The sequence below is a fragment of the Serpula lacrymans genome, assembly GCF_000218685.1.
Source record: "Serpula lacrymans var. lacrymans S7.9 unplaced genomic scaffold SERLAscaffold_14, whole genome shotgun sequence".
NCBI classification, from domain to species: domain Eukaryota; kingdom Fungi; phylum Basidiomycota; class Agaricomycetes; order Boletales; family Serpulaceae; genus Serpula; species Serpula lacrymans.
Window position 1 is genome coordinate 736,417 of NW_006763303.1, and position 136,695 is coordinate 873,111.

The 136,695-nt window shown below is 46.4% G+C and overlaps 36 protein-coding genes across 36 annotated transcripts in view; 24 read left to right on the forward strand and 12 right to left on the reverse strand.

Moving 5' to 3' along the window:
* SERLADRAFT_442465 (uncharacterized protein) overlaps nt 1–722 on the forward strand; it is a gene marked incomplete at both ends in the record, with an annotated part of 3,136 nt that extends 2,414 nt beyond the window's left edge. The window contains 2 exons of the mRNA XM_007323015.1: nt 1–280; nt 337–722. The exon at nt 1–280 is cut by the window's left edge and continues 106 nt beyond it. Coding sequence (XP_007323077.1) covers nt 1–280; nt 337–722 — 666 coding nt within the window. The remainder of the gene's footprint in view (nt 281–336) is intronic.
* A 426-nt stretch (nt 723–1,148) lies between these two features.
* Nucleotides 1,149–2,261, forward strand: SERLADRAFT_477794 (uncharacterized protein; the record flags this gene model as incomplete). Its single annotated transcript, XM_007323016.1, has 4 exons — nt 1,149–1,340; nt 1,409–1,654; nt 1,730–1,792; nt 1,846–2,261. 4 exons carry the CDS (start codon nt 1,232–1,234, stop codon nt 2,064–2,066), a joined length of 639 nt encoding a protein of 212 aa, XP_007323078.1.
* Nucleotides 2,262–2,513: 252 nt separating this feature from the next.
* SERLADRAFT_477797 (uncharacterized protein) lies at nt 2,514–3,653 on the forward strand (the record flags this gene model as incomplete). The annotated part of the gene is made up of 6 exons (XM_007323017.1): nt 2,514–2,622; nt 2,681–2,813; nt 2,876–3,079; nt 3,129–3,180; nt 3,249–3,382; nt 3,438–3,653. 3 exons carry the CDS (start codon nt 2,598–2,600, stop codon nt 3,069–3,071), a joined length of 354 nt encoding a protein of 117 aa, XP_007323079.1.
* Nucleotides 3,654–4,011: 358 nt separating this feature from the next.
* SERLADRAFT_477801 (uncharacterized protein) lies at nt 4,012–4,913 on the forward strand (the record flags this gene model as incomplete). Its single annotated transcript, XM_007323018.1, has 3 exons — nt 4,012–4,443; nt 4,506–4,588; nt 4,647–4,913. The coding sequence occupies 3 exons, from the start codon at nt 4,062–4,064 to the stop codon at nt 4,752–4,754; spliced, it is 573 nt and encodes a 190-aa protein (XP_007323080.1).
* Nucleotides 4,914–5,474: 561 nt separating this feature from the next.
* SERLADRAFT_418033 (uncharacterized protein) lies at nt 5,475–7,560 on the forward strand (the record flags this gene model as incomplete). The annotated part of the gene is made up of 4 exons (XM_007323019.1): nt 5,475–5,758; nt 5,843–6,496; nt 6,550–6,730; nt 6,784–7,560. The coding sequence occupies 4 exons, from the start codon at nt 5,678–5,680 to the stop codon at nt 7,395–7,397; spliced, it is 1,530 nt and encodes a 509-aa protein (XP_007323081.1).
* Nucleotides 7,561–7,914: 354 nt separating this feature from the next.
* Nucleotides 7,915–8,707, reverse strand: SERLADRAFT_373737 (uncharacterized protein; the record flags this gene model as incomplete). Its single annotated transcript, XM_007323020.1, has 4 exons — nt 7,915–8,039; nt 8,074–8,401; nt 8,451–8,535; nt 8,619–8,707. 4 exons carry the CDS (start codon nt 8,705–8,707, stop codon nt 7,915–7,917), a joined length of 627 nt encoding a protein of 208 aa, XP_007323082.1.
* A 6,367-nt stretch (nt 8,708–15,074) lies between these two features.
* Nucleotides 15,075–15,515, forward strand: SERLADRAFT_400591 (uncharacterized protein; the record flags this gene model as incomplete). The annotated part of the gene is made up of 3 exons (XM_007323021.1): nt 15,075–15,125; nt 15,255–15,370; nt 15,407–15,515. The coding sequence occupies 3 exons, from the start codon at nt 15,075–15,077 to the stop codon at nt 15,513–15,515; spliced, it is 276 nt and encodes a 91-aa protein (XP_007323083.1).
* A 4,122-nt stretch (nt 15,516–19,637) lies between these two features.
* On the reverse strand, nt 19,638–19,904 carry SERLADRAFT_340626 (uncharacterized protein; the record flags this gene model as incomplete). The annotated part of the gene is made up of 1 exon (XM_007323022.1): nt 19,638–19,904. A coding segment is annotated over one exon (267 nt), but the record flags the coding sequence as incomplete, so codon positions are not given.
* Nucleotides 19,905–27,240: 7,336 nt separating this feature from the next.
* On the forward strand, nt 27,241–27,759 carry SERLADRAFT_477804 (uncharacterized protein; the record flags this gene model as incomplete). The annotated part of the gene is made up of 1 exon (XM_007323023.1): nt 27,241–27,759. The coding sequence occupies one exon, from the start codon at nt 27,457–27,459 to the stop codon at nt 27,670–27,672; it is 216 nt and encodes a 71-aa protein (XP_007323085.1).
* A 4,543-nt stretch (nt 27,760–32,302) lies between these two features.
* Nucleotides 32,303–34,268, forward strand: SERLADRAFT_477807 (uncharacterized protein; the record flags this gene model as incomplete). The annotated part of the gene is made up of 2 exons (XM_007323024.1): nt 32,303–32,527; nt 32,580–34,268. 2 exons carry the CDS (start codon nt 32,444–32,446, stop codon nt 33,582–33,584), a joined length of 1,089 nt encoding a protein of 362 aa, XP_007323086.1.
* A 3,649-nt stretch (nt 34,269–37,917) lies between these two features.
* Nucleotides 37,918–39,762, reverse strand: SERLADRAFT_477808 (uncharacterized protein; the record flags this gene model as incomplete). The annotated part of the gene is made up of 4 exons (XM_007323025.1): nt 37,918–38,555; nt 38,611–39,560; nt 39,624–39,664; nt 39,735–39,762. 3 exons carry the CDS (start codon nt 39,654–39,656, stop codon nt 38,090–38,092), a joined length of 1,449 nt encoding a protein of 482 aa, XP_007323087.1.
* Nucleotides 39,763–39,930: 168 nt separating this feature from the next.
* SERLADRAFT_442475 (glycoside hydrolase family 3 protein) lies at nt 39,931–42,035 on the forward strand (the record flags this gene model as incomplete). The annotated part of the gene is made up of 8 exons (XM_007323026.1): nt 39,931–39,972; nt 40,020–40,093; nt 40,149–40,180; nt 40,263–40,361; nt 40,414–40,465; nt 40,528–40,679; nt 40,742–40,762; nt 40,822–42,035. The coding sequence occupies 8 exons, from the start codon at nt 39,931–39,933 to the stop codon at nt 42,033–42,035; spliced, it is 1,686 nt and encodes a 561-aa protein (XP_007323088.1).
* A 3,760-nt stretch (nt 42,036–45,795) lies between these two features.
* SERLADRAFT_477818 (uncharacterized protein) lies at nt 45,796–47,476 on the forward strand (the record flags this gene model as incomplete). Its single annotated transcript, XM_007323027.1, has 6 exons — nt 45,796–45,919; nt 45,967–46,756; nt 46,833–46,867; nt 46,929–47,054; nt 47,103–47,357; nt 47,416–47,476. Coding segments are annotated over 5 exons (711 nt in total), but the record flags the coding sequence as incomplete, so codon positions are not given.
* SERLADRAFT_418038 (uncharacterized protein) lies at nt 47,443–52,447 on the reverse strand (the record flags this gene model as incomplete). The annotated part of the gene is made up of 9 exons (XM_007323028.1): nt 47,443–50,861; nt 50,940–50,955; nt 51,490–51,557; nt 51,611–51,768; nt 51,821–51,886; nt 51,942–51,962; nt 52,016–52,098; nt 52,159–52,234; nt 52,292–52,447. The coding sequence occupies 4 exons, from the start codon at nt 51,726–51,728 to the stop codon at nt 48,187–48,189; spliced, it is 2,877 nt and encodes a 958-aa protein (XP_007323090.1).
* Nucleotides 52,448–52,640: 193 nt separating this feature from the next.
* On the forward strand, nt 52,641–54,409 carry SERLADRAFT_453022 (uncharacterized protein; the record flags this gene model as incomplete). Its single annotated transcript, XM_007323029.1, has 6 exons — nt 52,641–52,706; nt 52,760–52,780; nt 52,903–52,971; nt 53,129–53,845; nt 53,938–54,063; nt 54,128–54,409. The coding sequence occupies 6 exons, from the start codon at nt 52,641–52,643 to the stop codon at nt 54,179–54,181; spliced, it is 1,053 nt and encodes a 350-aa protein (XP_007323091.1).
* Nucleotides 54,410–54,470: 61 nt separating this feature from the next.
* SERLADRAFT_453023 (uncharacterized protein) lies at nt 54,471–61,708 on the reverse strand (the record flags this gene model as incomplete). Its single annotated transcript, XM_007323030.1, has 19 exons — nt 54,471–54,894; nt 54,965–55,190; nt 55,243–55,399; nt 55,457–55,625; nt 55,678–55,803; nt 55,857–55,948; nt 56,004–56,443; nt 56,503–56,786; nt 56,845–57,076; nt 57,128–58,402; nt 58,458–58,777; nt 58,951–59,929; nt 59,991–60,668; nt 60,749–60,904; nt 60,978–61,037; nt 61,086–61,134; nt 61,190–61,413; nt 61,464–61,547; nt 61,599–61,708. 19 exons carry the CDS (start codon nt 61,632–61,634, stop codon nt 54,629–54,631), a joined length of 5,853 nt encoding a protein of 1,950 aa, XP_007323092.1.
* Nucleotides 61,709–62,025: 317 nt separating this feature from the next.
* Nucleotides 62,026–65,472, forward strand: SERLADRAFT_453024 (uncharacterized protein; the record flags this gene model as incomplete). Its single annotated transcript, XM_007323031.1, has 16 exons — nt 62,026–62,179; nt 62,255–62,506; nt 62,560–62,767; nt 62,817–63,013; nt 63,100–63,200; nt 63,257–63,397; nt 63,457–63,526; nt 63,581–63,812; nt 63,867–63,983; nt 64,036–64,262; nt 64,319–64,450; nt 64,510–64,777; nt 64,836–64,904; nt 64,958–65,158; nt 65,214–65,259; nt 65,293–65,472. 16 exons carry the CDS (start codon nt 62,026–62,028, stop codon nt 65,470–65,472), a joined length of 2,595 nt encoding a protein of 864 aa, XP_007323093.1.
* A 965-nt stretch (nt 65,473–66,437) lies between these two features.
* On the reverse strand, nt 66,438–66,863 carry SERLADRAFT_400626 (uncharacterized protein; the record flags this gene model as incomplete). The annotated part of the gene is made up of 1 exon (XM_007323032.1): nt 66,438–66,863. The coding sequence occupies one exon, from the start codon at nt 66,858–66,860 to the stop codon at nt 66,696–66,698; it is 165 nt and encodes a 54-aa protein (XP_007323094.1).
* Nucleotides 66,864–67,029: 166 nt separating this feature from the next.
* SERLADRAFT_442484 (uncharacterized protein) lies at nt 67,030–68,585 on the forward strand (the record flags this gene model as incomplete). The annotated part of the gene is made up of 2 exons (XM_007323033.1): nt 67,030–67,089; nt 68,268–68,585. 2 exons carry the CDS (start codon nt 67,030–67,032, stop codon nt 68,583–68,585), a joined length of 378 nt encoding a protein of 125 aa, XP_007323095.1.
* Nucleotides 68,586–70,426: 1,841 nt separating this feature from the next.
* On the forward strand, nt 70,427–72,584 carry SERLADRAFT_477837 (uncharacterized protein; the record flags this gene model as incomplete). The annotated part of the gene is made up of 6 exons (XM_007323034.1): nt 70,427–70,932; nt 70,984–71,598; nt 71,663–71,704; nt 71,758–71,889; nt 71,949–72,313; nt 72,382–72,584. The coding sequence occupies 4 exons, from the start codon at nt 71,095–71,097 to the stop codon at nt 72,081–72,083; spliced, it is 813 nt and encodes a 270-aa protein (XP_007323096.1).
* Nucleotides 72,504–74,937, reverse strand: SERLADRAFT_358206 (uncharacterized protein; the record flags this gene model as incomplete). Its single annotated transcript, XM_007323035.1, has 6 exons — nt 72,504–72,690; nt 72,750–73,344; nt 73,400–73,793; nt 73,847–74,025; nt 74,075–74,323; nt 74,372–74,937. The coding sequence occupies 5 exons, from the start codon at nt 74,878–74,880 to the stop codon at nt 72,918–72,920; spliced, it is 1,758 nt and encodes a 585-aa protein (XP_007323097.1).
* Nucleotides 74,938–75,090: 153 nt separating this feature from the next.
* SERLADRAFT_477844 (uncharacterized protein) lies at nt 75,091–76,939 on the reverse strand (the record flags this gene model as incomplete). Its single annotated transcript, XM_007323036.1, has 4 exons — nt 75,091–76,001; nt 76,057–76,149; nt 76,207–76,588; nt 76,646–76,939. The coding sequence occupies 4 exons, from the start codon at nt 76,867–76,869 to the stop codon at nt 75,498–75,500; spliced, it is 1,203 nt and encodes a 400-aa protein (XP_007323098.1).
* A 129-nt stretch (nt 76,940–77,068) lies between these two features.
* On the forward strand, nt 77,069–78,007 carry SERLADRAFT_477846 (uncharacterized protein; the record flags this gene model as incomplete). The annotated part of the gene is made up of 6 exons (XM_007323037.1): nt 77,069–77,267; nt 77,319–77,410; nt 77,471–77,509; nt 77,561–77,705; nt 77,767–77,969; nt 77,991–78,007. 5 exons carry the CDS (start codon nt 77,219–77,221, stop codon nt 77,946–77,948), a joined length of 507 nt encoding a protein of 168 aa, XP_007323099.1.
* Nucleotides 78,008–80,143: 2,136 nt separating this feature from the next.
* SERLADRAFT_477852 (uncharacterized protein) lies at nt 80,144–81,712 on the forward strand (the record flags this gene model as incomplete). The annotated part of the gene is made up of 5 exons (XM_007323038.1): nt 80,144–80,208; nt 80,261–80,383; nt 80,434–80,551; nt 80,605–80,909; nt 80,962–81,712. 5 exons carry the CDS (start codon nt 80,164–80,166, stop codon nt 81,499–81,501), a joined length of 1,131 nt encoding a protein of 376 aa, XP_007323100.1.
* Nucleotides 81,713–82,871: 1,159 nt separating this feature from the next.
* On the forward strand, nt 82,872–83,222 carry SERLADRAFT_400647 (uncharacterized protein; the record flags this gene model as incomplete). The annotated part of the gene is made up of 1 exon (XM_007323039.1): nt 82,872–83,222. A coding segment is annotated over one exon (158 nt), but the record flags the coding sequence as incomplete, so codon positions are not given.
* Nucleotides 83,223–83,475: 253 nt separating this feature from the next.
* Nucleotides 83,476–83,853, forward strand: SERLADRAFT_442489 (uncharacterized protein; the record flags this gene model as incomplete). The annotated part of the gene is made up of 1 exon (XM_007323040.1): nt 83,476–83,853. The coding sequence occupies one exon, from the start codon at nt 83,476–83,478 to the stop codon at nt 83,851–83,853; it is 378 nt and encodes a 125-aa protein (XP_007323102.1).
* SERLADRAFT_418046 (uncharacterized protein) lies at nt 83,724–87,952 on the forward strand (the record flags this gene model as incomplete). The annotated part of the gene is made up of 9 exons (XM_007323041.1): nt 83,724–84,487; nt 84,661–84,774; nt 85,126–85,233; nt 85,289–85,491; nt 85,728–85,763; nt 86,148–86,541; nt 86,596–86,719; nt 86,780–87,450; nt 87,507–87,952. The coding sequence occupies 8 exons, from the start codon at nt 83,984–83,986 to the stop codon at nt 87,442–87,444; spliced, it is 2,148 nt and encodes a 715-aa protein (XP_007323103.1).
* Nucleotides 87,953–88,168: 216 nt separating this feature from the next.
* SERLADRAFT_453036 (uncharacterized protein) lies at nt 88,169–94,423 on the forward strand (the record flags this gene model as incomplete). The annotated part of the gene is made up of 6 exons (XM_007323042.1): nt 88,169–89,559; nt 89,618–90,597; nt 90,654–91,153; nt 91,207–91,418; nt 91,472–92,736; nt 92,787–94,423. The coding sequence occupies 6 exons, from the start codon at nt 88,169–88,171 to the stop codon at nt 94,253–94,255; spliced, it is 5,817 nt and encodes a 1,938-aa protein (XP_007323104.1).
* On the reverse strand, nt 94,383–96,371 carry SERLADRAFT_477870 (uncharacterized protein; the record flags this gene model as incomplete). The annotated part of the gene is made up of 8 exons (XM_007323043.1): nt 94,383–94,644; nt 94,703–94,935; nt 94,999–95,234; nt 95,293–95,401; nt 95,458–95,590; nt 95,644–95,688; nt 95,831–96,079; nt 96,141–96,371. 8 exons carry the CDS (start codon nt 96,213–96,215, stop codon nt 94,561–94,563), a joined length of 1,164 nt encoding a protein of 387 aa, XP_007323105.1.
* A 74-nt stretch (nt 96,372–96,445) lies between these two features.
* SERLADRAFT_453038 (uncharacterized protein) lies at nt 96,446–97,920 on the forward strand (the record flags this gene model as incomplete). The annotated part of the gene is made up of 5 exons (XM_007323044.1): nt 96,446–96,605; nt 96,669–96,839; nt 96,974–97,066; nt 97,124–97,470; nt 97,527–97,920. The coding sequence occupies 5 exons, from the start codon at nt 96,446–96,448 to the stop codon at nt 97,767–97,769; spliced, it is 1,014 nt and encodes a 337-aa protein (XP_007323106.1).
* Nucleotides 97,921–99,130: 1,210 nt separating this feature from the next.
* Nucleotides 99,131–100,838, reverse strand: SERLADRAFT_477873 (uncharacterized protein; the record flags this gene model as incomplete). The annotated part of the gene is given in 10 exon segments (XM_007323045.1): nt 99,131–99,346; nt 99,424–99,580; nt 99,632–99,793; nt 99,861–100,103; nt 100,159–100,182; nt 100,232–100,388; nt 100,441–100,484; nt 100,564–100,680; nt 100,756–100,795; nt 100,810–100,838. 9 exon segments carry the CDS (start codon nt 100,784–100,786, stop codon nt 99,301–99,303), a joined length of 981 nt encoding a protein of 326 aa, XP_007323107.1.
* A 3,916-nt stretch (nt 100,839–104,754) lies between these two features.
* On the forward strand, nt 104,755–105,933 carry SERLADRAFT_373769 (uncharacterized protein; the record flags this gene model as incomplete). The annotated part of the gene is made up of 1 exon (XM_007323046.1): nt 104,755–105,933. The coding sequence occupies one exon, from the start codon at nt 104,755–104,757 to the stop codon at nt 105,931–105,933; it is 1,179 nt and encodes a 392-aa protein (XP_007323108.1).
* Nucleotides 105,934–115,005: 9,072 nt separating this feature from the next.
* On the reverse strand, nt 115,006–115,248 carry SERLADRAFT_400667 (uncharacterized protein; the record flags this gene model as incomplete). The annotated part of the gene is made up of 1 exon (XM_007323047.1): nt 115,006–115,248. The coding sequence occupies one exon, from the start codon at nt 115,246–115,248 to the stop codon at nt 115,006–115,008; it is 243 nt and encodes an 80-aa protein (XP_007323109.1).
* Nucleotides 115,249–122,325: 7,077 nt separating this feature from the next.
* On the forward strand, nt 122,326–123,203 carry SERLADRAFT_442501 (uncharacterized protein; the record flags this gene model as incomplete). The annotated part of the gene is made up of 2 exons (XM_007323048.1): nt 122,326–122,359; nt 122,536–123,203. 2 exons carry the CDS (start codon nt 122,326–122,328, stop codon nt 123,201–123,203), a joined length of 702 nt encoding a protein of 233 aa, XP_007323110.1.
* Nucleotides 123,204–131,160: 7,957 nt separating this feature from the next.
* SERLADRAFT_442503 (uncharacterized protein) lies at nt 131,161–131,592 on the reverse strand (the record flags this gene model as incomplete). The annotated part of the gene is made up of 1 exon (XM_007323049.1): nt 131,161–131,592. One exon carries the CDS (start codon nt 131,590–131,592, stop codon nt 131,161–131,163), a length of 432 nt encoding a protein of 143 aa, XP_007323111.1.
* Nucleotides 131,593–131,838: 246 nt separating this feature from the next.
* SERLADRAFT_400669 (uncharacterized protein) lies at nt 131,839–132,126 on the forward strand (the record flags this gene model as incomplete). The annotated part of the gene is made up of 2 exons (XM_007323050.1): nt 131,839–131,867; nt 131,913–132,126. The coding sequence occupies 2 exons, from the start codon at nt 131,839–131,841 to the stop codon at nt 132,124–132,126; spliced, it is 243 nt and encodes an 80-aa protein (XP_007323112.1).
* Between the last annotated feature and the right edge of the window lie 4,569 nt (nt 132,127–136,695).

The following is a 136,695-nucleotide window of genomic DNA, read 5'->3' on the forward strand; positions in this document are numbered from 1 at the left end:
TTCTACACTTGTCGCGAAAAATACCTGACACGTTATAAATCTCTCTTCCGTGAGTCCCTCCAACAGGACACCATTCTTGAAAAGTTACTCGATTGTGCAAGAATGGGAGAACCCCTTATGCTGCAAACGCCATTCGGGGCCAAGGTTCATGCAATAATCACAGCATTGGATGAGCTCGGAATCACAGGTCGTCAGCCTATTGACCTTGGCAAGTTACTTCCCAACGATAACATGGACCCGGCTCTGGAGATCATGGCCGAAGTGCGAGCATATTTCCAAGGTGATTTATATTTTTTAGGTGCTTGGTAGTAAAAACTGAATATTATGTGACCGTAGTTGCCTATAAACGGTTTTCGGATGTTGTTCCTCAAATTATCGATGATAAGTTCGTCCGTGCATTTGGGGCGTCCCTCGAGGTTGCTTTGCATCTCATGGACGTCAGCACGGAGTCATGCTTGAAATTCCTGGAGGAGGCACCTGAGCTCAAGCGGCGTCGTCAAGATCTTACACAGAGAAAGACGCGCTTGGAAGCGGCGAAGGATAGGCTGGAGAAGCTTTTTATATCCACCGATTCTACCAGCTCTCCCGTGTCGCCGTCCTCATCATACAGGGACGTCAGTGACTTCACTTCTCCGACGCTGACAGAGACTCCGATCCCGTTGACGAGATCGTCGTCGAGATCTACGCTCACCGAGCGGGTTATGGGAGCCTTTCATATGTAAACGCCTTTCTACTCTTGTTTGACCTTCTCCTCCTTCCTCTCTTGCAAGTGTAGATTATGCATTCTTGGTCAACGGCTGTGCCGTCGTAGGATTTTTTTCTTTCATGTAATTCGTGCCGCGTGTTGGGCGGGTCTTCTTGGTGTTTTTTTTACGTCCAGATTCACACATCTGCCAAGTCTCTGATTTGAGGGACCTGGGAGGTATGTCACGGTATTGCTGCATGTATCAATGTCATCAATGTACGTTAGTGTTCTTCTCGTCTTCAAACAGTATGATTCTATCACCGAATGCATTATGTTCGTATCAGTAATCCGCCAACATTGAGATATGGATTTGTCAGGCCATTATTGCTCAATAGGTTTGTCAGATTGCGTTTTAGATTCCGGCCATCATGTGATGAGTATCGTATCATACTCGGTATGACGCGAGCATTGCACTTGCACATCAGTCAGTGATTGTCACCACAAGGCTGCCGTACTAAAAGTTATATAAGTTACTTCGGGACATTCATGCTAGGTCGTCTTAATCAGCTTCGTCTTTCTTTCTTTTCCGCTGCATCTTCAGGTCTTTCTCGTCGAGGCGTTGACCCCTCTCAATATCGGACGGCTATGACTTCAGGTGAGTTCCCGTCCGGCCATTCTAATCTTGGCACCACATCATGAGAAGCGCTGACAGGTTTTCGATAGCATCTAACGAGCCTGAGATTGCAACATTCGCCGCAGGGTGTTTCTGGGGCGTTGAACATATTTTCCTCAAACACTACCCGCCTGCTCAGAAGAAGGGCATTCTCAAGACCGCTGTGGGATATACCGGTGGAAAGGACACTTCGACGAACCCGTCCTACCGTGAAGTGTGTACAGGCAGCACTAACCATGCCGAGTCCCTGAGAATCGAGTTCGACCCCAGTATTGTTTCGTACGATGAACTAGTAGGTTAGTCATGGTGTTATTCAAAATTCTATGTGGGATTAGACGGTTTGAATAATTGACATTGGTCCATCTTGGCAGAGTTCTTTTACCGTACCCATGATCCAACGACCGCGAACAGCCAGGGAGCGGATACTGGTACTCGTGAGTAAACATACTGTCCATTTATATGGACTACGTTCTAATTACCCCTGCAGAGTACCGGTCAGCGATATTCTTCCACTCTCAGGAGCAACTCGAGATCGCAAAGCGTGTTACTGAGGAAGTTCAGGCCAAGCACTTCACGCCCAAAGGAACGAAGATCGTGACAGAAATCAAGGAGGCTGGTCCGTGGTACGACGCTGAAGACTACCACCAGCTTTATTTATTCAACAATCCATTTGGGTATCAATGCCCGACACACAGACTAAACTGGTGAAATGCCGAGTCGATGACGTTGAAGTATGTTTATGAAAGAGATGATCTTTATCATGGACATATTTTTTTTACGACAGATATCACGACGACTTGAACTTCATTCATGTTTTAACAGAGTATAACTTGTTTTTTTTGGTAGAAAAAAAAATAGAAAAGCAAGACCATAAATGGGCGCCATCAGAGTGTACAACAGCCCGTCCCTTTACATATGTAACAAGGAGAGTGATGCCGAACGGGCGATGTCAACGCCGACCCATCGTCGACGAATCAACAAGGGTCGCGCTCATCTCTCTGCACCGTCGTTTCTCATCATTGGCGTTTTTGATTGTGGAAGAATCAAAGAAACATAATACTGTAAAATGAGTCTTATAAGGCAGACCGTGGGAACTTTAACGTGGGAACTATAGGTCGTTACACGCCCCTCCGAGGCGGCAATTCCGTTACTTCTGACAACTTCTTTGTGAACTTCGTCATACCGTTTATATTCCCATCGTGGCAAAGAGCGGGAGTTTCAGATCACTTTACAGTTACAATGGCACCAACAAACTCTCCTGGAGGTTAGCGGCAAATGACTCAAAGTGTCTTGATCTGAAAGCTGGTTGATACCATTCATAGTACCTAGCGAAGGCAACAAGCCTCAGCCGTTGGGCAACTTTCCGCTAGTTCTTCTGTTCACTTTTTGCACTCTCTGCATCTTGTTCCTCCTATGGAGGCAAGCAAACAACCTTCGCCGCGTGGTTTCTCACCAGTAAGTCGTGTGCCCATTCGGTTCCAGACCTAGTTACTTAGGCGGGATGTGTGATGCCGCAGGCTCAAGACGTGGTCGAGACAAGAAGGGGCTATTAGGCTATCGCAAGACGATGGGCCATCTGCTGCTGAGTTTTTGGAGGATGATTATGACGAAGATGTAGGGAGCATCGATGAGCCGTTGGTGCCGAAGCCGGGGCAGCATCCAATGGCAAGAAGAGAAACGGAGAGAGAGCTACCACCGATTCCCAGCGAGTGAGGTGATTTGTAAGTAATAATGTTCCTGTGCAATATGATTTCGTTCTTAGATCTGTAGGAATATTGCCTTACGTCGCTCGGCGTATTTATTTCAGTTATTTCAGGACATTGTAAGTATATCTTTCAATGATACCTCGAACTTTACATTGCATAATGACAAAATTGTATTTCTTTATAGGTATTATTTTGAATCAGATATCTCGTTCTATATGTAGCGAAATTGTACGTTTACTCCGCAGTTCAGGTTTCTTAAGTTAGGACAGCACGACGATGTGCTATTGTAGGACCTGCCGCAGTTCCATGTCATAGTAGGTTTGTACCCATGCTATGCAATGGCGATGAGAAACTGAATTATTTTGTGCGCCAGAAAACTTGGACGTTTATATTATTAGACTTGAAGCCAGGCACGTGTAAGTTTCTAACACGAATGGGCTCGCCGCCATGGCGTAGTGTTTGGTTTGCGATAACGGTTAGCGCGTTGCTGCGATTGTCGTCCCGTCATATTTGGACTATAAACTATACAGATGGTATGGCTGTTCTCTTATACCTGAATGTGCTGCACCTTCAACGTATCTTCGTTCTATAGAATATGTGAATAGCAAAGATCACGCGAATACTGTAGCTGTATATGATCTTGTGCCTGTATGCAAGTGATACGAGACCCACTAATTGTTGTATGTCCGTCAACTCGAATATGGTACTGCTGAAAACATTCCACCGCTCCAGCGGTATCAATTCAAACCCCGCGAGGCACTGTCCAAACACCATGTCGCACTCGTCATAGCGTGGTGTTGTACTTGCACTTGGCACCAATATTCCACCGATGACATCAGCACTTCATTTGCAACTTGGACAACTCGATGAACGCATCATGACGTACGTCACGAGCTACCAGCAAGAGATATAAGAGTAGTGGGTTTTCGATCAATGTTTTCAATTTCATAACCCAATTCATAACCCAACTCAACTGAACATCCATACATTCTTAACCATGTCTTTCGACTCTCAATCTAACGCTAACAACGCTGGTCTCAACGCTACCAGGCCCACGCATCACATTCATGACTCCTCTGAACCTCTTCCTGGCTCGGGTGCACGCAATGCAACCTCTGCGCAGGACTACACTCCCGCAAATATCGAGCGTACACCCAGCTCTGCCATCCACGAATCTTCTACACCTTCAGACGCGCTTTCTCAGCGGAGCACTGGAGGGTACGACTCTCCCGATTCTACACGTGCCACTATGGGCTCTCCTGCAGTAGGGACTGGTGCGGGTGGAGCATCTCATATCTCATACAACCAGCAGAAAAGCTCGCAGGGGAAGTCTGCTTTGGATAGCGACCGGCAGCCGGACGTGCAGCCTTCCAGCGCAGGTAAATATATTCATATTTTCTAAACAATCACAGACACCTGATAAACATTGTAACATTACTAGGTGGGGTAGCCGTAGGTGGGCAAGATGATTCAACGCAAGGCCATGCCACAATGAGTGACAAAATCGTCGGAAAGACTCAGAAGGTGAGTTGGCTTTAGGACGGATCTTTCGAAAATACTCACGAATGATTTTATTCTTCAGGTCATGGGCAAATACATGAATAAGCCTGCTATGCACGACAAGGGAGAGGTGCGGGAGACTTCTGGGAAAGATGCAGCACAAACAATGGGCAGGACTGCCCACGATTAAACGATATTTAAATCGCAGTGACGTTTATTTACTCGATAATTAATCCATTCTGGCATGCGCTGGTGTTGTAGCCATAGCTTTATACGATGGATGGAACCACTGTATTATGTTATTTCACAAATTTACTCGGAACTTTTCTTGCACACCATAAATTGTTTGATAGGAGACTTCACCTTGAGCTCATTCATTCTAACTTAGACCTTGTGTGGGAATTCCGTTTTACAGTGCTCGGAATGCGCCGCGTAGTGTTCATCCAACTCAGCGACGACCGTATTTGTTTCTCAACAATTCTACGTCTGTCTTCTTACCTATCATAGGCGAATCAGCCCACGAGTCGCTATCTTGCGAATCATATAGTCATCAGCAGACTCAAGTGTTCTCATGTCCATGATAAAGAGATTATTCGAAAACATTATTTCATTATCATCACATGCACATGGTTTTCCCACTAACTCAACTCAACTCTCCAGTCGTGTGAGAGTAGCCCACAGAGCTAAGGCGGCCATCAGGCGGTCACGGTAAAGTGAGTACGTCTTTTCCAACTGGAAATACAGAGCATTTGTGCATCCAATCAAGTTTGATATTGGTCTGACATGATTCCCTGGGACGGTGAAGTATCGACTCAGAGCGCACTGAGGGAGGATGCTACACTCTCAAACTATGTAGGTGAGGGTCAGCTGGCATCATATTCAATCAACTTGGCTGATCAATATTTGGAACTAGGTTCCTTATCCTAAGAACTTTCATTATATGGGACTCGATACTGGCACGAGACTCATTGCTATCTTCTGGAAGTAGAGATGGCTTGACATTTGTCACGTCATAGATAAGAGACTCGGTTATATCTTTTGCATCCCAGATATCATGCGGGTTCGTTTCGAACAGTCTGCGTTGGGATTCAGTCCGACACTTGTCTATTCATCATGGATTTCGATGTTATAGTTCGTAATGGCACTGTAGTCACCGCATCAGACATATGGGAGTGTTGTGACATAGGCATAAAGGTGTGTTTGTGTCGTAGACTTACCTCCAGTTGATGTCTCTATCGACGACCACTAAACGAATGTCGGTCATTTACTGCTTATCAGGACGGAACGATCACAGCCGTTGGACCACGTCTCATCGCTGCAGCAGGTGTCCAGGAAATTGACGCCGAAGGTGCATATGTCACACCTGGAGGGGTCGATACGCATGTGCACCTATCCCAGCTGTACGAAGCCGCCGTCGACGACGTGGATCATACGGTCATTAGTGATGGGTTAATCCCCGATTTACCAAACTACGTCGCGGATACGTACGACACTGGGACTCGCAGTGCCGTTGCTGGTGGTACCACCACCGTCATCACATTTGCATCGCAGATGAAGAAAGACGAGAGTCTTGTGCCTGTCATTGAGGAGTACCACAAGCTGGCGAAAGGCCAGTCTTACTGTGACTATGCGTTTCATGTTATCGTGACCAATCCAACTGAACATATCGTGGAGCATGATTTCCCGAAGATGGTGGAGGAATATGGGATTACTAGCGTGAAACTCTATATGACATACAAACCCATGAAGCTGCGTGACTATCAGATTCTGGATGTGATGTACTCGGCGAGAAAACTGGGTATTACGACCATGGTCCATGCAGAGAATGCTGATATCATCGACTGGATGACTGAGCATCTGGAGAAGAAACTGATGACAAACCCTCATCATCACGGCACCTCTCGACCTCCTATCGTTGAAAGCGAAGCTACGGTAAGTCAGCTTTGTCACCATCTTCTTTGTAGGGAATCTGATGTGGTTCCAAGAATCGCGTGATCAGCCTGGCTGAGCTGATGGACACGCCTATACTTCTGGTACATGTCTCGAGTGGTCATGCAACGAAGCATATTCGCGACGCGCAGACTCGCCTCCTGCCTATCTACGGAGAAACATGCCCACAGTATCTATTCCTCCTCGCTGATAGCATGCGCAAGGGCGATTTCGAAGGTCAGTTACGATATTTTCGTCTACGATTCTCGTTTCTGACACCATGAAATCAGGGGCAAAATGTGTTTGTTCTCCTCCCCTCCGAGAGAACAAAGTCGACCAAGATGCAATATGGGCTGGTATTAAAAATGGAACCTTTACGACTTTCTCGTCTGATCATGCCCCTACCAAGTGGGCTCATCCTAACGGCAAGCAACGCGGCCTACAGCACGGCAACCTGCCCTACGGAAAATTCCGCTACATCCCCAATGGTCTTCCCGGCGTCGAGACACGTCTACCGCTTCTCTTCTCGGGCGGTGTCCTCAGTGGGCGTATCACCCCCCAGAAGTTTGTGGAAGTCACGGCAACCAACCCTGCTAAGCTGTATGGACTCAAGAAGAAGGGAGCTATTGGTCCTGGCTTTGATGCCGATCTCACCATCTGGTATCCGCAGGAGATGTTTGAGCCCTTCAAGTTGACAAATGAGATGCTTCATCATGCGATTGACTATACGCCGTTTGAAGGTATCGAGTTTAAGAATTGGCCGCGGTACACTATCATCCGTGGAAAGGTTGTATTCAGCCATGGTCAGGTTGTGGGGCAGATGGGGTACGGCCAGTTCATCAGGAGAGGGAAAAGCTTGCTACCAGGCCCTCGAGATGTGTGGCTGAGTGAATGGCGGCCTTGAGCATGGGTTCATCAAGATCAGACTTCAATTGAAGGTGACTTCTGTTGAAGGAGGGTAGACCGGCAGCCAGCAGGTGGTTGATACATTGTACTCGGACAAGATGTTTAAACATATGCAGATAGTTTCTTTCTTATATGTAAAATCTACAGTTGTTATCATGCTAGTTTTGGCATCCCAGTAAAAGCCGAACTGTTCCATCTGAAAAAAATTCATATGAATATGATATAGCTACATAAATATATTTTTAATCAGGAGGACAGATCAGTGAGTTGCATAACAGGATGAAATGAACAAGCCCAAGGTGGGTTGTGTAACTACTCTTGTGACTAGTACTAGTGACGCAACAGACCCTCCTTCCGTTTATGGAGAGGCATAAGTACATGCATATTGATATGTACAGGATAGTTGTGGGATTCTGGAAATGATGGTAAGGAGAGCACCAACTGAAGATACGTAGGACAAGACGTACTTAAGTGTTTAAGTGTCTCCGAGGGGGTGATTACTGCATTAACCATAGTTAAATCGGGTCTTTGAAGACTTCGTCCCAGGTCTTGGGCAACAATGGCAGTGCATCTAGGAAAGCTTTAAACCACAGCTTGTATAATTTATCGCCGAGCGTTGTTAGAGATTCAACCAAGCTGTCTGGGATGAGCTTAATTCCGAACAGCCCACAGACCCTCTTTAATAACGGGCAGGATTTCTGTTACAAAGGGTACGAAAACCTTCAAAATAGGGGATAAATCTTTACTTATGAGATTCTCCTCCAGCATCGATAGCGTCCAACTTTTGATCACATCACTCTTGTGAGGACCACCTGCAGTCCGTAGTTCATGAAGCCATGATCTCTCATCGAACGTTAAACTTTTACGCTCGTCGCGGATACTCAACAACCCGCATAATATGACCCAAAGGAAAGATTCCAAGTCATCCGCAACTGTATGAAGCACGGGTTTCCCATGAAACCACGTGTTCACTAGTTCCCTAGACATGTAAAGGGGTGTTCCCTGAAGTGATTTTAAGACTAAATAACAGACCTGGAGACGAGTCACTTACCGAATGATGTGTCCTGGGCTTGTGATCTAGTTGTCGCCATTGGATTGCTTGGCCACCGTCAGAGATTAGATTATACCCACACACTCTGTCAAGCTTAGGGTGAAATTGATCCTAGAATAGTTAAGATGATTACCACATTTAGTTCATTATCAATTTGCAAAGATTTACCGTGTTATAGGCTCTTGCATTTCAGGCGTTGGCAACAATAGAACATCATTGTCATTGACATTGCGGTGCAGCCATCCATCCAAATACATATTGTGGTGAGCTGGAAACGGAGCATCAGTCCTGATAGGTACTTGAAAGGAAATACACTTACTTATCATTCCATGAAACACGCCTTGTAAGAAATGGTACGGGCCCACGGCCGTCTGGAGTTTGCCGCACTTTGTCTTTGATATCGACCACTTGTGTGTTGTCTTCTCCATATTCACGTCGCACTTGTGTTTTACCTTTTCAGATTGTCTGGAGCTTGTTCTCTCCTCCATTTCCTTCAATTGCGTATCTTTCGGCGCCTTGGATATATACTGCAAATCGTCCGAAGTGAACATTCATTTGCATTCACTATCCACGCCCCCTCTTTTCCTTGTTGAACTGTGTACTGGGCGTAAGCACTAGGCATTCCCATCATGTCTTCAGTGCTACGGAAAACTTCAATCTCGTCGTGGTCATGCAAAGGCCATGCATCCATAAAAGGTGGTGCAGAAATATTCTTGAGCTCTGACAGATAGAGGATGGTAAGCAGGGAGAGAGGAGAAATCTTTGTTGCAATTCATGGTCTGCCAGTCAAGCTTCCATAATTCCCAATCCTGCCTACCTTGTGCTGCTTGGACATCAGAGTGTGGCTTCCGACGTTTGCTGCTTTCGGTTTCATTGACATTGTCGCGTGACCGCTTCCCAATATTTGAACCGTTAGAGATTTGATTATAAGAGGGTGCGATGCCTTCAGTGTGCGGGCGTAAGATGGAGATGTGGCATTGAATAGCGGAGGTTGGTATGGTTGGAAAGTTTATGACATTACTGAGAGTATCATCGAATAACTTTTCCGCATCATCGACCTTTTCAAAAGAATAAACCTGGGTAACACGGCCACAAATGGACTGACAATGATGGAGTAAGACGGCAACCTTGTAGAGACCCCACTTTGGGATCTGGAAGTAGTGATTGGTCGGCAATAGATCGATCCCAGTCCGCACCTGCAAAGTATTTTTCCATGAAAGTATGTCCACTATGCCCTCTGCAAAAGCGGCAAAATGATCCTCTGTCTCTAGGCTCATCATAGGGCTGCAAGCCATGCCAGGCCTTTGATAGGAGCAGACATTGAATGCAGACTAATACAAACATAGTTTTCAAAGAACCAGTAAAGAACCAGTCACATGAAGCCCCAAATGAGAACCAAATCATCTCAGCCATTACTCAAAAAAATAGTAAACAAGTTAGTTGAGCTATCACAAATTGTATTTTAATAATATCTGAAGTAATCCATCCAGGTCACCTCAGTGGCTTCTTAGTGGCTGGAATTTTAGTGTTTTTGTGCAAATCTGTGAGGAATCGATTTTTCTTATTGCATTCCTATCATGTTGTGGTTATTGTGAGGAATCGATTTTTCTTATCGCATTCCCGTCATGTCGTGGTTAGCAGACTCGATCCCCGTCACTCCTCTTGCCCTTGGACTAGAGATTACAGCAGGTGTCTTATTACTTTTATCATTTTTCTTCTTATTCTCTCTTCACACTCACGTTCTATCGTACCTACAACGAGGTAGACTTGTTGTCGACCCTCAAGAAGATATCCAGATGACATAGCCACAATCCAGTGCTATGTCTGGGAATACTTCGGAGGAATATTGATAAGCGAAGAAGGTTGTGAGTCAGCACCTTCTCATGGGCTTACTGATACAGCCAATCACACATCCCTTACCAATACATTTTCTCATACGACTAGTAAATACGATAGATCGGACCACCTTCTCCTTTTTCTTATTGGTTAGCTAGCTGGTCAGACCACTTTCTCAGTTCTTCCCTTTCTCGGTCTGACCATCGCCGTTCACTATATAAAGAGGTACATACTCGATGTATTGTTCTCTAGTTCAATATTAGTTTGGATTTGCGCTTATACCGATACTCTTCATTCTCATACCCTGATTCACCGCCTTCCAGCAAGGACTTGACCAGGCATTGTGCTTTGTTATATAGCTTTGTATTTGTTGCCTGACAGTTATCCGATTCATTCCCTGTCACTCCCCTCGCTCTTGGACTAGAAATCACGGTCGGCATTCTATTATTTTTATCCTTTTTCTTTTTATTTTCCATTCATACTCACATCCTATCGTATTTACAATGAAGGAGAACTATGGTAGACCCTCAAGAAGATATCCAGATGACATAGCAATGATTCAATGCTATGTCTGGGAATACTTCGGAGGAATATAGATAAGCGAGGTAAGCTATGAATCAGTGCCTTCTCATGGGCTTACTGATACTGTAACAACCAAGAGTTTCTTATTCTGGCGCACAACTCAGACAAGCAAAAGAGAGAAGAGAGAAGGAAGGGATCACCCCTTAGGTTTCAACAAGTTAGTTGTGCTAGACAACAGGAGGACTCACTGAGTCCCTCCCTATGTATTGCTTCAGTATATATACTAAAATACATGAGGTACTGTATAGTTGTAAATAAAGTTTAAAGTCCGATGTCTAGCATGTGACCAGTCACATGATGAGTCTAGACACTGGTCAGGTGTTGTGTCACATGACTGGTCATGTGACTATGAAAAGTCCGAAAATGTAAAGTAAAGTAAATGATCACATGATCAGTCATGTGACTTGGAAAAAAAAAGTAAAAGTACAAAAAGTGAAGCGTAAGTAGGTGCTGGTATGTCAATTGTAACAGATACGGCCAATTGTATACCTCTTACCAATACTCTTTTGCACACAATTAGTAAATACGATAGTTTGGACCACTTTTTACTTTTTTTTCTTATTGGTTAGTTGGCTGGTCAGACCACCTTCTTAACTCTTCCCTTTTTTGGTCTGACCATCGCTGTTCACTATATAAGGAAGTACATACTTGATGTATTATTCCTTAGTTCAATATTAGTTTGGATTCACGCTTATACCGATACTCTTCAACCTCAGTACTCTGATTCACCGCCCTCTTCAGGGACTTGATCAGATATCCATTATTGTTATATAGCTTCGTATTTGTTGCCTGACAAAATTGTGCTCCAGCAAGTATGTCCATTATCCGGTCCTGCCCGTGGTGGTAAGTAATAGGCACATCTAGTCTTGCCTTGAGCCCTCTGTGAGAAAGTATTTCCTGTCCTTAAGGTCTTTCAGAACAGGACTCACCCTCAGCACACTTCTTTACTCTCGAAGACTGCAGCACACCTATTTTGAGTAAAACCAACTCCTTTATCTTGTCTTGATTCTATTGCGTGCATACTATGAGCATCCTGTTTTTTTCTGAGTACTTTGTGACATGTGTTTGGTTAGAAAAGCACTTCCCAGTTCATGCATACTGTAAGTGAAATTAGGGAGGCAAGGAAGGGTGATGCTCAAAATACTGTTCTCAGGCTAAATTTTGTTACGATACACAATTTTTGGACCTTTGATTTTCATTCTCCTCTTTAACTTTATACTGTAGTTTTCACACATCGTGCCATGCGGCACTTTCCATTTTGTTCAAACTCCACCTTCTCGTGCTACACTGCCTTTATTCTCATTTTAGCTACAAGTCTCTCATGCAGTGGAGCTGGTCACACAGGCTGCGCCCTCTGACATCATCAGCCACTGCTTTATCAACTGTATAGTACAACATGTACAAACAACCTGTAGTAGTATATATACCTCAATAGATCCAGGAGACTCCTCAACAAATCCTCCTGTTGTTTACCCACAACTAACTCGGTCCTACCTAAAGGGTAACCACTCCCTCATCACTACCTTTATAGTTTGTTCTAGTTGTGCGCCAGAGTAACTAACTCTTGGTTGTTGCAAATTTTGTATTTCTTTTATGCATGTGGATTTCTACGTTTGGGCAAGCATGAGGATTCTTGACTTATAATGATGAAACACCTTTGTCTTTAATGAGAAAAACCTGGACACATACAGTATTACAATCATGAACTGCACCTACACATCACCTGGGTCTCCCAACAAACAAGCCTAACTTGTCAGGCAACGAATATGAAGCTATATAACAACAATCAATGCCTGGCCAAGTCCTTGATAAAAGGTGGTGGATCAGAGTATGAGAGCTGAAGAGTATTGGTATAGGTGCAAATCCAAACTAATATTGAACTAAAGAACAATACATGGAATATCTACTCCTTACATACTGAATAGTAGCAGTCAGGCCAAAAAAAGAGCAAAGTACAAGAGTGGCCTAACTGAATGATTAACCAATAAGAAAAAGGGGAAGTGGTCTGATTTATTGTATTTACTAATTGCGTGAGAGAGAGTCTTGGTAAAAGATGTACAATTGGCTATATCAGTAAGCCCATGAGAAGGCACTGAGTCATAGCCTATATTGCTGATTAATATCTCTCTGAAGTATTCCTGGACATAGCACTGAATTATTGCTATGCCATCTGGATATCTTCTCCAGGGTCTGCAACAGTTCTCCTTCGTCGTAAGTACAACAGAATGTGAGTATAAATGGAAAATAAGAAGAAAAAAGGTAAGAGTAATAAGATACTGGCTGTGATCTCTAGTCCAAGGGTGAGAGGAGTGACAGGGAATGAGTTGGATAACCACAACATGATGGGATGTGATGAGAAAAATTGATTCCTCACATAACTATAGTGGATGCTCAAGTGCTTTGACCACTATAGTGAGGCTCAAAACCTAGGTTCTCCCAACACCAGCATTAACAAGTTGCACCCGTTGCAGCTTTGCTGCAACTGTCAGGTGCCACAAAAAACCACGCAAGCAAAACTAAGCAAAATAACTGACACAACATGACTTACTATCATTTCTGTACTGGTAGACAGAACTCCAGCATCTCCAAAGGAGATATTCTCTGAGTCTGAAACTCCCAAACCATTGGAATACTCAGGATTACATTCCTCATGGTCTGCTGGTTGGCACAACTCTGCACCCCATTTCCACATGGTACTCTGGTTGTCTGCTCCAATACTTCTGCACTGAACTTCTAGTCCGCCATACATTTTTCCTTGCACATTCTAGTATTCCTCATGGACTCTGTAGTTAGACCTTATAATACACTCCTTGCACATACATTCCCCTCTCGCTAGATAATGATCGGCAAGGAACTCTGTACCTACATTACAAGTTACTCCTTATAAGCTCCTACTCCTCCAATAGTATATAAGTTGTAGCTCCTATACTCCATTCCTGCAGTTCAAATATCAATTAGATTCCCTCGCCTTTTTACCAGTCCTTTTCTAAGTCCTTCTGATCCTTCTCCAAAGGATCTTTACTCTGCTCCCCTTTCATCCTCTACTCCCCTCCGTCCATTTTCTGTTGAGTTAGGGACCTGTCAGGCAACAAATATGAAGCTATATAACAAAGCACAACGCCTGGTCAAGTCCTTGCTGGAAGGCAATGAATCAGGGTATGAGGATGAAGAGTATCGGTATAAGCGCAAATCCAAACTAATATTGAACTAGAGAATAGTACATCGAGTATGTACTTTTTTATATAGTGAACGGTGATGGTCAGACCGAGAAAGGGAAGAACTAAGAAAGTGGTCTGACCAGCTAGCTAACCAATAAGAAAAAAAGGAGAAGGTGGTCCGATCTATCGTATTTACTAATCATATGAGAAAGCGTATTGGTAAGGGATGTGCGATTGGCTGTATCAGTAAGCCCATGAGAAGGCGCTGACTCACAACCTTCTTCGCTTATCAATATTCCTCCGAAGTATTCCCAGACATAGCACTGGATCGTTGCTATGTCATTTGGATATCTTCTCGAGGGTCTACAACAAGTCTCCTTCGTTGTAGGTATGATAGGACGTGAGTGTGAATAGAAAATAAGAAGAAAAAGGATAAAAGTAATAAAACACCTGCTGTAATCTCTAGTCCAAGAGCAAGAGGAGTGACTGTTACGCACGAAGTGCTTAACAAAGTCTGAGGGTTCGTCAAGGTTTGTAAAAAGACTTATCCGAAGACAAGTTCGAGAACATAGTTCTGAGTGGAGGTTTTCCAACGGGAGTTGGTCTTCTTCTGAATAGAAGTCTGATCTTAGAAGTCTAGCTTTGTAAGCGTAAACTGCGTAGAATTGTATTGGAGAATACTACTGCTGTTACATGGTATTTATAATGGAAAGGAATCGGTGATAGGAGTTAGGTCCTATCTAGGGCAGGTCCGTCTGTTGAGGACTAAGTACTATAATAGGTACTGTGAATGCGAGAGGAACGGAAGTGTACGTGAAGGAAATGAGTCATCGGTCCGATGGTATAACCGATGAGTAAAAAGAAATGAGTAGTCCTTAAATGTCCAATAGAGATTGTAACATTACCCCCTTACTTGCTCCGAGTTTCACCGAAATTCGGTACCTTTGCTGTCCATATTGTAACTGTCATTGTAGCTGACATCTCCATGTAATCCTTCCATCAGAATCCTATCCTCGTCTTCCCTGCGGATGGGACACCAATTGAAACTATGTCCCGGTGCACAACGGTCACAGTCGGGGCAATAGTAGGCTTTGCAATAGTATGTGCGATGATCGCTCCAACCGCAGTTTTGGCAGTATGGAGCGTTGTTACGAATGCCTTCATGGTATCTTTGTCGGGTGTTGGATGAGGTGTCGGATTGGGGAGTGGTTGGATCGTCATCTCCCAGGTCGTACATTCCTGCATACAACTGATCAATCATGGCTGCGTCATCATCTACGTTGATTGGGTTAGAGGGAGAGTCAGTCTCAGGCCTGTGCATTGCGCCAGGCGGACTGTCTTTCTGTCCCTTCAACATACGAGACTGCCGTTTTGATGGAGTTCTGGCGGCGGGGATCTGGAGTATCACCTCTTGCCGGCCGCGTCGGGCTCCTCGTCGGTTCGTCAGGTGACGGGTTTGGGTGTTTGGCACTGGTCGAGGTGGAGATGATGGGGGAGACGGTGGTTTTGGGTTCGACCCAATGGAACGGGGACTGGAGTGGCTTGACTCTTGTGAGATTGGGCTGGTTGGGACGGTGGGAATATATTTTTCCTCCGACAGGATGGGTGTAGGTCAACGGGTGATGATGTGGTAAGTGCGCTCCGTGTTAGTTTTGGTGATTCTGCACCTTTGTGCTACCTATATATTTTCATTCCTTTCGTTTACAAAACTTCGGACAGTACTGCAGAGTCCAATGCTTCCTATTCTCTAGTTACTCACATTGGACTCTAGGTACTGTATACCTGTCATACTCTCTAATAATAAAGTTACTCACATTGGACTCTAGTTCCAGTCCCTGATTGCTCTCAGCAAGTGGCTAGACACTTCCTTCAAGCTTTGTTCTTAATACTCCGGGGTAACACTGGTCTGGTCTGGGTGTGACAGGGACCGGAGGGACAAACCGGGTGGAGGAGTACTCGTACAACCGTTTCGCTCTATCCGCGTGCGAGCTTTGTTTAGCAATGTCCTCCCACCTGATTCCAAATATTCCTTTGCCAAGTCCATCTGCCCATTTGAGGAGCTCATCCTCAAGCGTCGTTCCATAGATTCCAAAACTAACTTTTCCATCCGGAGTGCCCGACAGATACTCAAGTCCTGACTGTTGAGCTGCGAATGCTCGCTTTCCAACGAATGTATTGAGTCTATGGCTTTTAGGAGTTCGTCAGCTATGAGGTCTATGGCAAGGAAGGTATGCATGGAAGAAAGAGTGTGATACGCATGGGGGCAGTGTTTTTTGGTCTCATAAAAGAAATAGGTATAGGTGTCTTTTGCTGACATTAATTCTATGGCGTCAGTGATGTCGGCTTGGTTGTGTCGTTGCCCACGGGCAAAAGACACTCGTTCGTCGGCTAGCAAGTTGGCGTGGCCGGGTATCAAGTAGGTGGTGATAGGGAAGCCGGTGGAGTTAGAAGTAGACATGTTTTGTGTTGAGAGACAGAGGGTTGTTGGTAGTGGGGTGATTGTCTCTTCAACGCAGCTTGTGGTCCTTCTTATAGGCTTCCAATATCTCCGCAGCATTGGTTAAATGTTCTTCCGGTTCCCATGAGTTTTCGGAATGAGGGTAATGGCACCATTTAATCAGGTAGCGGTGCCCGCGTTTCCAGGGTTTGTGTCTAAGAATACTTTCTACTTCGTATTCCTCTTCTTCGTTGACCAGGTCAGGTGGTGGTCGGATAAAGTTCGGGCCATGAGTGTTGGTTTCCGTATATGGTGTGAGAAGGGATGCGTGGAAAACATTGTGTATCCTCCAATGGGGAGGCAGGGATAGTCAGTAGTTCACCGGGGAAATCTTTTCTTGGATGCGGAAAGGTCCAATGCGTTTCATGTTGAACTTCTTGTATTCGGTGGCTTTTTCTCGCAGGTTGGTGTTCTCTAACCACACCTTTTGTCCTTCAGAGAATTGCGTGAACTTTCCGTTGTTTCGTTTCATCATCTTGCTTCTCGCGAGTTCGTGTGCTTTTAGGGCGTTTTCCCTTGCCCTAAGCAGTTTGGATAATCGTTTTTCCACTGATGGGATATTCGTGGATCTGTGTTTAGTCGGGATTCCTCGGGGTTCATATCCCATGAGGAGGTAGAATGGTGATTGGTTGTTTGTGGAGTGTGGTCTTTGGTTGTGACAGAATTCGGCGGTAGTAAGGTATTTTGCCCAGCTGTGTGGTTGGTTCTGGCAAAATATGCGGAGGTAGATCTCCAGTTCTTGATTGGATCGTTCTGTTTGTCCATCCGTCTGGGGATGGTACGCAGAGGAGAGTGCGGTTTCAATGTTCAGGAGTTTGTGGAGTTCTCTGGATACTTCAGAGGCGAACTGTGGTCCCCTGTTGGATATGAGTTTATCGTGCAATCCAAATCGTTTGAAGATGGAATCGTGAAAGATTTGTGCGGTTTTGAGTGCGTCAATGGTTTTATGACAAGGTGAGAGGATTACCCCCTTACTAAGTCCTTGGTCTACCACGACCATTATACTGTCGTATCCTGAAGATTCTGGTAAATCAGTTATGAAGTCTACGGATAGGTACTTCATCGGTTCAGTGGTTTTTGGGGTCTGGTTTGGGATTAATGGTACGGTGGTGGGATGCGTGTTTACTTTTGCTTGTTGACAAGTTGCGCATCCTTTTACGTATTCTTCCACTTGTTTCATCATTCCTGGCCACCAATAGGCCTTTTTGATCAACTGGTAGGTTTTGAGCCTACCTGGGTGTCCTGTGGACAGGGAATCGTGGTGATCTTTGATGATCGTCTTTTGTTCTTCTACTTTGTCAATCAGTAATTTATTTTGATAAAAGAACTGTCCTTCTTCTTTTCTCCAATCGTTTTTCTTCGTTCTTCCTGGATAATTATCGTTTGTGAGCATGGCTTGCTCGACTGTGTTTTTAATCGTTCGTGTGTGATACAGGAATGCTGAGGTGGGTATCATTGGCGTGTCATTGTCGTCTCCTTCTGTTTCAACGTATAAATCAGGTCTTCTTGAGAGTGCGTCGGGTACCACCATGTGGGTTCCTGGTACGTGCTCCAAGGTGTAATTGTATTGTGACAGTTCCAGCTGCCATCTTCTTTGTCGCGGTGTGAGTTTCCTGGCTTCTTGCCAGTATGTCAGGTTCTTGTGATCTGTCAGGATTTGGATCGTGTGGGGCCTTCCCAAAAGTAAGTGTTTCCACTCTTTTAAAGCTCTCATTACCGCTAATAACTCTTTGTCGTAGATCTGGTAGTTCTTTTCAGCGGGGATAGAGTTTTGGAGAAAAATGCACATGGGTGCCATTGTCCTTGGTCATCGGGTTGCATTAATACAGCTCCTGTGGCGTGTTTGCTGGCGTCTGCAGCAATCCTTGACGGTTTTGAGGAGTCGGGAATTTGTGTTACGGGGGATTCGAGGAATTTTTGTTTCATCAATTTGAAAGTGTCGTCTTCAGTTTGGGTCCAGTTCCACTTCCTATCCTTTTCTAGTAAGGCATTCAAGGGTCTGGCAAGGTCAGAGTAATGACCGATAAACTTCCTGTAGAAGTTTCCCTAACCTAAGAACTTCCTTACGCCTTTGGTGTCTTTCGGGATTGGCCAATCGCGGATCCCAGCGAGTTTGGCTGGATCCATCGATATCTGATTGTGGGAAACAATCATTCCTAAGTATTCAATGGTTTCCGCTTCGAAGGTGCATTTTTCTAGTTTTAGGAATAGGTCGTTATCGCGTAGTCTTTGTAGAACCTGTTTCGTTCGGATTCGGAGTCTTTCAATGTTCGTGTCAAAGATGAGGATGTCATCCATGTATATGATCATCCAACCTTCATCGATGTAGTCTTTGAATTTGTCGTTCATCAGCCTTTGGAATGTTGCCGGTGAATTGCACATGCCGAAAAACATGACCGTTGGTTCGAACACTCCCTTGCTGGTTTTAAACGCAGCTTTCCATTCATCTCCTTCTTTTATCCTTACATTGTTGTATCCCCAACGTAGATCTAGTTTCGTAAAGATGGTGGCTCCTTTCAATTTTTCGATGAGGTCGGGTATCAGGGGTAGTGGATAGGGGTCTTTCACGGTATATGCGTTCAGTTTTCTGTAATCTTGGCACGGTCGGAGTGATCCATCCTTCTTGCCGATGAAGAAGAAAGGGGACACCTGTGGCGACTTGCTCGGCCTGATGTATCCCTTTCTGTAGTTTTCCGTTAAGAACTCTGTTAATGCTTCATCTTCTTTTGGTGCCAATGGGTATAACTTGCAATCTGTTGGTACAAATTCTGGTTTCATGTTGATTGCATGATCATATTCCCGTCGCTTGGGGAGTCTTTCCGACTTCTTTTTGTCAAAGATATCCGAATACCCTTTATATTCATTCGGGAGGTTATGCTCCTTCTTTTCTCCATGTATTTGCGCGTGTTCCATTGCCGAGTTGACCTTTAATCAAATTGTGGTTCGAGGATAGGGTGTTTGGTTGGATACGTATCTATGAATGGTTTCATACATGTCTTCGTTTACTGCGGTTGTCCTGATTTTCGTTTCCGTGGTTGTTTGGTTCATCCTGATGGAGTGTTTGTCCGAGTTTGGTAATTCCTTGTCTTTCCAGTTAATGACGGGATTGACTTTTCGTAACCAGGGAAATCCCAGTAATACGTCTTCTCCGTCTAGTCCGGTCAATAGGAACTTTGTGAACCTATTTTGTCCTGCTGCATCTATCCTCTGATAGGTGCAATGCGTAATTTTTCCGTTTTTGTTCGTGGTTCCGTCAACATTTTTACATGTTATAGGAGTTGGGAGTTTTTGGAGGGGGAGTCGGTGTCTGATGGCGAATTTGGTGTCCATGAAGTTGTCTGTAGCTCCTGAATCTATCAGGGCTTTGGTTCCGATGGTTTTCTGTTTCAACGAGCAATCGATTCATAAAGAGTTGGCATTGATTGTTGCTATTGTTACAGTTGCCATTTTCGACAGTACTAACATCGGGGTAGTCCGTTGTTTTAAAAACCCTCATCTTCCAATTCTTTCATTGCCTCTGTTCGTTGATCTTCTCCTAACTCTCTCCACATTCTCATGATGTTTTGGACCCTGTCTTCTTCTACCACTGTTTTGGTGTCATCTTCCGTTTTGGTTTGACGTACCTTTCTTTTGGAAGTCTTTCCTTTGTTCCTACAATTCCTTCCTATGTGTCCTTTCTCGTTACATATGAAGCATCTTCCCTCTTTTCTCCTTGATTCTTCTTCGTCTTTGGTTAATCTTCTGGTGCTGGTGGATGGTCCACTTTTGCGGTTTCTGTCGTTCAGTCTTTCTCTGTTTCTGGCGCCCCACGCTCCTTCCGAGATAGTGTTGGCACTGATCCAGTTAGCGTCTAGGTTCGCTACTGTGCTCATCCAGTCTTCGATGGTGAGTTGTTCCTTTCCAGTGAGTGCCCCACGAAGGAGGGGTGGCCGGATAGCCTTTTGATAGACCATGATCATGGCTTCGTTGTTGATGCCGCTTTTCCCAGCATCTAGCATGAACCTTGAGTTAAATGCTACTGCATTTTCTCCTTGTTCTATCTTCATTTTCATCAAGGTGGCCGAGGCCATTCCTTTGATGTTTGCCGTTCTGAAACTGGCTGTGAAGGTTTTCATGAAGTCTGCCCATGTGGGGTAGGCATTCTTCTCTTTGTATTCGGTCATCTTGGCTTCGCTCCATGAGGCGGCGTTGCCATCCTTCATGTAGCTGAGGGCCACATATACCTTTTTCTTGTCGGTGTTGTAGATGGTGTTGTTGATATCAAAGTGTAGATCGGTGGACGATATCCACCTTTGGGCTTTATCTGGGGTTCCATCAAAGTCATCAATTTTCCCGATCATCGTGGGTTTGGGGGCTGCAGCGTTAGACATGGTGTGTGGTGGTGGGATATGGGATAGAGCAGGTGCGGCAGGGAGTATCTGTGGAGTGGGAGGTGGTACCGGGTCGCCGCCTGCTGCAAACTCTTCAAAGTCGTTCTCGTCGTAGATGTTTCTACGGTTACTGGGGGATCATGTTGTGTTGTGGGCAGTAGCTGTGGGTGGCTTCCTGCGTAGTACTGTAGCCAACGTGTTCTGGCTTCGTAGAAAGTGTCTGCTTGTTCTCTGGTGTAGAGTCGGGTTACGTCTGGTTGGGGAAAGGGAGGTGGTGCTGCTATCCTTTCTTGTCCGGATGATGTCGGTGGGGTTGCTGTTTGTGGGTTATCTGAGCTTCCTCTTGCTCTCTGGGATCTGGTTGTTGGTCGTTGCAACGTCTTGTCGACTTTTTCTTCCCAAACCTAAATAGGTGGGACTTCTGGTTAGGAATACAATTCTTTTGTTACGCACAAAGTGCTTAACAAAGTCTGAGGGTCCGTCGAGGTTTGTAAAAAGACTTATCCGAAGACAAGTTCGAGAACATAGTTCTGAGTGGAGGTTTTCCAACGGGAGTTGGTCTTCTTCTGAATAGAAGTCTGATCTTAGAAGTCTAGCTTTGTAAGCGTAAACTGCGTAGAATTGTATTGGAGAATACTACTGCTGTTACATGGTATTTATAATGGAAAGGAATCGGTGATAGGAGTTAGGTCCTATCTAGGGCAGGTCCGTCTGTTAAGGACTAAGTACTATAATAGGTACTGTGAATGCGAGAGGAACGGAAGTGTACGTGAAGGAAATGAGTCATCGGTCCGATGGTATAACCGATGAGTAAAAAAAAATGAGTAGTCCTTAAATATCCAATAGAGATCGTAACAGTGACAGGGATTGAGTCTGCTAACCACGACATGACGGGAATGCGATAAGAAAAATCGATTCCTCACAGGACCAAGGCCCGCAGAAGGGCCTAGCACACAAGCTAAGCCAATTCCCCACCTTGTCCTCCATTACTCTGTCACCCTGTCCCCATACTCTGCAGCTCTGCAACTCCAAAGAGGCCACAGTTCTGACACTTGCACGTGGCATTTAAGACCACTGTCCCCTTTGTTTTGGATACCAGCCCCAAATATCCTGGTAGACTTCAACCCTCAAAGATTCCCAAAGCCTCAGCATGGACAACACAGCATAACCTCTGATTCTGCATGTAGTATATACCCTGTACCCTTAGCTTACATCTTCATTGTCCACATTGTTGTGCCCAGTGTCTCTTTGACCGTTGTCATGCACCAAAGTTGATTGGTAGCATGGACAGGTGTCAAGAATGAAGCAAATATTCAAAAAGACTCGCCTTTGCGCCACACAGGCACAGTGCCATGTGGAATAGTAATTAATATTGCATTTTTCAAACTTGTGGCTGATCAGCACCACCTCTATTAGGCAATTTAGTCGCGCTCACCTTTGTTTTTCCATTTGGTACTTTCGGCATCTTGGCATTTTGGCAAATTTTCACGTCGCCACTGGCTACACATTGCACCCTTGCTTTTGTCGTTCTCCCTTACTTTTCTCTTTACTCAGTCCCACCATGGGACCCTTGCTCTCTTTTTTATTTTCACCTGATGGTTGCTTCTGGATCCCCATTTTAGTTCACCTCTTTGTCACCTCCACCCTCCTCCTCATCTTCTTTGCTCCCCCACCATATCTGATGTCACCACTCTCTATCTGCTTCTGTCGCTGATCCGTTGACCACCATGTGCCACTGCTGATATCAGCAAAGCCCCGGCGGTGTTGATGATGAGAACTGTAGTTAGAAAACCACACACAAAACAAACTAACACACAATCCTCCCAGATTCCACAGGACTTGTTTATAGGCTTTGCCTCCTAAAACAGTGGGTGCTCTGGTTGTTCATGGGATAGTATGTATAGTAATCCTTCAAAGTAAAACCCAGAGATGTATGGGTGTGGGTTTTTGAGGAGGAGGGATAGTTGATTATGTAAGATAGGGGCTTATAATGAGTATGGAAGGGCACTACCTTCCTAATTGTAGCACAAGGTAGGTTTGAGAATGACAAGGTGACAATGTTCCCAGTGATAGCAGGCTCCTGATGCACAGACTGTAGTGTTCAGAAGGACTCTAATCGAAAGGGATAATAATGACTTTAGAAGTGACAAGTGACAATGACAGCAGTTAACAGTGGTAGCAGTGGGAAGTGTTGTGGCTACACTGTGGTTGTACAACCAATGCCTGACCTGCTGCAATATTAATTGTAAACATGATGATATACTATGACAATTAAGAGTGATCAGCAGTAAGAAGTGGATTTGGGATTAGAGAAGAAGTCTGGATTGGATTTATTTTTCTTACAAGGTAAAAAACAGGGGGTTTATATAGTAAAAAGAAGGTAGGCTATGCACAGTATAGCTGTGCAAAAAAAATGAAAAAGAACATAAAGGAAGGAATGTACGCTGATAAATCCTGCATAAGTAGTACAGGATAAAATCATCAAAATAAGGGGAAAAAAGAGATAGAACAACAAATGCTGTGTAGGTAATATCACAGGTTTGTACAGCCATAAAATAAAGTCCAGTAGCAGAAAGAGAGCAAGAAAATCATGATTTCATGTAAAGATGCATTAAAAAAGGGCAAAGCAAAAAAAATATCAGTATCAACACAGTTCCTTTATTGTCAGTCAGGCATTCTAAAAATATATATGTCCATAAAAATGATTCAAAAATCACAAATAATTGCACTGAAAATGAATGTTCTGCTGAAAAAAAAAGGAACTGGAGCCACCGGTCCACCACCTAGTCCAAATCCAACAGTTCCATGGCTTTACCAATAGTCTGGTTGTAGTGGACCCCCCGGTCAAACGAGGAAGGGAGAGGGGTAGTTCCAATTTGGAACAAGTGAGTCCCAGGCAGCGTGTGGTAGGTGTAGCTGTAGCAAAGACAATGGACAAAGGATAAATGTACCCAAGTGAAAGGGACAGCAATGTACATAGGCAACGCGAGGGGATGAACCTTCTCCAGCTCAAAAACTACCCACCCACACTCTAACCAGGTGAGATGAGTGACCAATGATTTAACAGTGGATGACAGCAGATCAACATCATAAAGTTGGACCTGTTGCCCAATGTGGACCGGTGTCATGCACCAAAGTTGATTGGTAGCATGGACAGGCGTCAAGAATGAAGCAAATATTCAAAAAGACTCGCCTTTGCATCACACAGGCACAGTGCCATGTGGTATAGTAATTAATATTGCCTTTTTCAAACTTGTGGCTGATCAGCACCACCTCTATTAGGCAATCCAGTTGCGCTCACCTTTGTTTTTTCCATTTGGTACTTTCCGCATTTCAGCATTTTGGGCAAATTTTTGCGTCACCACTGGCTACACATTGCATTGTGCCCTCGCCTTCATTGTTTCCCTTACTCCCCTTCCTTTGCCTAGCCCGACCATGGGTCCCTTTACTTACTTTTTTAATTCTCACCCGACGGTCACTTCTGGATCCCTATTCTGGTACACCTCCTTGTCACCTCCATCCTCCTCCTCATCTGTCTTAACTCCCCCCCCATATCTGATGTCACCACTTTCCATCTGTTTCTGTAGCCAATCCGTCAACCACCATGTGCCGCTGCTGATATCAGCAAAGCCCCGGCAGCTGGTCCAAATTGGGCAAAAGGTCCAACTTCATGACATTGATCTTCCATCATATACCATCAAAACATTGGTCGCTCGTCTTGCCTGGTTGGAGCATGGGTGGGTAGTTTTTGAGCTGGAGAAGATTCATCCCCTTCTGTGGCCCATGTACATCGCCGTCCCATTCACTTGGGTACACTTATCTTTCGTCCATCGTCACAGCTACAGCTACAGCTACCACACGCTGCCTGGGATTCACTTGTTCCAAATTGGAACTACTCCCCTCCCTCCCTCGTTTGACCAGGTGGTCCAGTACAACAAGTCCATTGGTAAGGCTGTGGAACCGTCGGATTTGGACTGGGTGGTGGACCGGTGGCTCCAGTTTCTTTTTTTCAGCAGAACATTCATTTACAGTGCAATTATTTTTGATTTTTGAATCATTTTTATGGACACATATTTTTTTAGAATGCCTGACTGACAATAAAGGAACTGTGTTGATACTGATATTTATTTATTTTTGCTTTGCCCTTTTTTACTGCATCTTCCCATGACATCATGATTTTCTTGCTCTCTTTCTGCTATTGGACTTTACTTTATGGCTGTACAAACCTGTAACATTACTTACACAGCATTCATTGTTCTATCTCTTTCTTTTCCTTATTTTGACAATCTTATCCTGTACTACCCACGCAGGATTTGTCAGCATACAGTCCTTCTTTCATGTTCTTTCTCATTCTTTTTGCACAGCTATACTGTGTATAGCCTCCCTTTCTTTTACTATATAAACCCCTGTATTTTACCTTTCAAGAAAAAGAAATCCAATCCAGACTTCTTCTCTAAATCTCAAGTTCACTACTCTGCTACTTGTGATCCAGTGTAGTCACAACACTTCCCGCTGCTACCACTGTTAACTGCTGTCATCGTCACTCGTCACTTTTTTGAAAGTAATTCTCATCCCTCTCAATTAGAGTCCTTCTGAGCACTACAGTCTGTGCATCAGGAGCCTGCTATCACTGGGAACTTTGTCACCTCATCACTTTGTCATCCTCAAACCTACCTTGTGCTACAATTAGCAAGGTAGTGCTTGTCTATACCTGCCACAAAGCCCCTATCTTCTACATTCCAACTATCCCTCCTCCTCAAAACCCACACCCATAGATCTCTGGGTTTTACTTTGAAGGATTGTCATACATACCACCCCACAAACAACCAGAGCACCCACTGTTCTAGGAGGCAAAGCCCATAAACAAGTTCTGCGGAATCTGGGAGGATTGTGTGTTAGTTTGTTTTGTGTGTGGTTTTCTAACAACAGTTCTCATCATCGACACCGGCTGCTGGGGCTTTGCTTATATTAGCAGTGGCACATGGTGGTTGATGAATCAGCAACAGAAGTGGACGGAGAGCGGTGACATCAAGTGTGATGGAGGGGCAAGGAAGACAGGTGGGAGGAGCAAAGAGGTGACAAAAAGTAGATTAAGATGGGGATCCAGAAGCAGCCATCTGGTGAGGATAGAAAAGAGTGTAAAGGGCCCATAGTGGGGCTAAGTAAAGGAAAAAGGGTAGGGGAAAATGACAAAAGCGAGGTGCAATGTGTAGCCAGTGGAGGCACGAAAAATTGCCAAAATGCCGAAAGTACCAAATGGAAAGCAAAGGTGAGCATGACTTGATTGCCTAATAGAGGTGGTGCTGATAAGCCACAAGTTTGAAAAAGGCAATATTAATTACTATTCCATGTGGTACTGTGCATGTGTGGTGCAAAGGTGAGTCTTTTGAATATTCACTTCATTTTTGACACCTGTCCATGTTATTAATCAACTTTGGTGCATGACAGCATATAGAGCTTCTCATTGAACTTTGAGCTTAGTATACTTACAAATTGCAAATTAATTCATAACCTCTAAAACCCACCTTCCATGTCTCATAAGTATTCACTCATGCTGCTATTAATTTGTTCACTCTTGCCCTGTCCTCTCTGCAGACAACCAAGAGGAAGCTTCCATTGCCAAAGTTGTTGATGAATACCACATGGGAAGGGAGAAATAATGGCCTTGTTCACTGGTTGAACTTCCCATCAGACTACAACAAGTGGATGAAGCATAAGGATCTCAATGACTGCCAGGCCTTGGACAATTAGATTGCATCTCAATGTGCCCCAAAGAGATAAATAAGGAGGGTGTAAGCCAAGGCTTAAATCAATTGGACCCTGCTCCTTGTTGGGGTGTCATTGTGTCAGATTAGATATAAAAGACATGCTTATTTGTACAGTAGCTCACTCTTCCCTCTTTTTCTATTATATACTGGTCAAAAAATCTGATATTGCCTTCTCTTAATGTTTTCACTATACCTTAAAAGCCCTTATATTATTTTTGACAGTCGTTTATGAACCTGGAGTGTCACTATCAGGACTAGGACAAAACGACTGCCAAGAAGGTCCAGACAGTGATGCGTGATATGTTTATCAAACATTTGGGAGCCATTCCTCCTGCCAATGACCAACAAATCTGAAATTTGACACAGCACAGGTGTATAGACCTGAAGCGGACTTAAGCCCTTGATCTGACAGCCGCAGGTGATGAGATGTACGTTTCAAACCGAGAGATGTGGACAGAGTCGATGCTCATTGGAGGAACTGGGAGCTTGTAAAATCAGCGAGAGCGTTACCTCGGTTTATCCCACTAAAGCACCCGCTACAAGCGATTCTTCATTGGTCACACTCAACACTAGACCATTATGTGAGAACGAACTTCATCAGAGAGGAAGAAATCGCTACCGCACCTGCGGTTCGATTGATATTGTCATCACTATAATCACATATTCATGTTAATTTCGCCTTATCCTCAAGGCTGTAAGATCCGGAACATCATCGAGTATGTTAACAATGACATGTGTGGCATTAGCATACGATAGAATTGGCATTGCAAGCGATGGGGAAAGGCAGTTTAAGCCATGTCCACGGATGGCTCCAGAGATTTTTGGGGCTACATTCGACGCTCTTGTTACAGAGCTGTGGTCACGATAAAGATAGAAGTGACTGTACATATCACCAGTGCCATATTACTTGACGGCATCTCTCTAAATGTAGCGCAGGCGTTAAATGAGGGGGCGTCCAGGCTTTTGGGTCCCCAACGGAAGATTTGCAGAATGAATGCCAGGAAAGAGTAACATGGCCCGTTCAACCCGAGCTAGAACATGAGTCTATTTTGAAAGAGACGGATAAACATATAAAATTGGAAGATAAAAATGAGCCTGGGCCTCGCCATTGAGAAAACCTGGATTATTGCTTTGTGGTGGTGCTAGAGAGACAGAGGAATGTTGTATAGGGAGCGGTGGTCCAGGTCGTGGTACGGTACGGACCTATTCGGAACAGGCCGCGGCGTAATGCCAATGAGCAAGCACGTAAAGGTCGGTTATGTATTTCATACATTCTTTGTAGTACACTTTGTAGTACAGAGCCTTCATTTCCTCCATACTCATCATCAGCTCAACGAATTAACGATCTTTGTATTGCCAGCATAAACACACTTCAACGCCCATACGCATTTACCTGGCCAACTGTTGACGCGGTGAGTAACGTTTATGTGCGACGAGCTCAAGCTTATAACGCATACATGCCAGAAAGACCTTTTCACTTCGAATGTCGTTTGAATGTCTCCTCAACAGGATGCAGACTTCCACCCCAGGTTCAGACAAAGGTCTAACACAAACTCGTTTGCCTCTTTCCCTTGGCGTAGAAACAGAGTCGAGACAACATCATCATCGCCTCCAGTCACGCAGCCCATTCCGTTATCCTTTGAAGCTCTCATCGAGGCGTTAACCCCGCCAGCAGTTCCAAGCTTGAATCATGCGCGCTCGCTGGCTGTCGCACTTGTCAAGCATTCCCCATTGCCAAGGCCAGCTACCTTAAACCCCGTCGTGGCCTCACTATGTGCGGTCGATTCTCCTTCGCCTTTGCAGATAGCCGGCTACGACATTATGTCCACGTATTGGGAAAGGCACGAATCAAAGCTTGCCACAGCAGATCGGCTTGCATACTTCACTCTGTTCCTCAAGCCTACTACAGCCTGGTCTCAGGAATTATGGGAACCTCGCTTCAAAGCATTACGTGCCCTCACAAAATCGGGAGCTGACATCGCAGGAAATGAGTTGTCTCTTCTTCACGTCCTCAAAACGTGGATATCAGGCGCATGTGATGGTTTGACCTCGGCCAGTACCATCGATCAGATTGAGCGAACAGAGCGAGAACGGAGTTTCGAAACTCTTACTTCTTTCCTTGCTACAATTCTGGAGACCTCTGAAATAGTAGCACGGGTCTCAGATGATGAGCTTGCAAGTGTGCTGCAGTTTTACGCGGATTTGGTCGTACAAGCCCTGGATGTCCCAACGGAGGTCGTAACTTCAGAACCGATGGCATTGTCATCTTCACTCCCCCATGCTGAACCACCATTGGGCACAGGAGTCCCCCTCCCAAGACCTCCATTTGGTAATCACCGGCGTCACCCCTCGTCATTATCCATCCAATCAACTCCTATATCCACCCCACCCAAACACCCTGCCGATTCCATCGTCACTGTATATCTCAATCACCTGTCTTCTCAGCTCAAAACCCTGACACCCAAATCCCTTACACTCATTCTGCCTATTCTCTTTCGTGCACAGGCGTTCTTTGCTTCGCCCTTACCTCGTTTGTCTATCAGTCAGAAACCTCATGGGCTCCCACCTATTGAGGAAAGGCTCCAAAAGATACTTAATTCATTGTTCATGGGGCCATATTCGACCACTTGCATGATTATTCTAAAACGTCACTTGTTTCCTCCGAGTGACGCTGAAGAGGATATGCAATCATCAATCATCCTCTCCACAGGCGCTCACAGAACTCTTCGCAACAACATTCGGCGAGGCCTATTCAGCAAGCTAGCTAGAGCCTACATATCGAGGTCGAGCTCGATGTCATACACCTCGTCTGGTGCTCCTGGGCATATGGACCTCGAACGTGAAGTCATGGAAAGTGCTTGGTCCAAGGACGAGATCTCAGGTTGGGACCATGCTAGGCTCGGACGCGTTCTTTGCAAAGCCGTTGAGGCTTGGGTGGGCTTCCATGCAGTCGATGATGTATACGATCCAGGAACAGAAAGAATCATGGATGAGGCGGCAGGGACTTTGAGAGACATATTCCAGGAATTAGACGAGAGAGAAGAGAGCGCAGACATGGATGAAGAAGAGGCCATTGTCACCGGGGGGATACTTCATCAACTCGCTAACTTCATCCGCCCATTCAAGTAAGCTTTTACCTTATTTTTCGATATATGTGGAAGATATGCTGGCAACTGATGTTACTTCAAGGAACCCAGACGGGACTCCTTTCATTATACCACTCTCCCAGCCATATGATGCGCCAAGCCCGTTCCTTCGCACGCTGTCGTCGCTTTTAGCCCGAGATCACTCCACTTACATGATGCCTTTGTTGTCATCCACACTGCTATCGATTGCAGAACACCTCACTGATAGTGATACTGCAAAACTTCCTGCTGTAATGTTTGAACAGCACGATCTCTCTCCCGCATCTCCTGAATGGCTGAGTAACTGGAGAGGCATATTAGAAAATCGGATCTTATTCGGTCAAACACGAGCTATGACAAGAGTCGAAATCATAAAAGGACTACAGTCTGTCTACGACTCTATAAAGGATATGCCCAAATATCGGGTGCCTCTTGCAGATTTGGTGTTCAAGTTCTGCAGGAAACAAGTGGAAGAGTCCCTAGAAGACTCGAACCAATATTGTGACATTATGTGGCGTATTTTGGGAGATGAGGTCGTCCTGCAGACTGTAGAAGAAACAAGCAAAGAGTCGCAGTCTTCTGATATTTCGAAATTCTCCACGCCCCAGGAAATGGTTGAACTTCTGTCGAAGGTTGCATCAGAAAGTTATGAAGAGGATGACGAAGATACTGCATCCGTACATACAGCGGATACACACTCTACTCCTTTTGTATCCTTTTCCACCGGCCCTTCAGTATTCACCACTCCTATATTATCGAGGAAGCAGTCCGACTACCACGCGACCAATAAGGATAGAGATTCAAACTTGCCGTCTGTGATGTCTATCTTAACATCTCTTACGGGCAATGCAACTCGATCTCAATCTCAGCAACCCATAGAGCAAGAAGAACATACTCCGGAGCCCATCACCTCACCTCCTGTGGAAATTTCTTTGCCTCGTGCAACCAGTGCTGTTGCAGCACTAATTAGTATTTTCAGTCAACTTGCGTTCACTCCCTTTGCTCTATCTAGTGCAAACCTTGACCTGGCCATTCAAATATACACTATCCTGGTGGAACTTCTTACTGAATCGAAGTGTTCCAGGGCACGCCTTGTCGTCTTACAGTTTCTAATGCGGTTGCGAGCGGATCGGGATCACAGGCTATATTTTGCGCAGGAACACTATGACTCGGACGGTCAAATCTTCACACTCGCTTCTCTTGTCGGTCGTGGTCCAGATGCTGCCAATCCAGGACAATCTCGCCCTGAGCCGACTAAGGGTTTCGCTGATGATACCGAGGAGTTCATCCTTCGCAAACCCCGTGCTCGAGGCCCTCAAGAAAGAGATGGCCGGAGATCCTCCCGTGGAAGAGGAGCGAGGCCCTCGCAGTCAGCATCTAGTAGAAGTCGGTCCAGGGTACCTTTGCCAATATCGCCACCCGCTACGGCCACTTTTCATTCAAAACCCAAAGAAGCACTTTGGCGACTTCCAGAGTGTCTGCTATTTACGACAATTAATGCAGATACTCCTAGCGAAGGTCTCATATCTTATGATCCAGATGGTCCTGATAAGCCTCACATCCTGCGGACTTCTTCGTATCTTTCGGCACTAACAAACATTTTGGAGAAGGAGAAAGATTGGGAAATACTGTCATATGTTCTATGTCACCTTTCGACACAGCTTGCGAACAAACACCTTTTCTGTGGACCGATATGTCGCGAACATATATCAGATCTTTTGAAGTCGCTGTGTTCTGGTATTGCAGGTGGGGAGCTAGCATCTCACGTGGAACGTTGGCCTTCGGGCTTGAAAGCGCGCGATGCTCACGGTCTGGCTTATCACATATTGTCTGTCCTCATCAGCTATCGGCGCTGTTATGATGTCGCCCTTCGTCATGCACTGGTGGACGTTTTACGCGAGGGCCTGAATGGACAGCCGTCTACGATTATCTGCTGTCTTCATGCCTTGTCCCTATCGGCCTTCGAACTTCTTCCTTCTTTGAAACGATGCACGCCTATGATATTAGAGAAACTCTCCCAAATTATGTCCAATCCTGACATGGCCGTGCATATTCTCAGCTTCCTCAGCATAGTCGGTTCTCTTAGAGAATTACATGCCAATTTCAGAGAAGAAGACTATAAGATGGTATTTGGTGTTGCACTTCAATATCTACAACATCATAATCGACCGGGTGCTGCACCTGCTATATCCTGGGCGCTTTCGCAGCATGTGCGTATGATATCTTTCTACGTGGTTTACGTGTGGTTCCTGGCCGTGAAGCAACCCGATAGACCTCGTCATATCCCCTACATCACTCGACAACTTCTCCTTGCCAATGAAGGGAGGCCGGATATCGATGAGCCGACGGAAGTATGCTTTGACTGGCTTGCGAGATACACATACGCGAGCGCCGACCCCCGACCCGCGAATTCTGTGCTAGGCGATATTATAATGAACCCTAGTGCATCATCATCAGAAGCCGTTCTTGGTGAAAAGACATGGCTTGTAGGAAACTCTGTCGTGACTATACGGGCGCTCGCGAGACTGGGTTGGTTTGAGGTACTCTCTCGTCGCCCTTCGGGCTTCACAAAATTCTTGTGTAAACTCGAGAACGTTCCTCTTGTTGGGCCGGGTGATGCTGATCCGGACACGGTATCTATTCCTGCTGGCCTGGTGATGGAACGTGATGTATCGAGACCAGAGGCTCCATCTACTACAGATAGTCCTTTGGGAGTGGTTCAAGAAAACCAAACCAGCAAGGCGAGGAGTGCAATTTTTTTGTGTTAAAATTGCGTACTGACGATCTTATCAGGAGACAGCGGAAACAATTGTTCTTCCCCCTTATGATAATGACCTTTCTCCTCCTGATGCTGTAACAGGCTATGTATGGAGTGGTAGTGCGCCATCGCAACGACGGAAACATGTCACCCTGGACCCGTCTTTCTTTGCGCTACAGCTCTCACCCTATCCAGATCCTTTCAGGTCTTCGCAGAACCAGCGGGTCGTTAGTGGTTCATCAACGTTGCCAAATTTCTTCCGTAGTCTGGACCGAATACCTGTCATAGATACGCACAAGTTGGGTATCATGTACGTGGCACCTGGTCAAACCGACGAGCTCGATATTCTCCGTAACACACATGGTTCGCCAGCGTATACGCGGTTCTTGGAAGGCATTGGGCGACTCATCAATTTACGAGGTCAGGCCGATGTTTATGCAGGGGGCCTGAATCCAGATGAGGATGGAGAATACGCGTATGCCTGGTGGGATGATATAGGTCAAATCCTGTACCATACTGCGACGATGATGCCTACCCATCCTGACGATCAGTATTGCATCAACAAAAAGCGTCATATTGGCAATGATTATGTTCGCATCGTCTGGAATGATTCAGGCCGACCCTACCGTTTTGATACCCTGGCCACTCAATTCCAGTTTGTCAATATAGTTGTCGAACCTCATTCCCTCGGCGCAATTGCTGCCTTTTCCAACAACCTGCATGAAAACGAGTTTTTCAAGGTCACAGTGCAACGTGCCCCTGGAATGAAAGAGTTTGCCCCCATCGGAAATTTTAAACTTATATCCGCAAAAAACCTGCCGTTTTTAGTGAGACAAATGAGCCTTTTGGCTGATTGGTTCGCCTCGGTTTTTGAGAGAACCGAACGGGACACTGCCGAAGTCGAGGTTATCACCAACTGGCGATCAAGGTTACAGGCAATTCAACGCTTTGGGAAGCAGATACCACTGCCAGACGTCGCGGAGGTGGTGGATGGCGTCATGGGACAAGAGTCTTTCCGCAATTTTACGACATCTTATTGATACGCACGATTGTATCCAAAAGTACAACGTGTATGAAATGGGACTCATGACTTACGTTGCATTCTGTAATCACTTTCTTTGTGTATCCATCGCTGGAATTTCGTTTCGTGACTTCATTTCACGATCTTACTGTATGCAGTGAAAATGTATTGTAATAAAAGAAGTTCAGAGTACACAACGCATACATCATGTTAAATCAATAATATCTGCGTCAGATATTGGAATACTGCAATTCGAAGTCGGTTGTATGGATGATGATTTGGGTCTGGAAGGGACATGCTTACTGGCCTGTTGAGACGCAGTATCGACAGTAGTTCGTGCTTTTGCCCTAGCAGCTAATAAGGGAGCTAGGACCTTGGCAGGTCTCAGCGGAGACGAATCAGAGTCACTGGAAATCTCGATCACGTCAAGAGACATGGCTAGTGTTTTTGTGGGCTTTGGCGAACCATTGCGGAGGGTGGTCAATTTCTCAAAGTTATCACCTGTGATTTCTCCCCCTATCGACTGGCTGCGAGGAGAAACGTGTTTGGGGCTTTTCTTAGGAGATTTCGTTATATGAGAAGAGTAAGTCTCGGACTCGGTGGGGCTCAGAGATTTCTTCCGTCGACGTTGGGGTTGGGGTTGACTGTCGGGGAGAGGGGATGGATTGGATGGACTGGACGAGGACTCCACAAACGGATCCTCTAGGCCCTTCCTCCTGGCTTTACTCCCTGGTTCCATAGCGAAAGGCATTGGAAAAGGTCGAGGCGCGAGGCGCTGCGGACGGATCACAGGCAACTCGTGGTCACTCGGATTGTCCTCACTTTCAGAAGATAACAGTATGTCTTTGAGTCTTGATTTTCTTGAATTGATCACAACCGTGGGTGGTGGATCATATTCTAATCTCTGGGTTTTGCTTGGGGGTTTCTTGGGAGCAGATTTCATTAACGAGGATGAGGATGCGGAAGGAGCATTGATATTGTTATTTGTGTCTTTGGATGCTGAAAGGGGCTGTTTGGTCTTCGTAGCAGGTTTGGTTGTCGCATAGAAGTCTTTCACGGTTGCCTTCCTTCCTTCCGCAGGGTCCTCTCCACAATCAAGATCTATCCATTCATATTCTTCATTATTCTGAGCTACCTTCCGGCCTTTCGTAACTTTCTTGACTTTGGGTGGAGCCTTGGATGAAGACGACTCGCTTTCTTCAAGGACGGGAGCGTCATTCTTCTTCTTACCACCTGCTTTTTTCCTTGGGGCCGCACTGCTTTTGCCTAGCTTTTTAGCCAGCTTTCGCTCTTGAATCTCATCAAACGCCTTCGTTAGATGAGGCTCCACCATCCTCACCATACAAGCAGGCATCCATATTCTTATATGACTGTCTGGGAAAGGAGGAGGTTTCTTAGTCTTAGCCTTGCGTTTGCTAGAGTCGTCGTCGTCGTCGTCTTCATCGCCATCGCTTTCACTGTCCTCGTAAACGTCATCGGCTTCGATAGGGGGCCGTATACCTTTGACTCCAGCTTCGCTCAGGCGAACAAGCTGTGCAGGAGCAACTTCGAGGCGATACTCGAGGATCCCATCCGTTGAGGCATGTGCTCGTGAGGAGTGAATTTTGACAATGAGAGGATTTTCGTCTTCGTCGTCGTCGTCGCTATCAGATGCGTCTACTGACTTTGGTGTATCAAGCTTCAGTGAAGCAAAGTATTTAGTTATCATCTTCGATGGTGTGCCAACTGTGGTGACACGTTGTATACCGTTTTTCTTCTTCATTTCTGGCGTTGTCGGCACAGTCACACTCTTCTGCTTCTTCTTATCAAGATCTATAGCCGCGCGTCGCAGAATACGTAGCACAACTGACGGCCATAGCACAGTTCTAAATCGTTTGATGATTATATCCTTGACTCCCCACTCGAAATAGAGCTCGCAAAGGCCTGCCACTTTCCCAAGGTCCGGCTCACGATCCCAGTCGACCATATTCTGGTTTCTCCCAGGTTTTCCTTCTGTTTCAGAAGTGATAGGGTTGGTGTAAGACAGTAAGATGTCAATATCAGGAAAGTCTTCGGGTAATTTTTTGGCCAGCGCAGGCTTCTTGGAGCCAATAAGACCTTTCGAATTAGTGCGCAGTTCTTGCCTTATATCATCTCTCCATGTAGAAAGGAAGCCAGGAAGCTCGTCTCGCGACAGTTCCTGCGATGCTTTGAGTAAGGTATCGCCAAACCCACAGCGAGCGAGTCCTGCTGCAATGAGTCTTCCACATCCCGTCACTCCTGCTTGATGGTAATCTCCGCCACTAAGAAGTCCAATTAGGATCACTCCACCACGAGTGAGCTCGATATCTGGATGCGAAGTCAAGTCCGCAGCTTTGTATACTACTACGTGGTTGCCGTCATCTCTGCCATCAGAATTCTTTACAGGATTGGCACGATTTCCAGAAAGTGTATTACTTGGGCTGTAAAATGACACCGAAATGAAGGAATATGTGAGCATGAAGGATTGTATCTTACTTGCGAATGACCATCATGGCACCAAACAAAAAGTTGTCCACATCGTCAGAAAGAACCGCGTCAATGACCCCAATGCGATTCAAATATGCAAGCTCAGCCTCGGCTTCTCCAGGTGCCTATCATCGATACATGATTAACTCGCTAAATAGGGGAATGAACATAGCCATACAGTTCTCCATTCGAAACCAAATGCTTCGATGATATTCTTCATTCCCGTCGTAAGCCAGTGACTATTTCCACTGACGCGTTTCCCTCGTTTAACAGATGGTCTCTTTGGTCCATCGAACACAAAGAGGGGTAGAAACGGTGTTGTCATTAGCCTGCAGCATCGAAAGAAAAGCGTGCGCAGTTCTGGGTTTTCGCCCTCCTTTCCATAAGCAGCGTGAAAGAACCATATACTTGCATCGATTCCAATACGAAATCCGCGTTTGCCGTCTGGATTTAATTCGAAACCCTCAGTTACAGCAAGGTGTGTCAAGGATCGAACCTTTCCGGCAGGACGAAGCACCTGTCGTCGAAGAAATATCAGCTTTGCATATCTCAAGATTGACAGATACCTTACATCCCATAAGCCAGCAACGCCCATGTTTTACCTAGATATTAGCACTAGATGGTCAAACACGAGAAGCAAATGAAACTTGAATGATAGCCGTGTTGTGACGGAGCTCCTATATGTGACACTAAAACACAACCAGTCACATCATGTGATCGTGTTCGTTACGTTCAGCACGCGACGCGTCAATATAAAAACATTAGGGTTAACGTTGCACGATGTTACAAGTGAGAGGAATTCAAGGTCCAGTTTTACACCTACCGTTACAATAAAACAAACCAGGAATATGAGGGTAAAGCATACACAACGATATCTGACTCCAGTCCCATCAGGATCTTCAACTAGTACACTCAGGCTGCATTAGTGAATTAGCAGCAAACTCATAATCTGGAGGGTGTTAAAGGCCAATGGTTTGTGAATAACGCGCATAATAATCTGTCTCGCTTCACCTCGATCTGCTTGGTGATATTTTGCTATCCCAGTCAACTGGCCCTCTTCCACGTCTTGCCCCAGCCCAATACAAATTTGATGTCTTTGAATAGAAAGAGTCTACAAGATAAATCATTCAGCACAGTTTATCGCAGAAGATATAGTGGAAAATATCCGGACAAGGAGTGTTTGCTGCTTCTGCACAATCTCATCTACGATCTTCCTTTTCTTATCTTCCAGCACCGCGTAATTCAACAGGAAATCGTCGTATAATGCGTCGCTTTTATCAAATAGTGTGAGTTTTGAATATATGGACATATGCGTCATAGCAAGGAATAATCAGTTTACGAACATGCTCTCTATGATCCCCTCGACCTCGCGTTGCCTTGATTTCAGCTAAAACGAGGATATGTAAGGAGAGAGAAAATATCCTTCAGATTTGACAAACGCATTTATTAAGCTCATCTTGGGTGCTTTGAAGAGCCTTGGTTTCTCTAGCTTTCATCTGCTTCTCCCAGGTCGCTGTGCGCATAAATTAACTCGAATAATAACATATGCTTAATATAATAGGTCGTACCTTTGAACTCCTGCGCAGCAGCAGCAAACAACCTAAGGACTCCTTAGGACGCGCATTGCCTGACAATTTAGATGAAGCATACTCATCGTTAGCATGATCGTCTGAGCTTGCAGAATGTTGAGAAGGTATTTCTTCCTCTTCCTCTTCGCTGTATTCTTCGTTATCAGCCTTCCTCTTGTTCTGATTTTTTGGCATTGAGAAAGTTTGGAGTATCTGTGTATCTGTGAAATGGGAGGGGGGCTATCGAACTTGATGTCAAAACGCCGCGATACTAAGTGACACGATGGTAACATGGTACGATGTCACTAAACGGTCACATACAATACACCGTTGGTAAGAATAAGAATAAGTACACTGCAGGGTGCGTGCTAATCGACAAGATAATAGCTACCAAAAAATACATCAACGAATCCAACCAAAAATACAGACATTACACACACAAATATCGAAACAGATTCATAGACCATCATCAATCACCTTGCTTCGAAGTAATCCAATATCTCGTACAAACCAGCATACTACGTGGGGAGTCTACAGAGGAAAAATCCCTCTCAATTTCAGAAGATAGGTCACTTTTCATCGAAGAGGAAAGTATGATTGTATGCCATGGTGGCCATATGTATACCTCCCGGCCCGGTTCAAAGTCTCTGACAGCGTGGTCGTTCCCGAGAGTGGAGAACGAAACGATGTACGTCGTATCCACCAAGTCGTTGGTAGTGTTCTTTCGACAAGTCAAGCGGCACAATGCAAGCAGTGGAAGAACGCCTGGTCGACCTGGTGTATGCCCCTGGTGAAGAAGCTTCATGATCGACAGGCGAAAATCAGAGACAACTCTCTTATTCAACTCATTCTCCTGTTCTTTCTTCCGCTTCCAAAGAGTTTGGCTAGTTTTAGATAATGAAAATATGTAATCCGCTTGCTGAGCCAAGCCGCCCCTGTCGCGTACACGATAAATAAATATTACACCGTAGAGTTTGAAAAAGGACTGACTCGACAAATTTCGAACCCTTCGCACGGGACTTTTTGCTTGGGCTAATGCCAACGCCTCTCAGCAACTCACGGTCAACAGATGATGTATAGGTATGGCCATGTTGCTGAAGGAAAATAGACAGAAGCTCCGCATTTCCACCTTCCTTGGTCGGATCAGTCACTTGGGCGACCTTGGTTGTGAGTATAGTCTTCATGTTTTTCTGTGGTGACGCTGGAGCCACAGGCCTTTCAGGGGCAACGAGAGCTTTGAGTGGGATGACAGGCTTGTCGGTGGGTATGTTAGGCATAGAAGGCGGTTTAAGGGGGTGTTTTTCTTTCGTGGTTGGAGGGGGTAGATTGAAGTTTGGCTGAAATATTGATATCGTCGTCTTCCGTCTTGAACTCTCAGCTTCATCTGCAACAGCGACTACAGGACGTGGTTTTGATTGGGATCCCTCTACACTACCTGCTGCTCCAAATTTGGCCACTTGTGGAACAAGAGCGAGAATCGAACTACCCGTACCCTGCTTTTCACCATTATTACGAAGAGGCGGTTGCACGCGAGGAGGATGAAGTAGGAATTTCGGCTTGGAGCGCAAACTAGGTTGGCGATGTTTCTCTATGTCTTTTGACGCCGAAGACGTCGCACCACTAGTAGGCGCATCTAAGTCTGCAAAAGTACTCTTGATTTGGTTCGGGCGATGAAACGAAACCGGCGGTTTGGGGTGTCGACCAAGCTTTTGATGGTTTCCCGGGTTTTTTGATGTCACATCACCAGGCACTACATCTTCAAAAGTACTTGTGGAAGGAGGTACTGGCCGTCGAGCTGCTGCTGCTGCCTTGGGCAGAGCGTTCGTCTCAAATGCAGATATAAACGCTTTGGCACGTCCTGAGGGCTTGGACGGCGGCTTCGCTGCTTTTTCAAACCCATCTGGGCCATTAAGACGTGGCCTTTTTACTCTGCGTTGTTCCTAACTCGTAGAATGAGCGACCATGACTCGAAACTTTGGTTAATAAAGCTGTTCGATGCTCACTTCTGGTTCTCCTCGACTCGTAGCCTTATCCATGGCATGTGCTAAAGATTGATGATAAAAATAAATCAGTACCAAATGTGAAGCGAAACAGATCAACTTGAACTAACTTACTTGCTGGTAACTAGAAGACTCACCGGCCGGGTCCTCGCGATAAAGAACAAGCTGAATCATTTCAAGCGTAAAGCCGTGCCACCCGGCTCACTCGGCCCGGAATCAGTTCACAACTCCGCGCATCACCTGAAGTCATAACTTACAGGGGTCTGACTCTGACATCGAATCCCATCCGCATTATTGTTACTTTCAAGAAATGCCAGAGCTAACAGAAGAGATAAAGCGTAGAATCGGCCAGGTAAATATCATTACATTGAATGCGAATGGCACTCAAAGGACCTCTAGCACTTTGTCTTTGGGTTTCATGGGCATGAACTGAGCGAGGATGTCAAAATCCTGATACGCGATTATCATGTAGGGTGAGTGGGCCGAACTCATATACAATGTTACTCAAATGACCGGGTGACACCATAGAAACATCATATTAATGAAACGAAATGTGCAAAGTAAGTTCTGTTTTTTGAAGGTGACATCACGATACAGCCGCTAATCCCAGGATTTTGTTCATCAAAATATATGCTCCATTAGGCGTCAAACAAGTACACGGGCTAGTCCAGCAGCTCCAGCAACTCGCAAAAGACTCGGGTCAGTCAACTCCACTGATGATTGGAATTGACCAGGAAAACGGTTTGACTTGCATATGCTGGGTAATTGATCGCAATTTGACTGTCATTTATAGGTCTCGTATCCGCTTTCAGCTCCACCGCAAAATATGTTGCCGGTACCCAATTGTAAGTCACTTCGGCCTTGCATCGTTTAGCCCGATCATCCTGATTGTCTCTGGCCTTGATAGTCCTGGAGCTATGGCCCTCGCCGCGACGGGCTCCCCATCTATTGCTGAGAAATGTTCCGCTGCTTCGGGTCGAGAAATGCATTTGGCAGGGATAAACTGGGCATATAGTCCGGTCGCAGATGTCAATTCTGACCCTCGTAATCCCGTCATAGGTAAGCCCTGAGCAGAGAACATAAACAGCTACCGTTTAAAAGTTAATGCGCAAAATCTACAGGAGTCCGATCATTCGGCGATGGTGCGAGATTTCTTTTGTTCATCATGGTAAAAAAAAAATTGATATTTAGCTCCAATCAGATCCGGAAGAGGTTGGACAATATGCGAAGGCTGTTAGTCGCGGTTTGACATCCGCGGGAGTCGCACCGTCTGCTAAGCACTTTCCTGGCCACGGTGACACTCACGTTGATTCCCATTTGGCGCTTCCCGTCATAAAGAAGTCCAAGGCTGACATCCTGAAGACGGAGTTAGCGCCTTTCCGCGCACTGGTAGCAGATAACATAGCCACTGTGATGACAGGTCATATGGCACTGCCTCTAGTGACTGGTGACGACACTCCTTGTTCATTGTCAAAAGCAATAACGACGGATTTGTTGAGAGATGAAATGGGCTACACGGGTGTTATCGTAACAGATTGCCTGGAAATGGACGCTGTGGCAGAGAAATATGGGTCGCAGAAAGGAGCGGTGATGAGCCTGCAGGCAGGTGCGGATGTCGTAATGATCTGTCACACTATGGAACGTCAGCGAGGAGCGGTTGAAGAGGCGTACCAAGCCGTGGCGAATGGCACTCTTTCACTCGACTCATTGAAAGTTAGTGAAGATAGGATTTCGGCGTTGAAGAGCGAGTTTGCTGGGACTTGGGACCACGTGTTAAACCAAGAATTCGATGAACAAACACTAGCGGCCTTAACGATCGAGAATGCGGAACTTAGCTCGAGTTCCTATTCGGCATCCGTCGCGCTCATCCGCGGCCCCGTCCCCCAAATCCTGGGGCTTGACGGCGATATCCTGCTATTTACCCCAGAGATGGAAAGTCTGAATAAAGCGGTGGATGATGCGGAGGGAGTGCTGCGCAACAGCACCGGCCAAGTGAGGAATACCGCAGGACCCCATTTCCTTGCATTTGCCCAGTCCATCGCTCGCAGAAAATCTTCCCAGCATATTGTCTATTCCTCACTTGCAGCGTCTTCGGGTGAACTACCTCCGGAAGTTGCCACCGTACTTCCCGGAATCTCAGCTGTCATCTTCGCGACGCGCAACGCTGACCGTTCTCGGTGGCAGCTTGACTATCTTCGTAAGCTTCGCGAAAATGTATTGCCCTTTGTCCCAGCTGTCCTGTTGGCAACCTGCGCGCCATACGATCTCATGAAGGATGAGGATATCAAAATGGCATACCTTGCGACATTTGAGTACACGCCTGCAGCTCTCGAGGCAGCGACGGCAGTGATATTCGGAGAAAAAGAAGCCAAGGGGAGGGTTCCAGTCTTGGGAGGAGACGTGCTCAAACGCTAGAGACAGAAATGACCCTGTGGATTGCAGTGCTTGAGCGCAGAGACGGCGGCAATGAGCGTAGTACAGCCTGGTTTGTTGTGTGTGAAACACATTCATGTACTTATCTTACCGCCCATGAAGACATGGTGCAATGCTTGCTGTAGATGAATGTATGAGTGAAATGAGAGTCTGCCATGTTTTTATTTTATTTTATTACATGCTGCCGCGGCTGGCGCTAATGGCTGTTTTTGGTGTTCCTTGATAGGCACGTGGCGCTGGCTGTGGCAGAAAGTATCCCTTGAACACAGCCTCGAATACGCACTCTGACCTGCATCTTTTCTGCTTTCTTGGTCCAGCGTCCGTTGCATACTGCAGCATATTCCCTACAGGCATATCAGCAGGTGTCATTGCCAACATGAAGAAGTTCTTTGGGCGAGACAAACCAAAGCCGACCAAGGTCACTCCCGTCAGTAGTAACAGAGATCTTGTAGCGGGCATAGACGTGCGTCTTTTCGGTTTGCCTGTGGGCTGTCCGTATGAAATCAGCTTGTGTTGTTGTTGACATGCAGGAGACATCTTCGCAATATGGCCATCATCAGCCAACAGCGGTGCATCAGCCCCATCCAGCTCGTGCTCGCGACGCACCCCGACCGTTTACTCGTTCATCTACAGACGATCACTGGGAAGTAGTCGCAACCTACGACGACCCATCCAATCCCCAGCACGTGCCCACTTCGTATCCCCACCAGCAGCCACAACCTCCACCGCTTCTCATGCCCTCTCGCTCCTCCTCTCTTGCCTCCCTTCCCCCAGGTGCGTCTCCCCCGATGCCTGCCTCTGGCCCCATCGCACCCCGCTCTTCTTCGCCATTCAGCATTGCATCAAACAATACTTCAACCTATGGCGGTCGCACCCAACGACCAGAGCGAGAAACAGCTCGCAAAAAATCTCCTCCGGCTCCTACAGGTGTCGCTGCACTGGGCATACTCAGAGCGCTTGAACCCCACCCTGAGACAATGCTCCACCCACCAGACCAGTCAGAGGACAGCCACCATCTCGACGTCCCGATGAAAATGGAAAAGGAGAAGAAGGAGAAAAAGGGTTTCTGGGATCGTGGTGTGCTGTGGGACAGAGAGAAGGAAAGGGAAAAGGAGAGAGAGAAGGAGAAGGATAGAGACCGCGAGAAAGATCGCATCCGTGAAGACGAAGGCAGCCCTGCAGAACTCACCAGAATGATAGGTGCGTGTGGCGATCTAAGCCGATATCGCTCGCTTGTGCGGTAAGGACTAATGCTTTTTCACTAAGGTTATCTCACTGCCACATCGTCCGAAGACTGGTCTCTTGTACTCGAAGTATGCGATAGAGCATCGGCTAACGAATCCAATGCCAGAGAAGCTGTAAAAGCACTTCGGAGAGAATTCAAGTATGTTTAATTATAAATGAAGCGAAGAGTGCCTCGTATGACCTTTTTTTATCTAGATATGCAGAACCATCTGCTCAGCTCTCTGCTGCCCGAGTGAGTCCCCATAACCTTGCACTCGATGTGATGCGATGCTGATGGTGATACAGCTATGGGCTATCATGCTTCGAAATGCATCGGACATGTTTCTGTATCAAATATCATCTCGAAAATTTGTAGATACCCTTGAAGACGTTCTGTCGTCCTCGCGAACCGCGCCTGTCGTGCGAGAGCGCCTCATGGAAGTACTTGCTGCAGCTGCCTTCATAAGTTCCTCCAGTATGATCTCTTGTTCTATCTCATTTCCAGTGTGCTGATCTCTTGAACAGGAGGAAAAGATCGTGACAAGGATGGATTTCGACATTTATGGCGCAGGCTTAAACCCGCTGATAAACCAGATGAGGGCATTCCATTCGATACCGAAGACGCGATGTTCAGTCCACCCATAATGCGACCTTCTTCTCAATATTCGATTGAAGCTCCGGTATACCCGCAAGATGTTGTTGTCTCACCTCCCATTCTAGAGCGATCGCTTGTATGTACATATCAGCCACATGTAACGACAGAACTAACGCGTTTTAATAGACAATGCCACAAAGGCGTAGATCACCCCGTTTGAAGCACAAGATTATACCGCTGGAGGAAGATATACGGCGGTTGTTCCAGGAATGCAAAATTGGCCAGGGTAATGCCAACCTACTTTCCGAAGCTCTCGCGTTTGCGAGGCCTGAAGATCTTGAAAAAGACCTCATCCGTGTAAGTGTCCAAGTACTCAATCCTATCGAAGATCGTAACTGTAGTAACCAATATCTCGATTTTCAGGAATTTTATGTAAAATGTCGGGCTTCACAAGAACTTATTCATGCACAAGTTCCCTGGGCAAGTGCAGGAGCAGAACGGTCTCGTGCAGAGAGGAGTCAACTTACTCACGGTCGAACGCGTACGCCACCTGCGCTGGGAGCTTTGCCATCCCCCAATTCTGATGACTCGCCGGTGGAGTCGACTGTTGAAGAGGATCTTCTGGCAGCTTTATTGGCGGCAAATGAATCTCTACTTGAAGCGTTAAGAGTTTACGATGACCTAGAAAGAATTGCTTTCGAAAGGGTAGCCGAAGAGAGAAGTAGAAGAGAAGTCAGACTTGATAGAAGGGTTAGTCTAATTTTTTACTATGCTGAATAGAGGATATGAATACTTAATTACTTCATTCAGCAACAACACCAGTTACTTAACGGAGATTATCTCATCCAACAGCAGTCTCATTCGTCGTACGGAGGCTCGTCTCGAACCCCGTCACCATCGCCGCCATCCCCCCCAGCCTCGCCTGAACGCTTCGACTTACCTTCGATTTATCCTTCTCAGGGCCATCCATTGCCACGTCTACCACCTAATCTCTCTCCCAAGTTGTCTACGGTGCCATCTCACGGCTACGCTAACTCTCCACCTATCCCTCAACTTGGTACTCCTACGCAGCTGTTGGCCCCTCCGCCTCCTGCGCCACATGGACCTCGTTCTCCAGCCCAGGCGTCTGTGCAATCGCGCACACCTTCCCCAGAGCGTGTGTCCTCTCGTCCTTCGAGGAAGAACTCCTCAGACAGCGACAAGGGCGACTACGTTATTGGTTTGGAGCGGCTGCAAATCCACGACGAGTACTACCCACTGGAAGAGGAAGAGGAAGATGACGTAAAGACACCTATAAGGCCAAGTGCGAAGGCACTTGGAAAGCGCAAGGTTATTGAGCAACTTGAAGGTACGGTTACTTACGTACGCTGCATATATGTTTACTGAATAAGCTATTTGTTTCAATAAACAGATACATTCGATCCTAGCGGCTTCCCGTACGAACCCCAACAGGAACCTTATCGTCGAGATACAGTGGTCGATTCAGACTCGGAAGACGGGTCCGCTGCCCCTTGGAACCACCATGTGCACTACGTGTATGATGCTGCAGCTGAACGCACTGCGCAGCGCCTCAAAGATGGCAGAGTCAGCGTTCTGGTAAACGGTGTACATTAGTTGTTGATTTTTCCAGGTCTTGTTGTTGCTCTAGAGGATCTCTCAGGCGTTTGCGCCGTACCACAGTATGTTGTAGTTTGTAGTATTTTTTTCTTCCACACTCCGCCACTGGTTACATTCCATATTTATGTCATTGCATGCTCTCTTATGTGCAAACACAAATCGAATACCATGTTCATGCATGCCTGTACAAAATGTGAGGCCATGTGAGGGACCTTGTGCGCTTTTAGCAAACAGAAAATTGGCTGTCAAAATGGTTGTTGTTTGCTTGTGCATTCTCCGCTGGGCACCGCCATCTATATTGAATTTGAACCTTGTCTGTAGCGCTCTTGGCTGCAGCACGAAAACTAACAGCATTGGCAGCGGTCTTGTCTTCTTACCATACTCACGATGTCGACCGCGAAAGAGAATAGTGATTCTGACCTATATGGAGGTGAGAATGCGAATTCAATAACCACGTATTCCAGCTCATTCCACCAGACCTGTATGGTGACGACGACAACGAGTTTATTGTCCGTCTGGACGATGAATTCCAAGCATTGGAAAAGCTAGATTCCTTGGACGATGAATCAGAAACAGTCCCAGAGTCAGCTACAGAAGCGAATGGCTCGTCCAAGCAAGACGCAACAGGTGCAGCCTCGTTGCCTGCTAAACCCCAAACCTCAGATGCTGCAGCATTATCTTACTCGGCGCAAGTCGCTCGACAGTTTTCAGCTTATCAACAGACACCAAGCCAGGAACGACAGCAACGGTCAGATCTACACAATGCAAACTCGAACGCTGGCCCTTCTGCTATAGCCACGCACGAGGGCTCAAACTCTGCTGGAAACGCTGACAGACCGATCCGGCCGTCAGAGATGAAGGACGAAGGGTGAGTTCTTCGGTTTCTTCGTATGATCCCTAGTGTGGCGTCTGGGTCGTCGTTATTATTGTCCGTTGTGTGGGGAGAAGGATGTCCTGCTGTGTCGTGTCACTTACTGTTCTAGTTTATACCGCACATAAAGTGGCTTTGAGCAGTAGATCAGTTACGGTACTATGCTGCACCCTGCTACCAGCCTACAGTCACTCTACTTGCTCGCTATTACCTCTTACTCGCTTGACCTCGTATCTCTCTTAACTTTGGAAACTAATGTTTTACGTCGAATTTCTGGACTACCCTCGCCTCGTCGCCATTTTCATCTCATGCCTACATTTGCTACTGGTTCTTATCCTACGGTCCTATTGGATAGCAAAATGTTCGTTGGAGGCCTTAATTGGGACACTACAGATGGTATACCTTACATATAAAATCCAATGACCTTTTTCGCTAACTCATCTCTGTCTTTCGGTGACCTCGCACTGAGCAGAAGGCTTGAGAAAATATTTCTCAGAGTTTGGCAAGGTGATTATCAAGCCATCACAGTCCCTTTTTGTTACGCGTGTTAAAACGTTGAGGTGCAAAGGTGGATGCTTGTACAATCATGCGCGATCCGGATGGTAGGTCTCGAGGATTTGCCTTCCTCACCTTCGACGATCCAGAGTCTGTAAATGCTGTGATGATACGGGAGCATTACTTGGATGGAAAAGCCGTAAGTCTCCCCTATCAAGGACCCTATTCCTATCTTACCTGTCCGCAGATTGATCCGAAACGTGCTATACCGAGGGAAGAGCATCTGAGAAACACTCGATACTTTGTCGGTGGACTTGCACCTACCACCAATGCTGAGTCTATGCGAGAATTCTTTTCTGCATTTGGGAAGGTGGTCGATGCCACCGTCATGATAGACCGCGAGTCCGGTCGTTCCAAGGGTTTTGGTTTCGTGACATTTGAAGACTCGAACAACGCTGATCAGTTCGTCGGCAAACTTGGACTGATGCTCGACGACAAGCAGGTAACTGATCGGTCATGATAATGCGCTCATGCACACTTTATTTACCATAATTTACTAGATCGAGGTCAAAATGGCTCAACCTCGGAGCCAAAGAGATCAAGCACGAAGTGCTAATACTGGCCGGGAACCCTATTTCAACGACAGAGAATCAAGGACGCCAACGACGCCCAACATGCCCTTTGTTCCCCAGCAACAGCAACAACAGCAACAATCTAATCCAGGGACCAACATGCTCTATCAACGTATGATGGGGCAGATGCCGATGATGGGCGGAGGTGGTATGCCCAACATGGGTATGATGAACCCCATGGGAATGGGGATGGGGATGGGGATGAACAACTTCAATCAGATGAATGGCATGGGAGGCATGAACATGATGGGTGCCATGAACCCAATGGGTATGATGAACCCTATGGGAGGCATGCGAATGGGTATGGGAGGACCGATGGGAGCTATGGGAATGGTTCCTGGAGCAATGGGTGCAGGTGGAGGTGCTGCTATGGGTATGAACAATATGGGTATGCGAATGAGGCAGGGTATGGGGGGTATGGGGGGTATGGGGGGTGGTGCCATAAACCCAAATTTCGCCAGAATGGCGATGAACACTGGCCCGGGGCCAGCTCGAATGTCGAACCGTGGTCAGCATAGTTTCCATCCATACGCTCGGTAGTAATTGCATGCCTGTAAAATATCTTTCATCTAGTGCATATTTGTTCTGGGGTTTTTCCTTTACTGTAATTATTCTCTCCAAGGCAATCAGCAATCTAATTATTTCTTGGAAGTACATTCATCGATGTGAAGCTATTAGTAACTTAAGAACGTAGACCCTTTACGATGTAGTCCATCCCCTAATCTTTGCGACCTGCGATAGAATCTGATCTCCAGGAAGCCTTTCCGAAGCTACCGCTCTCCCTTCCTCATCGCCCATATTCACATACTCCTTCCAGCGTTCGAGCTCTTCAAACTCAACATTGAGTGCGTGGACAATATTGGAGAGATATCCTAGGTCTGACGCCAATTGGGCTGCTCCAGCAACCGTCAACGTACGTATTCTTGGGAGCACATTCGTTGTAAGATGTGAAAGAATTGAGTGGCCTAGAGAAGATAGCCACGCGGACGAAACAGCCTCAGCACTCAACGGCGACGGCTTTATGGGCATCGAAAGCGAGCCACGGCGAATATGCCCCTGATTCATCGACTCAGCACTGGGTGACTGCTGCTCAGAGAGCATTTTCAAAAACTCGGCATCGATGTAAGGAAGTGTCGAGAGAGAGAAAGCAAGTGCATCGTCTTCCGCATACACTTCAAATAGTCTTGGTAGATTGAGCAAGCCCTCGGCAACACGTTGCACGACGTCGCTGGGAGACAATGAAAACACGGGGACTTGGAGATCATTGACGCCTCCTGTGCCCACCCGCTTCAACTTGGGATCGCCAGCAGCAGACCATAGAGGAGAAGAGGCATAAAGTGCGAGATGTTTGCGTAGCGGAGAAAGGATAGTTTCTTGCAACGAGCTTTGACAGACCTTGGCGAAAGAGGCTATTGCAGCGCGGCTATCCACAAGCAATGGACTGGAATTTACAGAAGGTGCGTTACGAGTGGTGCCGTCTGCTTCAACAACCTTTAAAAGCTCCTGTAATTCTGCGGAGTTTAGGGTGGACTGAGCTAGCAGCAGTCCTTCTCCGTGCGTTGTCCCGGGAATATAAAGCCCACTATCACTTTCTCTTGCCAAACGAAAGGCGGTTGCTACTTGAATTAGACTTGATTTCAGCTTTCCCTCAAACACCGTCAATCGTTCGAGGACAGCGCGTGCAGATGTGAGAAGATGGAGGGATACTTGAATATCTGACCAATCTTGTGCAGTATAGTCGAGGTCGGAAAGGTCTTCGTCGGATGATGATGATGCTATAGTGGAGGTGGAGGAGGACAGTGCAGACCGATCGTTTCTTACATCCAAGGTCCAGCTATCGACGAAAGCCTTGAAGAAATGATCTAAAGCTTGTACGAGTCCCACGACCCCATATCCATGGGTAAATGTCATGCAACGAGTGAGACTGGCTTCCGCAGTACTGAAGGCATCCACCGATCTCTCCCTCAGCAATCTCGCCCTATCACTGAGCGTCGCCTTGGTGTCATCCAGTGCAATCTGGCTATATTCTTCGTCTAGCAAACGCCGCTCGAGAGATGCATAGTCAACCTGAAGGTCGAGGAAAGGTTGAAATAGCACCTGATCCCAGTCAAAGACATCGACAAGAGCTGCTTGTTGTTGTTTGAGCGAAATCGAGCTACTTCCTGATGTAAGACGGGGATTGGACCGGAACGACATCGACATGCGCATAGATCGTCGTCTAGAATGTGACTTTGAGGGTGCAAGACTGTCCGGACCGCTGCCACTCTCCATGGACAATGGCGAAGATACGACATTGGAAAGTTGGATTTTCTCCATAATCTTTTGAGCACTCGCTCCGAATTCTTCAGTAGCTTTGTATAAGAGAATAATTTCTTTGAGGGCAGAGGCACGATACTGGCTGAACAAGGAAGCCAGACGTTGTGAGAATGTAGGCTGAAGGGCGGATAAGGTAGATGTTATAAGAGTAGATAAGGTGGTAGGAGGATCGGGGAAGATGGACGGTATCGAAGTGCGTTCAGCGTCAAGCACAGAAAGAAAGCTCGCGAAAAACGATGGCAAGAATGCATTAAACGTCTGCCCAGACTGGGAAGATAACCTTGAGTCACAGTCAGCCAGTTCTGCACTCTGCCACATCGATACGAGAGGCGTTCTACGCGAACCATTGTAGTAATTCCTGAACTCGGACTCACGCTGAATATTGGAGAAGATGGAGAAGAAGCTGCGGCAGATGACCAAATCCTGCGAGTTGATCGCCGCGACCAATGCAGAGCTGAGGGATGCCTCGAGTTGGTTCTGTAGGCTAATCATCAGAGTCTGGCGAGACTCGTATTCGGAGGTGTTCTGGAAGACGACCATGCTCCTATTAGCCTCGTTGAGCCTCTCCGCCGCCTTTTCGTAGTTTGTCTCTGTAAGAAGAGACGTCACTTCAGATTCTAGCGTGCTCCAGCTTTCCGCCTCTCGCAGAACTTCCCGGGCAGCTTCCATCCTCGTCTTTATGGTGTCCAGATGCTGCAAACGATCAAGGGCAGACGCGGTAGCTTCGGGAATCGAGTTTTTGGATTTGGACTGTACTTTTGTCAGGTCGCCTTGGAGTGAAAGCGCGTTGTCTCGCATGAAGTGAAGATCATATGTCAAACGAGGTGCACCCCGAGAGACGTCGTCGATGATATGCTCAATCTGAGTGGATGCATCCTGAGCAGCAATTTCAAAGGCGGCAAGGAGAGATGTGACATGCTGGTCCAGCTCAGTCAAACCAAACGCGGCTTTGCTGTCAGGTTGGGACTCTTCAGTGGTGGTAAGCGTATTGTTAATCCAGGAAACAACGTCGGAAAAGTCGTCCAGAGAACGGACAAGCTCTTGTGTCGATGGCATGTCTGTAACCGTCAATAAGTGACATGTCACACCAAGCCTAGGTGCGCAGTGCATACTGAAAGAAATCAGAGGTTACATACTTTCCACTGGCAAATTCTGCAATGTGAATATGGTATTGGGCTATGGCGATAGTGCAAAATGCATGCCTTTGTGGTAGTTAAAGGACAAGCTTAAACTTGCCGAGCTCATGGTAAACGCGGTATATTATGAGACCCTAACCATGGTCCACATAGACCAACCAATGAAAAAGAAAACCTATTAAGACAGACTCCATTCAAACATTGGGTAGATACTCAACAAGAGCGGTGAAAGACAAAGGACATCAGAATGCAAATACGGTATACGGTGTAACACAACAGGATGACTTCACTCTATCGTCCAAAACCATCAATACATACATTATTCTGACAAGTTATGCAAATTTCAACGTCTTCGTCAAGGGTGTACATTCAGGACATGAACAAGGCTACCTTGAGCCTTGAACGAGTACATGCATGGACAGGAGGTTTGAGAAAAAGGGTTAGGGAGACGATGGAGAGATATTACAACAGAACAAGGCCGAAAGAAGATCTGCGAGACAAGAATGAATGAGTGTGTCGAGGGGACATGAAGGTAGTACGACAACCGTACATGGACATAGAAAATATGTTGTTTCCTGTTTAAGAACCCTTGGGGGCTTCCTTGACGGAAATGGCCTGCATGATTGTGAGTATTATTTCAGCTAAGTCGACACAGGAGGATAGGTACCTGTTCTTCTCCCATGGCAGAAATAATAGTAACCAAGAGATCCTTTCCATCCTCGAAATCAGTCTCGATTTGCTTACCAAGGTCACCCTCCGGGACCTTGACATCATCCTTCGGGTTCCCATCCTGGGACATCAGATTGAGGAAGCCCTCATCGACGTTCACCTTCGTTAACGTAAGCAAGCGCCCATACTCGAAATCAACATGAGGAACTCACGAGCTGGTATTCATTACGCGACACGTTGGGGACGTCCATGTTGTGGGTAGAGGGACAGATATCTTCCTACAGGACCATGCACGTGAGCGAGAAGAACACCAAGAGAGCGCAGGACTTGTACCATTTTTTTACCAGTGAAGATCTGGATTGATGGAGTCATGAGGAGGGTCAGGATGAAAGATAACGGTAACGCACATCGATAGCAACAAGATGGACTTTTGCGTGACCATGCTTGCCGGTCTTCGAAGTAGACATTTCGACGATCTTGCAAGGACGGCCTGAGATCATACATAAGTATGTTTAAAACATAGAGTAAATGTATAGCATAAATGACAGACTTTTTATAACGACATGTCCGTTTTTACGGAGAGCAGAGCATTGCATGGGGAAAGTGAGGGACGCGCCCGCACTTGCCTAGAAATAATGATCAGATGAATACTAATGTTTGTAGACTGGTGTCGAGAGAGTTACCTGCTCAAAGGTCTGGTGGTGGGATTCATCGTCGGACATGATGGACAAGATAATAAAGGAAAAGCAGAAAGTCTAGGGAAAAAGGATGGAGGAGGATAAGAAAGAGATGGTTCGCAGATCTAACAAGCGAAAAAAATCCTGCAATCTTGCAATCGCTTTCAATCTCCGACCGTGGGAGCCTTCCCTCGACGCGCCACAGACATAACTTACTCAGTCATAACATAGCACCATATTCATTCAAGACCGTATTGCATACAAAGGTAAGCCCCGTCTGCACCAGCACTTGCTTTACCGTGCCAATAACCCCGTTTTCAGATTTATAACCGTGTAAATTTGTACTTACTCCCTCATGCATCCCTTTGGCGGAACACCAATATGCCCTAGGTGCAACAAGGCTGTCTATGCCGCAGAACAGGTATGTGGTCTCCGTCATTCATTCACAGTGTCCACAATTGTCGTTCTATGTAGGCCATGGGACCAGGAAGGAAGGTGAGCTAGTTTACCGCTATCACAGGGACTGCTTGGAATTCACCATTTCCTCTAGTTATACCACAAGGTAAGCGTACATACTCAGCGTACATCTGCGCTCTGCTGAACTAACCACCACGAAGCCATGTCTCGCATGTAAGTTGTGTAACAAGAGACTCGACTCCTATACCTTGCTAGAACACGATCAGGAGGTTCGTGTTTTCTCTCTTTCTTCTCGCTTTTCTCTCGTAACTGAGCCTCGATCATGCAGCCTTACTGGTAAGCGTATCTACACTATGTATATTCTCTGTACTAATCAATCCGACTGACGTGATCCATGATGTATATAGCAAATCTTGTCATGTCAAGAATTTTGGAACACGAGACCTTCGTCAAGCCAACCTCCCCCATCGAGAGGATAATTTAGGCTCTCCCAACTCAGCCCCATCTCCCCTCCCCATCTCCCCTGTCAAGACCTCCTTCTCCCTGTCCAGGCCCCCCGCACATCCCACTCCCATCCAACGCAACTCCTCCCGTTCTCCAGCGCCCTCCTACAGCACAGGCTCCGGCCGGTCCGCAGCACGCTCTCCCCCGCCCGTCCTTCGCGCAAACTCCACACTTCCCTCCAAATACAACAAATCCCCCATCACAACCTTCGACGGATCGCTGCCAGGCGAGGGAAATGCCCACATCGGCGAGTCGGCAGTACAACCATCAGGCTCCCCCGTGAGTCCCACCTTCAAGGGAACGCCTACACACAGTGGTCGGGGACTCGGAGGTCTCCCTCGTACCGTCCCTTTCAGTCCTACCAAGACGGAATTTGGGCGGACGCATGTCTCTACTGTCAGCAATGGGGACAAACTGGAGCCTTCGCAAATTTCTGCCGTCACTCTCGGTCGGTCCAGCTCTTCTACGTCAGCGATGGAACAAACCCCCAAGACGTCTCCTTTGAAGCCTACAGCCACAGGGACCAGATATGGTATGGCCTTGTCTGGTGCAATTCACAGTCCAAGTCCCAGTAAGCAATGGGGGGGCACCAACCCGATTTGTCCGCGATGCGGCAAGAGCGTCTACTTTGCGGAACAAGTAAGTTGTCATTAATTGTTATTTCTTTACCATTTACATTCATTTTCGAATATAATTTGACCTTGTTACCATTATTACATAATTATGTGTAGATGAAAGCTGTTGGCAAGACCTGGCACAAGGGATGCCTGAGATGCACCGAGTGCAATACATCTCTAGACTCGACGAAGCTGACGGAGAAAGATGGTGATCCATTCTGCCATAGATGTTACAGCAAGGTGCGTCAACTCTCTCCCTCCAAACTCATTAATGAGAAATAATTCTAATCGCCCTTTGGCACAGCTACACGGGCCACAGGGAAGCGGATACGCACTCCTGGGAAAAGCGGGTGGATAAAGTTTTGAGGTGAGACGTTTGCTGTACGCAACGTGTGTGAAGAGAGATTTTGGATGGTCGCTCCCGTATCGTTATCATTATTCAATTTCACTTTCACTGTACTATTTTGTTTTAATACCTTTCTCTTGACGAACTTCTAGATAGACGTATTCTATGTCTATGGAGGACTGCAGTTCCACAAACGTGTGATGCACGCTCGACTGTCTATCCTCTAAACAGTCTGCTCACAGGAGACTGATCGTAGGTTAGCTTAAGGCCACTGCTCTGCATGTGTATAGCATTTCTTGTATGAGGCGAAAAAAGCGAGTGGTATAGGTCAGAAGTATTGGAGTACATTTCCTATATGTATGAGAGCAATCTACAATTGACGAGTAAAGCGGCAGAACGACGAAGACTAATCTTTGCCAAAATAACAACACATGGAGGGATACTATCTCCTCTACACCATCAAAAGGACCTCAACGAAATCTGCGGTTTCAGCTTATGAGGCTCCGCAGCTGTCGCACCTGCCACAGCGCGTCTGACGGATTGCTCCAAGACCTCTCTCACGGGTGCCTCCAGTCGAGCTGTCACTTCCTTGAACGAGGTCGGCGAGGAAGTGGCGAACGTTAGTAATTGAGCTACGCTGTGAGCATGTACCGTCGGTAGCGTGGCTTGTGCTGGACGGAGCAGAAGGGTGATGGTGGGAAGGATGATGCTCAAGACGCGGTCGCCTTGATTTTGTAAAGAAAGACAGATGCTTTCAGCAAGGATCGTACTTTCATTAACATAACCTCCACTTACGTTGTTCATTCGTCGTCATAGTCACTAGTGCCGCAAACGTTTTCAGGACTTCGTCGATAGCTGTGATGTCTTGTTCAGACATGGAGCCATCGTCCAACCGCGGGGAAACCTTCGCTATGTATTCGACGAGGGAAGGTAGGAGCAATTTGATACAGAAACGCAGTGGAATATTTGCAGATGCTGCGATGGTTACAGTCTTTGAGCAATGCGCTGCGACCAAAGCCATCTGATAGTTATATGTCAATCTAAAAATAACATCCGTTTGGCAAAAGTATCACCTCTGTGGCCTCAAGCAACTTCTGTGAGATCAAGAACGAACAATGCTCTATCACCCCTCGAGCAATTTTGATTTGAGGGGGCATCGTCGTTAATATAAGCACCGCAGCCAGTAGATTGTTTTTCACTTTTCGAGACGATATGACACCCTGTCTGCCCCTAAGAAAACCAAGGGTATTTAAAAGTCAACACAGAAGTAGCACGCAATGGTCGTACCTCATTTCATCGACATTAAGCAGGCAAGAAGACAGGAACCCATGCACCGACTCTTCGAAGCGAGTTCGTGCGCCAGTGGAGTCGTGTATTGGAACGGAAAGTAGTGATTTCAAGGCAGGCAGTGTAGGTTCAACGAGGTCGTCTTCCGAAGATTCATCCTTGAGTAGCTCTATTTCATGTATCAATGTGATGTTTGACTAATCACAGCGATACCAACGTACCACCGTATAGCATACATGCAACGCTGCGAATATCTTCTTTTGTGCTTGGCTCTGCAGCACTTGCAGCAACTTGGAATACCAATAACGCAGTGCGAACCATCTTGGTTTTGGCTGCGAGACCACCCTCTGGAACAAAAAACCGATCAGATCACGAGGAGTAGCACATGGGGACCACTTACGAATGGCTGGAGCAGCCGATGTTGGGTGAGAATGTCGAAGGACGTAGGCAGCTATTTTCAAACAATGACCACGGACGGAACTAGGTGCAGCACTTGTATCGCTACGTCAATATGATGGCAGATTACATAGCAGGGATACAAACATACCTGAAGACCTCGCTCTTCTCCAGATCCTCGAATCCAGATTGAAAGGCGACGAGAACATCAAGCAGATGAACCAGGATATTTGCCGACTCTACCATGGCCAAACGGTAACAAAGGCTAGTAAACTCTCTGAGAATGATCGGATCTAGTAGAGCCTTCCCGGAGTACTGAGGAGAAACGATGCATTTAAGGGCTCTGAGTGCAGCAATCATAACGGTCGTACGAGCTTCGGTAGGGCCCGGAGATGCAGTTGTCAGTGCTTCGTATACCTGTCCGAAGATTATGAAAAAGAAATCGGCCGGCTCCGTACGAGGCGTGGAGTTCGGTGCTGGAGCGTTAGGTGGGACGATTTGCCCAAGAATGGCAGACTTAATGTGGGGATCCGAATGTTCCATGGCACTTGCGACGGCTTGAAGAATGATGGGCCAGTACTCTATATAATACTAGATGATCGTTTAAACTAGGAAAGTAAGAGTAAGAGTAAGTGACGAGATGTACATACCGGCAGCAAAACAACCTTCCCTAGGCTGGAGAAGGATGGATCCAATGCCGATGACGCGTCTTGGATGAATTCCGAGTCGGCGCGGATAACTGCATAATCACGCAAGCTGGCAATCCACAAAGTTGCAAGCGTCCTTCGGTGAGGTTTGAGAATATCAAGTAGATAAGTCTGCTCAGCACTGGCACTTTCCAATTGTGCCCATGCCGACAGGACTGATATGCGTAACATGCCAGAAGCGTTTGGACTCAAATCCACAGAATCCCCTAGAGATAGATTTCCGGTATCTAAAAACAATCATTGTCCATTAGTATATAAAAACAGGTAGATGATTCAAGTTCTGACCGTTTAATTGTTCAAGAGCAAGCGTGAGCATCTTGAGCACACGCCCCATACGGTTGACTTCTTTTATGATACCGCATCCAACAAATACTGCACAGGCGCGTATGGCAGATGCTAGTATTTCTGGGGTTGAGTCGGCAGAGAAGGCTGGTGTCAGAGCAGCAGTAATGGGAGCTTGATGTTGTTCGAGAAGAAGAGCATCGCTATAGTCGGGGTCGGGAGATTTAGCGAAGATCTGTAAAATACGTATGAGAAATAAGACACAAGCAACGATATGATTCAGTACCTTGATGACATCTTGTAAAACTACGAGTCCCTCTAGTCGAATCTCGGTCACGTACGCTGCAGATGCTGTAAATGCCATCTTTATAAGATCAGGCACTCGAGAAACGAGAAGTCCGGTCGAAGCAAGACCATGGCTACGGGCAAAGGGGATATCAAAATGCTCTCTCCTTCCAGACCGAGTTAGAATAGTGCAGATATCGTGAAGACAATGTAGTGCGAAAAGCTGAGTTCGCCAACGAGATATAGGGAAGGCAGTACTTTGATGTTGATTGTTGGCCTCTGAGGCCATGGTGCCACTAAGGGATTCTCCTTCGTCATCGTTGGTGTTACTTGTGATAGTAGCTACCTGTTGGGATGCTGTTGTTCGTAACATAATCCTCTGACATAAATCAATCCAAGCTGAAGGATTATGTACAGCAGTTTGTTGCAACCAGCTGGAGATGACATTCTTGACACCTTCCACCGAAGAATCATCATCCAACATACCAAAGAGATGTTCGACAAGTCGATCACCTCCCAATCGAGACATCGCCAGTGCATCCCTTTGGACAAGCTGATAGAGAGCATCTATTGAAGCAAGTTTGAGCTTGCGTCTGGAAGAAGCCAAGTGATATCTGAAACGATCGACCATCTCCGGAATGTGAACGTGTTCAGGCGCGAACATAAGGAAATGCTGCATGCACTTGATTGCCTCCACACAAATATCATCGTCATCTTCCAGAGAAAATTCATGGACCATATTGAGCACAAGGGTCCTTGTCCGCACCGAATCTTGTATATCAGGTCCAAGGACGGTGATGATCGCATCAATGATTTGGCAGACCACTGGATACGCTGCAAGGTCACCACTGGAGTTTGAATTGTTCAAGGTTCCACCCTCTATTTCGTGAGAATCCAGGTTGTATATCTTCAAAAGCATGCCTAGAGTTCCGGGTACGAAAGACGAGTAAGCAAGATTTGCGGCGTTGATCACACGAGCCAGGGCATTTAGTGACCAAAAATGAACCAAGGGGTGCGGGTCATTGCTCAAGGACATCAGGATGTTAACCGTCGTCTTCAAAAGAGGACCTGCAGCGAGGCCACCGACATGGCTATAGATGGCGCCAAAGGCTAAGGCACACCCAGCTCGACCTTGAGGGTCACGGTTGTTGACAACATGATCCACCAAGACTTTAATTTGACTGGTTAAGAAGGTGGTGCCTGCAATGTTGGCCATTCGACCGATGGCTTCGCTGCTAGCAGACCTTAGAACACTATCCCCGTCAACGAGTGCATCCTGTTTCAACATATTGAGTAATGCAAAGAAAATAGTATACGCAAGGTGAAAGTACCTTCATAAATGGGGCAATCACTGAAGTAATCTGAGAACTCCCAAACGTCTCTCGAGCCTGACGATAATGAGACGTCATTGCATGGCGTAAACTCTGGACAATAGCTATGACGCTATTGACGAACATAGCAGTTCTACGACCGGCGTTCTTCTCAAGCTTACTCGATCGGACTGTTTCCACCAACTGAGATACTGTACGCGTTGTGGACGCAAGATCCTGAACCGGCAGAAGTTGCGCAAAGAGTTCTATGGCCGAGTCTACAACAGCAGTGATGGGTGAAGGTGCTTCCACTAGTCGAAACTCGTCTTCTGGAGAGTTGTCTGGGCATAGTGAGAGTGTGTCATGCTCAGGTGCCCACAGCGATGGTTTGCAAAGCTTTGGCAAGAGATAATCAGGGAGTTGCATTGTCACGACCATTGCAACGAGCTTACCAGCATATCCGTAGTTTCTTCAACCAATGTGACACGAGAATGACTCGTAGCAGCTGACTGACCGTCTCCTTCTGCACCACCTTCCGCAATATCAATAGAAGTAACTCCATACGCGTAACCGTCTGCACACTGCCAAATCGAAGTAAGTGCTCCCGAGGACGATGCAATCGCAGCCTGCATAGAGGAACCAGCGAAACCATCTGGACTTGCGAAAAGAGCGATCGCAGATTGCAGTAAGGTCGTTTGAACAGATTCAGTCAGACTTGCCGTCCCAAGCGCTGTGAAAGCCTGGTAAACTCTGCGACGGAGTAAGGCCTCTCTTGATCGAAGGGATAGACCTTTTTGGTCAGTTTGCATGGAAGTAGAAGAATCCTCGAAACTTTGAGAGTTAATCGTATTTAAGAAAGACAATGCGTTGCCCAATAAAGTTGACACGCGGCGCGCAACATCGAGGGTAAGAAGTGGGGTGTTATGGCGTAAAAAGCAAAGGATAGCACCGAGTGCACTTTCCCGAACATGAAGAAGGAACTCCCATTCTGCAACAGTGCGTCCTGTTGGGTTATCTTTGCTCGTAGGTTTTGGCAAGGCATTACGCCATAGAACCAGTAGTTGTGGAAGGTGTGGCCTGACGAAATTGGGCCCTAGCAGCATGAGGGAAGCTATGCAAGTCCAAGCAACTTCTACTTCTACTCCGGCGATTTTAACATCGTGGTCACTGGCACGTTTCAAGAGCTGGGTCGCAATGTCGAGTACTTTTGCAGTAATATCATAGGAGACGTACAGCGGGCGCCGTGGGATGATAGCAACCAGGGCAGCAAGACCGTAAGCATGGCCTAACGCACGGAGATCGACATCGGATGGTGCTGCCGGAGACTGCAAGGAATCGATATCACGCTGCAAAAACTCAATGATGACCAATATAACTTTCGGTAAGCGCAGCGGCGTTGAATAACAGAAGCATCGCAAAGCCCAAGCAGCATTCACACGGACTGTATGACTTGAGTGCGAAAGCAGGGTTACCAAGGGTTCTGACACAGCTTCCTGGTGTAGGGTATCAATCGTCAGAACTCGTGCTATGTTGGAATACATCGATGATACGTACCTGGACTGGAGGAGGAGCGTTTCCAAGTTGCTGCAACAAACCAGCCAGTTCCCTCAGTACTATCGTGAGTACGAGCGAATTGGGGGAAAGGTGACCTGGCATTAAGGCAGGCCATCTCTTCAGGTATGAAGACGATAGCTCCCTAATGGCACCTATTTGCCCCTGCTCAGTCAGCATGCGAACGGCAATCAAGTCTCGCAGCAGCAGTCCTATAAGCTTTCTAAGAAACAATTTGTCGTATCTAGTAGCAGAGTTTTTCGGGTTTGAAACGATCTCAGTCATCAGATGACTAACGATGAGAGCGTAGTTGCTCTCTGCGAAACTGGAGCCAAGCTTGTTTAGGAGTGCTATATAGAAATCGAAGATGCCAGCCCTAGCCTTCCGTGATGTCTGTGGTTTGTTAAATAGGGACGATAGCTGAGAAAACATCTCTTGAGGAGAAAGCAGTGCTTTCGTCTGTTCCGAGGTCATATGCGAAGGAGCAGATTCTTGATCCTCCTCATTCTCTTTCTTCCCCTTCTGAGTGGATTCAGGAGCAGGAATGACGCGTTCTATTTGCGTGAGAGATAGTACATGTCCGACCAATTGAGCGAGAGACTGCCGCGTGACATGATCTGCGTTGTCGAGATTTTTAGTAGAAAGGATGACTATTGATTCGACTTCGCCAACAGTGATGATCTCTTCGGGCGGATACATAGCTATCAGAACCTAAGAAAAGCTCATTAGGGATATAGAACGACCTAGAGAGATCTACTTACTCCTGCTGCAGCGCGTTGGACAGCTAGTGCCTTGTCACTGAGTCCATATTTCATTTGCTTGATGATGTCTTTCGAGATTGCGTCTGTTACGGCCTTCCTTGCTGTTGTAAGGGCTTTTCGCAACGCTGATAAAGCGTGATGCCGGATAAGTGGGGACTTTGAAGAGAGAATGCAGGAACGACGTCGTCATGAGCAATGGCTTGAGTGATATAAAGCTAAAGCTACATACCCCTGATGATTTATATGTTTTCAGCGAGATAGTGGCGATTTCAACCATGAATGACATGAACTAATAGTAGGTGTGAGAACAGTACGCGATAACTCGGAGAGAGCATACTTGTGAGCCAAAAACGGCCATCAATTCCCCAATGCAATATAATGCGGCTCTAGATTGAAGTAAGTCATTGTGTTGTACATATAGAAAAGTGTGCTAGAGCTCACGTTCTAACAGTTTCCTTGTCAGATGATTTGAAATCTCCGGCAACCTTAACGAATGTTTGCAAAGTATCGAAAAGGGTCTTTGATTCTCCTCGTGTGTATAATGAGATGAGACATCTTGCAACAGGGTTTCTCAGAATGCGACCAGGGATAGGATACTGGTCTGCACGGGTGATAGCCTTGACAAGAGTCGATTCTACATGCGGTTGCGATGCTTTGATTTGGTCCTGGGGAGTATGAGTATGGACGATATTGCTGAATGAATAAATGTTCGTACATGAGGTGCATCTTTGAGCTTTTCTTCGAGAGAACAGAGCCACTGAAAGAGGTAAAGTTCGCCATTTTCACCCGAAAGCTGTGACTGGGACGAATGAGCCAAAATTGCGGGTTACTGCGAGCAGAACACAGATACCTCATCAATTTCATCTATCGTGACTTCTGCAGCCATATCAGTAGCTTCGATATTCCAGCAATCACAGTGAAAGATAGGAATATATGACACGAAAGAAAAGACGCGGAGCTCACTGCAGGTTGAGTTTCTTAGAGAGAACGCAGCAATAGTACTGCGCTTACATAACAGGGTAATGGACTGGCTCAATATAGCACTCAGAGCTCAATCCTCGAGGCCGCTGCCTTTCACTCCTTCGCTTGCCTTCGCTTCTTGCAACTTAGAACGCCCAAGCTTAGGATGCTATAGTATTCACATATAAGCCATATTGGTCGCATAAATGGCGTTGGCACAAGAGCCTGCGATGGTTCCTGACGATACAGCGTGTTCTGTGCCCAGCTTGAAGGTATCTGAACCAAATGTAGACCCACCAGTTGACTCCTGCCAGGACATGTCCTCGGTCGCGGCTGAAACGCCTTCAAACTCGTTCAGTGGTGCTTTATTGACCTCGTCTTCGACTACGAGCGAAACTGTAACTCCCGTGTCGGTTCCATGCACGCCCACCAGCGTCTCACAGGATCTTGCCCCCTCGCACGCCGACAAATGTCGATCTGCCCACCTACACCCATCCGCACGTCTTTCCTCGTCTTCGTTACTGCAACCTCTGCGCCCTCATCCAGCCAAGTCTCTCGCTTTCAACAAATACATTCTGTACGAGAACAAACTTCGCTTCTACATCATTGCCTCCAATGCGTCCGACTCTCGCCATCGTATCATTAAAATCGACCGAACCTCCCAGTGCGACCTCACCATCGTCGAAGACGAGACTGAGTACAGCGGGAAGCAGATGAGTGCGATGCTCAAAATGCTTGACGATGGTAACAAAGGCTCGGGTGGTTTGGGAAAACCACGCGTGTTCTTCGGAGTTGCTGGTAAGAGGGCCGTACACTATGGTGAAAATATGCCCAGTTCTGACTCGTATCAGGATTCGTGAAGTTTACTGCAGGCTGGTATATGCTTATAATCTCCGAGCGTTCCGTCGTAGCTCTCCTGGGCGGTCATTATCTCTACCATTGCGAGAGTACCGAAATGATTCCCGTCTGTATTAATCACAAGATCGAGAAACCTGCCGAGGAGCAGCGTCTGATGAACGTATTCAAACAAGTGGACATGTCTAAGAATTTCTACTTCAGGTATTTGCACGACTCAAGGAACCTTACTTCAGACTGACAGCCATTGTAGTTACTCATACGACTTGACATCAACTCTCCAGCGTAATTTGACACAAATAGGCCGCTTTGCAGGAGACATGTGGCCTTTCACTGACCGTTATGCCTGGAACTTTCATATGCTGTCTTCGCCTTTCGAAAATGAAACGGAACATGTCGTGAGATCTCACTGGATGCTACCTCTCGTTCACGGTCACGTCGATCAAGCCAGTGAGTATTCCCTACTTTTGTCGACTTCGCAGTTCGGCGAAAGTTGTCACTCATATCCCACTCACTAACTTGACTCGCCTTCCCAGAGTTGACTGTTCTAGGCCGAGTCGTTTTTGTCACTCTCATAGCTCGTAGGTCCCGTCACTATGCAGGCGCAAGGTATCTCAAAAGAGGTGTCAACGAGGAGGTACCTAAATCTATGTAACATACTATCCTCTTCGCATCCCTGAGTTTGCTTCGTAGGGCAATGTCGCCAACGAAGTTGAAACTGAACAAATAGTCTCAGAAGCCCTCACGACCGCATTTTATTCACCACCAGGAAGGGACTCACCCCCAGAGGGGCAGCTGCGCCGTCCCAGCCCCCACTACACTAGCTACGTTCAGGTAACACCCCCCATAGCCACTTATTCTCCTACCTTTGACCGAGAAAACGATGTATCTAGTATAGAGGAAGCATCCCCATTCACTGGACGCAAGAAACGACAAATATGAGTCCTAGACCACCTATTGAAAGTATGTTGGTGCCTATATGTTTTGCATTGACCACATTGCTGACCTCTTTCCCAGTCAATGTCATCGATCCTTTTTATACTGCTGCATCCCGACACTTCGATGACCTTTTCAGACGATATGGAGCCCCGATCACTGTACTCAACCTGATAAAAAGGCGTGAGCCTGTACCTAGGGAATCAAAGCTACTAGAAGAGTACACACAATGCGTCAAATACCTCAATCAGTTTCTTCCGGAAGACAAGAAAATGATTTATCGCGCTTGGGATATGTCTCGTGCATACAAAGAGTATAATGTTCATTCCCTCATTTTCAGACCCTAGTAATATTAAAGATAATGTAGAAAAACACAAGACGTGATTAGCTACCTCGAAGACATCGCGGAAGAATCTATCCTGATTACCGGGTTTTTCCACTCCGGACCTGAGCCATACTCGCACTTTCTGCAAAATGATATTGAGTGAGTGGTACCAAGTAGGTATGCTTTCAGCCATTGATATTATGCGCTACAGTGACGAAGAGCGACCCCCTTGGCGCAACCACATCTCCCTTCAGAACGGTATCTGTCGAACAAATTGTGTTGACTGTCTAGATCGCACCAACGCTGCACAGTTCGTTTTCGGGAAGCGTGCTCTGGGACACCAGCTGTACGCCCTTGGCGTCGTCGACAGCCCCAACCTTGCTTTCGATTCGGACGCTGTGAATATGTTAACGGAGATGTACCATGATCACGGAGATAGTGAGTCTTACTCGCACTTTAATATTTCTCCCCTGCCTTCTCTAACTGTAAAGTAGCCATTGCCCTACAGTACACAGGAAGTGCCCTCGTAAACCGAGTTGAGACATACCGGCGCATGCCTCACTGGAATAGCCACTCACGAGACATAATCGAAAACATACGGCGTTTCTACACTAACTCTCTTCTAGGTATGTACAATGTCCGGACATTATTCAATATACCTTATGCCATTTGATTCACTCCGTAGATGCTGACAAGCAGATGGCGATCAACCTATTCCTTGGTGTCCGCAGCGAGCGCACCAGTGTCCATCCTCCCAAACGGGGTGGCTACCAGAAATGGTTCCACGAGGAACACCTTCGGCCGGCCTACGTCGTCGATGAATGTGACAGAGCAATTCGGGACTTCGTCCAAGCAAGAGGAGATTTCTGGATTGAGTACTACCGTCCTTTGCTCTTTACGACATTGGGAAAACACTTTGCGTATTCGATGAACAGCACATTGAAGCTTCCTGGGTGCGTCCTTGTCCCTGTCACTGCCCTTCTCTCTTCTAAGCTCATAAGTATTTTGTAGTAAAACGGCGAAGGACATCAATACCAGTCCTTTCCTCCCGCATAGTACTCGTTCCGTGCATCATCCGAGGTATGACATATTCTCCTCTTGCTACGGATCTGTATTTTGATATCGCATTTAAGGCTCATGGAAGGAGTCCGACGATGGATTGGCGCTCATCCCACTTCGCGTGTTCAAACTTCTAACAGAAGGCCAAGCTCAAAGGTGGAGAAACATCAGAAGACACACCAGGATCCCGAACATGATCATCGATCTACGGAAGCGATAGCCAAACGACTATTAGACCCTATCGTTTCCAACGAGGAAAAGGCAGAATATCAACAGTCTGTATCCTCACCCTACGCTGCTTTTGCGTTTCTTGACTGAACTGCTTTACAGGTATATTGAGCAGTGCCATTTTCTACTGCAAGCACCGCCTGATGAGGCAGAGGCCGCAGATAAGGAATTGTATGAGAAGTTTGTCGGAAAGGCTATGGGAGATGTTTACGATTGGAGTGCCGAGGTGCCTTTGAATTTCTACGCCTCTTATGCGGAACTAGGGACGGCACAGTATCTAGATGGGGGGCGAAAAGACAGCCTACCCATCACGTTCAATTACGACCGATGGCTCAATGAGGGAGCACAGAAGCTTGCTTGAGATGTAGTACACTTATAATCATATGGGATCTGATATTTCCTTGTTTTCATTGTGTGTATGTAATGTTTTTCGTCCGCTGCATCACTATAATTATTATCATCAAGAGGCTAACACCATTGCAATGGCTGACACTGACTTCATCTATAAATATTTCTGCTCGGAGCCGCTCAGAGAGCCGCGGTTGGTGAGAATTCTTAGCCATGGCACATCTCAGACAGGATTTTACGTATTCCTGTACGTCTTTGACCATGCCAGGCCACATGTAGTTTCTGGAGATCAACTCCATTGTTCGTTGCCACCCAGGGTGCCCAGCCACTGGAGTGTCGTGATGTCTGTCTATTGCCTTGATCCTTGCAGACTCAGGCACATAGATTTTGTCTTTAAAATGGAAGAGCCTGTCTTCCCATAAATAGTTTTCATTGCCATCAAGGCGCACCTTCTCTTCTGAGGAGATGTCTTTCTTGAAGATTTCCAGAAGATCGGAATCCTGCCCGATTCTAACATTGGCAACCCTTGATTGGTCTATCAGGGTAACACCTTTGTTGTCATCTTCGATGCCGTTGGCATGATCCTCTCTTCTGGACAAAGTGTCCGCTTTCCCCATAGAGCTTCCAGGCTTATGAATTAATTTATAATTAAACCTTGACAAGTATACTGCGTAGCGGGCCTGTCTTCGGTTCAAGTCTCGGGCCGTCATAAAATACTCCAGATTCTTATGATCAGTCCAAATTTCAAATTGGTGTCTAGCACCTTCTAAGTAGTGCCGCCAGTGCTCTAGAGCTCTAATGATGGCCAGCATCTCCTTATCATATATTTGATAGTTGCGCTCTGTAGGCGACAAACTATGCGATAAATAGGCACAAGGCCTCCAAAGATCGTCAGGGCATTTAATTGATAGAACAGCCCCAGTAGCAAAATCAGAAGAGTCGGTTTCTAGCCGGAACTCTTTGTCCAATTCTGGAAATGCTAATATGGGCGCTGTCATGCACCAAAGTTGATTGGTAGCATGGACAGGTGTCAATAACGAAGCAAATATTCAAAAAGACTCGCCTTTGCGCCACACGGGCACAGTGCCACATGGAATAGTAATTAATATTGCCTTTTTCGAACTTGTGGCTGATCAGCACCACCTCTATTAGGCAATCCAGTCACGCTCACCTTTGCTTTTCCATCCGGTACTTTCCGCATTTCGGCATTTCGGCAAATTTTCGCGTCGCCACTGGCTACACATTGCATTGCGCCCTCGCTTTTGTCGTTTCCCTTACTCCCCTTCCTTTGCCTAGCCCCACCATGGGCCCCTTCCTCTCCTTTTTATTCTCACCTGATGGTCGTTTCTGGATCCCCATTCTAATCCACTTTTTCGTCACCTCCACCCTCCTCCTCCTCATCTTATTTGCACCCCCACCATTTCTGATGTCACCACTTCCTATCCGCTTCCGTCGCCAATCCGTTGACTACCACGTGCCACTGCTGATATCAGCAAAGCCCCGGCGGCCGGTCCAAATAGGGCAACAGGTCCATCTTCATGACGTTGATCTGCCATCATATACTATCAAAATGTCGGTCGCTCGTCTTGCCTGGTTGGAGCATGGGTGGGTAGTTTTTGAGCTGGAGAAGGTTCATCCCCTTGCGTCGCCCATGTTCATCGCTGTCCCATTCACTTGGGTACACTTATCTTTTGTCCATTGTCTTCGCTACAGCTACACCTACCACACGCTGCCTGGGACTCACTTATTCCAAATTGGAACTACTCCTCTCCCTCCCTCGTTTGATCAGGTGGTCCAACACAACCAGTCCATTGGTAAGGCCATGGAACTGTCGGATTTAGACTAGGTGGTGGACCGGTGGCTCCAGTTTCTTTTTCTTCAGCAGAACATTCATTTACAGTGCGATTATTTTTGATTTTTGAATCATTTTTATGGACACATATTTTTTTAGAATGCCTGACTGACAATAAAGGAACTGTGTTGATACTGATAGTGTTTTGCCTTGCCCTTTTTTTACTGCATCTTCCCATGACATCATGATTTTCCTGCTCTCTTTTTGCTATTGGACTTTACTTTATGGCTGTACAAACCTGTGACATTACTCACAGCATTCATTGTTCTATCTCTTTCTTTTCCTTTTTTGACAATCTTATCCTGTACTACCTACGCAGGATTTGTCAGCATACATTCCTTCCTTCATGTTCTTTCTCATTCTTTTTGCACAGCTATACTGTGCATAGCCTACTTTTCTTTTACTATATAAACCCCTGTATTTTACCTTGTAAAAACAACAAGAACTCAATTCCAGACTTCTTCTCTAATCTCAAGTTCACTACTCTCTGCTACTTGTGATCCAGTGTAGTCACAACACTTCCCACTGCTACCACTGTTAATTGCTGTCATCATCACTTCCCACTTTTGAAGTCATTGTCATCCCTTTCGATTAGAGTCCTTCTGAGCACTACAGTTTGTGCGTCAGGAGCCTGCTATCACTGGGAACCTCGTCATATTGTTGTTCTCAAACCTACCTTGTGCTACGATTAGCAAGGTAGTGCTCATCTATACTCATTACTAAGCCCCTATCTTCTATAAATTCAACTATCCCTCCTCCTCAAAACCCACACTCATACACCACTGGGTTTTTACTTTGAAGGATCTTTATACGTACCACCCCACGAACAACCAGACCACTCCACTGTTCTAGGAGGCAAAGCCCATAAACAAGTTCCTTGGAATCTGGGAGGATTGTGTGTTAGTTTGTTTTGTGTGTGTTTTTTTTCTAACAACAGTTCTCATCATCGACACCAGCCCAGACCGGTGGTAGTCACCCAGAAAGGTGAAGAAGAGTTCAAAGTTGAACAAGTAGTAGATGCATGCTTGAAGTGTGGAAAATTAGAATTCCTAGTCCTATGGGAGGGCTATGGAGACAAGGACAGAATACGGGAACCAGAAGCCCATCTGGACAACTCCTGCAATATTGTTTGCAAATCTTATTCTAAGAATCCTTTAGCTCCTAGGAAGCTCAGAGGTATGGATTCAAATCTTTTTAAAATCCTTTTTCAACCTATACCCAAAAATTTAACTACTACCTCCGGTACTTGGTCTCGCCTGGAAGTCGAGCTTTAGAAAGTGGGTAGTGTTACGATACACAATTTTTGGACCTTTAAATTTCATTCTCCTCTTTAACTTTCTTCTGTAGTCTTCACACCCTGTGCCATGCAGCACTTTCCATTATTTGTTCAAACTCCACCTTCTCACGCTATGCTGCTTTTTCTTATTTTTAGCTACAAGTATCTCACACAGTGGAGCTGGTCACACAGGCTGTGCCCCATGACATCATCAGCCACTACCTCCATCAACTGTATAGTACATATGTACAAACAACCTGTAGTAGTATATATGCCCCAATAGATCAAGAAGACTCCTCAGCAAGTCCTCCTGTTGTTTACCCACAACAAACTCGGTCTACTTTAAGGGGCTTACCCACTCCTCATTCTATCCTCTATAGCTTGTCATTGTGTGCGCCAGAGTATAAAACTCTGGTTGTGACAGCTCATCAATCTCCTCCCCCAACCAAGCCGATGCCTCCACTGCATCTGCTTGCACTGGGGATAATAGTCTGACAGTGCCACCCTTAGTAAGTTGTAGTAACCTTGTGAATAGCATACCAGACGCTGACCTGATAATGTCTCCTAGACAACATACTCATGCTGCTCTCATCTATCCATATCAATAATGACGATGCTGTCATGCGGATATCCACTGTCATTCAACAAGCTGCCAGTTGCACAACCTCTGCCATCACTTTGGCCACATCAGCATCCACACTCACACCTACTCCTGCCCCGATGCCAGCTCCAGCTCCCACTCTGACTCCCACTCTCCCAGTGGCTTCTGCTGCCACTGCTGTGCTTGGGCTTAGTGCACCCGTTATGCTCCCTGCTGCTATAGCACCCATCAACCAGATTAGTGTGCCTTCTGTGTTAGAATATACTCTGACATACCAATACTCCATAGAATAATACCTCTGATTTGTAAGCCAGCCCAGTATGCAGCAGCTATTCTGTGTAAGACGTCCGTGGTTGCATGTCATGTTTAAGATCCTACATTGTATAACCTTGGCCATATAGCTCAATTGGTAGAGCAGCTGGCATGTATCCAGAAGGTTCCAGGTTCAATCCCTGGTCTGGTCATTATCCAATTTTATCATTCTGTGCCCTATTCTTATTCTTGCACCTACAGTATCATGGTGTGACTTACAACATACCTGAACCCGGGGCCCCTCCCCCATTCTATTGGGTGACTAGAGGGCGCCGTATCAGAATATTCTCTTCCTGGTGAGTTTATCTCAATCATGAGCTACTGGCACTCGTTAATTCCAGCAGGCAGACCACATCTCCTCTGGTCACATCTGTGAGCCGTGCCGTTTATACTCATTGCACATCCATCCATAGATACCAGCAGCCTGAGCATGGAGAGTGCTATTGATGCTGACAAGACTGAAATACTCCCGTAGTTTCATGGTGCAGGCTGGGTGTGGGTTGAATAATAGAATATATCTTGTATGCTACGCATAAATTTTTGTATCTGAAATGCTCAAATGCCACATCAATGCTTGTTTTCTTGATTTCTCGAACGTCCCTTGAAATCACCCATGTGTGTATAGGTTCTTTTTATCCACATTGGGGATTTACCAATGCCATCCTATCAATTAAAAATAAATTTGATGAAGCTGGGGTTGAAAAATAATATGCGACCGGCATGTTCAAGGTTTTCAACCGTAACCAATGGGCCACTGTACAAAGATGGCTGTGAAGCTGTCATATGCCGGTTGATTTATTGCTACTCAAAACTATAGAATGGAGGCACCCCGCAAAACAGCCTTATATTGAACAAGACTACCGGGTGAGTAGGAGCCTGGCAGAAGTGCCAGCATAGAAACAACGGTGCTTGCCGAGCTGCAAAGCGTAACACTGGATATGGGCGGTCATCATGGACCGGGACAAGTAAAATATTGAGCAGTGCTCATTATCCATTTATCCTCAACACAGCCTATACGATAATCTTGAAGGACCTATCTTTGATACCAACAAAAAGGACGATGCAGAAGCCAGGTATTTTCATCCATCAGCGCCTACCTCTTTCGTCCACCCATGGCTGCCTACAATATTTATGCTCAACAGTTATCTGAACTATGCCATGGTTATCCCCTCTGGTTCCCGGAACCTTGCATGTATGATGAAGTGACAGTAGGCGACGTGGGCTACGTCCGGGAGGGAGTCTTTCATAGACTGTTCAATGCCACCAGGGCGTCCGACCACCCTTCAAACGCGCTATATGGAGTTCCGGAGGGCTTTGTGCAGCTACAGCTTCCCCAAGGCTCGATCCGCAGGTTTGAGAAACTCCTAGATCCAGGTGCTCCATTATATAGTCAGAGTGTCTCCAAGATAGGAATTGCGGCCTCGGCAACAGGGTTCGTATTTTGATCATGCATCGATATATGTGGGTTCTTACAGACACTCAGGCCTGGGAGTCCGACCGTCGCTGGCGCCAATCTACAGTTCTCGTGCTCTAGTAATCGAGGCGCTATCTTGGTACTAACGAGGCGTACCGATCGCGAAGATGTCATGTCATCATGCGAGAGGGCTTCGAAGAGTACATTCGAACTCATTTCCGGAGCTGGTATCAGTTTGTAAATGGTCGTTTGCGTCATGGAGTCGAACATGGAAAAATCATGCTTGTTACAGGATGCGACAAAACAGCTGAGTGGGCTTCAGCTGTCTTTAGCGGTAAGACACGTAATGCCCATGTGTCTTTCACCCTTGGCATTCCATCTGGGATTTCGGGACAACTTGAAGCGGCTGGGACGTGGACGCATGATCAATCTGTGCAGCACAGAACAGGTCCTATTTGTCAGGGTACTATCAAGTACGACCAAACAATATTTATTAGGGGCTACCGCATCCGCGATAGATTAATCCTCGCACCTAAAATTATCAAGGCCGCTGCTGAGCCAGGGCCAGATTCCCCAAGACGTGGGGAAGAGGATGGCATGTCGCTGCAGAGGCATTACGAGGGTGAATTCAGCGATAACGAAGAGTCGGATTTCGAGGTTGAGTATATTCCTCACGAGCAATCGGTGTGTTCGATCTCTTTTTGGATCTTTGCTCATCCAACTGATTCTAATTATATTACGCATCTAGGATTACGATCCAGCTGATGATTTGTTCGAATCCAAGTTCAAGGTATACCTGCCGAGGGCTAGTCTCTTCAACATGTTGACCTTTTCTAACCTCAGAGCTCCTCCTCTGATGTTGTTATCGTCCACGATGATGAGTGGTGTTATACTCTATCTCCAAGTGGCAACGACATTCCAAGTCAATTGAAAAGTAAAGAAGAGATTGCACCGTCTCACCACTACAAACGGCCGGTAAGCGTATTCCTTCCGTCAGCGGCTATAGCTGGTTCTTAAGCTGAACATACATTTAGGAGTATGTAATCAATAGATCCACTTCGACTCATGGCACAAGTGGGTTACAAATATATGATCAGCCCTTACTCTTGAAGCAGAACGATGTACTATCCGAAGCTATGGGAGCAGGACCAAGTTCTTCCCAACGTTAGGAGAGGAGTGCTAGAATTGGGAGCACGAGTGGAATCGTAGGCTCGAACTTAGACCCCCCAAGCACGAACCCGGACTCCCCGTCGGAACCCGCTAAACCCTCCCCGGAACCTACAAAGTCCTCTTCCCCGGAACCCGCGAAGCCCTCTAGGCTTCCTCAGGTTGCACGACGACTCTTAAACCGTGTGCGCTTAACCAAATCCAAGCCGTCAAAGTATAGTGCAGAACAAAGGTCTGTTAAACCACGTTCTGATCTAAGGTTACTGTATAATGTCTGATTACGGTCACTTGTGATGGTAGTACCCAGCCTAATGCAAGTTCCCTGATTGACAGGAAAGCTGATCTTTGGGCTGATTTCTGATTGCGGTGGCTTGCGACGGCAGCACGCAGTGTAACTCACATTCCCTGATTGACAAGAAAACAGATGTTTGGGCTTGACCCGTATATATAGGACAGGATGATGTTAACTAGGACCCAGTGTAAATACAGTATGTTTACGGAAATCAAAAGGCAAGGGGTAGCGAATATGAGAAAGCAAAAAATGGGCAGAAATCGACAATTTTCCCTGTTCCGGCACTGTGCCAAATAATGGTAAGCTAGAAAAGCAAACTAAGTGTGCGTCAGTGAATTGCGCTACCGTAGAAGGTATGAGAAGAAAGTAAACGCACGCTGAGTAGCTGACGTACCCACTGAATAAGATACGTATGGTGCTCATACGATCGTTCAACGAGGGACCACAAAAGCTAGCTTGAGATATACACTTACATAGCATCATTTTAGTGTATCCATATATTTTCCCGCCCATCTCCTTGATCGTCTATAATCATACATGTGCATTATGCTACCTTCGGCCGGCTCTGCGCGACCAGCTTCTGCCCGCATGATATCCACCACACTGCTACGCATGTTAGGCCAAGCGTAACACCAAGCCCAAGATGGGCCAGGACAGGTACAGTGAGCAACGCTCCTCGTCCACCTTCCCTGAGTATGGTCATAACCCTGAAGTGTCTTCCACTATATGTTATCAACGAAAAGGACAGCATGGAGGTCAGGAGGATCTGCCACGTAGGCCAGACATTCCTCCATTTGAGTAGATGTCCCATCTGGCGTGTCCGGAAAAACGAGAAGACGAAATATAAGGCGTATATGATGCGTGCAGACAGATTGACGATGTTTGCATATACCAGGGAGGTGTCGCCAAATTGCAGAGAATAGAGTGTGATTGCAGCACCGACATAAATCAGTGAAAATACGGCCATCCATCTGCACCCGATCATTATCAGTACAGAGTGCAGAAACCTGAGAAACCTGATCATACCGACTCTGTCTAGCTAAGTCTTTAGGAGTAGCAACGCTGGAGAGAAATGCTTCTAAGCCTCCGTTCACGGCCAGGAATGGTATATAATAAACCCAAGCTAGAAGGACTCGAGGGGCACTCGTGGATAGGTATTGAGGTGGGAGCAGCAAGTGCAAGAATACCGGTAAATACGAAGATCCGAAGATCACAACGATGATCGTGAAAGTGAGCTGGATGGATAGCAAAGACAACAAGGCTTCTGATGCTTGTCTCATAGCCAACTCATAGTCTACCCCTCCCTTGGATGGAGCTTCTGAAGACCCTTCTTGGCCATTACTAGAAGACAATATTCTCGAAAAGAACACTCGGCATATTTCTTCGACAGGCTGGAATACAATACGTGCAATCAAGGACCCTGGGTGGATCCCTTGTGAATGGGAAAGGTTACCGAGATAGATGGACCCTTACCGTAATTCACAGCGATAGCATACCCTCCTTGATCCCCGAGTGAACTTAGCCATGATATGATGAACTTATCACCCTCGGTCAAGAAATGCTTAACGAGAGACTGAGACGTCATACTCCACGAAAGAGATAACGATGCAGGATCGAAATACTTCGACATAGTTGTATGCGCTACACCTTCACTTGAAAGATGATAAGATAAATAAAGGAAGTACCGATGGAAGGACGTACGTGCTAGCGAACGGGCGTCGCAAGCGCTGTGGCCACAGTGGTGGTCTACCGAGGCGAACGGTGTACATCATGAAAATGCTCAGACTATATATCATCTGACCAAACGCAAAGGCTATCAAAGAAAGTTCACCAGCTTCCCGCCCTCTGCGAGAATCGTAAAGCAGCACAAGGATAGTTGCTGCAGTTTTACTAGTGATTCCCAGACCCTCGGCCCTGACTCGAATCTGAGTACGTACTTCCCCCATTGCCCTATTATCATCAATACCATTATAGCTTGTTGTAAAGAAAACCACTCACTGATTGTGCATTGGCTCGCTCAGCAGTTCGGACATAGCAGCAATGACATAGATCAATAGCGCAGCACGGAAATGTGGCTGGTTTCGTGTCTCAGCGGCAGTAAATTGACCGTATAGCAGTGCTGTAACCGCAGAAATAGGAAAGCCGACGATGAACGGAAGAGTAGACAAGTTGGTAGCTGCCTTTACTGCATCAATGTACGACGGATCTTTTACTCTTTTGCCCTTTGCATCTCGTTGCGCTGAAGCTTTCTGGGGCCAAGCGCGCAGAAGGGCATTCCTCACGCCTTCCCGGCTGAGAAACAGGATTGTGCTAAGTATGAGCTCGAATTGTATCGCTGCGGTCCCGTAAGCTTGAGGTGATGCCAAACGAAATAAAGCCTGATTCAGTGCAAAAGTAAAGAGGCGAGAGAAAAGCTGGAGGGCCATCAAAGAAGATGCAGACGACAGCGAAGACCTCATTAGGTTAGCGCCTCGTTCATTTGGTGCACTGCTGGATGTCGAGGCCATCCTAGAAGGTATTAGCGAGCCTTACACTGTTTGTGGTTTACTCGTGAAATGGACAAGCATCATTTTGTTTTCGTAGACGTGGAGGTGTGCAAGTGGTGGCTGTGCGCTACGAATCGCAATTTGAACCCAGCGGATATGTTTTGTCAAGCACTGGACAAGCTTTTGAGATTTAAAAGCTTCATCGCGCTGGCTTCATGAGCACAATTGTAGCGAGTTGTTAGGTGTCACAACTCCCTATAGGCATGTAGTACATTTGTATACATGCAGCCTTTTACTGAAAAGCGACTCGAAGCTTGTAATAGAAAGTAGAACATGTACATGTAGACTCATACAAAATCCAACATCGCAAAAACAGCACAGAAAAGCGAAAATAAATAGTCATAAAAGCTATCGTAATCAATACAAATCAAAAGGCAGAATACTGTAGAGCCTACTACAAATTTCCAAAGGAAAGCGCAAAGCTATAAACTTGGCAGACGGCTTAAATGGCTACACGGATTATAAAACGATAGCAACAACAAAGCCTGTGAAAGACAAGTGGTACACAAAAAAAAAATCGTAAATCCAAACCATCATAAGTAGAAATTTAATCCTGGACCAAGAAATATAATACATTATTATCTCGCGCTCGAGCCTTCAGGGATGGCTATGATGGTGTCATCGTTCGTCAACGACCTCGGACGACTGTCATGTTGAGTTAGTCCTGCTCTCTGAGCGTAAGCTCCCGGAGCACCGTAGATTGCTTCCACGAGCGCAAAGGCTAGTCCGACAGCCGCATTAAGGACGCGCCATCGGTGACCAATGACGTCGATACCTTCGACGCTGGAGTTAAGGACGTCAAAAGGATAAGCAAACTGGGCAGCAAGCCTGATGATGGAAGCCGTAAGCGCATCAAAGGGAAGCACTGGAGGAGGTAACGCTCCCATCTCTCCGCGAGTAGACGTCGAGTTCGATGGGTGGAATGAGATGAGAGTTCCGAATAGCGATGGCAAGAATAGCGATGGTATTGACCAGTGCATTAAAACAGTCCAGAACGTGGATGATTCGAAGATTGACAATGGTGGGTAAGGAATTGACACAAATGATGCATCGTGCGCGGAAGTTGTAGGCCACAGTGGAACCTTTTGACAAATCAATGAATACAGCAGGCAGACATGCCAAAACAATAAGACAAACCTCAGTTGACTGCCACGGAATAACAGTGTACAAGATATATATCAGCTCGAATACAGCTGTGAGTGACCACACGTTCCGTGAATTCGAGAGGAACTAACAAAACCGAGGTCAATAGAGCATAACGAGAAACATTTAGATAGTGTTACATACAGTACGCAGATTGAGTAGCATATCACTACTAGATTGTAGAAATTGATCTTCCTGCCTTCTGAAAACGTCGACGACACCATTCATAGGAATGCTGGGAACAGCGTTGGCTATTCTAGATACAGTAATAGGGACTGAAGATGCCACCTGCTGACTACGTGGTGCTGGAGAATCGCGATTTGTGGATGGCGACGCGTTCGTAGCGGGAGATATAGGTTTCTTCAACATCATAGAAACGTCCCGAATATCTGAGACAGGGGTAATATCGCGCGGAGCTTCAAGCGCAGGGTTACGCCGAGTAGACCTGGTAGTAACGGGACTGCTGGATGTCTTAATGCTTGCATTGTCGTCTATAGATTCCATGGTATCTGAGGGTACAAATCGCCTGTATATTAAGCATCAGTTGATGTGGCATCATCATCAGAGATCTCTGGGTTCATACCCTATCGAAGGTTGTGGTTGTACGCTCTTCTTGCGCTTTCCAAATAATCCAGAGAAAACCGGTTCGTCCTCTAGCTTGGTCTGATTATCCTCGAGATGCTTTTTGATTCTGGTCTGTAGGTCTTCTCGTGTACCAGAGTCGCTTATGCGAAGAGCGCCGGCTATCTGTTGTAGTTCTGCCTTCTTTTTTGGTTGCAGAGCACCAGAATACGCGACTGGTGCCATATCCACTGATTTGCGATTATAATGCAATAAATGCTAGAAAGTTTATGGAAGTTGAGTCCAAGTTACCTTTCCAAACGTGCCAGATGGGATAAACGATAAACGAGGTGACACGAAACGCGTGGCCAAACAATGGTTCACGTGATGCGGCCTTAACCCTATTGTCTCTTAACACCTAACCCTATGCTATAGCATTGTTCCTAGCGACAGCCTTTGACACCGCAACCAAGTTATCATTAGACCTTGTTTTTCCCATCCTCTGTAGCATAAGACTCACAGGTGTAGCCATTCTTTGTATTTCTCACCACATTCTTTGTCGTCTCTTTTCGTCCTCTGGTAGGCTTTTTCTGAAATGCACTCCTTTTTCTGCTTCACTTTCCTTCTGTTGCTCGCTGGTCGAGGTATGTTTACTGTTTCCTCGATATCAGAACTCTTTTCAAAGCTTTCCACAGTGTTGTCCTTGAGTATCGAAATCGCAGGATTTTCTGGGAACATTTCTGCGAACCAGTTTCTCAATGTTTCAGACACCAGTGTGTTAGCTGCTGTATGTTCACTTTACGCTGTCTTTTGAGATATTCTCATTCTGATAACAATATAAATATAGTGCCAGACTCAATGTAACAACGGTACCACTGCGATCAACGTACGTCCGTCTTACAGCCCATCATATACTACTTCCTGACTCTTCCCGTAGAACTGTGGAACAAACGACACTTGCCTCTGCGACACTGCTACTATCGCGGCCATAACGAATTGCCAACAGTGTATGTTCGATGACTTGATCGCCAACTTCGCAGTGAGCTCCGACCCCAGAGTAGGGTCCACCCCAGCATTGACCGGTTAGTCTTCGGTAATCATTCTCCATGTCCCTTCCATCAACCATACTATTCCCCTCTATAGCCTACGTTGCGGCGTGTTCTTCGGCTGGTATCACGGTTCCAGCGACTAGTGTTGCTCTTACGCTTCCTGCTGATTGGGACGGGCCTTTTGGTGTCCACGCAAGTGTCGCTGGCACTGCGCTCACAGTTATCGTTGGTCTTGCTATGGGAACTTCAGCTATTGCCATGCTTTGTACCATGTAGGAAAAGGAGACGAGATTGCGTGTGTGTATCAATAATATACAGCATCTGTGATGCATTGTAGTCGATTCTTCAAACGTAGTTGTCAGTTGTATGACCTCTGAGACGAAATAAGGTAAGCTCACTGTACCTTCATTGAGCTCGTGATTGCCACCAAAGTCTTGTGACATACAAAAAGTTACAATTGTCACGAAATGTCACCGTGAATGCCGTGATACATGCGAAGTACACCTTTCTACAACGGCCACCTAAGGACTGGGATATCACGTCGAAAAGCTCTCATTCTGGCGGCACATTATCTCAAATGTTCTCGGGGCTCGTTCAAGAATGTTCTTTCTTGTCAGAATGCTAGGGACGCGTCGTGCAGCTCATCCCTGAAGAACTATATACCATCTTTATCCTCCCGTCGCCAGACTTATCTAGGCATTCGTAATTTTTTCACCAATACTATTTGCTCACCTCACAAAAGTACCATACCGTCATCTTTAAATGCTGAATTTTCAACGTCTTCTCGCTCTTCATTACAAACAGTAGCCCATGCTTTTTCTCCCCTTCAAGATGATTGGATTCAGAATGAAGAAGGCAACTATATGCGTCCGGTACCAGATGTCGTTTCGAGATTTGACTGGAGATTGCGGTCAACGTCTCGTGCTCAACAGGTCCTTGCGAAGGAAGGAAAGGATGTTGGTGGTCGCCACCGAGCAATCAGACGTATCCCACCACCTCACGTGCATGTTGCACCAGGCGAGCCCTTCTACCAAGAAATCCAAGCCTATTCTCAACGGTAAAGCTATCGCAATCATTTCTCAAAGTGGTTACAGTTATATATCATTTGTTCGTCAGGTTTTTGGAGCTTCTCGAAGCAGAACAAGCAGAAGATGAGGCCGTTCTACGAGAGCGTTTATCAAGCTGGACTCTGAATCGTCTAAGGCAAGAAGGTTACTGCCTCACAGGTCTCTCCGCCTTTTGGCTGGAAGCTGCTCGTTTTGGGCGACCAGTCGCGTCTTTCTTGTTAGGACCCGGAATCACACTGCCAGAGCATCGGTTTGAGTGAGTACGCATACGTAACCCCTTAAATAAGGAGCACTGACGCATCGTCACTTTAGGAATGGGACTCAAGTTCTTGTCTCCAGGATAGACCCGTTGAAGGAGCAGCCATGGAGGGGCTATGTCGTAGGAAGTACTAATACACAGCTTAGAGTGTCGTTCGAAGATCAGTTCGACCTTGAAGATGGTGCATGGAGGTACGCTCTTACCCTTCTCAATTTAATCATTGTACCAACATCTTAACGGCGACGTATATAGACTGGACGTTGGACGCTCAAACATCATTTTTGATAGGATGCGAACGGCCATCTCACATCTCAACCACGACCCTCTGGCTCAAGAAGAGGAAGCAAACCTCATGACTCCAGATCGTCAACTCATCTTTCAAGGCACACATTTCCGTGATGTCCTACTTCGATCCTTTTCTCCTGATTCCTTATCCATGCATACACCTCTGCAATCTCCAGATGCTGTAGAGTATGTTTCTCGTGAGACACTGGAGCACCAAAGTCGAGAGGAACGAGACCATGGGGGTGCTTTCAAAGACGACATGAGAATTCAAAGCTGGGCGAGAAGATACATGGAACCCAATCCTGTCAGGATTGATGGTGACCCAATAATAACTGGTCTAAACTCAACTCAGATAAGGGCGGTAGCAATGATGATCGGGGAGCGGATTAGTCTTGTCCAAGGCGTAAGCGTTATACTTATCTCATTACCCACCGATACTGAAACTTGCGGCCCTCAGCCTCCCGGAACCGGTAAAACGAAAACAATAATCGAGACTATAAAGTTGCTCAAGTCTCATTTCGAGGTTCATCATCCAATCGTAGTTTGCACATTCACCAACGTCGCCGTCGACAACCTTGTTGAGGGCTTCGCTGCTTCTGGAGTTAAACCGCTTCGCGTCGGCTACAGTGGAAAAATCAAGGCTTCACTTGAGGAGTTTACGCTGGATTATAAACTGTCACGCCATCCCCTCAAACCCAAAGTTGACAAGGCCATAGAAGACCAGACCCACACCGAGAAGCGAAAAATAGATCTCAGCCGGAAGATAAAAGAGCTGCAGTCCGCCGACAGTACCAGAGTTTTGAAACGTCTGGAAGGGATGCGCACTGCCTTGGCAATTGTGGAGAGACAGCTGGTTGCCATTGGTGCTAAACTGTATGCCATGCATCAAGAAATGCTGCGAGATATCGTTTCTCAGGCTGATGTGGTACGTGCGTTGGTCTCTTGAATTTTGTTCACTTTTTATCATCTTGCGTTAGATTTGCACGACGTGCGTTGCTTCTGCAAGTGTGGCTCTGAACGTTGTTGATTTTCCCGTGGTATTTCTGGACGAGGCCTCCATGTCCACTGAGCCCGCATCGTTGATACCGTTGATGAAAGGGGTGAGACCTTACTGTATCGTTTTATAAACTCAACTCATTATACGTTATAGTCGCAGCATGTTGCTCTGATTGGTGACCATAAGCAACTGCCACCTATTATCACAAGTCGAGAAGCGAAGCTGAAAGGTCTAGGAATCAGCCTATTCGAGCGACTCGCAGAAGAAGGAGGTGATTATCACCCATTTCGACGATTATACCATTCTGACGAAACTCCCGATCAGTTGTTCCGTCCATTATGCTTGACATTCAATACCGCATGCACCCAACTATATCGCACTTTCCATCATTAGAGTTTTATAATTTTTCCTTACAAAACGGAACTGTAGATGCTTCTGGTAACACCACTCCTTCTCTGTTACCTCCACTATCTAGCCATCTGGAAGTCAATTTGGAGACTGGAAACAGGCCCTCTGTCGTGTTCCTGGATCATACCGGTTCGGAGAGCGCTAGAGATCGCAGCAGAGTCAATTGGAACGAAGCAAATATTGTTTGCAGTGTGGTAGAAGATCTTTTGTTACAAAACGAGGTTAGTCTGTGTGCCTCATCATATTTTGCACTTATTCTAACCTTGTTTCTAGCACCTTAAAGGAAAGGATATTGGCATAATCGCTCCCTATGCTGCTCAGATATCTCTACTCACCCGACTCCTGAATACGAATGCAAAGTACCATACTCGCTTCAAAAATGCCCTGGGAGATCATCGCGTCATGCAGCTGTCCAATATCGAAATCAAAACAGTGGACGGATTCGAAGGTCGGGAAAAAGAAGTCATCATTTTCTCGACTGTACGTAACAACACGTCCGGGTACATCGGTTTTCTCGCAGATAGGAGGAGGCTGAACGTTGGCCTCACCCGCGCCAAACGGGGCTTATTCGTGGTTGGGAGTATCAGCACGCTCAAAGCTGGTAAACTGAGCAAATCTAATGGTAATACCGGCGTGGAAGGTCAATCGGTCATACACGGTGGTAAAGGCGCAGAGGCTTGGCGGAGATACGCTGAGTATCTGTGTGAACATGGGATGGTTGTGCAGCTCAGTGGGGACAAGCTGAGGAAGGTCTTGTATGGGAACATGCCAAGCACACGAGTAGAGACGCACAGTCTTCGTGTGACGGCTTGATGGAGACACGAGACGGCGATTGAACACTATAGTAATACTGATTATAATGGCATGTATTTTACAGCAACATGGGCATTCAGACAGGATAGAGTATACAGTAATGATAGATAGTAGCGCAGTGGGGAAGTATCCATGTATGACCTCAGTACGTGTTCTCTTCTAAAGCGTCTATTTTCTGACTGGGTGACGGTGAAATAGAGTATACTATATATAATCGAGGACCTTCTCTACTAAGATCATGCCACAGTTAATGGTCAGTTCCTGGGCATCTTTGTTGAACAATGTAAGGTGGCAGCACATAATTCGCATCTTAATCGCATCATGCATCACTAGCATCACTACTTGCATCGGTACTTCAAGTTGCATCAGTGGCGCAGCGCCGACTTGACAGTCTTGACATGCACAACGTTGATCAGATTGTCAGCGATGGGTAAAAAAGGTCATGCTAAGCCAGCAGCGACAACTATGAGCGGTCGAGGATAATTACCCAATGCCCAAGCCTCCGAGGTTCGAGTAGCCTCCGTGACGGAACGCCTAGTGTTTTGAGATTCGATTTACACTTATCGACGCTACCATGCACTGCACTACGCCTACGAGATCAGTGGCATAAACGATCGATGGGCGTCAATCATGATTTTTATACGGCTATTTCACACAGCGTGCCAATCGCGCTACCCTTGAGCTATATATTTTTGAAGCGAGTGCAAGGCAAATAAATTTTTCTGGTCAGTCCAGTAAGCCTCCGGGAGCGCGGTGCGATGGCCCATCATGCATCGTGGATGATGGAGGTCACGATAATGGGGATGACTTAGCCAGGAGAGTGTTTTATGGTGAGAGCCGACACTGAGTGTAACGAAAAATGACCATTTACAAGGGCCAACCCCATGCATAAACTGCCCCTTGCGCATCAAAGGGTTAGGTCCGAGTTCTTATACATCGAGTCTGAGTAATCATCCCAATACGACAGTGACAGTGGGTCTGTGATGGGCCCCACCCTGACATGGCTCAATCGTACTTTCGACAGAGCCAAGTGGACGATCGAAGCTGAGCGCTACAGAGGGGAAGTCGTGCAGACTTTCTGCTAGGGTGGCGTTAGGTACTATGATATAATACGCAATGTCAAGAGACCTTATAACCTTTAAACTTGTTTCATTTCGTGGGCCGAGGAGAACAGAGGGTGGAGTAGAGGGCTGACCTCGGAAAATGTTAAATTTCCCCTCAATCAAATGATTCTATGATCGATGATGAAAATATTCGGAAGTGCCGTTTTAATGTTCTGTTCAGAAGCCAAAGCTGTCCTTATCAGGACTCAAAAGTGACATTTCCCAACTTCGAATATTAATCTCGCAGCTTGAAAGGCATTGCAGTCCTTTCTCGAAACGTATGTGTGATTTTCCTAGGTGATAGTGCGGTCCTTTTGATGCTGGACGATAAGCTGTAACTCTATAACTAGGTAGGGACACTGCGAAGGCTGTCTGAGTGTAAGAACGCAAAAAAGGATATCCACTTGGCACGGATGCGATCAAGATCTGAGTTCGGACCCAAAACAAACACGAGGGTCAGCGACCTCAAGCCGAGTCGGCAAGACGGACGCTGTGGTGCAAAGTTTACAGAGCGTTGCCACTACATGCGCAAACCTTGTGTACAACGGAACCAAAAAACAGCATCTTCTGACCAGGTGCAGCGGTCGAGATGCCTCGATGGTTCTGATTGTAGCGATTCTCAGAAGTGTTCTCTATCTGGCTCATTTTGTCTGCGAAGTGGTAGATCTCTGTGATAAATGAGCTGCAGTCGTGTGGTCGCGAGGAGTTGCAGCAGACAGCTGCTGAACGAGCTTCAAAGAAGCGGCAAACCCAGAGGGAGCGCTCGTCTCAGATGGGCGAGGGCATTTACGTATCCACTCGGGACGAAAAGGCGACAGAATCTGTGCTCGGAAGATCTTGAATCTTGTCTCCACTGCAAAGAAACGCCCGAATGCCACGTCGCAATATATTTGTGGACCCCATCCCTGGCCCTCCGCCTTGGCGGAATATCCAAACCGTTGACAGTGTGAATTTTGATGTTATCGACTTATCACGTTTGCGTGCTGCTGCCGAAAACATGACCAAAATGTACCGTCATTTTACGCAAATTGAACCCGGCGACAGGGCTGCACGTAGTTGTTCAAAAGGAGGCGGTGGAAGCTTTGTTCGTATAATCCTCCCCAATTCACCCAGCGGACAGGACGACGATCGCATCGCCGCCATAAGCCTTTCTGCATTCTGTGTTCTCTGCAAAGCTCTCCATTTGATTAATACTTTCCAAAGGCGGCACCGTTCGCAGCTGGAAGTCCATTCGCCACATCTGTCTTGAAAGAACTCGAAGGCTCACTTTCGAAGGCAGCCACCGCGTTCGACCAGCGCGTCTTGCCCATCGCACATCACATTTAATTTGCAGCTCATTTCCCCTGCATATCCTTTCTTGCCATTACCGACATCCGCCTATGCTGTCTCCGCTAGGATTGTCTCCTCCTTGTTCTCGCCCTTCAAATAGGATGTCCTCTGCAAAGTCTTTACCCCAAATCAACCGTATGACGTCGAAAATCACCTCTTCGACGGATCGTTCTTCAGCAGACTGGCCAACGTTCGACGACATCTTACACCGTTTCCGCAACTCCCCGCACAGCATCCCTCAACCTCACTGCAATCCAAAGGCTCAGATGCCCCCTCTCGAAATCCCTTCGCCACAGCGGTTAGGCCCCGCGTTCGAGCTAAACCCACCAACCCCACTGTCGTCTACCTCCTCCTCACCGTATCTCAACAACGTCCACAACGATTGTGTCATCGATATCTTCGCCCCAAAGATGTCCTTGCCCGACCTATCGCCGTCATCTTCCTCCAGCAGCGATTATGGCCTCGGCTCCAATACACCCTTTACCAAAGGCAATCTGTCTGGTCGGTGGTCACTGCATGAAGCTTTCGCAATTACCTGTTCGCGCGTGATTCTGGTGCGCACAGACCACCGAGTCATCGATCAATATACTGAAAATCTGTTTATCAGCTGCATGTCTCACCTCCCGCTTCGCTTTCGTCTATTTTCGCACTTTTCTCGTCCCTTGATTGCAACGTTAGTATCATATATCAGTCACAATTTTACTTGCCATTAAGCCAGTGACTCTAGCCCTCCAGCATGTCAGGTGGCAGTGCCCCCGTCCCGATGTCTATGTGGACTGTGCGCGGTGAACCCAGGCGCGAGCCAGAAGATGTCTGGGCTGTGTTTCGATGCCATGATGACGTAAGTGGTGTTCTATCCCAATATGGCAATCTTGTGCCCGAGAACGCAATCCCACGCTCATGATTGGTGCGCATCAATTCTATATGCGCCATCCCGACCATTGTTGCCCGACCAACGACTCGCGTGGCCCTGGCGTATGTCCCGAGTATTGTCACGGGTCAACTGGCTGCGGTCAGGCACAAAGATGGCCAGTCTTTTTTTTTCAAGTGGTGCATTCGCGCAGGGCCAAAGAGCCGAATGCATCATTGTTGCAGCGCCTTTGCGTTTCACGATTCACAATTTATTTTTCGCTATTTCACTATTATGATGGAGAAAAATTTATCTGAGCTGATATGATTCTTTTCATGGCAGGCTTATACTGCTCTCTCTCTCTTTCACCCTTTCATCTCTATCGTTCCTGCGTTAGAGAGTGATTTGGAACCCTTCGACAAGCTCCGACCGCTGGAGGTGTCACCTATGGTATGTTTCAGTCGCTGCTTCGCTTCTTAGTGCTGACCTATGTCTGCTATAAAAGCACGCGTCTCCGTCACCCGCCCTTTCTCGAGCTCACCCTCAACACCATCTTCGCATGTCGTTTTCTACGCCAGACTTGCAAAGACGTGCACAAGCGGGAATGCCCGGTATGATTCATGGATCGATCACTGCCCAAAAGGAGGATTTCGTCATATCCAGCAACCCCCCTAATCCACGCACCACTTTTAGACTTGGAGACTGGATGTGCGTTTTTCAGTTTCATTTCTTTGCTTGCCTTTCTTTTTTAGTGATATTGGCAAATCATACTGCCTCGATCTGGATATGTCATGTATGATGCCGCTGGTATCATGGTCTTCTTTTGCACATGTGTTAACGGATGTCAGGGGCATTTTATTCTAGCCCTTCACGTTTTTCGATCGCACTTTCCTTCCTCGGTGCTTGATACAATGCTGACTTGGTGTCACATCTGTCGTTTTTAGATGCAATGCCCCAAATTGTGCTGCACATAACTTTGGGTAAGTCGCTTCACCACCATTTGATTAGGCTCGTGATATTCTATATTTTTCAATCGTTCAATCATTGTGCCGCGTCTCTGGGTTGGGGAGCGGGAGCCCGTGCTTGTATTGCCACGTTTGTGTTCTACTTACCGTCTTCCCGATCACACCTGTGGTGCCATTGAGTGGCGGAACCCTGCAGTGAATAATAGCCAGCTTTCATTATATCGTCATCGCTGCCGTATTCCCGAAGAGTTCCCTCCTATCTTGGGACATAACGTGCTCCTCAGTTCATACTTTTTTTTTATTTTACCGCTCTCCTTCTTTCCACCTTTCACTTCTTCCCCTGCCTGCATCTGTCAACATGGTTCTGACCGACTCGTTTCCTTGTATGATTCTTCACAGGCGCAATCTCGCATGCAGAGGATGTGGATGTCCTCGCGCCGAGTATCCTTTACCTTCAATGCAGACCTGCGTCGCTCAAGCTGCTCGGCTTCCATCCTCACCACGTTTCGTGGGCTCTGCTAACCCACCCAAGACCTACTCGCTCCCGCCTCCAAACAGTACTACGTCACCGAATTCACGCCCGTCGTCGGTCTCGCAACCCATCGTGGGTGTCGCAAAGTCACCCTCTCCGACGCAACCCCTCTTGACTCCGTCTGGTCGTGCATTCTCCGTTGGTGGGAAGGTGCAGAATATATCAAGTGACCCATATGCCCCCTGTGTCATGTATTGGCCAGACAACGAGCCCATTCCTGAGCAGGGGCAGATAAGACCAAGTGGATTAGCAGCAGTTCCGGTTCGTAATTCGCTTCTTCAGAATTAGTTACATGTCACTGAACTTCGACCGTAGCAACCCCCGATTTTGAACACGGGTAATAGAGGCCCCATAGAGCACCAGCCGGGCGATTGGATCTGTTTAAAGTGCAACTATCTGAATTGGAGAAGGCGGAAGGTGTGCCAGACGTGCTATCCTTGTAAGTGCCTCATGGTCATGGGTGTGTGGAAAATCTTTTCTGAATTTATCATTCTTGCAGACGCTGAAGGCAATGGCGATTCCATCTCGGCTGCGGTACAGGCGGAGCGTATAGCCTTACTCACTTCGTTGCTTTCCCGAGATCAAGCACCGTCGGCTGGTTCCAATATGTCAGCCTCCGCTCGGGCACCGCGGTCTCACTCTATGACGCCACCTCAACGTCACCGCATGTTCCAGGATATTACTACTAAACAAACTTCATCTCCCTACCGCTCCCGTTCACACATAGATCTCGGAGCGCAATACGCTGAATCTCAGTTCATCTACGAAACATCTGGTCCTAACAAATCTTCTTCCTTCCCCTCGTTGAGTAGCCTTGAGGCGCATCTACCAAGCGATACGTCAGCATCGCTCCTTCCTTCGTTTTTGCAAGATATAGTGCAGTCTCCTACATTGTCGCCGACTTCGACATCTTCTGCTGACTTGTCGATTGAAGAGTATGAGGACAGCTTCCCTTCTCCTCCGCGCTCGCTATATGGGCGTGAACACCTCATCACCTCCAATGATTCTTCTTCTAACTTGCCTATTGGGAACAACATCTGGAGACTGAATGGTGAGGAGTCCAAAGGACTTTCGGGTATCGCACTTCCGAACCAGGAGGACCTATTAGGTGGAAGCAGGAGAAGTAGCCGCGAAATGTTACGCTACCAAGTTGTCTCACCTTGAATCTATGTGAGTCAAAACACAGTCCATGGCGTTAGTCTTCCGTATGCTGACGGTTCATCTAGCTATAACACTAATATCCTATTCGTTCTCAGTAATCGCATTATACATGGTCTATTTCCCGGCTTCTCTAGAATCTGGCAATCAATATATACAGCTCGTGGCAAATAGGACGCAAAAAAGGAATCGTTCAGTATATCTAATATCTGGTTAGGACAAGTGTGTTTCGGTGTTGTTGTTCGTTCGTACTCTGCTGGCTCATATGACGGACTTTATTGTCTTAAAAGTTAAATTAACGGGGTGTCGTTTACTACTAGTCGTACTATCTACCCCTCTCTTTGTGTTACGTAGGAATAGGTTCCTCGTCTTTTACACGTATCCTTATAACATCTCTCATCCATTCCTCGCTCTCTAACCTTTTTATTATCTTGGTCGGCCATATAAAGTATCTTGGAATTTACCTACGCAATATTTAGTTTGACAGAAATGATAGCATTGTTTGTGCTAGTAATACTGCAGTGGTGGGCGCCTGAATTTGGGTCAACAGCATCAAACAACGCGTTCTCGGTGCTGATAGTTAGAATTAACTTGTATGGTCTCATGCGCATTGATCTCGTGCACAACACAATGACCATTGTCGTTAACGCTCACACCGATAGCATACTACGAGTCGATATATATCACTAAAATAACAATCCCACAGTTGGAACTATAGTTGTTTTCACTCATGGAACCATCTCACCATGTTACCATAACTCTTCAAGGTCATCCTCACTCCGCTGCCATCGATTACCTGAAAAAGACATCATCTGGATCAAGGAAAGGAGAAGGAGGGTCCGACTTATTGCAAAACATTAGAAAAGCGTTGCGTGGCTCGGGTACCGATTCTGTGTCGTCCGCATATAGTCCGTATTTTGGGAAAGGGGAGGATGAGCCTTGGCTGGAGCGGGAGCTGTCCTGGAATGATCATGTTGTGATTCTGACATGTGGAGGTGTCATCAAGAAGCAATGGAACCTGGAGGAAGAAGGGCAAATCATCCAATACGCTTGCCTGGCAAAACTGGAACAATCCACCGATAACGCTTCAAGTTCGGCGACGAGCAGCGCGCATTACTCGTCCTCCAATGAGGTTGAAAAGGACGAATCTTCTTCACAGTCCTCGTTTGGACCTTTTTTCAAAGCGCAACATGCCAACAGACATGAATGCAGACACCTGCTCGTGGTCCCGGGCGTTTTTATTTTCCTCCGTAGTATTGGGAAGATATTCCTTGAAGATGGGATGGAGTACACGTTTTCACTGCCTTTTATTGTGCGCAAAACTTGGCCATTGCATCCTCATGGGGTAATGATCCAAAGGGTGCTCGATCCGCTCGAGATTGAGGAAGCAGAGTTAACAGGTGACACCCCTCTGCCTACGATATTTTCCGTCACTAGTCCATTTTCCGAACCAGCATCGTTTGGCTTGACTGCTGGCATCATTGATGGTGCCAATGGTAAAGCTGCCTCGCTCAAAGACGAAGAAGAACACTGCACGAAGCCACTCAAGTCGATTTCCGCTACAGAGACTGTTGTCTGGGTCTCGCCCCGCCTTCCTAATGCTGTTGAAGATATAGTGGCCACAGTTGACGTGGAAAGTCGTCAGTTATCCCTCTGGCGATACGCATATATCAAGCCTAAAGACACCCCTATGCCTTTGAGTCGTGCTAGAGGACGGAGCTTGTCACGCAAGAGGGCATCTACAAACGGACTGCTTCCTAGCGATAGATGGCACAGCAGCTTTAGCGAGTCTGTTGACCGTGACCGTAGACTTCCTTCCTCATCTCAAGAGACAGATCATCTAGAGTCCACCCACGAGTTCCCTCCAGCATTCCCTTTGCGAGCAGCTAATGTACCTACAGCATCCCTAGGGATGATGGCGGGGTCTGCTGCACCTGTTTCTCCGATAGCGAAGGGTCGCCGAAGCTCGTTGACGCGTAATGATCTTAGCATAACGATGGACAGGATGGTGCTTGGTGGAGGAGCGGACGTGGAGATCACTTTGACTCCTATCGAACATGGTAGAATGAAAGCTGCATTTTGGATGGAGAAGATATATTCCCGTCAAGTATCAGAGACAGAGTGAGATGCTCGTCAAAGCCCTCTCACCCTTGAAGCATACTTAACTGTTTTTATGCAGGGCGCGGTCATGGTCACAGTTTTCCTTTTCAATATTTGATCAGAGGTTTGACGGCACCTCCGAGCGTTCTCTCCTTGCTATTTGCTCTCCTGGAAATGGGACTCTAGTGCTTTCACTGTCTCCAGACGAGGGGAAAACAGCAATACGAGTCAAGTATATGACTACTTTAGCAGTTACGTCCATCACATCCATAATTGCTACGAGGGCCAATACCTGGGACCTTCTCACAGTGAAATCCGACCACACGCTTTCTATCCTCACGCATGGGTTGTTTGAGGTCCCTCTCCAATTACAGCTTCCTCCCAGCGATGCTGATTTGGGCCAGACACATATGACACCTTCGGTTCTAGAATCTGTTGCTGCCGTTAAAGACGCTTGTTTATCTTCTGTGACCGTAATGTTGCAAGGAGGGGAAATATTCCGGACCCGGGTATGTCTGATTCCCAACGACCAACTAGTGAACCAGTGTTTGCAGACTTTGGCACTCGTCCTACCTGCCGAATTATCGTTTAACCTCCACCATACTTTCTTGAAGGTGTGGTCTTCCGAGCGGTTACGGGCATATGAGAACACTGAGTTCCTATGTTTTGTGAACGCACTATACAGAAATTTTGGGTTTCGATCTACACCCCAAGATATCTCCACAGAGTCTGGCGTATGGCACAAGTTGTCAAATTCATCATCACACGACCGCCTCTCTGACGACCGCGCACTGAAGGGTCTGAAGTTCCCCTCGCCCAAACCAACACAGCCGCATTTTACACCTGTCACCAGACCGCACCCACTCCTGGCATTGGTACTATATTCTCTGCACGTACTTGCAGAAGAACTAAGACTAACTGTTCATCGATATGACGAGCTTCTGAAGCTGGTCCCTGTGATATGCACGATTGCTCATACTGTTCGTCCTGAATGGGCTGATTACTGGAAGCGTCTTTGTCCCAGCTTGATGATATCTTGGCCCACACCAACTACAATCGGTGAGTGTTGCATATCTTGATTTATTCTCTTGATAAATTGTAAGGCCCACTAATAGCCACTGATTTCCTGGACGATCGCATACCCGTTTGGCCTCCGGATAAGATTGCCATTTTCTATGGCAGAGCAAGTAATCCTGATTGGACTTTTCCTGCCCACCATATGCAGACCTTTGCCGTCACTTACAATATCGAACCCTCTTATGCGTATGGTCACCTTGATCCATTGAAAGTTCTTCAGCAAGTTACTGCCGCGTATATGTGTTTAGCAGAAAATGGTACTGGGACATCCACTCAGAAGCGTGCGGAGAAGACAGTCGAAAACTTGATAGAAACCCATAAATTAGCGAGACGTGCGTCTCTCTTCTTGGACAATCTCCCACTGGGTGTGGCTGCTCCTCTAAGGGAAGCAATCAGGACCTGCCAGTTATCTCCAGCAATGCACTGGACTTCTGCTCATTATGAGCTGATCGGGCGTCGTGATTTGGCATTTAGCGTTTCGCCAAATGCTCCAGATACATCTCACAATCGCATGTTCCCATCGCCTGAAACATATATGGTGCGTGATCTTGTTACTTGTAGTTATTACTTAATTCAGTACCACACATCTAGAGCATGCGGTCCAAAAAAACTATTAGTGAATTGATTGCTCAAGCTAAAACCGCAAGCGCTGGAGAAGTCGATACAGTATCGGGAGTCGAGCTCGAATTAGAAGATTTCACAGACATCCGATTTGGTCAAGACCGTAGGCTGCAAGAAGCTGCGCGAATGCTCTGTTCATCAACTACATCCTCTGTACGGGTAGTCGAACGTCCTGATTTGAAGTACGTTTTACTGCAAGCATTGCCCGTGAATGAACACTAATACATTCACACAGCGAACATGATCAAGCGAAGGAACAGCAGCATCAGGTCGTCAGGATCGCGGAACGGACACTGGCACTACCATATGGGAGAGCTATGTTTACGTTTGGTTCTGCTTTGACCGTTACTCGAGAGTCCTACCTCATACCAAAGATGGAATATTCTGTTAGAATTCAGCCACAAAGCATAGTCGCTTCCCCCGAGGCGGGGAAGATCCCTCCAGATTGCACAAACTGGGGAGAATTTCACAACGGAGTAGCGGCGGGCTTACGAATTTCTCCGAAAGCAAAAGGCATAGAAAGCTCATGGATTGCTTTCAATAAGCCTTCCGAGTTGACGCCAGAGCATGCTGGATTTCTGTTCGGCCTGGGTCTTACGGGCCATCTTAAGGAAATGCTTACGTGGCATACTTTTGGATACCTAACTCCTAAACACGATCTAACGTCGATCGGTGTTCTCCTTGGCCTGTCTGCTGCGAATGTTGGGACTAGCAATCGTCATGTCACCAAGCTTTTGGCAGTCCACACACCCGCCTTACTTCCAGTCTCTACAGTCGATCTCAACGTCTCCCTGATGACCCAGGCCGCTGGTTTGGCTGGCGTCGGCCTATTGTATCTGGGAACCAAAAATAGACGTATGGCCGAAGTATGCCTAAATCAGATCTGTCGCAGTGACTTGGTGCAACCTGACCTTAGCAACGAGCATCGAGAAGCTTATACATATGCAGCTGCTCTAGCATTCGGCATGACAATGCTGGGTCAAGGCTCTTCTGTGCCCGCCGACGTGGCATTCCTCACTCGACTACGCCTTTTAATACACGGCGAATTGAGCTCTGGTCGGAGAGCAAACTCTCGACCTTCTTTTGATGTTAACATCGCATCGCCTGCTGCGTCCATAGCATTGGGACTCATGTACCTCAAAACAAACCGACAGGACGTCGCTGATATGCTAGAGATTCCCACCACTGTTCTTGCTCTAAATAGAATCCAGCCCAGTTTTCTCCTATTCAGGACTCTGGCTCGATCTCTTATCATGTGGGACTCTGTTAACTCGACGATGGAATGGCTGACAGCCCAAATTCCTGAACCGATATTCACGGCTATGAAAGCGCATTCTGCTTTGGCCCCTGCGGATGATGCTTTCGAGTTAGCGTATTACAACATTATAGCTGGGGCTTGTTTTGTTATTGGCCTGAAGTATGCTGGTACGGCCCGACATGAGGCTTATCAAGTGATCATAAAACATTTCGACGCGTTAAGCCGCTATGTATATGCTGCCGGTAAGCCTTCCCTTGGACGTAGTAAACAGCATAATTGAGAGTGTTTGTAGGTCCTGCCTTTGATCATAAGATCAAACGCTCTGCGGTTCGCGAAGGTCTAAATTTGATATCTATCGCTTTATGTATGGTTATGGCTGGCACCGGCGAACTCACATGTTTTAGGAGACTCAGATATGCTTATGGAATGTACCACCAAGCATTCAGATATGGAGTGCATGTTGCAACGCACATGTCTCTTGGCCTCCTTTTCCTTGGTGGAGGACGCTTTACGCTGGGCACGTCTAACGCCGCAATTGCTTGCATGGTCGCCGCATTCTTTCCACGTTTCCATCATGTGTCATCTGATAACAAATGTTATCTTCAAGCCCTTCGCCATTTGTGGGTGCTCGCCGTCGAACCACGGTGTCTGGTCGCTCGCGACGTTAACACTCGAGAGGCAGTTTACCTACCCATCAAGGTCACGACTAAGGAAGAAAACGAATCGACAACCGCCCAGATGATTTCGCCAACGCTTATACCAGATTTTGATAACCTTGTCTCTATCAAGGTGGATACCCCTCGATACTGGCCCTTCTTCCTAGATGTCGAGCGTAACCCGAGGCATAGATCCACACTCTTACAATCCCAAACTTTGTTCGTTAAGCGGCGCACAGCCTTTTTGAGTTACACTGAGGACCCCCGAGGGAGCCGGAGTCTTTTTGTTCGCTCTGGTTCATCCGCGGGAGATGCCGCCACTCTGGATTTCCCTCAACTCACTGATACCAAAGCCCATCCTGCAAGTGACCTCACGCACTTCATATCATCATTCTCAAACGACATTCTGTTTCTTTCGTTCGCGGACCACTTCTCTCGGGAAGATGGCGAGATCCCTGATGAAAGAGTTTTCCACGAATATTGTCATGCAGCACTTCTCGATAGCATACTTCAAGATAAACCAGAAACGCTGCAGTCCCATCTACTTTTATATCAATACCGCACCATGTCACCATCCTCGCGTTTCTTCCATCTACGGCTTCAGGATCTCCGGTTTGCCGCCGATTTCTACAGTAAGGTGTACGATCGACGATTCAGTGGAAGGAGTGAAAACAACTTCCGGCCACCCCTAATACGTGAAAATACTGTCTCCGGTGCTCTACACGCGCTAGATGGAGTGCTAGAAGAAACAGCCAATCGGAGTGAGTTCCTACCAACGTTGGCTCGATACGTATCGGGAGGCACTGTTATGCAACAGGATACTCCCGAAGAGATGTCTCGCAATTTGGCCTGGTACCTGCTGAGACACGGTGTCCCTACTGCGACACTGTTAATCGTTCTCGAGGAACTGGCTAAAGACGCATACAACGCGTGTTCTGTAAACCCTCCCCCAAATGGCTCTCAGGATTTGAAGGCACTCCAGCAGGGAATAAAACAAGTTTTACATGGTACTGGGATTAAGATGGCGCCAACACTTGGGACTGGCTGGTCGGTTCAATCTCTCGATAAGATATTTGAGATATGGGGTGCGATTGATGGGAGATAACCCCGATATCCCCTCTCTTACTCGTCCTGCTTTGCATATCATATAACGCTTTGACACACGTTTTCTGGGTGATTAGAAGGTGACTATTCAAGTGAGCCTGTTCATTAGTACTAGTGTCCAATGAGATACTCCGCATATAGAAATAGTTTATTGTTCATAATGATGCGGTATACAAACGTGCCCCACTAAGTAGAACAGGCCATGCATCCAGGTAGGAGGGGAAAATCAGAGCAGGGAAATATACATCTAACAATGGTGTAGAAAGCTATGGCTACTAAATGCTGGGGTTGATATGGGCTATATAATTAAGGGGTTGTAGGTTGTCGCTGGAATCCAGCTGGCTTTCTCAGCCCTTTCTCAATCAAAGTCGTGCGACGATGTTTTACAGCCTGGTGCGCAAGAAAGAATCAGTACTCAGATGGTGATTAGGGACATAAGTGAGCTTACTTCGTTTAGTTTATCCATCATAGTCACTGTCGTTTCCCAGTCGACACAGGCATCCGTAATACTGACACCATATTTGAGTCCACTAGGCCCTTCAGCAGGCACATCCTGGCGACCAGCATTGATGTGTGACTCGACCATCACACCGGTGATAGTCCTGTCGCCAGCAGCCAACTGAGTGCAGATGTCATCAATGACTTTTGATTGGTTGTTGTGGTTCTTCTGTGAGTTGCCATCTGCAAGGAAGACGTTATCCATCAGTTCGACAAGTCGACATCAGATTTGGAAGGATGACTAACGACTGCAGTCGATCATAATGCTGGCGTGATTCGAGGGACGGGCTTTCTCCATGGCTTGTGCCGCGGAGCGCACGTGCTCTGATGCGTAGTTAGGACCTTTGGTACCTCCACGGAGGATAACGTGAACGTCCTGGTTTCCTCTCGTTTTGACAATTGCGGCAAGACCCTGCTCGGTGACGCCCATGAAGGCATGAGGATTGGAACTCGAACGCATAGCATCAATAGCAACGCTGACGCTAGAAATGGAACCTTGTTTAGAATTGATTTTTTGATCTCTTTCTCGTAAAAACGTACCTGCCATCCGTGCCGTTCTTGAAGCCGATTGGGAAAGAAACACCAGAGGCGAGTTCCCTGTGAAGTTGTGATTCGGTGGTTCGTGCTCCAATAGCGCCCCAGGAGATGACTGCCAAGTATATTCCAATGAATACATTGAATTGGATAAATGTGGTTAGAGCTCACGGTCGGCGATGTATTGAGGAGAGATGGTGTCGAGAAGCTCGGAACCGACTGGGACACCTAAATCTGTGAGATCACAGAGAAGCTGTCTCGCAATTCGAAGCCCTTTGTTGATTCGGAAAGAGCCATCAATGTCCTAAGCAACATTGGCGTCAGTTACTGTACTAGAAGGTGTAACAAACGACATACAGGGTCATTGATGAGGCCTTTCCAGCCAACTGTGGTCCTGGGTTTCTGATGGAACATAATTCAATAGACAGTTGGAGGACAGAAAGAAGGGACGCACTTCGCTGATGTTCGGAACGAGTTCGGGTTAACAGAAAGAGGGAAGGGAATGACATGAACAAGAGAATGCATAACGTAAAACGGATTTCACGTACAAGTAAGCACGCATAATGATGACAAGGTTGTCCCAGTCAGGGATTTTAGATTTGAGCAAGTGTGCATATTCTATGGCCTGCTCTGGAGAGTGGATCGAGCAGGGGCCGAGGATGACAAGGACACGGTCGTCATGTCCCGCCAAGATACGGGCAGAGTTGAAACGGGCAACGGCAATGGTTTGTTGCGAAGCGTCAGAGGCCGTTATCTCGTGTCGTAGGAGAGCAGGTTGGACGAGGGGATCGTACTGGAGGCATTCGCGATCAATGTTAAAGACGACAAATGGATACCAAAAAAAAATTGCATACGCCGATGACTCGTCTGTCCTGGATGTAGTCCTGCATTTTGTTGTCATCGGGGAAGGGGGTTACGCTGTAAGACATTGTGAAGGATGCGGGAGGGAGAACGTGGAATATATAAAGTGGATGTGGGAGGGGAGGTGGATGGAGAAAGCCTGGGTAAGGACGAGGAGGAGCGGGAGTCTTTTATATGGATTTGAAGATCAAACTTGATCATTAACTCTGTACAACTGAAGGAGTCATCAGTTACCAAATATTAATTATTCCGGTTTCTATTTCTATTTTGCGCCGAGAATTAGCTAACCCTAATCGGGATGGATACACTCCCTGGTTCAGCACTCCCACGCCACACTCCCGCTCTAATGGTCTCCACCCAAACAGCCGTAACGCTCGAACCAGTTCCAGCTTTCTGTGTAAAATCGAAAGCCTTACAAGATACATCCATTCGGATAACAGCATCCTCAGCTTCACCCGGTGACACATACGACCTAGATCCTCCATCCACTAACGCCCTTTTGCCGATTCATGTCCCAAAAGGATTAAAGGTCTTCGTAAATGTTGCTTGGGATGCGAACATCCCGCCTCCCCCAGAGGGAAGCGAAGAGGAAATATCCAAGGCGATGCAAGGCCAAGACGTGGACGAATTGAGTCCAAACGCCTGGTATGTTCCATTGTCCGTGTCTGACGCGCGGCAGGACAGAGACAAAGGTCAGTACCTTGTTGCAGTGTCCCGAGTTATCCGTCGCGACCTCTTTTCGCCGCATATGACACCAGCCTGGTGTTTTATGTATAGCATGCTTTCTCCCTTCGCTCACTGCTGATACTATCTCTGTGCTTTACAGCCGGTCAGCCATCTCTCGTCTTTGATTGCGTCTTCAATCCTACCATCAAATCACGCACCCTCAAAGACCCGGAATTCAAGACTTTTATCATAGGTGAATCCCCCAAGTCTCCCAAACATATTATAATTACATACTGAAGATCACTTGAAGAACTTTCATTCCAGCGTATAGAAGCACAGGCATCTATTGTCCTATCCCGTCAGATCAGCACTCCCAACATAGCTTCGAAGGGAAAGCCTCAAAGACGTACTATCCATATCTCCCCAACTCTATACCCTCCAGGACATGCCAATCACCGCAGTGCGCCGGTGCTCATTGAAGAAGTCGCTCCTGGGCAAGAAGCTGTTCCCAAGATCAAGAACAAGAGCGCCAAGGCACCCAAAGGTATTTTGAAGGAGACATCTCCGGGATCATCGGCGCCTCTAATCCGTACACCATCGTGGGCTTGGAATAAAAATGAGACTAAAATTTGTGTTATCGTCACAGTACCGGGATTGGTAAGACAATATCTCGATTGTGTGGCATCTTGGGCGATTGAGCTGATTTACTACAGACACACGCACATATCCACTCTTCCACCCTTGACCTGGAACCTCGGCGCATCATTTTACACATCCCTGCGCTATACGAATTGGATATCAACCTTGATACTGCAGATGCCGAACTCACTGCCATATTTTCCAAGTGCGGTTCATCCGACAGTGCCCTGACTCTTAAGCGGATGCGTGATTTGGATGTCGATGGTGCAAACGCCGAATGGAGAGTAGCTGAGGAGACGATCGTGATCTATGCCTGACAGTTCATCTCAATTTGGCAGTTGCGTATCGGAGTGCGTGTAACCTTGAACAGCGCAAATGATAATTTGTTGGCCATTGAAGTATGGAGGCTGTATTGCTTACAAACATCGGAAGTGATAGTACAATGCTATTTTCGAGGTAGCAAGCGCTCTTTGCAACTCCTCGTTAGGACCGAGAGCCCGTGAAGTGGATATCTGATATGATGTTTGAACTTGAAGACTGAGTTATCGTAGCAATTTGATGAAATTCTATGCGCAGCAGATGCATATGTCCTTTGCAGGCTCGAAGCCTGTGATTTCTCAAGCTCTGACATTCGTATAGTTGGTAAGTCTCACAGGAGCGATTGTTACACTTCTTTGAAACCAGTGCACTGGATATTAACACCGTGAATAGAACGAACGTTGGCTTTGACGATAAAATAGGTGGTGGTAGAATATGCAGTGGCCGTGCCGCGGGTCCTATAATGTCCAGCCCATGGACATGCACTCACGTCCAAGTGTACATCCGCGGATAATTTCTGCTAACATGCATATGTATCCAGAATTCAAAAAAAATTGTGAAGATGTTGCAGAATCCCTGCAGGTTGTACCTATAAATAGAGCAACGCTAATCGGTTTGCACTGAAATTTCTGGTTGATTTTTCGGCAGTTGCTTGAATACTTCAGTGCAATGGTGATTGTGATTGTGCCTGTTAAGTTTTGCGAGTGTGAAATATTACCGTACTATAGCAGTACTTAGCATGAGCTCGCACGCGAAATCAATCATTCTACCAATGTAGCGTTGAAGTCGCATCGTTAGCTTCCCACCTAATTCTTCTCGTAGTCGTGCGAGGAAATTCAGTTCGAATGAACAGGGGTAACCCTTAGGACCACAATAAGACCGCAACGTCTTGCCTTGAAGCTGTCAAAAGATTCCCAGCGAATAGGTCTTCGGTTCCCAACTGCAGATTTCATATCAACATAAACGGTCGTGTAGATCGCCATTGGGTCTCACGACGCCTTCTGAGTATCGAAGTAGTGAGTTTCAACAGGTTTACGTTACAAATTCGATCAACAGTACTTACAGGAGGAACAGTGCGATCCGTGTGCTTTACCGATCACTGCACATCATCGAAACACAAAGATGAGATGTCTATGTCGGGTATCAACAAGCCATTGTTCCATCACGGCTTTCTAACTGGTACTCTAAGATACTTTGAGTCATGTTCCCACAATAAACACCGCCTGCTCAAGCAAGTTGATGATGCCTTGATGGCATTGTATGAAACCTGTACGGCCACACATATCCCATCAATTTACTTCATGGTATGAACTCGTTGGAACATCACCTTATCAACTGAGTCGAATCTTTCGGCTGAAAATTTCAATAAGGATTACGACAGCATATTTGTTTACAGAGGATATACAAGGAACGTACAACAAACTTTAGTGCTATACAAACTTATTGGTGGATCAACGAAATATCTCAACTGCCTAGAGCAATCATCCGAAGCTTAGAGGGTTCTGGTGAGGATGTAGCATGTGTTGAGAATCAGATTCTTGAGCTTGATCTTCCTAAAACATCATAATGGCCCGGGCTATAAAGATGATTGATGGCACAAAACAAGATCGCATGTCAAAACGCCGCAAGTGAGAAGGATCTTAAGGCACGTACCGGTAAAGCAGTACCAGCGAACTACTGGTAGTATCATCTGCGAATATAAATTCGTGAAAATCGACCTTTCCTACCTCCTGTGGATCGCGGCCATCTAGGTATGCTATTTTCACGTTGATCTTGAGGGCACGAGAAAGGGCCGCAATTTGGACATGATCTGAAAGCGGATCTCGGTGAAATGTACACGTTCGATGATGGAGGCACTGACCGGCTTCTTTACCAACAGCCTCGACATAATGTTGGCAGAACGTCTCCAGCTGTAGTTCCATATAATTATCCGGATCGTGCAAGAATCCAGCATAGGCATCAGGATCAGCACGAATCTGTGCAGAGGTAAGGAGTCTGAGATACACAACGATCGAGTTTGACGCTGATGAAAATAAGGGTATTTTTCATGTGTCTTTCAGATCATATTGTAAAACGAAAGTTTCACCTACATTCCGGCTGCTGGAAAGCATCGAGGAGTGACTGTGGCGTCAGAGTTAGGCCTTCTCTATCAGGGACGACGATACTCTGAATGAGCGTCGTGAAACACTCCATGAAGTCTTCGTAAACAAATGGATCGAATCGCGCCCCTGTTAGCATGGGCAGAGTCGACTCTATCTGCGAGAGAGCACTTCCTACGGCCATGGTTGGATCGGGCGAGTACAGAAGTCTCTCAACGAAAGCATATGCAACCGCTAATTACTCTTCTGTATCAGATGTGAATGAAGAGGGCAAGAAAATAAACTTCACATCTGTAGAAACAGTCACCGTCGCCTGTGTTTCTACTTAAACTGAATTCGGAAACGTAAAAGTGATATCGTACCTCGTGTGCGTCTAACACAGTCATACCCGTCCTTTGTTAAGTAGTCTATTTGCCTGAGGAATGAAGCAGATCCATGTTCGTATTCTTCACGCAATACTGACATGGAAGCGAGCTCGTCTATGAGAGGTTTTTGTGGCACACTTTCATTGAGAAGGTTCTGTGCATTGTCACGACACGATGTAGGAACATTATTCCGGGCTTTAGCTTACCTGATTCATTTCATATAGCTGAGATGGCATAAGATCTCTGATATCTACAGGAAAGGTCAGGGTCTTTCAAGGTGCATTTACGCCACATTGAAGGAGGAAGTGGTTTGCAGTGGACGCACTTACCCATATCTTCTGGCAGTATTGGGTGCCCAGATAGAAAGGTGGCAGGCTGTTCTGACATGAATACATCATGATCGTCCTCAGGTTGATCGTCAGGCAATCCAGTAGTCTTGAGTCTGGCTATGATATATACGCCACACATAGTACAGGGTGACGGGTGAGCACCAAGTTAAGGTCAGGCTGGACATTACTAACGAGGGCTGGGAGGTCTTGAGGTCTGTGTCATGTTGACACTCGGCTGGCAATTGCAAGGATGGTAGAACCAAGTGAAGCGTCTCGGACAGGGCTCTTCTTAGTAAAGAGTGATACGATCATCATAGCTTTTTCGGGAAACGCGGTCACGTGATATCAACCATACTAGCAAGCATCGACTCGGGATGTGTTACTCCCAGACTCTCCATGACTGAGAGGATGGATCTGGACCGTTGACATCGAGCTGAAGCACTTGAGCACTGAGGTTGGCTATTGGAGAATGGTCAGTTTTTGCAACATACTTGAAACATCACTTCTTTACTGGGCTCGTATGTAGCAATTAACAGGTCTTGGGCCAATGACAACCTGGAGTATGGTCAATCTTCAAGCCGCAGCGTATCGTTCATGTCATAGGCCCACTGTGTGTTAATGTATATGAAGATATCGGTGCAGCAGGCTTGTTTATGAGTGCAGCGACTTGAAAAGAGACGATGGTCTAAAATCAGCTGAGCGTCATCCTAGTGAATGACATAACTATTCGCGATCGGTATTTCCTCAATACTCCGTATTTATAGCGCTTACTACATCTACCACTTAGCTATGTTTCTTGCATTGTCCAAAATCACTATTGTAAATGGGATGCCAAGGATCGTGTCATGCTTCTCCAACAATCGGCTCCAGTGGTTCATACGATAGGCACCCTGAATGGAATTCCAATGTATCGGAAGCTATGAAGTCTGTCACGATGGGCAGGCTTCTCTGCCATTCGACCGAAATCACGAAGTCGGGAGTATATCAGGTCCGGAGCCCATGTAGGCAACTATGTTCAAGCTCAATGAAGTCGTCACTCTTCCCCTCACACTACGAGCATTTGCCGAAATCACTCAGTGCGACATACCAAAAGCACAGCGCTGAATGGAAGCCTACTATGGCTATGCTCTGGACCATGTCTGGGAGTGAAAAGGTAAACAATGGGTCTAATATTGCATGACTATTCCTTTATGGAATGAGCCAAACCATCCCTTTCTAGGATATGGCTGTAACAACATAATCACAGTAAGCCTATTCTTTGACTGTTGCAGATAATTTTGGCTGTTCCAGAGCTGCCACTTATCTTTCCCTTTGTGCGACAGGGAAATGCAATCCCACAAAGACTAGCAGTGAAGAATAGATAAAGACCAAACAAGTATATTTTTACCTTTTAATTCTTTGTTCAATCTTGGAGCACACCAGTGAAAGTTTTCCATTTGCATCTCTGGTGTTAGACTGTCGCAACTTGCTATTTTGGCAATTGCTCGTAGTGTCATTTCAGACGCTGGAATCCAATTGATTACTAATGAGATATTGAGGTCGAAGTTGACAAAGTCCCCTCGTTCCCTTCAACTCGCATTCGAAGTCCCACGAACATTGGTTTGGCCTGTCACGGCACCATTGACAGCCAGATATCGGTTATTCTCTTTACTTTTTCTGGTGTCATGCTCAAGTTTTCCTCTAGGCTGTATTACACCAGAGCCTGTCGTGTTATTCGTCTGCAAGTTGATCGCACCAGTATCGTTGGCGACCTAACCCTTCCCTTCTGTGGTACGTGTCATTTATGTGAGTAAACTTCAGCCATATCCTACTAACTAACTCATTCCCCAGGACATTCATCTTGGTATGTGCGGGTATTCCGAAATAATAAATTTGCTTTCGCTTGGTTTGGAATAAGTGGAATGGCCTCTTAGGCAACGGATTTATGCGTTGAGGATGTCGGTTTGCAATGATCACTATAATGCTGGCTAACAAGCAGAGTATTGTCCCCTACTATTCGCGCGTCCGAAAACCTGTCTGTGCCGGCAACTGGTCCAAGCGTGGGTATGATCCAGCGCTTATCGCATGGGTTAGTTCACATCAAAGCTTTGTTCTTTCGCCCTCTCCCTCACATAGTTCCCTTATCGCACTGTTTTCTCCCAATTCGAACAAATTCACCCTTATCGCAAAAATGTCGAACCAAACGTCCTCCACTGGACCTGGAATGTTTCATCAGGCTAAAGACACGAATGCCAGTGGGAGCAATTTTATCGATATTGGCAAAGTCGATGGCAATATGAATATCATAAACGTGACCCACCAATCTACCGTGTCTACCAATCCGCAACAGGAAAACCCGAGGAGCCTGCCTCCTTTCATTGATGCTCCTGTCGACCTCTTATCTGCTCATTTCACTGGTCGAGGTAAAGAATTGGAGCAGCTGAAAAAGCTTTTTGATACAGATGGAGGTGACATACCTGCTCGATGCGCTGTATTCGGAATGCCAGGCCTTGGAAAGACGCAACTTGCGTTGCAGTTCGCCAACATGGAGTTTATCAACAAACATATCTCACACGTGTTCTGGATTTCCAGCACGACAACCGAAAAGCTTCAGGAAGGCTTTGCTAATATCTTATGTCTTATCCGACAATCGCACCTACTCAAACTAGACCTGGAGGCAAGACTTGTACATGTTCGCCGCTGGTTCGAGGAGTCAGGTTCTCGGACATGGCTCATTGTGCTGGACAATGTTGTTGGAGACACGCTTGGTTTCCTTCGCAAATACCTTCCTCGTACGAATGCACGAGGGCGAATTCTGTACACGACCCGAACCCAGGAAGTCGCGGAAGCCATCGTCCTCGCTGCTGGACAGCAACATCATGTTGTCAGACTTGACGTTTTAGATGCACAAGATGCTGCAACATTGTTTCTTAAGGATGCGCATATACTTTCCAATGATTCGTCTATTTCTACTAGCACTGCAGAACAGCTAGTTAACTGTGTCGGACGGCTCCCATTGGCCATAGTCCAGGCAGCTTCGTTCAAAAGAAACTCACTGTACAGCGTAGAGCGTATATTAGCGTTGTACCAAGACACCACTCATAAAGCGGAGGTATGTATTTTCTTTCCCGCAAGACCGTTGTATTTTGCTCATGTATTTCTGGGAAGATGATTGAATGGGAGAATGACCTTGGCGTTTACGAGGAAAAGTCTGTTGCTGTTGTGTTCAACAGTCTTCTAGATTGCGCACTTCAGGAGGACTCTGCTGCCGCTAATTTCCTCAAATTACTCTCTTTTTTTGATGCAGAAAATATCGCCCTCGAGGTCCTTACATGCGGAGCTCAAAAGATACTTGCTAACTTGAATGCATCTCGTTCGTCGGGAAGCTTGGCTCTAAAATACGAGTCTGATATGAACTCACGTACTGTGAATAGACGGGGACCGTTCGTCGCTGAAGAGCATCTTCACACAAAAGATGCAATGACAGCGGGGGGTTCCTCATTAGAGGCTGTATTGGCTTCTCTGATAGCTTCGCCTCACCGTTTACCTCGGGTTATACGGCAGTTGCAGAGGCTGTCGCTCCTCGATTGTAATGATACTGCTACTGTCCTCCATATGCATGATCTGGTCAATTTTATGATCAGAGAGACGGTAAAGAAGGGAGGGCAGTGGCAAGAATATTTTGACTGCGCCGTCAAGCTGATCTGGGCTGCAGTGGACAATGTGGACGATGTTGTGTCCCCCAAGTGTTGGCTGCAGTGTGCCATGATTGCTTCACATGTGGAGTCGTTGGCAAATGTGGATGATATTCACAGCGCAAACATGCAGCTTGTACGTGCGAGGATAGCCATGGCAAAGTACATGATGGCTCAGGGAAGATATACGGAATCCGAGGCAATATTTCACCAAACCCTGAGATGTAGGGAACAAAGGCTTGGACCTGAACATCCGGACACACTGGATAGTGTACATAACTTGGCATCAGCATACAATTCGCTGGGAAGGTATGGCGAAGCTGAGTCATTGTATGGAAGAGCTTTGACGGGCAGAGAGAAGCTTGGTTTTGGACATCCCTCCACACTTGAAACTGTGAATAACCTAGCATTGGTGTATAGATCCCAAGGGAAATTCAGTGAAGCCGAAATGCTAAGTGAGAGGGCTTTGGCAGGCTTCGAGAAGAATCTTGGTGCTGAACATACAGACACACTAACAATGGTGAATAACATGGCATCAGTATATCATTCGCAGGGAAAGTATAGGGAAGCTGAGGCATTGTATAAGAGGGCTGTTACATCTAGAGAATATCAACTTGGCCCTGAACATCCACACACATTGGGAGCAATGAACAACCTGGCACTTGCATACAAATTACAAGCAAGATACAATGAAGCAGAAGCACTATATAGGAAGGCTTTGGTTGGCTGGGAGAAGCAGCTTGGTCCTGGTCATCCAGATACACTGGCTAGTGTGGATAACCTGGCATCAGTATATGATTCACAGGGAAAGTATGGTGAAGCTGAGCAGTTGTATAAAAGGGCTTTGGCAGGCAGAGAGAAGCTTCTTGGATTTGAACATCTGTCCACATTAATAACTGTCAACAACCTGGGACTAGTTTACAAATCACAAGGAAAATACAGTGAAGCTGAGGCATTGTTTATGAGGGCTTTATCAGGCTGGGAGAAACAGCTTGGTCCTGAAAATCCAAAAACAATGACAACCATGGATAATCTGGCATTAGTGTATGATTTTCAGGGAAAATATAGTGAAGCTGAAGCACTGCTTGAGAAGGTTTTATTGAGATGCGAGAAGAAGCTTGGTTCTGACCATCCACTTACACTAGTAACTTTGAATAACCTGGCCATTGTATACACCTCATTGGGAAGATATGATGAGGCTAAGGCGTTATTTGAGAAGGCTTTGGGAGGCAGGGAAAAGCAACTTGGTTCCAGCCATCCAAGGACACTGGCAACATTGAATTGCTTGGCATCAATATACTGTTTGCAAGGACAGTACATCAAAGCTAAGACATTCCATGACAGAGCTCTGACAGGCCAGGAGAAACAGCTTGGATCTGAACATCCAGACACATTAAAGACTGTGAATAATCTGGCTTTGATGTATCATTTACAAGGCAACCATGATGAAGCTGAAACATGGTATGGCAGGGCTTTAGTAGGCAGGGAAAAACAGTTAGGCCTTGAACATCCAGATACATTGTCAACTGTGAACCATATAGCATGCTTGTACCATTCAATGGGAAGGTATGGTGAGGCTAAGGTATTAGGCACCAGAGCTTTAGATGGCAGGATAAGGCAGCTTGGGTCTGAACACCCAGATACATTGAAAACTATGCAAAATATGTTATTAGTACATAATATGGTTAGTAAGTAGGTTAGAGTTGAGCATATAAATAGTAGCTCTAACAAAATGAAATATGTATGCAACATTGAACTATAACTATTGACATATTATTTTGAGGATTCTACATCATTGTTACAGTATATAGTTTGGTTAGTTAGACCGTGATTTAGTGAATATTATGAGCTCACTAGGATATAATAAGAAGGGCATAGTTTGAGCTTTTAAGGTAACATACATAATATTAAGGAATCAATAGAATATGGTCTTCAGGTCAGCATTTTGCCTCTCTCTCACTACAGCATCCACCAATACTGACCACAATCATTTGACATTCCTTTTTAATTTACTATCTTGAGTATCTCATACCATCTAATTAGTAAACCTAAGTGAAACTCAGCCGCTGCCTGAGAGGCTATAGAAACGACTTTATTATTTACCTAAGTGAAACTACAATAGATGTTAGTTTAAGGTGATCTCTAATAAATGTAATGTAACATACCTCAGCCGCTGCCTGAGAGGCTATAGAAACGACTGAGGTATTCCTATACTAAACCCCCTACTACTTATAGTCGGAGGTGCTACTCGCTACAGTATAATGACTCCTAGGAGTACAATTGTGCTCCTAGGAGAACAATGGTTACTCCATGGAGAACAATGGTTACTCCATGGAGTGGTGGCTATGCTCCATGGAGAACAATGGCTGCTTCGGCAGAGACCGGGTTTATCTGGTTTTGTCACTCCCACTCGAGTGCAACCATAGTCCCATAGCTTTAGAGAATTTCCAGTGTTTTTTGTGAGTGAGGGGTTTAGTGAGAATGTCTGCAACCATATCTCCTGTAGGAACGTATCTGATTACTGCCTCTCCCTTTGATACTAAGTCATCTCAGATAAAATGATATTTCCGTTGAATGTGTTTTGTGCGAGCACGGAACTGTGGATCTCGTGTAAGAATGATAGCTGCTTGATTGTCACAGTGCAATGTTGTAGGTCCATTTTGAGCATATCCAATTTCTTCAAAAAATGTCCGAAGCTATGCAAGGTGTTGTCCAGCATTGCTCAATCCAATGTACTCTGACTCCGTGGAGGATAAAGTTACCATGCTTTGTCTTTTGCTTGTCCAGGAGATTGCTCCTTGGATGGTGATAAAGACAAACCCTGATGTTGATCGAGACGTGTCTGGGTCTCCAGTCCAATCTGCATCTGAATATCCATAGAAATCCATGTCCATGGAGACATCTGTGCCATCATATTGTAGTTCCATGTCCCTGGTTGCTTTCAGATATCAGAGGACACATTTTGCAGCTTCCCAGTGATGGCTTCTTGGAGCTGAGCTATGTCTGCTTAGTATTCTAACAATGTAGGCAATGTCTGGGCGGGTTCTGAGCATGGCATACATGAGGGAGCCTATAATTGAGAGGTATGACACTTGACACCCTTCAATATGCATCTCATGTTGCACAATATCTTCCCCTGGAGCATTTGCAAGGAGTTTTGATCCATGGGCCATTGGTGTCCATACTGGTTTGCAGTTTTTCATTCCAGTACGCTCCAGGACTGTGTCAATGCATTGGCGTTGCAATAGGGATATTGTTTTGTTTGAACGATCATGTTGGATTTCCATTCCGAGGATGTATTTTGCTTCTCCAAGGTCCCGCATTTTGAATATGGATTCGAGTTTGGCTTTTGTGATATCCATGAATTTCCGGGATGAAGCTCCTAGGAGGAGGTCATCTACATAGACAACAACAAAGCATATGTGTTTGTTGTCCCGGAATACATAGAGACATGTTTCTGCATTTAGTCTTGTGAAACTGAGCTCCTGGAGCTTGCGATTAAAAGTTTTGTTCCATGTATGACCAGCTTGTTTTAACCCGTAGATGGATTTCTTCAATCTCCAGCAGTATCCAGGTTGGATAGGAATACCCCCTGGAGGAAGCATGTACAGTTTTTCTTCAAGTTCTCCATTGAGATAAGCTGTGGATACATCCATTTGATCAAGTTCTAGGTTGTACTTTGCTGCCAGGGCTAGAATAATTCGGATTGACTCTAAGTTTGCAACCGGAGCAAAAACCTCCTGGTAATCAATCCCCTCCCTTTGAGTAAAACCTCGTGCAACAATCCGGAGTTTGTATCTCTCAATGTTTCCGTTTTGATCAAACTTGATCTGGAACACAGGTTTTGATGTGATGGGTTTTACTCCCTTCGGAAGTGGAACAGTGTCATATACTGCATTAGTATTGAGACTTAGGAGTTCCTCCTCCAAGGCAGACTTCCATAATTCTCCATCCAGACGTGATAAGGCTTCCTTTAGTGTCCTTGGAAGGTCTGTGTTAGATGGACCAGTACTTGCTATTCCAGCAAAGAATGTCTCCTCTGTATCAGATGTTTCTTCATGAACCTCAGGAGTGTTAGGTTTCTCCATGGAGTTGTCATGCTGCTCTTTTCAAGACTGTTCCTCATCTAGAGTCCTTTGATAATCTCGGTTTTTGTCTGCAGGACAGGTCTGGTGACTGCTTCTGTGTACTCCTAGGACTTCAGCAGGCATGACTGCTCTTTTAAGAACTTGTGCAGATACTCCAGGGAGTAGACACATTTGTGTATTTGTTGCCCCACTTGACAAAACCGGATAAACCCGGTCTCTGCCGAAGCAGCCATTGTTCTCCATGGAGCATAGCCACCACTCCATGGAGTAACCATTGTTCTCCTAGGAGTCATTATACTGTAGCGAGTAGCACCTCCAACTATAAGTAGTAGGGGGTTTAGTATAGGAATACCTCAGTCGTTTCTATAGCCTCTCAGGCAGCGGCTGAGGTATGTTACATTACATTTATTAGAGATCACCTTAAACTAACATCTATTGTAGTTTCACTTAGGTAAATAATAAAGTCGTTTCTATAGCCTCTCAGGCAGCGGCTGAGTTTCACTTAGGTTTATTAGGTTATGAGCCCTGGTGCGCAAAAGCTACGCAGGAAATAATTCTTATTTGAAACGGCAACCTCGGAACCATGACCACAGCACGCGATACATCCGCATGTCCAGTTCTCACTGGACCCAACAATTTTCAGATATGGAAACTCCGGATCATCTCAAAGCTACGTCGGGAAAAAGTTCTCCGGGTTGTTACTGGAGAGGAGCTTAAGCCCTCACCAGGAAAACCTACCTCCTCGGAGGATCCTGAGATCACCTGGATACTTAAGGATGAGAAGGCACATAGAATCATCCAGGACCACATCTCTGATGCCCTCCTAATGAGGACTAGAGACCTCACCAGCTCCAAGGAGTTATTTGATAAACTTGTCTCACTTTATCAAACGTCCAACATTGCCTCGGCCTTCTATTCATTCCAGCAACTCACCAAATTGTCCTGGGATGGGACATCACCTATCCAGGACCACATTGCAAAAATCCGGACAATTGATTCACACCTCTCCGGAATGAAACTAGGAGTTGATACCAAACTCATGGCTTTCGCTCTTCTCCAATCTCTCCCATGCACTCCTGAATGGCAAATATTTCAGTCATCAGTAATCAACACGATTGAAGAAAATAAACTTACCTTTGATGCAGTTGAGATCCGGATCACTGCAGAAGTTGCACGGCAGTCAGGGAAGGCCCCTGGAGGTTCTGAATCAGCACTCAAATCCGAGGAGAAATGGTGTAACTTCCACAAAGCCAAATCACACAACACCTTGGAGTGTCAAACACTTCAGTCAGCTGAAAAAGGTCAAAGGAAGAAGGAAAAGGAAAGACACAAGGATAAAGGAAAAGAGAAGGAGAAGGCAAATATGGCGGAGCAATCATCTGGATCTGACTCCGAGGAGGAACAGAGTCATATTGCATTGGAACATGTACATATTTCCAAGCCCCTTGCTAAACACATTCAAGCTTACCTTGTGTCAGAACCCAATAAGACCAAAACAACAATTATTATTGACTCCGGAGCAACATCCCACATGGTCTCTCACCGCTCCTGGTTTGAGCCAGGAACATACCATGTTCTGCATCCTCCGAGGACAATCAGTTTTGGGGATGAATCCTCTGTAAATGCCATTGGCATTGGAACAGTAATCCTACAAGCAACTGTTGGCAAAAAGGACTACAATATTGCACTGTCAAATGTCTTACTTGTGCCAAACTTCACATTAGCACTCGTCTCTGTCCACAAATTGTCCAAAACGGGGTTATCAACACTTTTTCCAGCAGGGTCAAATGCTTGTGAAGTTCGGAAAAAGGAGGAACTTATCCTCACTGTGTTACACAAGCGAGGACTTTATCACATCCAAGCAAAACCCGAAATCAACCCGGAGTCAGCTTTTGCAGCAGTAGATGTAAATTTATTGCACAGGAGAATGGGACACATTGGAATGGACCACTTGCAACGAATGGTTACAAAAAGACAGCTCCAGGACATAGACACCCTTACCGGAACCCCGGAGTTTTGTGAACCTTGTGCTTTAGGAAAGATGAAGAAATTACCTTTCTGTGAGGCAACGATAAACTATAACAAAAACTAAACCTATCTCCTTCTGCACTTGCAGGGAGTAAGGGTCCAATGAGCTTTGAGGTCGACAGACGCTAGAAATATAGCGAGTAGAGGACTTTGAGAGGTAAGCTTCAAAGGTTCTTGTTGAGGAGTAAAGCGGGTAAATTCAGTAATAGAAAGCTAAGGAGCTATACATGAATAGGTACGTCTTTATATAGAGAACTGTCCGTTCCTCAGACCGAAAGGAGAATATACAAAAAGTGGTCTGAGGAATTAATCAACCAATAGGAAAAAGGGAGAGTAACTATCGTACGACTTCTGACTTGATTAATCAGCAGGTGAGAGACTTGTACTAATAATAGAAGATTGTTACGCGTGGTCAGGAACCGTATCCTCATGATGAGGTACGATTCTAGATAAGGCGTTTATTAGTATTACCAGGCTTTACTAGGGCTTGGAGCTGGTTGGCGAGATGCCTACTACCAGTCCCTACCCAGTGTGCTGGCTGGCTGGGAGCGATGCCCAGTCTCTGATCTGTGATATAAAGTGGTAGCGATGGTTAAGAAAGCCTGTGAGGGCTATGAGAAGTAAGATGGCAAAGGATACCTCTAGCCCTAGAGCCAGAGGTGTAACGGGAAAAGCGTTTGAGAACCAAGACATAACAAAGATAAGAAAATAGTAAAACGGTCCTTACATTACCCCCCCCTTTTATATTCTTGTCCCAAGAATCTTAGCGCCGCAGTCCGTGAAGCGGTTTGTGATCCAGTCGAAAAGGCGGGGTTTTTCGGTTGTTGTAGTGAAATTTTCGTATGGACGAAATCGTAAGGCGGCAGAGGCGATGTCACGTGGGGCGGCAGGGTGTTTGCGGTGGAAGGTGGCAATAAGTGAAGGGGAATTTTTCAAATGGTGGTCGGGTTCCCACGTCCTCTCTGTGATCGGGTATCCCTTCCAATGGACGAAGTAATCGAGCTTAGCCCCTTTGAGTTTAGTGGGCCGAGAAGCAATGATTTCTTCGGCTTCGTATTCGGCTGCGCCATCAACTTGGATCGGCGGAGGTTTCGAGGTACGAGGTTGATTAGGAAACTCCAGCGTGTGATACGGTGATAAGAGGATTTCGTTGAATACGGGATGGATCGCCTTCCAGGATCTAGGGACGTCAAGGTGATAAGCGGATGGGCCGACTTTTGCCTTTACCGTAAACGGGCCAAATCGCTTGTCATCTAACTTCTTCATTGGTCTATCGGTGGAGATATGAGTTCCTTCTAACCACACCTTATCCCCTTTGTGATATTCCCGTGCTTCCGTGCGTTTTCGGTCATAGTACTTTTTGAGGTTTTGATTAGCAAGTAATAATGATTGCCTAGTTTGCTCGTGTAGTTTTGTCATAGAGGTTGCGAAATCTTCGGCAGCCTGCGAACGTCCGGAAGGCTTCTGACCGGTCCCTTTGCGAGGGTGAGAACCATAATTTACGAAGAAGGGGGTCTGATTGGTCGCAGAGTGGAGATGATTGTTGTACGTGAATTCGGCAATGGCTAGCCAATCAGCCCAGTCGTCTTGTCGGTGATTAATGAACGTGCGTAGGTAGTGTTCTAGGTCTTGATTGATTCGTTCGGATTGCCCATCAGTTTGGGGGTGGTAACCTGTTGACAGGCCGGGTTCGATCCCAAGGGTCTGATAGAAGTCCTTGGTGAAGTTCGACATGAATTGAGGTCCTCTATCTGATATAATTTTTTCCGGGATGCCGTGTAGTCGTATAACCGAATCTCGTAGTTGTTTGGCGTAGCCTAACGAATCAAGAGTAACGTGCGTTGGTACGAAGTGAGCCATTTTCGAGAATCTGTCAACAAAAACCTGGATAGCGTCGTATCCGTTTGACTCTGGTAATGCTCCGATGAGATCCGTTGTGATTATCTGCCAAGGACGATCAGGGATCGGATTTGGATGGAGGGGAGCATGCGGTTTTTGACGATGCGACTTTGTTCTTTGACATATCTCGCATCCTGCGACATATTTCCTGATATCTCTCCTGAGGCTAGGCCACCAGAATGATCGGTTTACTCCTTCGTGCGTCTTTCTTTCTCCTGGGTGTCCGCTGAGGCTTGTGTCATGTTCTTCTTCGATAATACGTGCCCTCAACTTTGGATCTTGGGGTATGTAGATTTTGTTTTTGAAGGACCCTAACGTCAACTCGTCTTCTTTCTCATTTCCTATCCAAACGATTCCGTCTCGTTTCTTCCAAACTTTTGGATCTTCTTTCAACTTCCTTACTACGTAATCGTCTAGTTTGTGCTGCGAAGCTAGCAGCTCGTCCAGGTAGTGTTCTTCTAACACGTCCTCCATAGTATAAATGTTTGCTTCCGCGAGCTGAGGTAGAAGGACCTGTCCTTCGTTGTCTCTCTCGCCTCTCGGATGGTCTACTCTTCGGCTAAGTAGGTCCGCTTTCGTGTTCGCCGAGCCTTTCACATGCTCTAGCTTGAAATCGTATCTCGCTAGTGTGTCCATCCACCTAGCTTGTCGTCTGTTTACCTTCTGGGGGTCTCGGAAGTAGGTGAGGTTTTGATGGTCGGTGAATATGGTGAACTGGTGTTTAGCTCCCATGAGGAGGTGTCGCCATTCTTCTAACGCATGCATTACCGCTAGCATTTCTTTATCCCAGATAGCGTAATTTCTCTCTGCAGGGTTCATCGATTTTGACAGGAATGCGACCGGTCTCCATTTCCCTTCTTGCTGCTGGGATAACACTGCTCCCGTGGCATAGTTGGAGGCATCACATTCAACTTTGAATGGATCCTCGTCGTTAGGGATTGCGAGTGTGGGCGAAGTGGTGATTGTCTTTTTGAGAACGTCGAACGCTCGTTGTTGGTCTTCAGCCCACTCCCAGTTTACCTTTCCGGTGAGAATCGTCAGCGGTTTGGCAATCTTTCCGTAGTCTCTGATGAATCGTCTGTAAAAGTTTGAAAACCCTAGGAATGACTGTAACTCCTTCTTTGTTCGTGGTATCGGCCATTCTGCAACTGCCTGTACTTTTAGCGGGTCCATACGAATCGTATCATGGGAGATGATCATTCCCAGATATTCGACTTCTTTCTTCTCAAACTCGCATTTCTCTGGCTTGAGATATAATTGATTATCTGCGAGTATCTGAAGAACTTTGGATACGATCTTCCTGTGTTCTTCTAACGAGTCGGTGAATATCATGATGTCGTCGAGGTATACGATAACTGATCCTTCGTTGATTAGGTCTCTGAGAAGTCGGTCCATCATTGTTTGAAAGGTGGCTGGGGAGTTCGTGAGTCCGAAGAACATAACCAGAGGTTCGAACAGTCCTCTGTTAGTTCTGAAGGCGGCCTTGTGCTCATCTCCTTCTTTGATTCAAACATTATTATATCCCCAACGGACATCTAGCTTGGTGAAGAATCTCGCTCCTTTGAGTCGGTTTATCAATTCTGAAATGAGGGGTAACGTATATCGGTTTTTAATTGTGAGGGCGTTGAGTTTCCGATAGTCTTGTACCGGTCTGAGAGATCCGTCTTTTTTCTTGATAAAGAAGAACGGGGATGCGTAAGGGGATTTCGATACTCTGATCCTTCCTGTCTCTAGGTTCTCTTTCAAGAATTCGTCAAGATGAATTTGTTCGTCTCGGTTGAGTGGATACGTTTTACAGTCTAGACCTTTGGCTTCTGGTAGGAGTTCAATTGCGTGATCCCAGACTCGTCGTGGGGGTAGTTTGTCAAATGACGCTTTTGTGAATACTGGCTCAAAATGATGATAAAATGGGGGAACGACGTCTCTGAACGTGAGTGTTGACTTTGCTCGTTCTGATTCTTCCGCAATCTGTTGGCTTTTGGTCTGAGATACGTTGCTTTCGACGGAAATTTTGTCAATCCTGCTCTGTAAGTCTACAGCGATGACTCTATCTCCGTCTTCAGGGTGATACTCCGTATCATCAGAAGGGTACGTGATGGTGTTGGTTTGCCAGTTGATATTGGGATTCGTGCGTCGTAGCCAGTCGTGTCCTAATAAAATTCTGGCCTCTCTTTGTCCAGTGACCAGGAAGTCCATTAATTCCGTGCGACCTGCCACAGTTAGGCGAAGTGTCACATATTCCGTTAAAGGTCCAGTGCGATTCTTGGTTCCATCGGCGTTTGAGACAATAACACGAGTTGGCAGTGGTTTTGTGGAAATGTTGTGTTGCCGAACAAAGGCTTCGTCAATGATAGAATCTGTGCATCCTGAATCTATCAAAACTGGAATGACATGCGTCTGGTGATCGTCGATAGTGGATAATTGACATTGTAGCGAGAGTTTGCGTTGATGAGATGGGGGGAGGGATGCGAAGTCTTTGATCACATTCAATTGCTCTACGATATACTCTTCATCGTGTTGCTTGAGTAGATTGATTGTATCTGTCGTGATGTGTGGGTAACACTGGGGTGAGGCCCAGTTCCGAACCAATGCTTTGGCTCTTTCTTCTTTCTGGTCTTTAATTCGTCGAGCCAACCATTCTGCTGAATGTGGCTTAGTGTATTTCTCGGCACGTGGGTTTTGGGAAACATGTTTTGATTTATCAGTTACAAATACATTTTCCGAACCGTGCTTACTGGTCAGAGAGTCCGTGCTTACTCCTGACCTTCGAGAAAATCCTTCGTCTTCGTCTCCTCCTGGGTTGTGGTTGCTTCTCTAGCTGCAACTTTCTTCAGAGGGCAGTTCCTTGCGATATGACCCGGCTGGCCACATCCGTAACATAACCTGAACCGACTCTGTCGGTCTGTATCCATGGGTACGCCTTGTCCGGGGAATACACCTCTCTGAGGTTGATCCTCGAACCTTCTTGCATACTGATTCGTCTGGGGTCTCGCCATCTGCTGTGGCTGCGGCACATGCTGGTGCGTATACGTCTGTTGTCTGTAGATGGGTCGCGACGGCTGCGTGACTTCTCTCTTTCGTCTTTCGTCTAATTGAAACTCTTCTCTTCGTGCCTCCCATGCGTAGGCTTGCGTTTTCCACTCAGCAAATGTTTTTGGTAGGTCTCTCTGGATGATGACGAAATCACAGATTCGAGAGTGAAGATTCTTTTTGAGAATTCGATTGATCACGTCGAAGTGAGTGGTAGCGTCATATCCGGCCTTGTCCATGAGCGTTGTGAAATGGCTAAAGAATTCGTCGCAATGCTTATTCTCCTGCTTGTATGTCTCGATCTCGTTTACCGCCTGCGATCTTTCGTTTGGATTTCCGAATACTTGGGCTAGATCGGTTAGGACGGTCGAGAGAGTCGGCCATACGGGGGTAGTTGCGTCGAGAGCTTTGGTAAGCACGTTCTCTTTCCAAGCTTTTACTGTCGACGTTCCTTGGTCGCTGATTTTGGATAGGAGGTAGATGAGCTTCGTCTTCTCGTCTGGAAAGTAGGATGTGTAGGCGGTTAAGTACAACTGTAGTGCTTGGCGCCATGCTATAAATCGTTCCTTTTCTCCTTTGAATTTGAAGGGTTCTGCTGCGAGAGTTACTTTGCCGTGTAACTGCGTGGGGTTAGACATGGATGAGGGTTTTGGAGGAATTGGAGGTGGAGGTGGGCATGTAGGTGGTAGTGGTAGGGTTTGTCTGGGTGGAGTCTCTGGTTCTATGGACGGTCTTGGGTTTCGATATTCGGAAAACACTTTGAAGAATTAAAACGGGTTTTATTTAGTTTGAATCGTAATCAAACTCGTCACTCCAATCGTTAGAAGTAAATCCAAAAATATTCTCTTCTTCTTCCAAATCTCTTTCTACCTGTGAGCTAGTGGTAGAATTACTGTCCAAGTTCGAGGTTGTTTCGTCTGGTGAGGGGGTCCTTTCTATGAGAACGTTTCCTTGAATCAACGAGGATACGGGAGGGATATAAGAGAAATTTCCGTGGGTCAGATGGTACGCTGGTTTATACTGCGAGTAGACTCTGTTGTTTTCTCGAGTAAGCGCGACGTATTGACGGAGTTGGGAGATTTCGAATGCTAAATCGTCGACGGCTAGAACTAGTCCTTCTAGTTCAGAGATGGGGGAAGAGGCGGCTGATGAGTCTTCGTAATACTCAGTTTCTGTGTCGCTGCGGACAGGCTGGGGGTGCGTGGCAGCGTTGACAGGTACTGCAACGTGGAGGTCTCGGTTGTTGAGGGCGTGATGGAATTCCTCGAGTGAACGTCGTTCTTCGTCCGTTACTAGGCTCTCTCTGATGTTCGACAGTTTGACGGTTGTAGAAGTGATCAAAGACGACAGCTAGGGTGAGGACTTGAGCTAGAACAAGTAAGAGTATTACTTCGAGGTGGGTAGGAATGTTGGAGAGGACAACTAGCTAGCTTTAGCTAGAAGGCAAGTGGTTGTTTTGGATGGGGAGGAGGACGGTGAATGACAACACGTCCGAGGGATGAAGGAAAAGGTGGGTTAGGGCTATAATGGGTTCGAGCGAGATGGTACGCTGTGAACGGATTGTAGAGTGAGCTTTCTATTTTGTGAGGCAACGATAAACTATAACAAAAACTAAACCTATCTCCTTCTGCACTTGCAGGGAGTAAGGGTCCAATGAGCTTTGAGGTCGACAGACGCTAGAAATATAGCGAGTAGAGGACTTTGAGAGGTAAGCTTCAAAGGTTCTTGTTGAGGAGTAAAGCGGGTAAATTCAGTAATAGAAAGCTAAGGAGCTATACATGAATAGGTACGTCTTTATATAGAGAACTGTCCGTTCCTCAGACCGAAAGGAGAATATACAAAAAGTGGTCTGAGGAATTAATCAACCAATAGGAAAAAGGGAGAGTAACTATCGTACGACTTCTGACTTGATTAATCAGCAGGTGAGAGACTTGTACTAATAATAGAAGATTGTTACGCGTGGTCAGGAACCGTATCCTCATGATGAGGTACGATTCTAGATAAGGCGTTTATTAGTATTACCAGGCTTTACTAGGGCTTGGAGCTGGTTGGCGAGATGCCTACTACCAGTCCCTACCCAGTGTGCTGGCTGGCTGGGAGCGATGCCCAGTCTCTGATCTGTGATATAAAGTGGTAGCGATGGTTAAGAAAGCCTGTGAGGGCTATGAGAAGTAAGATGGCAAAGGATACCTCTAGCCCTAGAGCCAGAGGTGTAACGGGAAAAGCGTTTGAGAACCAAGACATAACAAAGATAAGAAAATAGTAAAACGGTCCTTACACTTTCAAGTCCACTGGAGGAAACCGAGTCAAGCGCCCCATACAAATTGTGCACACAGATGTTGGAGGACCAATCAAACCAACTTCCAGGGAGGGTTTTTGGTACTGGATTATCATTGTAGATGATTTCTCCAAATGTCCATGGATATATTTCCTAAAACATAAAAGTGAAGCACTAGAACAATACAAGCAATGGAAAGAAGATGTCCAAACATTCTTCCGGACTCATTTGGGAGAAGAAAACTTCACTCCACTATACACAGAATTCCTCCGGAGCGATGGGGGAGGAGAATATACTGGCAATGCATTCAAAAATCAACTCCGAGGAGATGGTGTCATCCAAGAAACTACAGCTGCAGATACTCCGGAACAAAATGGCATTGCAGAATGCATGAATCAGACATTGGCTACATTAGCAACCACTATGCTCCATGATTCCAAGCTCCCAAAGTCATTTTGGGTAGATGCCATGCAAACAGCTGCATATATCACAGCACGCAGCCCAGCATCAGGACTCCATGGAAAGACCCCATATGAAATACTGTTTAAAAGGAGAGTTGATCCAACTTTGTTTCGCCCTTTCGGAAGCCAAGCATATGCCTTGATTCCGAAAGACAAAAGGCAAGGGAAGTTTTACTCCAAGGGGCGCAAAGCCATAATGATTGACTACACACATGGAAAGCAAGCCTACAAACTCCTAGACACTGAAAAACGGACTGTGTTTTCCAGTCGGCATGTCATATTCAATGAATCCAGAAAGGTACAAAAGGATGACACTGCTCCCTGGAACACAGACACTAGCACAGATCAGTGGGAGGGACTCATTCCAGAGAATGCTCACTATCCAGACCAAAAAACATTGGAGGAGGATGATCCTGACCCTCGGATCCGAGATCCAAATGAATTGCAAATGGAACCACATCTTCAAGGAGATGTTCCACAAGCAATGGAACCATATCAGCATGAAGATGTTCCAAGAGCAGTGGGGCAATACCTCCGTGGAGACGTTCCGAGAGCAGTGGGAGCACCTGATCAGCTAAGACACCCTCCACAACAGTCTCTACAACCAAGACCTGAACACTGGCCATCTTCAGAACGGAAAGCCAAATTAGAGTTACAGTCAGTGGGAGGACAGCCCCTTAACATACAGCTAGCTGATGTGGAAAAAGTCCGAATACAGCTAGACAGCCTGTCCATTGGATCAGCTTCTGGAAGGCATACAACACCTCCAAGGAGTCATCCAACACCTCCAAGGAGTCATCCAACACCTCCAAGGAGTGATTCAACACCTTCAGGAGTGAATGGTGACAAATTATGACATTTGTTTATAGTATGAGAAAACATGCATTGGCCAGGGCTTGAACCTGGGACTCCAGCTTTCATGGTCTGGTGCTTTACCAACTAAGCTACCAAGGCGTACTTGGAAAGCATACTGATTGGTTGCATGCCCAGAAGGTCCAGAATCACTGTACACGGGTGCGGATCTCATTGTGTTCTGATACTACCAGCATATGAGATGATGCCCTGAGGGACAAGGCCTTCATATATAGTGTGGGATAAGGCCGGCAAGGATGGTGGGATGGTACCCTGGGGGACAAGGCCTTCAGATGTGCCATGGGATAAGGCCCACAAAGGATGGTGGGATGGTATCCTGGGGGATAAGGCCTATAAAGGATAGTGAGATGGTACCCTGGGGGACAAGGCCTTCAGATAGTATATAGGATAAAACCCACAAAGGCTGATGGGATGGTACCCCTGGGGGACAAGGCCTTCAGATAGTGTATGGGATAAGGCTAATAGAGGATGGAGGGATGATACCTCTGGGGGACAAGGCCTTCGGATATAGTGTGAGATAAAGCCCATAACACCTGGTGAGAATGGTACCCTGGGAGACAGGGCCTTTAGGTATGATAAAGGATAAGGCCCATACATGTCACTCTGGGATACTACCCCACTATCCTTTGTAGTCCTATCACAATATTTCTAAAGGCCCTGTCCCTTGGGGTGCTTTAGATATGGTATGGAATAAGGCCCATAAAGTATGGTGGGATGGTATCCTGGCCTTTAGATATGATATGGAATAAGGCCCACATATATCCCTCTGGGGTACTATCCCACTATCCTTTGTGGGCCTTATTCATATCTGAAAGCCTTGTCTCCCAGGGTACCATCCCACCATTCTTTATGGGCCTTATCCCACACTATATCTGAAGGCCTTGTCCCCCAGGGTATCATCTCACTCACATTTGTGGGCCTTATCCCACACCATATTCAAAGGCCTAGTCCCCCAGGGTACCATCCCACCATCCACACCATATATGAAGGCCTTGTCCCAGGATACCATCCCACTCACATTTGTGGGCCTTATCCCACACCACACTATATCTGAAGGCCTTGCTCCTGGGGTACCATCCCACCATCCTTTGTGGGCCTTATCCCACACTATTTCTGAAGGCCTTGTCACCCAGGGGTACCCTCCCACACACATTTATGGGCCTTATCCCACAGTATATCTGAAGGCCTTGTTCCCCAGAGTACCATCTCACTCACCTTTGTGGGCCTTATCCCACACCATATCTGAAGGTCTAGTCCCCTGGGGTACCATCCCACCACCCACACAATATATGAAGGCCTTGTCCCCCAGGGTATCATCTCACTCACATTTGTGGGCCTTATCCCACACCATATCCAAAGGCCTAGTCCCCCAGGGTACCATCCCACCATCCTTTATAGGCCTTATCCCACAACATACTCTGGGATTATGCCCCAGAGGACAAGACCAAAGCTCAGATAAGATGTAGGATAGAGCCTTTAAAGCCTGGTGGGATAATACCCTTGGATGCAAGGCCTATTGTGTTTTGTGGGATAATGCCGTGAGGGACAAGGCCTTCACATGAAACATAGGATAGGGCCATTATAAGGGGCACAATGGTGTCTCAGAGAGTAAGGCCTCTTTTAATTGTTTCATGATACCCTATACAATAAATATAAGAAGTCAGATGTGACATATGTGACTATGGAGCATGGTAGTATGGTACCCTGGTGAACTGGTGTGTGGGAAAAGGACCATCATATATGGTGGGATAGTGCCATTGCAAACATGGCCTTAACACAAGATGTGGTCTGATGATACCCTTGGAACAAGGCCATTAACCTTTAGCTGGGACATGACCCATATTGAGTAGTGGGATGATGCCCAGGGCGACAAGGTCCATCAAGTATAGTGGCATGGTACCAAATGCCATGAAACCATATGTGGGAAAAAGTCTGTCAAACATAGCAGGACTGAACCATGGGGCACAAGGCCCATTGTGTTTGATGGGATGGTGCCCTGGGGTATAATGCCTTTAGATATGATGTGGGATAGAACCCTGGGCAACAAGGCCCATTAAGCATGGTGGGATAAGGCCTTGAGATAATATTTGGGATGGGGCCCATAAAGCATGGTGGGATGATACCCATAGGGCCTGTGAAGCATTGTGGGATGGTATCTAGGGAACAAGGTCCACAACCAGTATGCCAGATAGATTCCATTGTGTTTTGTGAAATGATGCTATGAGGGACCAGGCCTTTAAATAAGGTGTGGAACAGGGTCTATAAAACATCATGGGATGATACCCTGGGGAACAAGGCCCACAACTAGTGTATGGGATGAGGCCTTTAGCTAAAATGTGGAATAGGGCCCATCAAGTATGGTGGGATGATACATACCCCAGGGAGCAAGGTCTATGATATTTAGTGGGATCACCCTTGGCAGTAAGGCTTTAACAAAAGTCCAGGATAGGCTCTATTATGTTTAACAGAATAATACCCTTTGCAACATGTCCATCAGCCAGACCTTTGAGTTAATACCTTGTGTGACAAGGCCTATCTGAGGCAGGAGGTTATTAATGTAGCTTATGAATCATATGATGCATTAATATTGTTCATTAACTTTGATACAGGTTAAAAACAATGATTATATAGGTCAATGGGACAGGTCCTTGAAATATAGTATGAACACAGCATATCTAATGTTGCACATTAGGACTGTAATAAATGCCTTGCTCTAACTTTAGAAAAAGCTTACTCAAATCACTTGAATGGGTTTTAATCACAATCTGGATCATGGCCTATAGAATATTGTGGGATAAAGACTCCTGGCCATATGAAGTGATAAGACCCACAGTCAGGCTGGGATATAACCTCAGCCATATTTAGGATAGTGTCAACAGCCAAAAATAGTATAGGTTTACCTTGCATTCTGCAATATGTCAGTTTGACACACAAAGCACATAGAAAATACATCATATATAATATAATCTTGCATTCTACTAGGGCCATCAGCCATCCAATTTTATTTACATCAAGGTTCAACTTTTTTTATTGTTCCTAAAAACACACAAGTGAAGACCTTTTGAAAAATAAATATGAATACTTCTTTATATTTCACCTATTGTCCTTTAACATATAAACACATCTAATCTTCAAGTTCTATTTCTCATCAAATTTACAATCATATTTTGCTCAAGACACATCTATCATTTATGATAATTCTTGTATTATACATATGTTCATCAAGAGTCCTAAGTATGTTAATTCTAGACCTGCATCTACACTTCTATAAATAATGTCATCTCATCATTTTTTTTCACCACTTGTGAGTATTTTCGGATAAGGGTATTATCCCATAATCAATTACAGGCCATGGACCTATCCCTCATTCACCTCCAAAGACCAAGGTATTATACTGATATATTTTAGACCCTAGTACATGGCCATAAACTATGGACCAATCCCCTATCAGTTTTAAGGACCAAGGTATTATCCTTAATTGGTTTTAGTCCCCACTATATAGACCTAAACTATGGACCAATACCCTAAACACCTCTAGAGACCAAGGTATTGAGGGCTCTTAGCCCCATCCTTTTGGTGAAGATGATCAAGCTAAGAGCCCCCCCAAAGTGGTTGCCTGAAGTGCCGCATCTACTGGCCAGGGAAGCATTCAGTCACCGTTGAGTGCTCAGTGCATTTTGATGTTGAGAACGTATCTTTGAATGCTGACAACGGACCTCCCTTTGGGCTTGAGGGGGAGTATGATGCCCTGAAACAAGCGCCAAAGAAGAGTCAGATTGTAGAAATTGATGATCATACACCTCATCCTGATCCACCTGATCCCCAGGATATTAATAACCAAATCTACCCTCAGGATCAAGATGAAGCTGATCCTGACCCCATCCAAGCGGCCCCAGCTCCTCCACCCCCACCTATAGCTGCTCCACATCAAAGCACCTGCATTCATCAGCCAACTCAATATGTTCATGATCTCCTACAAGGGAAAGGATCAATATCTGGAAATAACCAAGCACCCACTTTGCCCAGAGGCATCCAAGTAACTATTGACAATCTGAATAGAAGTGATGAGGAAGAGCGAGATGATGAAACACTAAGAGATCTGGCCCAAAACATAGCCATGGTGGCACGTATGGCAGACCTTCATGGTGTGGAGCCAAGGACTGTTGAAGAAGCCCGCAAACGTCCAGATTGGGATAAATGGGATCAAGCTATCCAGGAAGAGTTGGCGAGGCTCAATAAGGCAGGAACCTGGACATACGCTGTTACGATAACACATTTTCGGACCTTTGATTTTCATTCTCCTCTTTAACCTTCTACTGTAGTTTTCACACTCCGTGCCATGCGGCACTTTCCCTTTTGTTCAAACTCCACTTTCTTGCGCTGCGCTGCCTTTTTTTCTATTTTAGATACAAGTCTCTCACGCAGTGGAGCTGGTCACACGGGCTGCACCCTCTGACATCATCAGCCACTGCCTTCATCAACTGTATACAACATATGTACAAACAAACCTGTAGTAGTATATATACCCCAATAGATCAAGGAGACTCCTCAGTGAGTCCTCCTGTTGTATCCTCACAACTAACTTGTTGAAACCTAAGGGGTGATCCCTTTCATTACTCTCTGACCAGTCAACGGTACATACTGTTGATTGGTATTCCTTTTTGCTTGTCTGAGTTGTGCGCCATGTTAGTTTTGGTGATTCTGCACCTTTGTGCTACCTATATATTTTCATTCCTTTCTCTATCTATTCTTCTATCATTCACTATTGATTGTGTTTTCTATTATTTCGCCTTTGTGGCTGCTTTGTTTACCTTTGTTTACAAAACTTCGGACAGTACTGCAGAGTCCAATGCTTCCTATTCTCTAGTTACTCACATTGGACTCTAGGTACTGTATACCTGTCATACTCTCTAATAATATAGTTACTCACATTGGACTCTAGTTCCAGTCCCTGATTGCTCTCAGCAAGTGGCTAGACACTTCCTTCAAGCTTTGTTCTTAATAGGTTATGAGCCCTGTGCTCTAGCCATCTTCCTGACCTTATATCTCACCATCCAAGCGTCCTACTGCTTATCCATCGTAACCATCGTCTTCTGGGACTCTTATTACCTCATCCATCACCTCAGATTACTCTGATCTCATCTTGATCTCCAACAACAACTCCTTGTTGCAAGTTACCCCCATTTTGGACGCTTTTTTTGGTCTTATCTGCACCATATCTCGCCCAATCCTTATCTGATCGTCCTGTAACTTCTACCATCGTCTTCTACGGCCTAAATAACCCTAGAAGACCTGTCAGAGCGGTTGGATTTGAGCTGGATCTTTCTGTGAGCCTTCATCATCATTTGATCACCTTTTGGCCCCCTATTCCATATCTCCACATCTTGTGCTCGGATCTTGGCCCTATTTGAGCCATCTACTACCCTATACTATTGCACTTTACACCCTCAATTTGGTGGCAATCCATCCACTCCATCATCCTCTGTGAAGTTCGCATTTTTGGCACTTTCACCCCTATTGGACCCCTATTGCATATCTCCACATCCTGTGCTTCACTTCTTGTGATATTTGGGCCATCTATTACTCTATAAAAATGTTCCCTATACCTCTGATTTGGTGGCAATCCATCCATCTTATCTGTCTCTGCATCAATTTCGACTTTTTGCCCTATTTTTCGCTTTTTGGCATATCTGGTGTGTGCATAAAGCTCCAATCTTCTCTACTCTGTCCATTATCAGATAGAACAAGCCTATAGACTGTGAAGCTCGCCTGCATTGCCTCAGTTTGCTGTTGCCTAGAGCCTCTCTCAGTCTGCGGTGTTTGGGGAGCTTAAGTCACTTTGTTGACTCATATACAAGCCCTATTAACCAACACTGTCTCGAGGCGATTTCTCTGTTAATATCAGTGTGAAATTGAAAGGGGAACACAGGTGTAACCCTGTAGCAGCACTAGGAAGCCTTAGCACCCTCCTGGATCGCTTTTGGACGCTTTTTGGACCCTATTTGGACCTATCCTTGCACTTTCTGACCCTCTCCATATCCTCTCTCTACTGCCTCACCATCTTATCTGCTCGCCTCCTACTGTTGCCCATTGTCTTTGCCACTATTCCATCGCCTATAGCCGTCTCCTACATCATTTATCATTGCTCAATTGTCTTATACAACACCCATCATGTCTGACTCTGATCCCAAGTTCCATCCCTTGTCTGGCACTAACTACCCCCAGTGGAGTGGTGAAATGCAAGCTTGGTTGATGACCAAGGGACTATGGAGGCTCGTCTCTGGCGCTGAAAAGTGTCCTGGGACTGACACTGAAGCAATAGAGAAATGGGAGTTGAGAGCTGGAAAGGCTGCTGGTGCATTATACCTCAATGTCACCAAAGAGCAGCGCATCCATCTTGATGGCATCATTGATGATCCTGTCAAGATCTGGGAGAAACTGGCAATTGTGCACGTCTCTAAGAAGCCTGGGACGAGATTTAATGCCTATGACGACTTCTTCTCTATCAGAAAGAAGGAGGACGAGTCCCTGCAGTCTCTCATGACCAGAATTGACAAAGGCATGCATCAGATTCAAAATCTTTGTCCTACTGGCTTCTCATTGTCTGAATTGGACGATGAATTGACATGCATGGCCATGATTAGGGCGCTTCCTGATCAATATGCCCACTTCACTTCATCTCTACTACTTCTGGGCACCTTGGACAAGACCCAGCTCAGGGATGCTTTCCTTGCTGAAGAGGTCAATCGCCGTCGTCGTGCTGAAGTCGATTCTGCCTTGCGTTCTTCGTCTACCACTGCCAATAGCACCTGCACCCATCCTAACTGCCATCATTGCAACCAATCCACCACCTCTACTCGCATTCAGTGTGATTTCTGTGGTTTACTTGGTTATACCCAAGACAAATGCCACAGATACATTGCTAGTCGCCAACAGGCAGTGGAGGGTGCTAAGAATCACTACAAGCGTGGCAATAAGGCTCAGGCAGGCTCCAGCAACTCTCAGAATACCTCTCAGCAGCCCAAATCTTCGCCCAACAATGCCAATTCATCTACTGTGGTCACTGAATCAGCTGGGAATGCAAGTCTTCGTTCCATTTATCCCTCTGATCCTCATTGCCCTCTCCAACTTGATGCTGACATTGATTGGAATGCAGACACAGGTGCCACTTCTCATATGACACCTCATCGTCATTGGATGCACCACTATACCCCATATCGTGTGCCAATCAAGCTGGCTGATCACACTGTTGTCTATTCAGCTGGTGTTGGTACTGTGGTGTTTAATCCTGTGATGAATGGCAAAGTGGCTAGGGCTGTGGAATTCTCTAGAGTGCTCCATGTACCAGATCTTCGAAATAATCTCCTCTCAGTCTTGTATTTAACTCGTCAAAGTGGTTTCAATGTCACTATTTCGTCTCATTCCATGTCCTTTATGCGTGACAACACTCTCTTGTTCACTGCAACTATCAATGACAACAATGCAGCATTCCTTGATGGATCTACTGCTGCTTGTGTTGGATTGGGACATTTTACTGCGACTATGCCACTTGATTTGATGCTCTGGCATCGCAGATTGGCTCACCACCATCATGCTGATGTCAAGAGACTGATACAGAGAGATCTGGTCACTGGGCTTACACTGGAATCCAAGGCTGCTCCTGATCCTGTCTGTGAACCGTGCTTGTCTGGCAAGATGCATGCCAATCCATTCCCCTCATCTGATACTCGCTCTGCTCATCCTTTGGACCTCATCCATTCTGATGTACACCAAGTCTCTTCCCCCACATTCTCTGGTTATCGCTACTGGGTCACCTTCATTGACGATCACAGTCGATTCCGTGTTGTTGTGCCTCTCAAGGCCAAGTCAGATGTCTTTGATGCTTTCAAGAGATTCAAGGCTTATGTTGAGACTCAATTGGAGCGTAAAATCAAGGCTCTGCGCGATGACAAAGGGGGAGAGTACATGTCCAAGGAATTTGAGCAATTCACAGATGACCATGGGATTGTCAGACAGCATACCACCAGGAATCGTCCTCAGCAGAATGGTGTGGCAGAGCGAGCAAACAGACTTCTGACTGAGCGTATCACTGCCATGTTATCAGAGTCTGCATTGCCTAACAGCTTCTGGGGTGAATGTCTGTCCGCTTTGGTGCATGTCTGGAACAGATGTCCCACTGATGCAGTGGCCCATGCCACTCCATTTGAGTTGTGGTATGGACATAAGCCTGACATGTCTCACCTTCGCGTTTGGGGCTGCACTGCCTATGTGCATGTGCAAAAGGACAAAAGAGGCGTTTTTGGCTCTCATATGGAGAAATGTGTGTTCATTGGTTACCCTGAGGGGTACAAGGGATGGAAATTCTACAATCCTACCACCAAGTGCACTGTTATCTCTGAGAGAGCTGATTTTGATGAGCGCTACTTCCCTGGCTTGAAGAGGCCTTCTAACAATGTCCCGCCTCCACCTCCCACTCCACCTTCACTATCCATGCCATTGGGCCTGATTGAGGATGTCCCTGCACCAGGTCCAGGGGGAGATATGGGCCCACCAGCTGCGCTTCAGCAGCCTCAGCCATTGCCTGACAATGGGCCTCATTTGGACCTTGATGCAAAACCACCTGTGAATCAACCTCCTGAGCTTCCAAATCACCCTCCTCATCGCTCACCTTCTCCTGACTTGCCTATTGCACTGAGACGCCCTGTAAGGGCTAGGAGACCACCTAGACCATGGTGGCTTCAACACAGACAACCTACTCCTGCCATTGAGAGTGATGACAGTGATTCTGAGGCAGTTGATGATGAAGTGGCACACTTTGGAGACTCTGCTGAGCCTAGGTCGTTTGCAGATGCAATGAAGCGTCCTGATGCAGATAAATGGAGAGAGGCAGCCATGGAAGAGCTTCAAGCTCATGAGTGCAATGGTACTTGGTCACTAGTGGAACTACCTCCTGGAGTCAAGGCTATTGGTGGCAAGTGGGTCTTCAAGATCAAGCGCAACTCAGATGGCACTGTTGAGCGCTACAAGGCCAGATATGTGGCCAAAGGTTATAACCAGCGCCCTGGCTTTGATTTCCTCGAAATATTTGCACCTACTGTCCGCATATCATCCATCAGAGTTGTCCTTGCCATTGCAGCCATCCACAACCTCCATTTGCGCTCCATTGACATTTCCCATGCATTCCTGAATGGAGTCATGGATGTCAAGGTCTACATGCATTAGCCGGAGGGATTCCATCAGGGTCCTCGCAATCTTGTTTGCCAGTTGGACAAGGCCATCTATGGGACAAAGCAGGGAGGCAGAATGTGGAACCAGAAGATGCACACTGTGCTTGAAAAACTCGGATTCAAGTGTACTTATTCAGACTCTGCCATCTATGTCTTTAACAGAACTGATATATACATTATCCTGCCTGTCTTTGTTGATGACATGACACTGGCATCCACTTCTACTTCTGCACTTGACCAAGCTGTCAAGGACCTCTCCCTGCACTTTAAGCTTCGTGATCTTGGCCCTACTTCTTACCTACTTGGCATTTCCATCACTAGAGACCTAAGTAATCGCACCATCTCCCTCTCCCAACATCAGTACACTCTGGACATTCTGGAGCACTTTGGCATGAAGGACTGCAAGCCTGTGTCCACTCCCATGGATCCTGGTTTGCGCCTCACCAAGGACATGTCTCCCAAAACATCCAGTGATGCTGCTTTGATGAAGGACATTCCCTACCTTGCTGCTGTTGGTGCTCTGATGTATCTGGCCACTACCACTCGTCCTGACATTGCCTACACTGTTGGAGTCCTTGCCAGATATAACTCTAATCCTGGTCTTACTCACTGGAGCGCTGTCAAGCACTTGTTCCGCTACTTGCAAGGCACCCTTGATCATTCCCTTGTCCTTGGTCCTGATCCTAATTCCACTGAACTCTTCACCACTTTCTCTGATGCTGATCATGATGGTGACAAGAACTCTGGTCGTTCTACTGGTGCATATATTGTCAAGATGGGATCTGGTGCTATCTCCTGGAGCTCCAAGCTTCAGAACATTGTTGCTCTGTCCACCACTGAAGCAGAATACATTGCTGCTGTTGAGGCTGGCAAAGAGATTTGCTGGATGCGAAATTTGTTGAAGGAAATGGGCTATCCTATCACCTCTCCTTCCACCCTTCATATTGACAACCAATCTGCCATCTCTGTATCCAAGAACCCTGAGCACCATGGTCGGATGAAACACCTTGATCTGCGATGGCATTGGTTGAGAGATGTTGTTGACTCTGGGCAGATTGCTCCTACCTTTGTTCCCACTGCTGAAATGCCTGCAGACTTGTTGACCAAGGCTCTTGCCAAGCCTAAAGTGGAAGTGTTCAGGAAGATGATGGGACTTATTAGATCAGGGGGGAGCTGATGCTTTGGAGGTGCAGCATCAGGGGGGAGTGTTAGTTTTGGTGATTCTGCACCTTTGTGCTACCTATATATTTTCATTCCTTTCTCTATCTATTCTTCTATCATTCACTATTGATTGTGTTTTCTATTATTTCGCCTTTGTGGCTGCTTTGTTTACCTTTGTTTACAAAACTTCGGACAGTACTGCAGAGTCCAATGCTTCCTATTCTCTAGTTACTCACATTAGACTCTAGGTACTGTATACCTGTCATACTCTCTAATAATATAGTTACTCACATTGGACTCTAGTTCCAGTCCCTGATTGCTCTCAGCAAGTGGCTAGACACTTCCTTCAAGCTTTGTTCTTAATACGCCAGAGTAACTAACTCTTGGTTGTTACATACACAGATAAACCAACAAAACACCAACATTGTTGGCAGCAAATGGGTGTTTAAGGTCAAAAAAACTACTTTGATACATTCGCCCCGGTAGCAAAAATGGCGTCCCTGAGAAGCATATTAGCCATGGCCGCAAGAAATGATTGGGAAACTCACCAAATGGACGTCTGCCTATTTAAATAGTGAACTCAATGACGACAAAATCATTTTCATGCAGCAGCCACCAGGCTATCATGCACATGGTTGTGAATCCATGGTCCTACACCTAAACAAAACCCTCTACAGCCTAAAGCAGGCAGGTTGCAGGTGGTACCAGACTTTACGCGACGGTATAGAGAAAATTGGGTTAGTCCATTGCGAGACTGACCAAGCTGTCTTCTACAGGCATGAGAAAGGAGGACTCACCATCATTGCAGTCCATGTCAACAACATGATCCTAGTCACTCCTTCCAAAAGCACCATGGATTGTCTGAAAACTAATCTAGCAAAACTTTTTGAAGTGAGCGACCTTGGGGAATTACATTGGATGATAGGCATCAAAATTAAGAGAAATTGAAACACATGCACCATCCACATGTCCCAATGCAGCTACATTGACACCATCATTCAATGTTTCAACCTAGAAGACGCAAAACCGTTAGCAATTCCCATGGTGGCAAACACCTACCTTACAAAGGAGCAAAGCCCCCAAATGCCTGACAACCCTGCCACAACGAAAGACATCCCATACAGAGAGGCCATTGGCTCTCTGATGTACGCTGCAATCAGAACTTGTCCCAATATTGCACATGTGGTGGCAATCTTATTGCGTTTTGTGGAAAATCTGGGCCTCGCCCACTGGGAAGCAGCAAAACGAGCCATTAAATACCTAAAGGGGAGCAAAGAACAACCCCTTACAGGTTTTTCGGACGCTGATGGGAGCATGAACAAAAACCACTGAGCCATATCTGGTTATGCAATTATACTTAATGGGGGAGCTGTATCCTGGTTCTCAAAGCACCAAGAAATTGTTGCACTGTCCACAACAGAAGCCAAGTATGTTGCGGTTGTTACGCACAAAGTGCTTAACAAAGTCTGAGGGTTTGTCGAGGTTTGTAAAGAGACTTATCCAAAGACAAGTTCGAGAACGTAGTTCTGAGTGGAGGTTTTTCCAACGGGAGTTGGTTTTCTTCAGAATAGAAGTCTGATCTTAGGAGTCTAGCTTTGTAAGCGTAAACTGCATAGAATCGTATTAGAGAATACTACTGCTGTTACATGGTATTTATAGTGGAAAGGAATCAGTGATAGGAGTTAGGTCCTATCTAGGGCAGGTCCGTCTGTTGAAGACTAAGTACTATAATAGGTACTGTAAATGCGAGAGGAATGGAATTGTACATGAAGGAAATGAGTCATCGGTCCGATGGTATAACCGATGAGTAAAAAGAAATGAGTAGTCCTTAAATGTCCAATAGAGATCGTAACATTACCCCCTTACTTACTCCGAGTTTCACCAAAATTCGGTACCTTCGCCGTCCATATTGTAACTGTCATCGTAGCTGACATCTCCATGTAGTCCTTCCATCAGAATCCTATCCTCGTCTTCCCTGTGGATGGGACACCAATTGAAACTATGTCCCGGTGCACGACGGTCACAGTCGGGGCAATAGTAGGCTTCGCAATAGTATGTGCGATGATTGCTCCAACCGCAGTTTTGACAGTATGGAGCGTTGTTACGAACGCCTTCATGGTATCTTCGTCGGGTATTGGATGAGGTGTCGGATTGGGGAGTGGTTGGATCGTCATCCCTCAGGTCGTACATTCCTGCGTACAACTGATCAATCATGGCTGTGTCGTCATCTACGTTGATTGGGTTAGAGGGAGAGCCAGTCTCAGGCCTGTGCATTGTGCCAGGCGGACTGTCTTTCTGTCCCTTCGACATACAAGACTGCCGTTTTGATGGAGTTCTGGTGTCGGGGATCTGGAGTATCACCTCTTGCCGGCCGCGTCAGGCTCCTCGTCGGTTCGTCAGGCGACGGGTTTGGGTGTTTGGCACTGGTCGAGGTGGAGATGATGGGGGAGACGGTGGTTTTGGGTTCAACCCAATGGAACGGGGACTGGAGTGGCTCGACTCTTGTGAGATCGGGCTGGTTGGGACGGTGGGAATATATTTTTTTCCTCCAACGGGATGGGCGTAGGTCGACGGGTGATGATGTGGTAAGTGCGCTCCGGGGTAACACTGGTCTGGTCTGGGTGCGACAGGGACCGGAGGGACAAACCGGGTGGAGGAGTACTCGTACAACCGTCTCGCTCTATCCGCGTGCGAGCTTCGTTTAGCAATGTCCTCCCGCCTGATTCCAAATATTCCTTTGCCGAGTCCATCTGCCCATTAGAGGAGCTCATCCTCAAGCGTCGTTCCAAAGATTCCAAAACTAACTTTTCCATCCGGAGTGCCCGACAGATATTCAAGTCCTGATTGTTGAGCCGCGAATGCTCGCTTTCCAACAAATGTATTGAGTCTATGGCTTTTAGGAGTTCGTCAGCTATGAGGTCTATGGCAAGGAAGGTATGCATGGAAGAAAGAGCGTGATACTCATGGGGGCAGCGTTTTTCGGTCTCATAAAAGAGATAGGTATAGGCGTCCTTTGCTGACATTAATTCTATGGCGTCAGTGACGTCGGCTTGGTTGTGTTGTTGCCCACGGGCAAAAGACACTCGTTCGTCGGCTAGCAAGTTGGTGTCACCGGGTATCGAGTAGGTGGTGATAGGGAAGCCGGTGGAGTTAGAAGTAGACATGTTTTGTGTTGAGAGACAGAGGATTGTTGGTAGTGGGGTGATTGTCTCTTCAACGCAGCTTGTGGTCCTTCTTATAGGCTTCCAATATCTCCGCAGCATTGGTTAAATGTTCTTCCGGTTCCCATGAGTTTTCGGAATGAGGGTAATGGTGCCATTTAATCAGGTAGCGGCGCCCGCGTTTCCAGGGTTTGTGTCTAAGAATACTTTCTACTTCATATTCCTCTTCTTCGTTGACCAGGTCAGGTGGTGGTCAGATAAAGTCCGGGCCGTGAGTGTTGGTTTCCGTATATGGCGTGAGAAGGGATGTGTGGAAAACATTGTGTATCTTCCAATGGGGAGGCAGGGATAGTCGGTAGTTCACCGGGGAAATCTTTTCTTGGATGTGGAAAGGTCCGATGCGTTTCATGTTGAACTTCTTGTATTCGGTGGCTTTTTCTCGCAGGTTGGTGTTCTCTAACCACACCTTTTGTCCTTCGGAGAATTGCGTGAACTTTCCATTGTTTCGTTTCATCATCTTGCTTCTCGCGAGTTCGTGTGCTTTTAGGGTGTTTTCCCTTGCCCTAAGCAGTTCGGATAATCGTTTTTCCACTGATGGGATATTCGTGGATCTGTGTTTAGTCGGGATTCCTCGGGGTTCATATCCCATGGGGAGGTAGAATGGCGATTGGTTGTTTGTGGAGTGTGGTCTTTGGTTGTGACAGAATTCGGCGGTTGTAAGGTATTTTGCCCAGCTGTGTGGTTGGTTCTGGCAAAATATGCGGAGGTAGATCTCCAGTTCTTGATTGGATCGTTCTGTTTGTCCATCTGTCTGGGGATGATACGCAGAGGAGAGTGCGGTTTCAATGTTCAGGAGTTTGTGGAGTTCTTTGGATACTTCAGAGGCGAACTGTGGTCCCCTGTCGGATATGAGTTTATCGTGCAATCCAAATCGTTTGAAGATGGAATCGTGAAAGATTCGTGCGGTTTCGAGTGCGTTGATGGTTTTATGACAAGGTGAGAGGATTACCCCCTTACTAAGTCCTTGGTCTACCACGACCATTATACTGTCGTATCCTGAAGATTCTGGTAAATCAGTTATGAAGTCTACGGATAGGTACTTCATCGGTTCGGTGGTTTTTGGGGTCTGGTTTGGGATTAATGGTACGGTGGTGGGATGCATGTTTACTTTCGCTTGTTGACAAGTTGTGCATCCTTTCACGTATTCTTCCACTTGTTTCATCATTCCTGGCCACCAATAGGCCTTTTTGATCAACTGGTAGGTTTTGAGCCTTCCTGGGTGTCCTGCGGACAGGGAATCATGGTGATCTTTGATGATCGTCTTTTGTTCTTCTACTTCGTCAATCAGTAATTTATTCTGATAAAAGAACTGTCCTTCTTCTTCTTTCCAATTGTCTTTCTTTGTTCTTCCTGGATAATTATCGTTTGTGATCATGGCTTGCTCGACTGTGTTTTTAATCGTTCGTGTGTAATACAGGAACGCTGAGGCGGGTATCATTGGCGTGTCCTCGTCGTCTCCTTCTGTTTCGACGTATAAATCAGGTCTTCTCGAGAGTGCGTCTGGTACCACCATGTGGGTTCCTGGTACATGCTCCAAGGTGTAATTGTATTGTGACAGTTCCAGCTGCCATCTTCTTTGTCGTGGTGTGAGTTTCCTGGCTTCTTGCCAGTACGTCAGGTTCTTGTGGTCTGTCAGGATTTGGATCGTGTGGGGGCTTCCCAAAAGTAAGTGTTTCCACTCTTTTAAAGCTCTCATTACCGCTAATAACTCTTTGTCGTAGATCTGGTAGTTCTTTTCAGCGGGGGATAGAGTTTTGGAGAAAAATGCACATGGGTGCCATCGTCCTTGGTCATCGGGTTGCATTAATACAGCTCCTGTGGCGTGTTTGCTGGCATCTGCAGCAATCTTTGACGGTTTCGAGGAGTCGGGAATTTGTGTTATGGAGGATTCGAGGAATTTTTGTTTCATCAATTTGAAAGCGTCGTCTTCAGTTTGGGTCTAGTTCCACTTCCTATCCTTTTCTAGTAAGGCATTCAAGGGTCTGGCAAGGTCAGAGTAATGACCGATAAACTTCCTGTAGAAGTTTCCGTAACCCAAGAACTTCCTTACGCCTTTGGTGTCTTTCGGGATTGGCCAATTGCGGATCCCAGCGAGTTTGGCTGGATCCATCGATACCTGATTGTGGGAAACAATCATTCCTAAGTATTCAATGGTTTCCGCTTCGAAGGTGCATTTTTCTAGTTTTAGGAATAGGTCGTTATCGCGTAGTCTTTGTAGAACCTGTTTCGTTCAGATTCGGAGTCTTTCAATGTTCGTGTCAAAGATGAGGATGTCATCCATGTATATGATCATCCAACCTTCATCGATGTAGTCTTTGAATTTGTCGTTCATCAGCCTTTGGAATGTTGCCGGTGAATTGCACATGCCGAAGAACATGACCGTTGGTTCAAACACTCCCTTGCTGGTTTTAAACGCAGCTTTCCATTCGTCTCCTTCTTTTATCCTTACGTTGTTGTATCCCCAACGTAGATCTAGTTTCGTAAAGATGGTGGCTCCTTTCAATTTTTCGATGAGGTTGGGTATCAGGGGTAGTGGATAGGGGTCTTTCACGGTATATGCGTTCAGTTTTCTGTAATCTTGGCACGGTCGGAGTGATCCATCCTTTTTGCCAATGAAGAAGAAAGGGGACACCTGTGGCGACTTGCTTGGCCTGATGTATCCCTTTCTGTAGTTTTCCGTTAAGAACTCCGTTAATGCTTCGTCTTCCTTTGGTGCCAATGGGTATAACTTGCAATCTGTTGGTACAAATTCTGGTTTCATGTTGATTGCATGATCATATTCCCATTGCTTGGGGAGTCTTTCCGACTTCTTTTTGTCAAAGACATCCGGATACTCTTTATATTTGTTTGGGAGGTTATGCTCCTTCTTTTCTCCGTGTATCTGCACGTGTTCCGTTGCCGAGTTGACTTTTAATCGAATTGTGGTTCGAGGATAGGGTGTTTGGTCGGATACGTATCTATGAATGGTTTCATACACATCTTCATTTACCGTGGTTGTCCTGATTTTTATTTCCGTGGTTGTCCTGATTTTTATTTCCGTGGTTGTTTGGTTCGTCCTGATAGTGTTTGTCCGAGTTGGGTAATTCCTTGTCTTTCCAGTTAATGACGGGATTGACTTTTCGTAACCAGGGAAATCCCAGTAATACGTCTTCTCCGTCTAGTCCGGTCAATAGGAACTTTGTGAACCTGTTTTGTCCTCCTGCATTTATCCTCTGATAGGTGCAATGCGTAATTTTTCCGTTTTTGTTCGTGGTTCCGTCAACATTTTTACATGTTATAGGAGTTGGGAGTTTTTGGAGGGGGAGTCGGTGTCTGATGGCGAATTTGGTGTCCATGAAGTCGTCTGTAGCTCCTGAATCTATCAGGGCTTTGGTTCCGATGGTTTTCTGTTTCAACGAGCAATCAATTCGTAAAGAGTTGGCATTGATTGTTGCTATTGTTACAGTTGCCATTTTCGACGGTACTAACATCGGGGTAGTCCGTCGTTTTAAAAACCCTGGTCTTCCAATTCTTTCATCGCCTCTGTTCGTTGATCTTCTCCTAACTCTCTCCACATCCTCATGATGTTTTGGACCCTGTCTTCTTCTACCACTGTTTTGGTGTCATCTTCCATTTCGGTTTGATGTACCTTTCTTTCGGGAGTCTTTCCTTTGTACCTACAATCCCTTCCTATGTGTCCTTTCTCGTTACATATAAAGCATCTTCCCTCTTTCCTCCTTGATTCTTCTTCGTCTTTGGTTAATCTTCTGGTGCTGGTGGATGGTCCACTTTTGCGGTTTCTGTCGTTCTGTCTCTCTCTGTTTCTGGCGCCCCACGCTCCTTCCAAGATAGCGTTGGCACTGATCCAGTTAGCATCTAGGTCCGCTACTGTGCTCATCCAGTCTTCGATGGTGAGTAGTTCCTTTCCGGTGAGTGCCCCACGAAGGAGGGGTGGCCGGATAGCCTTTTGATAGACCATGATCATGGCTTCATTGTTGATGCCGCTTTTCCCAGCATCTAGCATTAACCTTGAGTTAAATGCTACTGCATTTTCTCCTTGTTCCATCTTCATTTTCATCAAGGCGGCCGAGGTCGTTCCTTTGACGTTTGCCGTTCTGAAACTGGCTGTGAAGGTTTTCATGAAGTCTGCCCATGTGGGGTAGGCATTCTTCTCTTTGTATTCGGTCATCTTGGCTTCACTCCATGAGGCGGC